General features: G+C 38.6%; 7 protein-coding genes and 1 non-coding gene across 8 annotated transcripts; 6 read left to right on the top strand and 2 right to left on the bottom strand.

Moving 5' to 3' along the window:
- Positions 1-11,591: 11,591 nt before the first annotated feature.
- On the top strand, positions 11,592-29,076 carry LOC145774187 (ubiquitin-conjugating enzyme E2 J2-like). The gene is made up of 2 exons (XM_082585358.1): positions 11,592-11,789; positions 24,846-29,076. Exons 1-2 carry the CDS (start codon positions 11,655-11,657, stop codon positions 25,425-25,427), a joined length of 717 nt encoding a protein of 238 aa, XP_082441484.1. The 5' UTR covers positions 11,592-11,654; the 3' UTR covers positions 25,428-29,076.
- An 8,055-nt stretch (positions 29,077-37,131) lies between these two features.
- Positions 37,132-39,446, top strand: LOC145774600 (uncharacterized). The gene has a single exon (XM_082585872.1). It carries the CDS (start codon positions 37,167-37,169, stop codon positions 37,896-37,898), a length of 732 nt encoding a protein of 243 aa, XP_082441998.1. The 5' UTR covers positions 37,132-37,166; the 3' UTR covers positions 37,899-39,446.
- A 19,098-nt stretch (positions 39,447-58,544) lies between these two features.
- Positions 58,545-84,055, top strand: LOC145774609 (uncharacterized). Its single transcript, XM_082585885.1, has 8 exons — positions 58,545-58,772; positions 60,700-60,840; positions 69,013-69,250; positions 69,768-69,918; positions 73,624-73,784; positions 76,092-76,677; positions 76,979-77,238; positions 80,549-84,055. Exons 1-8 carry the CDS (start codon positions 58,545-58,547, stop codon positions 81,817-81,819), a joined length of 3,036 nt encoding a protein of 1,011 aa, XP_082442011.1. The 3' UTR covers positions 81,820-84,055.
- Positions 84,056-92,024: 7,969 nt separating this feature from the next.
- LOC145774581 (uncharacterized) lies at positions 92,025-96,134 on the top strand. The gene is made up of 3 exons (XM_082585849.1): positions 92,025-92,202; positions 94,428-94,595; positions 94,940-96,134. Exons 1-3 carry the CDS (start codon positions 92,158-92,160, stop codon positions 95,534-95,536), a joined length of 810 nt encoding a protein of 269 aa, XP_082441975.1. The 5' UTR covers positions 92,025-92,157; the 3' UTR covers positions 95,537-96,134.
- A 1,110-nt stretch (positions 96,135-97,244) lies between these two features.
- On the bottom strand, positions 97,245-101,417 carry LOC145774774 (uronyl 2-sulfotransferase-like). Its single transcript, XM_082586084.1, has 6 exons — positions 101,123-101,417; positions 100,180-100,409; positions 99,527-99,668; positions 99,202-99,296; positions 98,311-98,467; positions 97,245-97,753 (listed from the first exon to the last, which is right to left on the bottom strand). Exons 1-6 carry the CDS (start codon positions 101,273-101,275, stop codon positions 97,592-97,594), a joined length of 939 nt encoding a protein of 312 aa, XP_082442210.1. The 5' UTR covers positions 101,276-101,417; the 3' UTR covers positions 97,245-97,591.
- Positions 101,418-103,088: 1,671 nt separating this feature from the next.
- LOC145774866 (glucoside xylosyltransferase 1-like) lies at positions 103,089-107,652 on the top strand. The gene is made up of 7 exons (XM_082586197.1): positions 103,089-103,200; positions 104,155-104,380; positions 104,713-104,850; positions 105,011-105,223; positions 105,797-105,965; positions 106,740-106,921; positions 107,364-107,652. The coding sequence occupies exons 1-7, from the start codon at positions 103,097-103,099 to the stop codon at positions 107,526-107,528; spliced, it is 1,197 nt and encodes a 398-aa protein (XP_082442323.1). The 5' UTR covers positions 103,089-103,096; the 3' UTR covers positions 107,529-107,652.
- Positions 107,653-115,726: 8,074 nt separating this feature from the next.
- On the top strand, positions 115,727-115,799 carry Trnam-cau (transfer RNA methionine (anticodon CAU)). The gene has a single exon. It is a non-coding gene; the product is annotated as a tRNA-Met (tRNA).
- A 2,011-nt stretch (positions 115,800-117,810) lies between these two features.
- LOC145774034 (uncharacterized) lies at positions 117,811-121,603 on the bottom strand. Its single transcript, XM_082585167.1, has 3 exons — positions 121,521-121,603; positions 118,918-119,031; positions 117,811-118,375 (listed from the first exon to the last, which is right to left on the bottom strand). Exons 1-3 carry the CDS (start codon positions 121,543-121,545, stop codon positions 118,023-118,025), a joined length of 492 nt encoding a protein of 163 aa, XP_082441293.1. The 5' UTR covers positions 121,546-121,603; the 3' UTR covers positions 117,811-118,022.
- Between the last annotated feature and the right edge of the window lie 3,856 nt (positions 121,604-125,459).

Below are 125,459 nucleotides of genomic sequence, written 5' to 3'. Positions count from 1 at the left end.
TATAAGCAATTTTTGTATCTGTTGGGGCTGCATGGAAACAGCTCCACCTAACCGAATCACTTTACAGATTTTTTAAAGTTAAATAAATTAAAGTAAACAATATCCCACCAAATCAGAAGAATCGGTTTATTTAAATACAAAGCTTTCGCCACACAAGTGTGGCTTCATCAGTATAAACTTATTCAAATAGAATCTTATATTTTTAAAATTACAATTTAAAAAAAAATAAAATTATTATTTTTTATTTTTAAAAAATTAAATATCTTTTAGAAAATATTATTTTTAAAGTTAGTCTTTCTTTCGCAGAGTAGCGATGAGCCATGAATGTAGAAGTGTTAGCTGTAGAGTTAGAGTATTCAACAGGTTATAGGAAGTGCTAAAAGGGCGTCTCAAAATCACTTGAACCTTGTATGCAACGACTAGGCTAGTCAAGACTAAGCACAATACTAGCAGGCTAAAGTTTGTCTCCAAAGCAATAGGCTACTGTTAGTTTTTTTAAATACAGCTTAGGAATACATCAACTTTTCAACAAAGTTTGAATGCATTTTTTTCAAAATTTGAAGTAAAAACATGCTCAGAACGCACCAAACTTAATGCGATTTTTCAATTTTTTATGGGGGCAGACACCCCCCCACGAAGTCATTTGGAGCCCCACCGCTCACAAACAGCACCAGCCGCCACTGGTGATTAGTCAGTGCAGAGTTTTGATTTTCACAGCAGTTGATAATGCACATTCTCTTTCAACTCCAAACAGTCAGCTACGATATCTCAGTTTGTTAGCGCGTGACTTCGTGAACGAAGAAACTTCAAGATCAAGCGGCGCTGCTTCGACTCTCGGGGTGTGCGCTTGAGCAACGCAATTCAGGACTGCTCTCCATTCAGCGGCACCTCGTAAATGGAATAATTCCCCGGCAACAACACTTCAACAATCGAAAAACTTCACTCTGCCAATCTCGGTAACCGGCCCTGCGTCAAGAGCCTCATAGTCTACAGGTAGGCTATGCGAAACGCTAGGCACTTTAACAAGCAGACTTCTAATAAACCAGGAATAACCTATCAAGGCTTTGTCAGTACGAGAATAAAGATTCAAAACCAAACTGAGCTGAATTGCCTGCTTTCACAACTTTGACATCCTCAGTAGGGTGGCTCGTTTTTATACTTTTTTTAAAATTCTCTCGGGGTAGTGGGGAAATGGTGCCAATGAGTGAGAAAACAATCATGACAAATTTGAGATTCGTAACAAATTGTCTTCAGCCTCCTCATGGGACCCAAAAATCGAAAAATGGGGTCAAAAACACAATTTGTTTCAAAAATATTTTTAGTTTGGGTAGATACAATATTGTTTAGATATATCTAAATAACCTAAAAAACAAATTGAAGTCATTTGAACTAACTTATTCCTTCAGCTTCCTCACAGCTTCTGAAAATTTTGCATTTTGCAGAAAATTGTTTTTGGTTTTTTTGTTTGCGGTTACGTAACTACAAACTTCGTCAGTGACGTAAATTCAAATAAAAGACGTCACTTTTTCCTACCAATTAACCCAATTTCATTAAAAAATGACGCACAGCTCAGGGCAGGTCTATAAAGAGAAATACAATGACATTTTATAGTTGGCAAAATGTCTAACGCAATTATGTAGGGTAGGTGCGGGACCCATGGGACAGGTTTTTTCATTTGTTAATAGCGACTCCAATATAAATGCTACGTCTTCCATTTTTTCATAGTTTGTAGATCCAGAGACTTACGAGGTATTATGCAAAAATTATTGAAATGTTATAATTAGTTATTCGAAATTTTATCAATGTTGTTGGTTGTCCCATGGGTCCCATACCTATGGGACCGATGGGACAGTGTTATGGGACCGATGGGACCGATGGGACACATCTATAATTGCACAAAAGAAGTACAAAAAAATGATTGTAAGAACTGAAATTGGTTTATTTACATTAAAAGTGAAAGATCAACATGAAAGGTCAAGTTCTTTCGTTATTGTTCTCAAGCAATTGCAATATCCATGTGTAGATTGTCTATACAGACGAAACATTCTCTGAGAAACGTAGAATGCCGCTTAGGCGTGTTGTTGTAGAAACTGGTTGTGGCAAGGATAATTTTTTTACTATATCTTTTTGAGAAATTGAAGCAACATCCTCATTGTTTGGAAAGACAAAACCGTTTTTGATCTTTCGCGACCTCTCCAAAAAACTTATTTCCCAGTCATTGTCATCGCCTGGACCATTACATATTTTTCCAATAGAATGTTTTGGCTTGCCATTTCGGCCTGTAGCATGAACTTTGGCAATCACAAAATCACCAACATGCACTTCTGAGACTGACTCTTCACAAACCGAATCTGACGAGTCAGTAAACATTTCACTGGAATCATCCTCAGAATCCATGAGCTTCACTTCCTCTTCTTCTGAGCTTGACGAAATATCACTAATAAGTCTTCGTCTAGGAAAAAGCCGTTGCTTTTGCGGTGTGTCTGTGATCACCGCCGAAATAACCTTTTTTCTATTAGATGGTTGTCTCGGCTTAGCTTTCGGCAAAGAGCGAACAGCTTCTAACAACATGGTATCAGATTGTGGTGTTGAAGAGCAAGGGTTGACGCTGGTGGGGCATTCACTTGGAACATCAAGTGGTTCAGTATCGGGAAATGCACTATGCGTGGAAGTGAGTGGCAAATCTTTTTGTGAAGAATTTTCTGCACTGATGCCGGTCGAAGGGCTACTGATTTGCTCAGTCACTGTGGATGGCAAAAAATCTTCTTCAGTGAAGACCTCACTGTTAAAAGGATAAATACCTGTGAGCCTGAAAGCAGATGTAACATTCTCAGGAGTGAATGATTTCATCATAGCTTTGGAAAACAATTCTGCCACGTAATATATAGTTAGCCATTGCCCTGGGTGTGCTGTGTGCCATTCATCGCACATTTTACTGTAAAATTTTTTAAATGGTCCAAAAACTCCAACGTCCAACGGTTGCAGCTTGTGGCTGCAATGCGGGGGTAATGTAAGTAATGACAGCCCATTTTCCCGAGCAAGATCTATCACTTCAAGTGATATATGACTTGAATGATTATCCATGCTGAGCACTCCTGGATTTTCTTTTGAAACACTCATGCACGAAATGAAGTGACGTAAGACAGTAGGAAAACAATCAGACTTCATCCAACCGCTACGATTGGCCAATCCCAGACTTCCCGGAGGTGCTCCACGTAGCATTTCATTTTTAAAATTGACCCTAGGAAAGAGGAAAGCCGGGGGAATATAAGCACCAGTGGCATTAATACAGCAACAAACGGTGACGTTCACACCCCGTTCAGCAGATCGAATTTGTCCAACTTGTCTCATACCAGTTTGGCACAAAACTTGTCTGGAGTTAGGTACAGTATTAACTCCAGTTTCATCCAAATTCCAAATATTAACAGCAGAATTTTTTTTTCGATCAAACAGGGTTTTCAGATTTTCAAAAAACAGTTTTACATTACATGGGTTAAAGGACATCGCTCTTGCTAAACTAGTTGACTCAGTTTTCCTTAAACTGATCCCACCAACTCGTTTACGGAAACCACGGAGCCAATCTTCGCCAGCCTTTTCATTATTTTTCCACGACTCTGGAATTTTTTTTTTCTTAGCAACTGCAAATTCGTAGGCCAAACGTTTTGCCTGCGATTTGTCAAGACCATAGAATGTCTTGGCCGAATCGATCAAGTACTTTTTCAAGGTTTTTTCTTCCTCTTTGGTGAAAATCTGTAAAACAAGCAATTGAATATTTAATAACAATAACCTGCGGTAATGAATGGTCACAGCATCAATCGTTAAATTGGTAAGCTACAGGCCTATTCTACACGAAAGTACAATTTGTGAAAAAAATTTGCAAAGAACAAGATTAGGCCATTAGTCAATTTATGATGCTCCAACTACCGTACAGCATAAACAAATCTAGAAAATGCAATCTGTATTGTAGTATACTATAGCCTAAAGCTTACTTGAGTTGTGACAACAGACAACTTGGAAACCCTTGCATCTTCTAATGAGGATTTGCAATAACGATGGAGAGTAGATTTGGGTATACCATACAAATTAGCAGCACTTCTTATGGTTAATTTCCCTTCTTTTATATCAGATAAAGCATCATTTAGTGTACTTTCAGAAAACAAACCTCTTTCAGACTTTCTTTTCTTAAATGTACGCATATTTCTAAAAAATACAAATGAAAAAGCCTATAAGGGACCGATGGGACAACTTGTCCCATCGGTCCCGCAATCAGCCATTTTGAGAAATATTCTTCTGCTGTCCATACTGTTGACATCTGAAACTCCTTAGTAACACAAACCTTGCTTCTTACATAACTGATTTAAAACAACTTTATTGTCAATCAATGTTATTTCTGATATTTTCTACAGATTTTTCTTAATCGTATAGCTAACATTTACTTTAGGGTCTTAAAATTAATATTTTGCCGCCATTGCTTACACAGTTGAGCAAGATCCTTTTCCTTTCACGTGCGCAACACGAGATACATATCTCGTGTCCAACATTAATATTGCCAAAAATTATTCACTAGGGGGCAAGATATCGCGCTGTCCCTTCGGTCCCCGTGTCCCATCGGTCCCGCACTTCCCCTATCATGTAACCACCCACAAAAATGCGAAATTTTCAACAGAATGGAAATCTTCAGAAGCTGTGAGGAAGATGAAGGAATAATTCAAATGACTCCAATTTTTTTTTCTTAGGTTAATTAGATATATCTAAACAATATTGTATCTACCCAAACTAAAAATATTTTTGAAAAAATTGCGCTTTTGACCCCATTTTTCGATTTTTGAGCTCCATGAGGAGGCTGAAGACAATTTTATACGAATCTCAAATTTTGTCATGAGCGTTTTCTCACTCATTGGCACCATTTCTCTACTACTCCGAGAGAATTTAAAAAAAAAGTTCAAAAACGAGCCACCCTCCAATCTTCAATTGGCCTCTCCGTAAGAAACTATCATTGAAGTCAGTTTTATGCGGCTCTTTTGCATAGCATCTTTTCACAAATTGGGACTAGGTGGGCAAATTTTCAAAAAAGGGCACTTTTAGCGCGAGAGTTATGTTAAAAAGGGCACTTTTCGCGCGTAAATGATGGGAAAAGGGCACTTTCCCGAGCGTAAAACATGTAAGCTTAAAAATGCAGATTTCTCAGGCAAATTGTGGGTAAAAAGGCATATTATACTTAAACTAAACTTTTGAGACCCATAATTGATTCCTATATTCATTCCCGCCTACAATATTTTATAAATAATAATGTAATAAAATTTAATCTAGCAACATTTTGTTGCAGAGGTCTCTTGACTAAAGTAAAAAGAAACAACTATGATATTTAGGAGTAATAATTAACGACTTTCTATCCGATGATGAAGACATGAAACGACAATTACGGTCGTTGTATTGTGCTGAAAACATGTTAAAAGCAAGGTTGTCCAAATGTTCGATTGCTGTTAAAAATGTGTTGTTTCGTTCCTATTGTATGCCTTTATATGCCTGTCAACTATGGTGCAACTATCTTTCATCCAGTAGTAATCGCTTACGTGTTGGACACAATAACTGTTACAGAATGTTGTTTAATCTGCAGAGACGATGCAGCATCACCCCTGCATTCGTTGATAACAATACCACAACTTTTGAAGCTCTCATTCGTAAAAAATTATACCAGTTTGTAACCCGATGTAACTTGTCTTCCAATCAATGGATTTATGAACTAACGCGAACAGACTGTTATTATCAATCTTTGTATTTAGTAGAGGAAGAGCGGGACCTGTGAACAGAGGTGACCTGCGAACCACCCCCGTAAAATTTTTTAAACAACTTTTTAGTGCCAAATGTGAATATTGTTGGCTTTGACACGCTTCGTTAGGTTTTCCTAGGAAGTAACGTCATTTTTTGTGCTGGGGTGTGGACAGGAGACGTCGTTGCTGATTTTGACATAATTTTGTAAATTTTTGAGGTCGTACAAAATTGTTTCTAGTTTTTTAACTTGAGTGATGTCTTTCAGTGACTTGAGTGATGGCTTTCAGTGATAAGTGATTAATGTGCGATAAATTAGCATTGTTTTTAGCTATGTTGAGTGAGACTAAAAGTTCAGATTTTGGGCTGCAAGCAAAAAAATTACCGGTCATGTGGTGCGTGACCTGTGAACCTCCCTGTTGGAGCGACCTGCAAACCATTTTGTTTTGGGTCAACGACACGATCCAAAGAAATTAATTGATACCTGTTGACTTCTCTGTGTACAATTTTTAATAAACAAGTTTGTGGTGATGAATGAAGTACAGTCATGTTTGTCCAATTTGCTGATTGCGAATTAAACTTTGTGCACGGACTATTTCGTGCTGATAGTAAAATCATCTGTGTTCTTAACAGAGAGATTTTCCGATGAGCGCATACATTTATTGTTTCTCATTTGACATTTCTTGCAGTAGCATGACAACAGCACAACATAAAACTGTTAAATAAATGGAAAATCGAAAAAACTGCATGTTTTTTTCAAGTGGCTTAGAGGACCCTCCACATGCGGGTCGTATGAACCACTTTGGAGGACGCTATATTTTTCGCTCTAGGGACTTCCGCTTCAACCGGAACATGCTTAAAGTCCATGAAAGTATAGAGACTGTAGGTAGGAAGATATACGTAAACTTTGAGACGAATCTTAGACACTAAACAAAAAATATATGAGATTTTGTAAAAATCGGTTCGTAGGTCCCGCTCTTCCCCTACATTACGACTCAGCACTTCGGAGTTGAGTATCTGGTTTGTTTCTACTTTTTATGTGTGATTGTGTAATATGGACCATCTTGAGTCTGATGCAAATAAATAAATAAAAAATAAAAGATAGGAGGCTATGCTATATTATGAAACACAACTGCCAAGATATGATAATGAGTTAAATCTTTGCAGAATTAGATGATTCTACAGAGCTGGTATTTTATTTTGATGAAAATCAGGAAACAAACTTCGGTAATTCAGACATTTAGAATCTCACACAAAATTTGAGGTACTCACAATACAAATTGGTAATTAATCTGCTTGAATGGAACATTGAAGATATTATAGGTAAGGTCAAAGGTAGGCTCATAAGTTCTAAATGTACGCTGAAGATTTCCATTTAGCTGTTCATTCTTTAACTTGGATAAAACTTGGATCTAACTTAAACAAAAATTAAGTATTAAAAATTGCCCACCTAGTTTCAAACTAGGGGGGCAAAGAAAGGGCTAGGGGGGCAAGCAAAGGGACTAGGTGGGCAATTGCCCACCTAGTTTATATGTGAAAAGATGCTATGCTCTTTTGTTTGGTTTGAGACTGCTGTTTGTTAAGTTTCTGTGTTATATTAGGCGTTATTGCTGTGAAATTTGTTGAATCAACAACATCAGCTAAGGTCAGTTTGTTTGTATTTCTGACCATCACAACGAACAAACAATATAGGCCTATGACAAACATAGAGGTCTAGAAAAAGGTAGAATCGACAAAACGCGGACGTTATAACGTGCATGATACTAAAGCAGGACAATCAGTTTAAAATATGGCACGGTCGCAACACCTCAATAATTTTTTTATAAATTTAGAAAAAAGAGGAAACAATAGGCTAGTGAATTTTTTTTTAACAAGTTATAGCCTCATCATCATCATCATCATCATCGGCCATGCCTGAATAAGGCGTCGGCTACCGTGAGTCTCCACAACGATCGATTGTCCATACTTCTAATTAGGTTTTCAAAATTTTGGTTTGTCCATGTTGAAAGATTTTTGAAGATTTCCAAACGTGGACGCCCCTGGTGTTTCTGACCAGGAAATCACCCCATCATTGCCGAGTGTTCAATTCCGCGTTTGCGGTAGACAACTAGACATGCCCGATAAATGTCATTTGCCCTTTTTTGATAGTTGTGATGAGGACGCCAGCATCGACCATTCGAAGTTTTTATTTACGTCGGTCCAGCATCGACCATTCGAAGTGACCATAGAACCCAGATAGTTGAAAGTATTTACTTGTGAGACTGTTGTATTTTGTATTTTGATAGTGCATACTGGAGTTATTTCTTTTGATGAGATGGTCATGCAGAAGGTTTTTGTTGCATTCAAATTAAGTCTATGTGCAATTTAAATTAAGTCTATTTGTGTGTATTTAGTCCAAGTGCTAAAGATACCCAATAACTCATAGATGTGTGTGAATCCTATGCTTCTAGACATGACATTATTTTCAACTGTAACAAAACTGTTGGATTGGTCCATCAATGTCGCAAATTTAAAGTTTTGACTTCTCCATGCATGCGACTGTACAATACACAAATTGAATTTGTTGGACAAGTGAAATATTTAGGTAGGCCTATACTGATTGATGATAGGCTACCATCAGTGATGACGCAGATATTAAAAGGCAAGTGCGATCTCTTTATGTCGCTGCCAATCAGCTTAGGTCCAAGTTTGGAAATTGCTCTACCGAAGTTAAAAATGTAATGTACCAATCATATTGTATGTCAATGTATGGTTCGCAACTATGGTGTAACTATAAAACTTCTACTTTAAATCGCATACGAGTTGCTTACAACGACTCGTACAGAATTATCCACAATTTGTCGAGATGCGACAGTGCTAGAGTGTATCAGGTACAAAACGACGTGTTAACATTTGATGCTCTATTAAGGTAAAATTGCTCAGGGATATCTAAAGTAGGGGATACGAAGGCTTTTATTACGTCTGACAATAGAAGGGCTTTTGTTTATCGTAAATAACCTGTGTTTATCGTAAAATGACAATTGGCACCGATAGTAGTTTAATAGATCTTGTTATGATAACTTGCATTGCGCTATTAGCATCAGGCCTGGATATTCACAGCATGCTCATGGTTACTTGTTAATTCAACTGCCAATATACTTGCTTTACATCTAGCCTACTGCAAAGGCTTTGTTAAAAAAAAACAGCTTACAAGCAACTTTTTAACTGTCTTTCCAAACAGGTATTCTTTAAATATGCTCTACGTAACATTTGCTAACTGTCTTCTGTAGCTTACTGTATCAGCTGCACTACAAAACTTTCTACGATTTTAAAAAGAACTACATGTTTAAAGCACTACAAACTACCGCCCTGGTAGTGTCATGAGAATAAGACAATCGCTGCGAGCCTTCATATCCCCTTCTCTAGATATCCCTGAAATTGCTATGCATTTGTAGAACGATGCAAAAGATCAATTAATCTACTTTTGCGCAATGTTATGTCTTCTGATTACTACATTAATTCTACATTTTATATTCACTACAACAGTATTTTGTACGTTGTTTGATGTAGCCTGCTTGATGTTGTGTTAGTCTGATATTTTGTGTGATGACTGTTAAAAATTTGAATTCTATGGACTTTGAGTCTGATTGCAAATAAATAATAATAATAATAGCCTATGAGTGAAAAAAAAACGAAAAAAAACATTCAACACCATTAGTCATAGCACATGACTATAAAACTGTGTTTCGAAACCTAGTGCAATTCGGTATTACCACAGCGAACTCGCATGATCTGGCTAAAACAGGTCGTTAATATCTACTTTGTAAAGTAAAGCTGATAAAGATATTTCGATTTCCAAATTCCCAATTACAGGTACCACTGAGAGTCACTCAGCCATTTCTTTTATGACAGAACAATAGGCCTAGGCTATACCTTTTTTTTAAATTGTGATTATTTTTGTATTGTAATACTGTTACTGAAAATGTTTTTACTCGTAGCCTTGAACTATTTATTGGCTTGAACTTTTCTTGGTTGCACTGAAGTTTAAACGCCCTTGCTACAAGAGTTTATTGATTTCAAAAGTTTTTCCTATTTTTAATCACCCGGAATAAAGTTTATATTTGAATAAAACCACAGGACTTCACTTAAGGATCGCAGCAGCACATGATTTTTTTTTCTTTCATTAATATTACTGAACATCAGCCTATCTTGTTTCAACGTAATTTGCCGATGCTTGACATTTGTCACATTAAGAACTGGGAAGCAGCTGACTCGATGACTGATATAGTCTTTCGCTGCTTCCTGTCTGTTGTGGTATTTAGATAGCTATGGTACTATTTTATTCGTATTGTTTATAATTGTACCGTACTATTGTCGCAACAGACGAAATAAAAGGTTTCTCTCTCTCTCTCTCAATGAAATGAAATTCCGATCGCTGGCTTTTCCGCTTTTTTAGATCTGGCAACACTGATTTGGACAAAAAAAAAAGTTGATGAAATTCTATTTCAATGAAAAACCAAAATCGCTTGTAATTTTCAGATTTTTTTATCAGTTAATTTTTTTTTCTGACCATCACAGCGAAAGCAATACATGCTGAACACAAAAGGGGTTGAGAAAATGTTGCTTTGTGTCGCAAACTCAACAAGATAGTAGGAACTGTACGTCTGCCTCAATACTCAATATTCTAGTTTAATTTAGTTAAGCACCACACTTTGTGCATGAAAAAACTAACAAGATGAAGCAGCACTAGTTTGAGCCTCAGGGTGTGTGCTTGAGTAACGTATTGAAGAACTGCTTTCCATTCTGTGACACCTAGTAGTGAAATAACTTACAAACAACAATTCAACAAACTGGTTCGACTCTCGGGGCGTGCGCTTGAGCAACGCATGGGGACTGCTTTCCATTGGGCAATACTAAAAGGCGGAAATGCGGAAGCGCGGAAATAAGTCGAAATAACTTTAGAATTAAAACAGTCATAGTATTTAATGATCTCACAATTGCTTCTAAATAATATCTTTCAATGATATTTCAACATAAGAAAATGTTCGGTATTGAGTTGTGGCTAAAAATCGCATTTCCGCCTTTTTCCTATTTCAATAAATTCCACTAAAATTTCGAAATTTACTCCAATAACCGTGGAATTAAAACAGTCAAAATATTTAATGACCTCACAATTGCTTTTAAACAATATCTTTCAATGATATTTCAACATAAAAGTAGGTTCGGTGGTGAGTTGTTGTTAAAAATCGCATTTCCGCCTTTTTCCTGTTTAAATAAATTCCACTAAAATTTCGAAATTTACTCCAATAACCGTGGAATAAAAACGGTCAAAGTATTTAATGACCCCACAATTGCTTCTAAACAATATCTTTCAATGATATTTCAACATAAAAGTAAGTTCGGCGGTGAGTTGTTGTTTAAAATCGCATTTCCGCCTTTTTCCATGTTGCAGCATTTCATTCTTTCATGATGAAGTTATCGCTATGTTAAACAATATGGACGCCAAGATCGTACTTCCGCGTTTTCTACATCGGCATTAAATCGCTACTTCTGCGGACAATACGCCATTTCACGCCGGGCTTATTTCCGCCTTTCGCATTTCCGCCTTTTAGTGTTGTCCCTTTCCATTCAGTGGCACCTAATGAATCGAATAATTCCCCAGCAACAAGACTTTAACAATCGGAAACTTCACTGCCAATCTCGGTGACCCAGCCTGCTTTAGTACCAAGTATGCGCAAGTGCCAAGATTAAACTTCTGAAAAAGCTTTCTCAGTTGACAATAAGTTATAATCGCTATCGTACTTAACTTTGTTTAATTTCATGTTTTAGGCTATCTTAGCATTTTTGCAAACTGTCTATGTATCATTGAAAACTTCTGGATTGAAAAGATACAAAAAGATTAGAAAATGCCAAAAAAGGCAAAAATTCCTATCACTGCAACACAACGTCTCAAACAAGATTATCTTCGCCTAAAAAGAGATCCAGTTCCATTTGTAACAGCTGAACCCCTACCATCCAACATACTTGAGTGGCATTATGTGGTAGGTTGTATGTAATATTCATATGTGTTCAAAGACAAAATAATTGATTCTTTAAATAAATTAGAAAACTCTCGATGTAAATACATAATTTGTGGCGATATAAATATTGACTTGTTAAAGGCTGCAAAGTCTCCTGCAGTATTAAATTATAAAGAAGCCCTAGAAGCTGCAGGCTACCAGTCATTGATAACAAGTGCAACTAGATTTTGTAGAGAATCTAATCCAAGCCTACTAGATCACATCTACACAAACATAACTTGTAACCAAAATGCCTATGGCATTTGCTTACATGACATCTCTGATCATTTACCTATTTTCTTATACATGTGTTAAAAATAAAAATGTATATAGTGTGTAATTCACCCACTAAAAAAATTCGAAGCTTAAAAAACTTTTGTCTTGACAGCTTCCTATGCGATTTAGAGTCTAATTTGAATGAAGTAAATACTGATTGTGATGATGCAGACAACTTGATGTACACTCTTTTATTATGCGATTTCAAGTAACACTAGATAAACATGCACCACTTAGAAACATGTCGAGAACTGAAATTAAGCTCTCTAACAAACCATGGATAACAAAAGGCATTCATAAATCTATTAAAACAAAAAACAGACTATTTAGATATTGGATAAAAAATAAAAATGAATCAGCAAAGAGGAAATATATACAAAGCATATTGCAATAAGCTGAATCATTTGAAACAATCACTGAAAAATCAACATTATAAAAAAAAGTTTGAAGAAACAAAAAGTGACTCCAAGAAAACATGGAAGATCATTCATGAGATGATAGAGGGGAAAAAAAATTCGAATAATAAAAAGCTTCCTTCAACTATGACTATAAATGATAAAACCTATAAAACAGATTCTATTGAATTCATTAATTTATTAAATAATTACTTCACAAATATTGGAACTTCAATGGCAGCTAAAATTCCAAATTCAAATGTAAATTTTGAATCATTCGTGTTAAACAGAAAATGTTCTTCTTTTGGCTTTCCTGATATAAATGAGATAGAAGTATCTGATGCTATAAGGAGCCTCAAAGCAAATAAAGCTTCAGGCATTTTTGAAATACCTTCTAAATTTATCAAAATGGCTAATGTAATTATATGCCCTTTTTTAACAAAAGTACTGAATAAATGTGTCTTGCAAGAAATCTTTCCTGATGTACTCAAAAAGAGTCTGATAATCAGGGTTGAGAAAAACCCGGGTTTTTTTAAAAAAGCCCAACCCGCCCGGGTTTTTTTAAAAAAACCCAGGTTTTTTTGGGTTTTATTGGGTTTTTTTAAAAAAGATGCAAAAAAAGGTAGATTCATGCTTATTTCACCTCAAAACTACTTTTTACGAATGAAGTGCCTTTCACTCACAGTACAATGCTTGCATAACTCAATAAAATAATGCACTAAGGCTGTTGTTGCTTGAATGTTGCATCATCCATTAATTTCAAGATCAAGTTGGATGTTGCATATCCACTGATTTCTATACCAAGTTGATGCTACCGTGGTAGAAATGACATTATTGCATCATTTGCTTTAGATTTGAAGGCAAGGAGCATTTATGCCATCATGTTTAAATATTTTTTATCATTTATAAATATATTATATATAGTAATGGATGAGCAATTGAGCGATTGCGTGGCCAATGGCCATTTAGGCAAATGCTCTGAAACAGCCAAGCGTTAGAATCCAGAATCTGCGGTCCACGACATTAAGGCGCGAACAAAACGGCGCAGACAAAACGGCGCCAAAGTCAACGTAACAAGCTTAGAACCTTTTCCTCATTTTGTTAACATGTTTTGGTCAATTCCTCTTTGTCATGAGTTGCCAAGGGTGGTGGGGGGGGACTTGTATACCAGCTCCAAAAATCCTTATTCACACATAAACTTTCGTTATGGTTGCAGAGTATTATCGTTCTATAAATTGAACTTGTTGTGTTGACTTTGGCGCCGTTATGTCTGCGCCGTTTTGCCTCTGCGCCATTTTGTCTCTGCGCCGTTTTGTTCGCACCTTAATGTCCTGCTTCGCAGAATCTGTAATTGGTAAATAGCCTCCTAAATTGCATTTCACATCATATATACAGACTACTGTAGAGTAGTACTTTCACCAGTTTAACTATAAGGCCTTCTTGCATGAGTTTTAGTGTAGTATACACAAAGGGGTATTACTTGATTTTTGTGTACTGTACAATATCCACTGCGTTTTCAGTTTATTCTTGGAAAGTTACTTCACAATCACATCCTTAAGTCCTAATTTAAAGTTTGTTTTAAGTGCCTTGTAGTGTTTTTGTTCATTTTTTCAATTTTCTAGTAAAAACTGGACAAATATGATGCTCTGGGTTTTTTTATGGGTTTTTTTTGGTTTTTTTAAGTGGGTTTTTTTTGAAAAAACCCACCCGGGTTTTTTTGGGTCGGGTAAAATACCGACAACCCTGCTGATAATACCTGTACCAAAAGTTAGTTCACCTTTACACTTTACAGATTTGCGACCAATTTCTTTATTGCCAACTTTTGCCAAAATTTTCGAAAAAATTCTATATAAACGGATGTTGAATTTTATTGACAAATATAATATTTTAACCCCAGCTCAACATGGTTTTCGTGAAAATGATTCAACAAGCTTAGCATTGACAAAAATTTATGATGATTTACTTTCTAACTTGAATGATCATAAATACACATGCTCGGTTTTTGTTGATTTAAGTAAAGCTTTCGATACAGTTGTTTATGGCATACTTTTAAAAAAACTTCACCATTATGGCTTTTGTGGCAAGTTTTTAAACGTTTTAACATCTTATCTAACAAATCGAATGCAAAGTACAAAAATTAATGGTAAGAATTCTAATTTCAATGTTGTTAAATGTGGTGTCCCACAGGGGTCAATCCTTGGTCCCTTGCTTTTTCTTCTTTATGTGAATGATCTTCCAAATGCATCTTCTTTTTCAACTATATATATACACTTTTTGCTGATGACTCAAACTTTCATATGTCAGATAAATGTCTGTCATCTCTACAAAAAATTGTCAATAGAGAAATAGAAAAAATTGATGTGTGGATGAAATCCAATAAACTTTCATTAAATTATAGTAAAACTACTTATATGATCCTCTGCAACAAAAAAAGTGCAGCAGAAAATTTTAGTCTGTCCATCAGTGGCCGATCCATCGAAAGGAAGAAATGTATAAACTATCTAGGCGTAACTTTGGATGAGCGATTGACATGGGATAGTCATTAGTCATATTATTAATCTTAGAAAGCAGCTTGCAAAGGTCTGCAGCATAGCATTTAAACTGAGATACATTGCCCCTTTAACAGTATTACGGGCTTTATATTATGCTTTGTTTCAATCCAAGATCCAATACTCGATTATAAATTGGGGAAGAGCAAACTCTACATTGCTTGCTCCACTACAAGTGTTACAAAACAAGTTCATTCGATCCTGCTTATTTTTGCCGAGGTCAACAAATACAACTGTTCTTTATCACCAATTTAATGTGCTCAGAATTGACGATATTATTAAATTAGAAACTGCAAAATTTATGTACAAATATGTGCACAAAATGCTGCCCCGGGCCTTTGCTGGCTGCTTTATTTTTGTAAATGAAATTCACCATCATAAAACCCGTCAGAACCAAAAAAATGATTTATATTTGCCTTCTACAACGTCAAACTCTGGTAAGAAGATGCTATGTTTTAATGGAGTGAAACTATGGAATCAAGTACCAAAAGAAATAAAAGAAAAGTCTTACAATGTTTTTAAATTTAAATATAAATGTTTATTAAAGAATTTGTACAATGATCACTCCTGAAACGTATCATCCGCTTATTTCTCTACACAATGTTTTTTTTATGTTGCCCTGTGTTATTCCATTGTTAATGTATTGTTAATTCCATTGTTAATTTTTACAAATTAAAGTGCTAGTATTGTGCTATATATTATATACCGTATGTGTTAATGTTCTTAATTTTGGGTCTTTTGTTTAAATGTTTGGGTGGCAGCTGACTTAGGTGACCTTTTGGTTTTTCGCTGCCATCCTTGTTGTGCGAATTATTTGTGTTTATTGTCTTTTTGCTTTTTGTGTCTTTCTTTTTCGCCAACAAAACAAAAAATAAACTGAACTGAACTGTAATAGTAACCCAATTATAGGATATATGTACGGTATTGAACAAACCAAATAGAAATTATTATGTGTGTTTTTTAATTCTAGTTGATAAGTTTTGTTTCCCGAAAGTGATAGATTGTTGTTTCATGTTGGCCGACTGTTTTTTTGCTGCCATTCTTGTGGGATATACACACTATGCAATCCACTATTACTTTAATTGCGTACACAAAAATTCCCGGAGCTGGTATATAATTCCCCCCCCCCCCCCCCTTGGTAAGTCATGACAAAGACAGGACTCGACCAAACATATAGGGTGAACCTACTTTACCTTTGCTTACTGTTCAACACTTCAATCCACATGTTTTGGTGCAATTGTCCATGCCTCATAGTGAATAGTGACTGCATCGGTCTTAGATTTCAAAGAATATCAGTTTGATATTGCTCATGAGCGTTTTTTTCTTGTTTGTGGCTATTTGACCGGCTCCGGTCTTTTAATCTAAAACACTATTTGACATGTCATGATGTATATATTTTTTCTTTCACCTCTTTCGAAGCAAAAAATGAGAAGAAAAAAAGAAAAAAAGTGATATAAATACTATATAAGTTCTCAATTGAACACTGAACAGTTTTATTCAACTGAATCAGTGGCGCGTACTATATTTCTCGACCTGGTGTTCCAGAGGGTATGAGTTCGATATCACCTGGAGGTGTTTTTTTTAACTATATTTTGACCCGAAGTCGCATTTTTGTGGTCAATTTTTAATTTACCGTACAACCCAATTTTTTATGTCTTTTCAAATATGAGTAATAAAGTTAAAGTTTTTTTAATTTGCTGAAATTTGTGAATTTCTCTGGGTAAGTTGCTGTTCAGTCATAAGAGGATGTGACCGCGTTTGCTGAACAACGCATTATATACATTTTTGCTCTCAACAAGTTAGTTAAAGTCATGACCGGTCAAATAGTGTTTTAGATTAAAAGACCGGAGCCAGTCAAATAGCTAGCTATTTTTCTTTTTTTAGAACTTTTTCGACAATATATATATAGTATAGCTTTGGTAGAGAGGTACTTTTTAAAAACCATAGACAGACAATCGATAACAACTTAATAACATTGAATTGCATAATTCAAAATTAATACAGAAATGAAATAGATACATAATTTCGAACGTTTTCGGCAAAACTTTCTGCCCTCTTCAGGAAAATATCTTAATTCATCTAAACAAAACAATTATTCGTGAAATGTTAATAATAAATGACTGAAATTCAATAAAACTGCACTGACCTGCGTACAAGCAACAATATATATATAGTTCTTGTTTGCTGCTTTCAGCTGTAACAGTATGAATAATCAAGTTTAGTTGTTGAAATTTTGTTAATTTTGCTGGAGTTGGAGATTGGAGAATTTATCTTGGCAAATTTTTGTTTGTCAAAAGGGGTTAACCATGTTTGCCGAATCAACTTGTACGTAATCTTTACAGCAAAACTGTTTGCTACTGGTCAGTGAGTCAAATTTTGCCATGTTATCGTATGTATTATTTAAGGGTTTTAGTTTTGCCATTTTCTTAATGCTGCCACCTTCATACATTCATTGAAGCATGCGCGAATTGTGCTTGGTATTATAGTTGCACAAAAAGATACGGAACCTATGTAGCAACACGTCTGAGCGCTTAATTGAGATCATCGTCTTGCTTGAGTAAACGGGAATATAGTCACAGAGGACAATATTGCTGTAAACCAACCAAACATGCAAAATGAAGTTCAACTTCTAAAAAAATTATCGCATGCAAATTTTGAAACCAGAAAAAAAGAGTTTAAAAGAAGAACTGGACTGCCGCCAGGAAGCGGAATGTTTTTGGAGTGGCGATGCACCTAAGGAAGAGGTCCACCAGCTTAGGCTGCAGGAGCCAGGTACCTGTGGTAGGAGAGTGTAGATGGAAAACTCTGTATGACCGTCCATAAAATTTAGAAAATCAAAATTGGCCAGGAAGACAGGTTTAACCGAATGCAAAAAAGTATTGCGGCCCTCAGGTTCATTTACAAGTATTCATTTGGCCCTCAGAGCACTTTGAGTTTGAGACCCTTGACCAAGAACATGTTTGCTGTAACGGCAGTTTTAAACCAATGATATCATCCGTTTTCAATGTCATTTTGACTTCACTGGGTAGGTAATTGAATAGGGCTTCCTGTGTCAGTTTAAGACAAAAATAGTGGTAGCATGCTGTAGTGTATGTCCACCTTTCTTTACCATGCACAATATCATGGCCTCTGACTTTGATGCTTTAGTTTCCTTACATGCTTTGAGCAATGGAGCATGATACCATTGTGCTTGCATGTATGATAAACATCATAGATGAACTTGGCACAAATATAAACAAAAATGGCAAAACATTTGAAATGATTTATTTTTATTATTTATTTGCATCAAATCAGTAGGTCCATATTTGCAATTGAACATGCAAAACAAAAACCAATAAATACATATAAAAAATGTAACAATCACAATAACACAGTTATTAGACAATATTGTTATGGAGAATTGTCAACGAGCTGCGAATTGAATTGAAATACGACGATTTGACAAGAGAATTGCAGGGAGGAGCATTCATGTAACTATTTTCTGAAGATTGGCATCTGCAGAAGCCTACATAAAAATTATAAAGAGATTTCTGAAGTACTGCATCAAAGATCAAAATATTTTGTTCATTTTAAATGTTGCGGCCTTTAGCACAATGAGGTAAGCCATGCAACATACAAAGGGCATTAATCTACGCGTAACTGGAGACAAGTAAATGATTAATGGAAGTAGGCTACGAGAGAAATTATACCAAAGTTGATAAGCATAAAAACAATGCGCCTGCATAAAAAAATAAGCATAAAAGCATAAAAACAATGTGTATTATTAGATTTTCGTTAAATTGCCAACTTAATGTTGGTGCCAAGTTTGTATGTTTCCTATCTCTGTAGGTATCATGGCTGATACAGCCCTCGATGTACAATGATGTTCCAGTTTGATCGATCTCGTGCGTCTTGCCAAATTTTAGTAGGGTTCTTGGTATGTGGTTGAAAATTGTGCAAAAATGTAAATCTTTGAGCTCCTCTTGACCGTTTTCCTAGTATTTTTCCACTTAAAGATAAATCTTCAAGTTTGCCTTTCCTTATGATGTGACCCAAGAACTTCAGTTGCCGCATTTCTATAGATCTCATTATCTGCTGCTCCTGGCCAATCTGTTGGAGAACTGCCCTGTTGGTTCGAAAAGCTGTCCATGGAAGTTTGAGAATTCTTCGGTAAAACCACATTTCTGCAGCTTCAAGCTTTTTTCGTGTTTTTGCCGTTACCGTCCAGGTTTCACATCCGTACATCAAAATTGACCAAAAAAAGCATTTTAACAAACGAATTTTTAAGGTTTTGGAGAGCTTTCGATCTTTAAAGATTTTTGCCATAGTGTTGAAACTTGATTTTGATAGTGCAATGCGTCGTCTAATTTCTTCTTCACATCGGGTGCTTGGATTCAGTATTGAGCCCAAATAATTGAATTTTTGAACCTGTTCAATTTTGTTATCATTGCAGTACACGCAAATTGTTGGTTCAGGAAGACGTTTCGAGACTGCCAGAGTTTTAGTTTTGTTAATGTTTATTTTTAGTCCATATTTTTCACTAGATGTTTGAACTGCATCTAGTAAAATTTGCAAACCACATTGTGACGTTACAAGCAAGACTGTGTCATCTGCATGTCGAATGTTATCTATAAGTTTTCCGTTTATATTATTTCCTTCATCAATATCTTTCCAGTTCTCTAAGGATGAGCTCACTGTACAAATTGAAGAGATCTGGGCTCATGACACAGCCCTGTCGAACACCTCTTGATATTTCCATTTATTCAGTGATTCCATTGGGAAGTATGACAGCGGCTTGTTGCTTGTAGTATAGATTGTGTATCATACGGAAATCTTTATCATCAATCCCAATTCGTTTTAGTGATGAAAGAAGCTGGAAATGGCGTACTTTATCAAAAGCTTTCTGATATTCTATGAAACACAGAAATACATCTTGTTGGTGTTGAATTGAACGTTCACACAGCATGCGAATTACAAAAATTGCATTTCTTGTTCCTCTGTCAGGCATGAATCCGTATTGGCAAGCAGATATTTCCGGTAAAATCTTTCTTATGTTTCCTATACATGGCCCAATTGACTGGACCACAGAGGTATTTCATACAAACATCACACTTGAGTAACTCGAGAACCATAGCCTACGCCCTAAAGAATTTGGTTACCAATAAATCTCTGATAATATTTTTTGTATTGTTAAGATATTCTTCTAACAGTGATGTAGTTATTAAAATTGATTTTTACAAGGTCGCCTGCCTCAGCATGAATAAAACGATTTTTATCAGAGATTTGAGAGAGGTGGTCAATATCATGATCAAGCTGCTGTGAAACATTTCATGTGCCGGGATTTTTATAAATTATATTGTTTTGTAAAGGGGGTTGACAACTTAGAACAGGTAATCCAAATAGATTCAAATTGTGCAAGTTACAGGGTGTGGTTTGTAACTTCCATGTAGACATTGCATTCACTCTTTGTTTTTGGTCGCTAACTAAGCTAACGTATTACTGTATTTAAGTTGAACAAATGTTCTTGGTACACACTGCATTACAGTCAGGATTGCAAGTTTCGGGTTAATTCGGTTGGATTCACTGTAATAAACAGCAATGGGTTCTGTTTTTGCAGGTTTCGCAAAAGTGTAAATTGTATTAATTATTGATTGTCATCAAAAGTAAGGGTCTGCTACTATTCGGCTGGTCCGATTGGGCTGATCCGATTCGGCTAGTCCGATTCGGCTATTACCCTTTTCGGCTACAGCCCGATTCGGCTAGTCCGATTTGGCTGATCCGATTCGGCTAGTTCCCTATTGGGCTACAGTCTTTAGCGGTTAGTTCCCTATTTGGCAATTTTTTTGAAAATCCAACGATAATCCTTCTGTAATCCAACATCGTTTCTTTTGCATTCCGACAAAGAAAAACAAATTGAAATGAAATCTAGCGAAAAATGTTTGAACTATTAAATTTAACTGTTTGCTCACATAAAATGGACAACGACGTCTTCTGTTTATTTAGAGAATGTTGTAATATCGCTTCTTTTATAGCCTAGTTGAAATCATCGAAGCTTTAGATGAGTGGGGTTTAGACCTAACCATTGAGATCTTAAAACTAAAAAACGAATTAAATTTATTTTTGAACTATCAATGTTTGCTCAGATAAAATTGACATGTATCATGCATCGCCGTCTGCATGCAAACTTAGAATATATTAGAATCCTCAACAATTACAAAATTCTAAATCCAACGACGCCTTCTGTTTATTTGCAGTAGAGAATTTTGTATTTTATTCCACAATAGTTGATCTCGAAGCTTTAGATGAGTGGAGTCAAGACCTAACCACTGAGATCATAAATCATATTTATGACACCGGTTACATCCCTAGTGATATGGTACGTTCCATATTCATAACTTTACCAAAAAAAAAACGGAGCAACAGAATGGTCACTCCACAGAACAATTAGCCTTGTGAATTACGTAACAAACAGCTTACTCCGAATCATGTTGATGAGATTGAGACCAAAACTACAATCGGAAATTTCAACAGCACAGTTTTTATTTTCAGACAAAGGGACCACAAAAGGAATTTTTACATTAAAAATGATAACAGAGAAATGTATGTCCGGTTCTTCTGTTTATTTAGAGGATTTTGTATTTTAATTCGACAATATGGTATCTTTTGCATTCTTGCATTTTATCCAGTGTTTACCTTTGAGTGCTTTCCCAGACGGCAAAATCCGTCATTTTTACATTCATTCAACGTCTGCAGACGTTGAATCAATGTAAAAATGACGAGTTTTGATGTCTGGGTTCGTTCAAAATATGTGTTTTACATGAAAATAACAGTTTTCATGATTACCAATAGGGGTTAATGAGATGAAGTCTCAGCCAAAACGTGTCAACGAAAAAAAGACAGTTGCCAAATAGCGTTTGCCATAAAAGATGAAGTTAAAACCTAAGTGGCAGTTTAGAGTAAACCTGGGTTTCGGCGTTACATCACCTGAAATTCCTTTGGTTAGTTCCTTCGTTAGACTCTCAGTTGATGTTACTTGATCATGGCAGAGGAATCGATTAGTACGCAGCGCAAAGGTGGGGTTTTTCTACATGATGGCTACATGTTTCAACTAGCTCAATATAGTCCAGACGGGCTTAAGAAATACTGGCGTTGTTCCCGACGTGATGACAAATGCAAGGCTCGCATCCACACTTGTGTGGCAACAAATCAGATAATAATGTGTGTTATGATGACTATATTTCGATCATTTGAGAAAATGTGCCAAGAAATGTCAAATACTTGAATTGTAATAATCGCAACCATTGTTCACCTGCATTGACGTTGGACCTGGGAATGCACCACGGACTGGCCTACCCTAATAATTACAACTGCTTTGATAGTGACGTTGTGCTATTACTTATTACTAGGGCCATTTTTTTTACATAAAAAATTGAAAAATATGACTTTATTTTTTGAAATATATGATAATATATGACTTTGTTTTATAGCATCAAATTTATGCTAATCTCTAATTAATAACTCGTATGTAAGTTTTTACATGTATTTTGAACAATAACACACTCGAACAACTAACAAAACACTTCTGTTTCGCTTGAAAATCATTACAAAAATGCAAATGTCTAATGCATCCACTGGCGCCGACTTCCGGGGTGGCCAGCCACGCCACCCCATAACCTCTATGGCATGATGGCAGCCACCCCGTTTAGGTTACATTACTTACTGCAAATAAATGTAATTTGAACGAACGTTTAAATCTTTTTTTGATCATTGGTTTTCGCTTCAAGTCAACGTAAAGCAAGAGGTGAACCAATACAGTATTGCGAAGAAAATGATTGTTTTTGTCACAAGCATGATACTCGCGTAACATCAAGCAAGCTACGTGAAGATTACGCAACACGTGGCAGCCGTGGCTACGAGTTTTTTCCTTGTTGCGATCGTATTATTTGTTACTTTTCATAAGTCATTGTTACAATTGTTAGGTTTACAATGGGATTTATTAATCAATAAAATACGATCTTTCCATTGCCTCCCTCAAAAATCTTTTTTGAAAAATTTTAAACTGCTCATAATATCGCTATAAATTATGCCAGCTATAAAATACTTGGAAATAAAATTATCTCGATGATTTATAGCTCCACCTCCTAAATGAATATCTATTTTCAAATTTTATTAAAAAAAATGCAATTTTTGAAACTTTTTGAGTTTTTATTTAAAAAGTGCACCTAGTAAAGTAGCAGTTTTAACGTTCTGCAAATTTACACGTTTACATGATTCTATTCGAGGAAAGCTACACCCCCTGCCAATTTCCAATAATAAAGCAGTCTTTTTCAATTACTCAAGATTTTGCATTTTGAATTGTTTTCCGATTTCAATTGGAGTGTACTGTCATCTCCGTCTTGCTTTAATTTCTACTTTGTTATCTACTTCATGCAGTAATAATGTAATATTGCGTGTCAATGCGTGACAAATTGTGAGGCGGGAATTTATTGGTCTTACATAGGAGTTGCTTGTTACATCATAGAAAAAATTACGAAAAGTTGTCCTGTAAAAGTTTGAGGAGGGAATTTATTGGTCTGACATAAGTTAGGAGTTGCTTGTTACATCATAGAAAAAATTACAAAAAGTCGTCCAATAAAAGTTTTCCCCGACATTCCAGTTTTATTCAGCTTAAAGATGCCACCGAAAAAGCGTTCAACTGTCGCAACTGTTTGATCTATTTGCAAGCAATGAAACAAGATCATTAATGCTTCCAAACGTGGTCTGCATTGTGAAAATATACTTATCGTTGCCTTCCACCACCTGCGAGGCGGAGCGATCGTTTAGTAGTGCACTCAGGCGCATAAAAACCTACTTGTGATCTACCATGACGCAACAGCGATAGAACCACATCCTAATTTTAAATGTTTATCAAGCTGAAGCTTAACGGTTACAACTTGACCAGTTGATTAACAGTTGGATTGACAGAGCTGCCGTTCGCAAAAATACTTTTGCCAAATGTTAAATGTCGGAGCGACAACGTAACAATAAAATTCACGACATACTTCCTGTGGTTTGTTGTAAAGTTGTTTTGTAAATAATCGAGCTACAAATCAGGTGTGAAAAGACAATTGCATCTAAGAAACACGCTTAGTAAAAAACAAAAACATGCAGTTTGAAAGTTTTTAGGTTGCCATATTGTGCTATCCGCCACCCCGTGCAAAATTAAAAGTCGGTGCCTATGCCGGTGTCATAAATATGATTTATGATCTCAGTGGTTAGGTCTAAACCCCACTCATCTAAAGCTTCGAGATCAAAATACAAAATTCTCTACTGTAAATAAACAGAAGGCGTCGTTGGATTTAGAATTTTGTAATAGTTGAGGATTCTAATATATTCTAAGTTTGCATGCAGACGGCGACGCATGATACATGTCAATTTCATCTGAGCAAACATTAATAGTTCAAAAATAAATTTAATTCGCTTTTTAGTTTTAAGATCTCAATGGTTAGGTCAAAACCCCACTCATCTAAAGCTTCGATAATTTCAACTATAAAAGAAATTTAATAATTCAAACATTTTTCGCTAAATTTGTCGGAATGCAAAAGAAACGATGTTGGATTTTGTTGGATTACAGAAGGATTATCGTTGGATTTTCAAAAAATTGCCGAATAGGGAACTAACCGCTAAAGACTGTAGCCCAATAGGGAACTAGCCGAATCGGATCAGCCAAATCGGACTAGCCGAATCGGGCTGTAGCCGAAAAGGGTAATAGCCGAATCGGACTAGCCGAATCGGATCAGCCCAATCGGACTAGCCGAAACGGGCCATTCCGAAAAGTAACGTACTGTACGTTGTTGCAGGTACGTGGACCAGATGACACGCCGTACAAGGGCGGCTACTACCACGGGAAACTTGTATTTCCTCGGGAGTTTCCCTTTAAGCCCCCTGCCATTTACATGATCACTCCTAGCGGCAGATTCAAGTGCAACCAGCGCCTGTGCTTGTCCATCAGTGACTACCACCCGGACACATGGAACCCAGCATGGTCGGTCACCACCATCTTGACAGGACTTCTCAGTTTCATGGTTGAGGATACTCCCACTCTAGGATCGGTCGACACTTCAGTTTATACGAAACAGAACTTGGCAATGTGCAGCCGTTTATTCAACTTGAAGAACACGGCATTTTGTGAACTTTTTCCCGAGTTTGTTGAAGAAATCAAAAAGAAGTTATCTGAAGCCAACTATGGACGATTGCCTGTTGAAGCATCGACCGGCCGCAGTGCAAGCACATTGACAGAGAATGGAGTCAAACCAACAGAGATCATTCATCGTAGGGAAGATGATGGAGGAAATAAAGGCTTTACCAACCTCATCATCATTCTCGGCGTCGCAGCATTTGGAATCATTGTGAACAGTATACTAAACAACTTATCAGATTAATAGACAATTTTAATAAATGTAAACTCAGTGGAAAGGCGATGCACTTAATTCTAGTAGAAGGTAAGAGCTACAAGCTGGTCGGTTGCTGTCAGTTTTCTTCATGAAATTTATTTATTCAAGAGTAATCGATTAAGTTGTTTACAACGATTTTCAATATCTCTTGCTAAAACTGAATGATGCAATGGAAGTTTTGCGTTTTTCAATATAGAAAAGAAGTCAATTTATTGGAACTAGAAAAGTAAACTGTGGGTCAGTTTGTACCGATTGTGACCAAAGCTATGGGAACAGTTTCGCTGCGAGCCACGAGCCCACAGAAGTTTCGAAGCGCTTGATGGGCCCACAAACGCGCCAACGACATCTGTAGGGCGTTTGTTTGTGGACCCGACCACAACAATCATGTCTGTGCTTTTTGTAAGATGTTGCGTCAAGTACTAATGTTGCAAATTCTTTAACCCAGCGGTTCCTTATTTTGTTGACGCCGCCCTGTGAAACTTTGTGAACACTCGCGGCGCCGTAATGGATTTATAATTTTGCAAATTTTTAACTTTTAGCTACACAAAAACCCGCGGAACACCATTTGCTTTGCACAATGAGCAAAAAAGCGCATCTAATTTTATCTGAGTAAACCTACCATTGTGACATTGATAACATTGTTTTGAGGTTCTATTACTCAATGAAAGAAAGGAAAAATATACATGTTTGTTGTTTCAAACACAAGAATCGTGCGTTGACGTACGAATACAGCAGTTGGCTCGGTGTGTGTGTGTTGTTCACGTGCTTTCACGGCGCCCAGTTTGGGAACCGATGCTTTAACGACTCCAACTGCCAGCGCCCTACCGTTATAACCCGACACGTTCCGCCACTGCTGCCCCTATCAAGGTTGCAGCCGCGTGCGCCGAAAGCAAAATTGTGTCGGGTACATAAATCAGCGATTTCACGAAAGTGTTTCGCATTCTCTTCTAAACAGCAAAATCCATCATTTTTACATTGATTCACGTTGAATCAATGCAAAAATAATGGATTTTGCTGTCTGCTGATTTAAAATTCGTAGGAATGATATTTGCTTGATTTCTTTTTATCGTTTTGGTTTAATTTCAGACGTAATGAAGAAAACGTATTTCACTCACTTCAACTTTGCTTTAAACGCTTTCAAAATGTCTCTTTTGTCATACGGGCTTAAGCCGGTGGTTCAAGGTTTATATGAAGTGAGCGCAAGCCATTTTAGTGTCAACCTCCAAACATGCCATTGAATGTCTCGTCAGAACACAGCGACGTGCTTTAGAGAGGTGTCGAACTGTATTTTGAACTTTTAATGATTTTGGAAATGCTTTCACACTCGGCTGAAACATCTTGTATTCGTGCCACAATAAAACACCAAAATGTTGTGTTTTATCTCCCCAACTGTATTGTGACTTGTTATTGTACTCTATGACTCTATGTGTTAATGGGATGTGGAAATATTTGATTTTTCTTTGTATTGCTTGATGTTGAAAACAGGTGTTTTGTCCGATGTTGTTTCATGTTTTGGATTTTTTGTGGGGCTTTTAACTCGGTCTGTGCTGCTGTGTGGGCGGGGTGTGTGGGTTATTTAGAAAACGTTTACCCAGTTAGCAAATAAAAATCCTTTGGTTTTTCCGCAATTAAAGTACTCCCAACAGCGGCGAGCATGATGATTGAGACTTGAATTGAAGACAAATCATGAACCGCGCGTGTAAAAAATTCCGGAAAACTCGAACAACCGAGTTCGTGGCCAGCTAGGATTCAGTTCTTTTCCCAAGACTTTGAATCAATGTGAATATGACGGGTTTTGTTGTCTGGGTGTGAGTAAAACTTACAATGTGATCACACTTTTTGTTAAATAAAACATATGAACCGGACGTGCTTGTGGTTGTTTCATTTGCTGGCTCCATGTCTTGGCAGTTTGTCTCCAGATTCTACGATCAGTTATTTACCGTGTCGATTGTCTTGTGCACTTTAGATGAATCGAAGCCTATGAAATTGGCACTGCGCACTTTGTAACTTTCTTTTATTTCTTCAAAGTTAGTTGACTGCGGAAATCTTTATTCTCGGACTGGGAAAGCTTCTTGAGAGCTTAATCCTGGCAGTTTCGCATTCTTGAAGAGGCTTTGAACCACTGACGCCGGCCCAGTCACCGAGATTGACAGAGTGAGGTTTCCTTCTTTCCTTTCATATTTTTTATTGCCTCCTGTCAAGGCAAAAAAATTATCACTTGCCATGAGGACAGTGCAATACCCGGGACGACACGCTTTTAAATACCGGTACTGGTTTTTCTTGCGATGTGGACAGCCAGTGGCTCCAAGAGGGGGGGGGGGAAGTCGGGCTACCTTCCCCCTAGCATAACATTGTAAAGGAAAAACGAGTAGTTTTTCGTTTTGTCACTTTTGGGGGGGGGTCATTTTTACTACTAAACACTAGTACTAAAATAAAAATTTAACAATTTTATACAATTTTACAATAATTTTAAAGGGTTGTTTCAAACTATCCCTGTTTCAAACACAAGAATCGTGCGTTGACGTACGAATACAGCAGTTGGCTCGGTGTGTGTGTGTGTTGTTCACGTGCTTTCACCACGCCCAGTTTGGGAACCGATGCTTTAACGACTCCAACTGCCAGCGCCCTACCGTTATAACCCGACACGTTCCGCCACTGCTGCCCCTACCAAGGTTGCAGCCGCGTGCGCCGAAAGCAAAATTGTGTCGGGTACATAAATCAGCGACTTCACGAAAGTAATTTCGCATTCTCTTCTAAACAGCAAAGTCCATCATTTTTACATTGATTCACGTTGAATCAATGCAAAAATGACGAATTTTGCTGTCTGCTGATGATATTTGCTTCATTTCTTTTTATCGTTTTGGTTTAATTGTAGACGTAATGAAGTGATATCTAAATTTCACTCACTTCAACTCAATTGATTTGAACGCTTTCAAAATGTCTCTTTTGTCATACGGGCTTAAGCCGGTGGTTCATAGGTTTATATGAAGTGAGCGCAAGCCGCGGAAGCCAATTTTAGTGTCAACCTTCAAGCATGCCATTGAATGTGTCGTCAGAACGGCGTGCTCTAAAGAGGTGTCGAACTGTGTTTTGAATTTTTATTTGGTTTTGGAAGCGTTTTCACACTCGGCTGAAACATCGTGTATTCGTGCCACAACAAAACACCAAAATGTTGTGTTTTATCTCCCCAATTGTATTGTGACTTGTTATTGTACTCTATGTGTTAATGGGAGGTGGAAATATTTGATTTTTCTTTGTATTGCTTGATGTTGAAAACAGGTGTTTTGTCCGATGTTGTTTCATGTTTTGGATTTTTTGTGGGGCTTTTAACTCGGTCCGTGCTGCTGTGTGGGTTATTTGGAAAACGTTCACCCAGTTAACAAATAAAAATCCTTTGGTTTTTCCGCAATTAAAATACTCTCAACAACGGTGAGCGTAACAATTGAGACTTGAATGGAAGATAAATCATGAACCGCGCTTAAAAAATTCCGGAAAACTCGAACAACCGAGTTCGTGGCCAGCTAGGATTCAGTTCTTTTCCCAAGACTTTGAATCAATGTGAATATGACGGGTTTTGTTGTCTGGGTGTGAGTAAAACTTACAATGTGATCACATTTTTTGTTAAATAAAACATATGAACCGGACGTGCTTGTGGTTGTTTCATTTGCTGGCTCCATGTCTTGGCAGTTTGTCTCCAGATTCTACAATCAGTTATTTCCCGTGTCGATTGTCTTTTGCACTTAAGATGAATCGAAGCCTATGAAATTGGCACTGCGTACTTTGTAACTTTCTTTTATTTCTTCAAAGTTAATTGACTGCGGAAATCTTTATTCTCGGACTGGGAAAGCTTCTTGAGAGCTTTATCTTTAGACTTTGAACTTGAGACTTTGAACCATTGACGCTGGCCCAGTCACCAAGATTGACAGAGTGAGGTTTCCTTCTTTCCTTTCATATATTTTTTTTTTATTGCCGCCTGTCAAAGCAAAAAGCAACATCACTTGCCATGAGGACAGTGCAATTTACCGGTACTGGTTTTTCTTGCGATGTGGACAACCAGAGGGTAAGAACTAACATAACGCAGAACTTCAAAAATTTCTTAGCTTTTACATAATCCATTCTCGTCAAATAAATTGCAACATTTAGCTTGAAGTTGAAAGTGCTGCTGGGACATCAGAAGAACCTCGGTGCTACGGTGTGAGCAAACCGTGAAGTAAACCGTTTCATTATCATAACTAAAATAAACCTGATAGTTTACCACATATTTCCATACATTTATTTTAGCGATAGCCTACATACGTGGACTGGTCTAGGGATGGTCTAAAACGTATTTTTACGTTTTGTTGAATGCAGTTTTGATTAGTCTACGTTCTTTAAGTCAGGAGTGTGGTAGCCTATCCTATCACAGTGCTTTTCAACCGGATTTAGCCTATTGTATTAGTTGGTTTTGAATCTTTATCTTAGGACTGACAAAGCCTTGATAGGGGATTGCTTTTCCCGCTAGTTTGCCATACTTGTAGAGGCTTTTGACGCAAGGTCGGTTATCGAGATAGACAGAGTGAAGTTTTCGATTGTTGAAGTCTTGCGGGAATTATTCCATTGACTAGTTGCCGTTGAATGGAGAGCAGCCTTACAATTCGTTGCTCAAGCGCACACCCCGAGAATCGAACTAGCGCCGCTTGATCATGACGCTTCTATATTTTTGGCTAATAAGGGGATGAAGTGTTTAATTCCAAAATAGTAACAATTAAACTTAAAATTGTTGTACAAAGTTATAGGATAAAAAATAATGGGATTGTACAACTAAAATCAGTTGACTGTATCACAATGCTTGTTTCCTTAACAAACGAAATTACTGCGGATTGAAATGATATAGCGTTTAGCTTTCTTATCAGTGTATCTGCATCACAACTAGTAGGCTAATTGTGTCCGTTTCGTGATGGACTACTGCTCTTCTTCATCAGCACCAAAACCCAAAGCTTCTTCGGTCTGAGTAGCTTAACTCTTTTTTACTAACATTATTAGGAACAAAACGTTTTGGAAAACTGATAGATGTGGTTAATTTACCGTAGTACCGTAGGTTACAAAACTTTTTTGCAATCTGCGGGCCAGTGCTTCATTCTCACACACCACAGTAAGCATATTTTTGCTTTCTGGTATGTTATGTCGTGGTATTGCCTTCAGCCAGTGCTTTCTCTGTTCATTATCCTTGGGTAAGAGATACACTGAAAATTGTTCCTTTCCATCGTAGCCAGATCTGCATCCTGTAACACAACACTTGCTGCCCATTATCACATTAGGGCTAGCTGTGCCTCTAAACTACAACTGCAGTGCCTAGTTTTTAATTCGTTGTTATTAAGCATATTTAGCTCCCTGAATAACAAAAGCACTTTGCGTGACAGCTAAACACCTCGCTTGAACCACCCGCCCTCCAGTTATCTACTGAAATCCCTATTCATAGTGAACCCCCATCCCTACTATGAATCCCTAACCAGAGCCAGTGGCCTTGATTACAAAAGTTTATGTAAATTTTAGATCCAAACCGAATCCGGTTTTTATCTAAAAACAAGATTCAGAGTTCCGATCCGAGTCCGGTAAAAAACAGTACTGTAAGTTCTGTATCCTATTCCTATCCGGCTGTTCCTAACTTCCTGTGCGGCTGTGCAGTGGGCTACCCGCTACACCTCTGCCGCAGGCTTGCCAGATTGGCCTTTTTACGGCCAACTTTGTCAAATTTGGCCTTTTTTGAAGTGGTTTGGCCGACAAATTTTTGTTTGGCTTTTTTTGGCCTTTTTTAAATTTCTTGATTGCCACAATCATTTTGTTTAGATTTTCTATGTAAACTGCAAGAAAAAATACTCAGGCAATAGGTGTGCTAGAGAGTAGAGAGAGGCACGTTGGCAGCCCACTGTGGTGCCATGACATAAAAAATGATAGCAAATAGGACCGTAACAGGTTCTATTTGATATAATAACAAAAAAAAAACTATATATATTGTTGCAGTTTAAAATATTAGCACTTTTGTCTTATACGGTACCGTACTGTACTTTGGTAGGTCTGTACTTCAGCTAAACTTTTATATGAGATGCCGCTTAAAAAGTGGAAGACCAGTTATGACAGTGGCCATAGCCAGTAGCCACGATTTTTGACTTGGAGGCCAGGATTATGAAAAAAGGGCACTTTTGTAGCCATGATTTTTGCCTGGGGGTCCCGGATTAGGAAAAAAGGGCACTTTTGTAGCTGAAAGGCCAATTTTTTTTTAAGTTTTAAAATAAAGCGATAATGTTCATCATCTATCATAGTGGTTCTTAAACTTTTTCAAAAAAATTTGCTGAACGGTCCCCTTGCGATTTTTTCAACGACTCACGGTCCATCAAAAACTTAGGAAGTGGCTATTTTTACACAATGAAGTGTTGCCAGAGTTAGGATTAAAGTCAAGAAGGGTTAAGGTAAGGGCTAGAGTTAGGAATAAGTTTATGGTTTTGATCTTTGCCCAGGACTAAAAAAAAATCCAAATACAAGTTTTTGTTTTCAACAACTTTAAACTTTGCTCAAATTAGGGCAGAATTCCTTATCTGGCAACACTATTGAGGCTATTCTTACACTATATAGTGTAAATATAGCCACAGCCAAAAACTTAAGGCAAATTAGCGCAAAAGCGGTAAATAATAATTTACCGGTATTTGTTACATGCACTTAAAAATGCACACGTCAATAAAATGAGTGCACCTGCTTGGGTGTTATCAGTTCTATGTTAGGTTCCGTTTGATTCAATATGATCTTGATATTATGCATTACATCCAACATATTTGAGCTACTATGTAGCCTATCAATGGGACATTGACTTCTGTATCTTTAACACCACCTGCGATAAAATGTTTTCCAATAGCTCAGATATTCTCCTACTCACAGTGTCGTTTGACAGAACACTTGCTTCAGCTTTTGAGCTTCAGATTCCCCCAAAACGTTTGATACAATAATTTGGCAACAAGGCAAGATCAGTTGTTCTCCGATGGTGTGAGGCTTTTGAGCGATAGCTATTTTTCTTGCAACTTTGTAGGATGCCCTTAACCCTGCAGTATTTTTCTTCTATCGATGACTAGTGCTATTAAATCTTGACCTATATAACTAAACTATTAGCTTGCCGTTTAAAAAAAACTTCATCTTTGTTTTGATAATCTGGATGATGTGTTGCCAAATGTCTTTTCAGCTTGCTAGGATTTAGAGCAGAACTTGCTAAAACTTTACAGCATAGCACGCACTGCGGCTTTTCTTCTCCTTCAGAATGTATCATGTGCAGCGAAACTAAATTGAACATAGGAATGATTGAATCTTAATTTTTTTCGAAGCTGAGCCATTTTTACTTTTTGTACTCAATTTTAAGTTAAAAATTCAATTAGTAAAGTTAAAAAGTTATTAATTTTTTGGCTAATTTGACTAAGGCTAATAAAGCTAAAAGTTCGGAAAGGCATTCAATTCAAAACTTATTAATAATAATAATGGTGTTGCAAGCACAGCAGTGCTTTTTCACCTTCATAACTTACATAGCAATATTAAATAAATAAAAAAACGAAATAGAATACCAACAAGGAAGTCATAAACAAGAGACAAAATACCAAGAAAAACGAGTCAATACTAACTAGAGCATACACATCTTATAAAGGCACAGCATAACACTAAAAATCAAAGAAAAAACACCTTAAATCAGTAAAAGTACCATAACCACTAACCACTAACCAGCCTTAATCAACTTTGCCTAACTCCTTTTTAGTCAAGTATATATATTTCATAATTCTGTTCTTGATCTGGTAAACACGAGTGTTGTTGGAGTATGTCACCACTATGCACTCCTTGATGTCACAAAGCCGATAGAAACGAAACAAAGGCTATCACAATGAAACAAAAGGCCAGGCTTAAAAAACTGTGTGCAGGGATGCCAAGCCAGCTTATTGAAATATATATATCTTTTAACTTTAGTTTGGAAAATAAGTTGCCTGAAAATTTTTACTTTCCACAAATTTTGTTTTTCTTCGGGATTGTGTTAATGTTTTTGGAAGGTGCTTTGCGGTCCCATAAAATTATCTCGCGGACCCCAAAAGGACCGCGGACCCCAGTTTGAGAACCACTGATCTATCAGCTCATTATCGAGTAATGTTACAAGTGTCAGTATATAAATAACAATTGCACGGAAGGGCATCATGCTATGTTATAATGATGTCACCGACTGTGATACAGAATTTTGTGTCGTGAATATTATTTTGAGGCAAAAATGAAAAATTATAATTAGGCTAAAAGTGAATAGCAGAAATTGTTACCGTATATTGCAAAATGTGCAGTAGTTTACATGACCTCAAAAGGGCGCCATTGCTCCCCTGCCCTCCATTCTCAAACTCCCGGTTTCAGCACCCCTGGCCATAGGTATAATTCCAATTGAAAGCTGCAGGTAGACCGGAAAATGCTTATTGCAGGCTTTGTCACATTACTATAGCATCAAAAGGGAGTAATCTTTTGAGTCATAAAAAATCCGAGAAGCACAAAAAAAAAAACCAAGATGTTTTGCAGATGCTGGGTGTGAGTGGCTTATAATGTAGGTTTGTTCGTTCTGCAAGTGATCTAATAACTTTTGTACATATAATTTTACCAAAAAATCTTTGCTGATGATGTTACTGAATCTTTTCTTGTGCATGTTTGCAAATCTTTGATGATATATATGTGATAATTACTGTCTTCAAACTGGGTTATTTGCCTGACAAATACTGTTACAATGCTTATTTTATCTTGTTTGAGTTTGTCTTTTTTTTAACTATGTGGCCTGAAGTTGGCCGTTTTAGCAAACTTCAATCTGGCAATCCTGCTCTGCCGTCGGCCACTCGGCCTGCATCAGTGGTCCAAAACCTCTGCAACATAGCCTTAGGGAAGGGAGGGAGGCGGTCGCTCCCCCACTGAAAAAATGTTTTGACATCTCACCAGTTTGGAAACGTTCAAATATTACATAACGCCTTCGAAGAGGAGGGGAGTTTATGCAAAACGTTACGTTAGCGTCACATCGGGGGGGAGGGAGTTCAAGCAAAACGTTACGTAATATTTGAACGTTCCCTTTACAAATTTTTTATAATGTATGACTATGAGATACATTGGTATTTTCCAATGAATGTAAAATGAAATGCATTATCATTCATTTCGGAAACTATTGTGTGTGCCCATGTGGTATTGCAATTTGGGCAGAATGGTAAGTTTTGAATTAACATTTGCAAAAAGTAAATGTAAAAGAGCACGATTGGTGAGCAGTGGTAAGCTTATTTACTGGCATGTAAGCTATACGCAGAGGTGGGCAGTAGCGCGCTACTTTTGTAGCGGCGCTACTTTTTTGGTAAAAGTAGCGGTAGCGGCGCTACTTTTTAGTTGGAATAGCGGCTGCAGTAGCAGCGCTATTTTTTTTCCAAAGTAGCGGTAGCGGGAGAGGCACTACTTTTGTTCAGTCGCACTCCCGCTACCCGCTACTTTTTAAATTAAATTGAAAAAATGCTTGTTTTTTTTGCAATACTGGCGTGGTCAAGCAGCTATATAATCGGCTTGGTTGCAAAGTTTCGGTCTTTTCTAGCTGACGTCAACTTCTTCGGCGAATATCTCCGTGTGATGAAGCCTATCTGCCAGGCTTTAGACATTCTCCAGGGCGAGTCCAAGGCATATTACGGAGTCTTGCTTCCAACTATCACAATTTGCGGGAAGAAGTTGACCGAGATCAGTGATCTTGTGACCTGTGAGGAGTTGAAAGTGAAAGTCCTTGAAGGGGTGAAGAAACGATTCAACCAGTGCTTCAACAACATGAAATGCGTTATGACATCATGTCTTCATCCCTCCTTCAAGACGTCGTGGCTACAATTTTTGCACTACGTTTCCATGGACGATGCTGACGCACTGCGAGAAAAAGTTAAGACAGGTGTAATTCGACTGTTGCGGGAGACATCAAGCCAGGTTGATACCGAGAAGAGTGACACCAACATCAGTCAAGACTCCAAGGATGTATTTTTTGGAGTGTTTGCGCCATCCCGTGAAACGTCGGTGCAGAAGGAAGCAGCAATTGTGGACGCCTTTTTTCGGACATGAGCAAGTCCTTGAGCTTTTCGAATACCGAGTTAAAACATCTGTTCATTAAATACAACACCCCCATTCCTTCCAGTGCTGCGGTGGAGAGACTTTTCTCTGTTGGAAAAGATGTGCTGGACTTAGGGTCCAAAAAAGCGGGTAGGACTTGGTGACTCTCATTTTGAAATGCTCGTGTTTTTGAAAGATGCGTAACAATAAATTTCCCTTAGAATGTGTTTTCTATAACAAGGTTAAAATGACAGCGTAAACGAATGATGACATTTGTTTTCAAGGTCATTTTTGTGTCACTAGGGACTTGAGTGTTTCCTAGTGTCATTTTAGACAAAAGTAGCGGAAGAAGTAGCGGTAGCGCGCGCTACTTTGGCCCGAGTATCGGTAGCGGGTAGCGCGCTACTTTTGTAAATTGGTAGCGGTAGCGCGCGCTACTTTGGCCCAAGTAGCGGTAGCGGGTAGCGCGCTACTTTAAAAGTAGCGGGTGCCCACCTCTGGCTATACGGTATGATACATTTTTTCAGGGGTAGCCTAGGATTCAAAAGCCTGCTGGGTAAGGCACTGGTAACCGGATGCAACCTATTTCGTTCCTGAACAGTTTTTAACCCTATTTTTCCCTCTGAAATCGGGGGTAAAGGGTTCTGATGATGAAATAAGTTGAATCCTTGGCTTAAACGGTCAACCTAGTTCGTACCCTGAAAAGATCCAGAGAAAAAAATAGAAAAAGCCGAAGTCGCTGATCGCAGTTTCCACAAACATTTTAAAATTTTCCCTCTGAAAAGATCGGAACATTTTTCTGCAGTTTTGCAGTTTTCGCTAACCCTAACCTTAACCCTTTTAAAATGTTTGCGGAAACTGCAATCAGCAACTTTGGCAAACTTTTAGGATCATTACCAGAAATTTTAAAATGTTTGCGGAAAAACGGAAACTGCAATCAGCGACTTCAGGTTTGTTCTATTTTTGTCTTTCGATCTTATCAGTTTGTTTGTTTGAGGAAACAGTATAGGGATCGCCAACTCGGCTAGATATCTGACAAGTGGAGTGTAAATATGTTGCCAGATATATATTTTTTAAATTTTTTAAAAAATATCTCATTTTGACATTTTTAAAATAGCAGTTGCCCAAAACTTACCTGTAAATAAACGGACAAGCTTTGGGTGAGCATTACTCATTAAAAATACCAAAATTAGTTTTTCTAAAAATTTAAAAAATATTTGGCAACACGTTTACACTCCGCTTGTCAGATATCGAGCCGAGTTAGTCATCCCTATACTATGGGATACTATACGGAAACTTCGATCAGCGACTTCGGCCCTTTTTTTTAATTTTTTCTCTCGATCTTTTCCTAACCCTAACCCTTTTAAAATGTTTGCAGAAACTGCAATCAGCGACTTCTGCTTTGTTCTATTTTTTTCTATCGATCTTTTCAGTTTGTTTGTTTGCGGAAACTCCAAACAGCGCCTTCGCTTTTTTGAATTTTTTTAACAAAGCGGAACGATTACAACAAAAAGCATCCAAATTCAATAGCAAATAATTTTTAATATATATGTATATGTTGATTGTTGAAATGTTGTTTTTAGCACAGCAGTACATTTAGGTTTAAATCATTTTTTTGTGAAATATTTAACAAATATGGACAAAATCAAAGGAAGAATAACTAAACTTCGTGACGATCTTGCTCAGAAGGAAGATGAAGTTGATGAGTTGAATCAGAAACTAAAACGTGAAGAAGAAATACGGCAAAGCTTGGAAGCTGACAACCGAAGTTTACAGAATCGACTACGTTCAGTAGAAGAGGACTTAGACAAAGTGGAGGAAAACTTAAAGCAGGCGACATACTCACTTGAGAGTGCCCAAGAGGAATGTGAGGAAAAAGAAAGAGAGTTAAAGAAATTAGGAAACTCGGAACAAATGACAACAGACAAACTTGATAGTCAAGTCGAAGAGCTGAAAATAGCAAAAGACATTGCAGAAGAAGCTGATCGAAAATATGATGAGATTTCACGTCGTTTGGTAATGATGGATGCCGAGCTTGAGAAGGCTGAAGAACGTGCAGAGTTGTCTGAAAGAGAAAACAAGAAATTGAATACCGAAATTAATGAATTGAGCAGTGCAGTTAAATCATATCAAGCGAAGGAATCTGAGTATTCTTTAAAAGAAGATTATGATCATGATCAGATACGACAACTAACGCAACGCTTCACTGAAAGTGAAACTGCAAGAGAAGCAGCAGAGAAAGAAGTTCAGAAGTTAATGAAAACCTGCGATCATTTGGATGACGAAATTGACATTCTTAAAGAAGAACGCAACAAGTTGAAAATGGAATTGCAGGATACATTGGCTGAAATGGAACAATTAATTTAATACTTAAGTAATTGTTGGTTTAGATTTTCTAAAAAGGAATTGCCTGACTAAATTGACAAATTTAACTCCATTGTTGAAATGTTCTTTGACCAAGTGACCAACATTTTTGATAAATCTTCATCAGGTCAATCGACATGTTGCGTATTTTTGTAACTTCACACCATATGTCGATACTCAGCACCTTAGGGGTTTCTTATCTGTGACTTTTATTGTGCACTAACACTCACAAGCTTTTTTTTAATCAATTCAGTCACGTTGTCGGTTTTGTACCTTAATTTATTTGATTGCAATGTTTGAAAAGTGCATTGGTCAGCTAAGAGGTACGAATATCAGCAAACGACTTTTAACAGTGGGTCTGAATTAGAGTAAAGTCCTTGCTAAAAATGTTTTCATTAGAAGAAATTTGTTAATGACAAAGTTTCTCATTAAACTTAATTCAGTTTGTTCTGCAACATTATAATTTGTACAATGACATTGTTTCTTGTTAATTGCCTGAAACGTAATATCAAAGTTTTATTAATTAAATCATAATTTCATATTATCATTGTTATCCAGTGTTGTTAAATCTATTACCCATTTTCCTTGCCAGTCTTTTTGATTCAATGTGATTTCCCCTTTTGTGTGAAATGGCCTGGTATAGTGGTATACTCACAATCACATTCCTCCATTGTTCACCGTCTTCTGCATCTCCAACCCTGCACATGTCTCCTACCACTTCATTTCTTTCTCAAGGTCTGTTATCATCCACTTCAAAAACTACCACCCCCGCTGTGTTCTTGTAGTATTAATCGAAGATGACTGTGCTTTTTTTTGTTATTTTTTAATCTGTGCAAATATTCTTCAACACGTACATTCCAAGAGTGACGTCATTGATTCAAACTTTCTGTTGTCAATAACTTGAGTTTGATTTCCAAAATTAACTTATGTTTCTGTAATCTGTATGTCTGTGTGTCAAATCACTACAGACATACTGTATATATATCAAATGCGGATGTACTATTAATGTTAAATTCATTTCAACTTACGTTCTTCTACGAACATAGTCTATCAGAGTGGTAGTACAGTAGTTCCTGCTTATTAAGCCCAATTTGGCCCGGTCAGAAAATGTTTCCCATTCATTCCTTAGAAAATGTCCCCGCTTGTTAAGCCCAAAATTACCCGGTCCCGAAGTGGGTTTAATAAGCGGGAACTACGGTACTGTATTTGTCGCTACTTCGGTTTCTAATTTGCTATCATAAACCATTCTAAAACAATCTTGTCATTTAAAGTCCCAGCTTATAAAATATCATCTTTTGCTTTTCTTATGTGCCTTTTTTGTGAATTACTAAACTGGGTGCTGTTTTGTAACCAATCGTTCATATATACTGTAAACCATTAATCGAATTTCATAATTGTTTGTAAATGTTGCTACTATGTAAGTAAAGTCTACTAATTTTGTGTTGTTAACTCTGTTGGTGTGTTTACCAACGTTTCGAAGCGCAATGTTTCAGGCATCATGATAATGAAATTGGCTATTCCTTCAAATCAACACCACTGTTTCGGTTTTAGGTGCTGTGATGTATAGTTGGCTTGGTAATTTGATGAGACGTGGCTTACTTCTGTAATTTCCATACTTTTCACACATGCAAGATTGGTAGAGATGTGTTAGCGTATGTGCTGAGTTAACAAGTGAGTTGAAAGTTCATTCCTTCTTGTGATTTACTGCATTTCTCGTTCAATCCGTATGTGTTCTATACGACTGCGCTGACACGTCTTTCTAAAGCGTTGAGATCTTCATATATCTGCGGTGGGTACAACGCTATGTAAGCAACCGCGTTATTATTATTTCCATTTCGGTGTACCGACTTAACGTCTCCTGTTCCTATTGCCAGGGCCAACAAATGTGTACTTTGTCTGATGTCATTTTCCCATGCCACCCGGTCCAGAGACTCGACCGAAACCAAATCTTCCAACAGCAAATTTTCTGTCTAGCCAAGAGGTTCCCAAATTATGGGTCGTGACCCCGAACCGGAAAACAAATCGTAATTTCAGGGTCGACAAATAAATTTAAAGTGGGAATACAGGAGTTAGTTTCCACTGAAAACTGCCCACCGAGGAGTCGCATGTGAATTTGTGACTATAAATGGGATTTAACTTTAAAGGCATAAACTAAAGGAAAATTTCAAACCGGAATTAAGCATTAAAATGAGTAAACTGAACATTCAAGAATACATTTCAAAAACAATTACCCAAAAAAATTTGTTTTCAATGGCGCTGGCAAGGCCCAAAGTCCAGTGTTTCATTTATTTTCATTTTTTTCAAAATGACCAAAACGTGCAAACAAACACAGCTCGAGAATACGTCATAAAGTCCAGCAATAACAAAAGCCACGTTACCACATCTGATGTTTTGAGCAAAATGTCTGCTGTTTTGATGTTGAAATGTGCTGTTTTGATGTACATACATACATAGCCTACAGTCAAATCGCCTGCAGTAACAATTATTGCGAGATCGGTTGATTGCTAGACTTTATGACGTAGACTTTATGACGTTCTTTACAGTCGCACGCTTCGTTGCTCAGGCCAATCTCGTTTTGAAAGCTCTGACAAAAGCATGCGCACAATGGTGGTCAGACCGCAATGGGGCAAAATTTTATTGAAAATCGTTTTATGGTAGCATGTTAAACACAAAGAACGTGGAAAATCGCCAAGTCAGGTTTTTCCTTTAGTACCCCTTTAAAAAATGCGACTAAGATGTTCCAGATTTAAAAATAATTTCATTTGCAGTAATTCTTCACCGAAAAATTTTCTTGACGTGATGCTGATAACTCTGACGATTGACTTCCACTCCACGATACTTGCGCTGGAAATGTTGGAGATTTTACACGACCATCTTGAGGTAATGTTTGATTATTAGTTTGTTTTTGAAATCAAGGAATGTCTGCGATACTTGTCACTCGCGCGCCGAACACGTTTTTTATCAAAATGTTGTTAACGATCGCGTTCTTGAGCTGTCAGGCCGGACGAGCGCCTTCCTACCACGCTCTATTCACGATATATTAATGTTAATTAACGCTCTATTAATGTTACAACAATCACAACTGAACTTTTGCAGGGCCCTCGACTATATTGACGACAAAGGATCAAAATTGCTGAAGCTGATAGATGACGTAGTTGCATTTTTTGAAATGAAGAAAAGTGAACGCAATCGCTGCATGGAACATCAGTCATTGTTGATGCAACGTGGCAAAACGCTTCTATGCCAGTTACTAAGAGTTGCTCGACAATGCTGGATAGAAGAACACCTTCTTTCTCAAATCTTCGTTCATATTAGTTTTCTTTCAAACTTTGTGATCAACATCTTTTTGCTTTATCTTTAGTCTAAATCAGGGGTCACCAAACTTTTTTTTCTGAGGGCCGGGCCCGGATTGCTGCGAGATTAACAGCTGCGGGCCGGATGCAAATTGCGAAAAGATATACAATTATTTAGAATCTCCATTGACTTGAATTGAGCACCATAAATAACAAAGTCTAGATTATTACAACGAAGATATTACTCTTTCAGAACAGCAACACTTTCGTTACATATCAGGCAACTAGCTGTACCATTATTGGCTTCCACAAAAAATACTGTTCTTCCTATTTTTCTTTAAACACCCGACACTTAGAATCTACTTTTCTTTTTTTTAGTACTCATTTTAAAGAGTAAAGTATGCAACACAACCTAAAAGTTACTTATTTAGCACTGGTACTGTCCAAATCTTTCTGCTTATGATGTCTAGTCTGGCTGGTATGATTTGCCTAAACAGAGATATCGCACTGATGAAACATTGGTGTTTTGAACAACAAAGTTTGTGATATCATAAGAAGAAACAATATGGAAAAATCATTAGCAGGTTACGTGTAGCTCAACAGCAACGTCAGTCCTTTACAAAAAGTTTGGTAACTTTTTTCCTTAACAGTTGTAGTGCAGCTGTTATTTCCGCAGCACGTAGCGGGCCGGATGAAATCAGCCCGCGGGCCGTAGTTTGGTGACCCCTAGAAATCTAAAATATCCAGTTGTCGTCGTATCCAGGCTTACACCTGGTGGTTGAAGATTTAGATTAAGTGGACGGGAAGGCAAGGAAGCCAATCATTGCGTCCACCTTCAGGCATGCCTTTAAGTGTCTTTTCAAAGACACAGCTGCATGCTCATGAGCGGTGTCGAACCGGCGCCCTTTCGATTGCCGTTCCGGCGGCGCTCTCACCACTCGGCTATGCAGCCGACTACAATCCAGTGTGACTCATGGAAGGAACTTATGAGCTGTGAACACACCTCTGCTGCTGCGGTTTCTATTCACGAGTTGTGAAGAAAGGAGGTAACTCGATTATGAAAAAAATGTGATTGTAAACTGGTTTTCGAAGTGAGACAAAAATATACGACTACGACTCCGACTCTACTGCCTTAATTATGACATACAATCATGATGATGGTTTGTATTTGTTAGTCTGGTGGATGTTAATAAAACAACAAAGGAAATAGCATCTGAGGTCGTTTGAAATAATTCTTCGTGCACCGACTGCGAAGGTTACAAAGCTCTGAACTAGATATTTGTTGCTGTCCTGTGGATTTGTTACAAACTATTCTGAGACAAAAAGGTTCCCCCCAGACAGCAAAATTAGTCATTTTCACATTGATTCAACGTCTGCAGACGCTGACTCATGTAAAAATGACGGATTTTGCTGGCTAGGTTGTTCTGTTTTGCCAAGTTACTTGTTAATGGGCTCTTGCAAGCTACCGGATTTAAACCACCGAGACTGGGTGATTGGTGCTCGGAATTGTTTCACTCACTATAAAAACCAGGGTCGCTTTTGTAATGCCTTGGTCAAGTGCACACCCCGAGAGTCGAACCAGCTCCGCGTGATCTTGAGTCGAGCTCTTAATCTCGGATCCAACGGGGCGGACGTTGCGTTTGTCAAGCGTACACCGAGAGCTGCATAAACGTTGCTGGACGCCTGGACTTATTATTTTTTTGATACGTTTGGTGCTTTTGTAAATTTCCATTTTTAAAACCGTATTTGTCCTATTGTTTATGACTACAATTTTGTAAGCAACATATTTAAGACCAGAGCTTTCCAAAGTGTGTGCGGCGAGTATGCAACTAATGTGAGTGTTGTAGCTGCGGAATGTCAAGAAAGTTAAGAGGAATGATTTGCTTTTGTGTTACAATAAATAAATAAATCCCTTGATCATCAGACCGCTCGTAATTCATGCCAAGACCATCTCTGCCACTCTTTCCATTGCAAGAAAGCAAATAATTTTACTGTTACAATCCATGCATTATTTAAAATGAAATTTTATTATTTTAAATCCATATAATTAAAATGAAATTACCTTCAGGAAACTTTTTATCATGTATCCTTTTTTCAACGTGACAGCTTCGATCAAAAAATGAATGAAAAGCAATCTTTTGAAATAACGTTTTCGTGTAAGTTAATGTGCCGCAGTTTCTTCGGTGTGCAGTAGTCCAAAACAGTTTATTATGACAGTAGCCGGGCTGCGTTATCCAGACTTTCCAGGCAAACTCTGGGTAACGTTCAACCAGCTTAGATGCTTTGCTGGTCGATTTAGCGCTGACATCTACCGATAGAGCTACAAACCTTACGGTACTACACTGTAGCCTTTGTGATGCTGTTATTGCAAAATTCAGATTAAAACTACAAAAAGAAAAGGAACTATTCACTTCAACTGAAACTCGTGCAGAGAAGACAAAAACCATTAGAGAAATTCCAACAAGCTTTCACTATGCAAATAACAAGCAGTAGGCCTAATACCGAAAACTGAAATGACGACCACGGAAGAACACTTTAGCATTATTAAAGATTCAATTAATAAAGCCAATGAAATAATTTCTAAAATGAAGTATTTTTTATTTATTTATTTGCAATCAGACTCAAAGTGTCTTAGGGTATTTCGGGCCCTGTGCCGAATATGCTTTGCGGGCCCCAATGACAATGATCCAATTCAGTAGCGTAGCTAGGTATTTTGAAAGAGGAGGTGGGTGGTTTGACGGTCGGTGGGCGAACACCCAGCGGCGGGGGGTCTGAGGACCTCCTCTAAAAATTTAAAAAAATTACTTTGAATTGGGGGCATTCTGAGATCATGTTCAACAAAAATTTGGGTATGAATATTATTGTAAAATGGTGCTATTAGGGACAGTGGAATAACGGGACGACTCGCTTTATTGATTTTTCTTGCGACATGGACAGCTGGAGGGTTACTGCAAGATTCAAAAATTGACAGAACTGCAAAAAGTCTTGTTTGCTTTTACGTAAATTCATTTTTAATAAATGGAATGCTACATTTTGTGCGAGGTTTAGGATGCTAGAACATCGACAGAACCTTGCTACAGCAGTGTGAGGTTAACTACTGTTACCACTGTAGCGTGAAATCTATTGCTGCATTTTTATGACTAGTAGCCTATAGCATTACACAAGCATGATATCACATATTTTCATACATTTATTTTGGCAATACACATTTTATGCACACGCAGCCAGATCACATACGCTGCACCTTGGTATGCAACGTGTGGCGGTAAACGTCAAGCTGTCTTGGTACCAAATTTTGTCATAACACTTTGACCCTCCAGTTGTCCACATTCTTTTTGAGTGAGCAATCCCCTACTTCTACCATCCCTAGGTGCTATCCGGTGGCATAGCAAAAGGACAGAGGTGGGCAGTAGCGCACTACTTTTTAGTTGGAGTAGCGGCTGCAGTAGCGGCGCTATTTTTTTTCCAAAGTAGCGGGAGAGGCGCTACTTTTTTTTCCCTCGCACTCCCGCTACCCGCTACTTTTTAATTTCAAGTGAAAAAATACTCGTTTTTTTTCGCAACGCTGGCGTGGTCAAGTAGTTATATTATATAGCCTATATAATCGGTTTAGTTGCAAAGTTTCGGTCTTTTGGGAATCTCGTTTTCTGGTGTGGAGCTGCAATCCTGCGATCAAGGTATGAAATCGATAATGTTCGTTTTAATTTTAATAATAGCCGAAGTAAAGTTGTATATTATGGTTTATAGAATATAGACTACATGCAGTGAGCATTGCCTCATCAGTCATCACCTATGTTAAGATGTCCAAAAATAAGGTTTTATCGTATTGGTTAAAGTAAAAATGTTGACAAATGGTTAGCTAAGGTATTTGTTGCTGAGAAAATTTTCTTACACGATGGTTTTTGTTAAAAGAAATCATTACAGGGCAATTTTGTTTTCCTTAAAACTTAGAAGTTACAACATAGTTTATCTTACTTCTAAACAGCTCATTTATTTCTAGCTGACGTCAACTTCTTCGGCGAATATCTCCGTGTGATCTGCTAGGCTTTAGACCACTGGTTCCCAACCTTTTTGTTGTCACGGACCCCTTTAGACAAATTATTAATTCTGCGGACCCCTACCTAAATTTTGCCTGAAACTCAATTAACATACTATTGACTATTGCAAAGAAATTTATTTCCACACGAGTCAGCTCAATCACTTTACTATTAACTATTGTAATAATTATGCTACTCAACTACTGTAGGCTACGGTGTCATATTGCATTGCCGCTGTGATTCCTGCGGCGATTGCGCCAGTTTTTCTGATTATGTTAGTTCTCTCACAAATGTGTTCTGTTTAATTCGCTCAAAGTGCGTCTGGCAACGCGTTATCTTGATGTGTGTTGTATTCAAATAAATAATTGAGACAAACATGTTGTAGCTAATCTATACTTTTATGCAACACATGTACCAGTAGCCTACTATAGCCTATATAAAATTTCCATTTTTTTGGTCATTATAAAACTAAATAAAAGTTTGTGTTTTGACTATGTTAGATTTTATGTTTTGGCTTGTAATCCTAATTATTCTATAGTGCGACCTTCGAACAAATGCACATTATGAATACGGCCCTCGAGATAAAAAGTTTGCCAACCCCTGATACAGCCTACTATTTTTTGCAACAGACAAAATAAAAGGTTTCCCACTCTCTCACTCTATTCAATTCTACAGCTAATGTCCGTCATAGTGTTGCTAATCTCATACAGGCAATAAGAAGATTCCAAAAAATGATAATACATTACAAGTTGCACTTAGAGATTTACTTGATGTATGTGCCCCCGGTTGCATTTCTTAACTTTGCCGAAAAATAATTGTGAAGAAAAGATCATTGTTTTATTTTTAGCATGCAACAGGTGCTTACAACTAATTTTTGTGAAGGGCTTTACTGCCATGTTGATGTAAAACTAAAAAAGAATAATTCTAAGCTTGATTTTGATTTTTAAATGCAGGAAAGATGCAAAGAAAGCGTTTACAGTGAAAATTGCTATGCCCATAAAACACTAACACGACCTATATCTCTGACACGACCATCCAAAAATTTGACCGACCATTTTGTCCTAGTTTTATTTGGTTATTCTTTGCTAAAACCCTAAACCATTATGTCTTAAGCCATTAATCCTAATCCTAAACCATTATGAAAAATGCATCACAAAAACCAGCACTGAAGGCACCTCTCTAAAACAGCCATAAATGCTTAAATTTAATTTTTCCTGTTTGGCAACAGTGAATTAAAATCTAATTTAGTTCTGGGTTTGGTCGATTTTAAGTTTTAGCAAAACGACTGAGAAATCAATTGAATGCAAATTTGAAGTGATAAAATTAAAATTTTTCGTGATATTTTACAATAGAAAACACAAGCAAGATTGAGATCTTGATTGTTTTACACTTTATTCTAACACAGATAGCTTATTTTGTAGGAAGGTATGTGTTCCCGACAATTTTCACCAAATCAAACGTCATATAAAAACCGTTCAAGTCTACTGAATATTACGTCATGGAAATTCCTAAAACATGAGCCAAAATTGCACCAGCGTTAATAAGACTTGTGTCAGACCTGTTTAAATCTGTTTGGACCTGTTTGGGCCTGTTTAAACATGAATGCATTGGTTCACTAGCTCGAACACCTGTTGAATGACTTCATAATTGTTTTTCATTATTGCGTCACAGTACTGCATACGTGAATTTGAGATATTGATATCTATTCTGGTCATTCGTAAAATGATTGCTTGAAAGTTGGCCGCTCATTTAACTGTTGGCTTAGTGCTTGCTAGCTGGACAAAAGTTCCGTCTTTTATCCAAGTAATTTGTATTGTAGTGACAGTTTTTTGGTGTACGGCGTTGCACCAGTCATTTCGATAGCCTCGGGCTAATTTTACTGGAATACACTTTTGAATAGACGTTTCGAAAGTGTGTTTATTTTTGGGTCATTGCATGCAGACGAACGGATTTGGGAATCTTACGTTACAATTTTCCCACGAAGAGATTATGGTTTACCGCTGTGACCAGTATGGTGACTGTTTTAAATGCTTAGTATGGTAACATTTTCAATTCATTTTTTCTTTGTTGGAGAACATCAGCAATGATTAAGTTACTAATAATAAACTGGAACAATATCACCAAAAGGAAAAGGTGGAAAAACCACAGAAGCTTAAAACGTAAATGCAATGCAAATTTGAAGGTTAGCCTATACGTAGATAAAAGTGAATTCAATCAATCAATGGTTTATTTGGGCCGTCTTTAAATGTAGCAAACCTAGCAAACCTCGCAAACCTAGCAAACCTCGCAAACCACAATATTGCCAGATGGTATTTTTTATTGTATTCTTTTAAATTTTAGTGTTGATGTTGCATGTTTAGTGTTGATGTTGCAGATGTTCTATTCTCATCTATAAAAAGATATCATAATCTCTGCTTTGTTGGTTATGGTTAGTTTTGATATAAATACATTTAAAGCAATGCCTTTGCGATCAACGTTTGTGAGATAGCCTATTGCAAGTTAATATTAACGCAATATTTGGTAGTCAGACATTCGGGAATCAGTACTCCATCCCTTAGTTAGACCATGGTTGGATGAGTTCACTAATCACTGGTTTTCTAAAAACCGAGCTGCAGACGATAAATAAAACTTAACTTTTGCAGACGACCGTAGTTCCAGCCCTGAACTACGCCGTGTGACACAAAATGAAGAAGTTCCTAATGACAAGTTTTTGTGTATATTTAGAAAGTAAGGGATATTTTGTAAACGAAACCGGTTTTTCCAAGGTTTGGTCATTTGAAGTGTGTTTAAAATACCTACCGCTTTGGCTCTTTTTTGGGCTACTTGCAAAAAAATGGTTTGTTTTTGGGATTGGTTTGAAACATGTTTTTGGCTGGGTAATTTTGTGGAATCTGGCAACTCTGCAAGGTTTGCTTCTTTAAATGTAGCAAACCTAGCAAACCGCACAAGGTTTGTACATTTGTACAATTACCTAGTGATGGTAGCTAGTCACTAGCTACTGTCTAGGCTATGACTTTTAATAAGGTCTGTGCATTTGTCAATTGATAGTTATGAGGTTTTCTCAGCGGGCGTCTTTAAATGTCGCGAACTCCAAATTCCTCGCAAAGTTTGAGAAGGTTTCTGCATTTGAAAGCCTACCGCAATAGGTTTTCATAGTCTCCCTAAAGAAGATAGATTTAGACTAGCAGCAAGTAATGATAAGGTTGTCTGTAGTCTAGGCCTATCTATTTGATGCAAACTATGAACAGTTGAAAACCTGTAGAAACCTTTCTCAAGATTTGCTAGGTTTGCTACATTTAAAGAAGCAAACCTTGTAAAGTTGCCACATTCCACAAAATTACCCAGCTAAAAACACGTTTCAAACCAATTTTTTTTGCAAGTAGCCCAAAAAAGAGCCAAAGCATATAGGCATTTTAAACACACTTCAAATGACCAAAGCTTTTGGAAAAACCGGTTTTGTTTACAAAATATTCCTTGCATTCTAAACACACACAAAAACTTGTCATTAGCAACTTCTTCCTTTTGTGTTACACGGCGTAGCCCAGGAACTACGGTCACCTGCAAAACTTAAGTTTTATTTATCGTCTGCAGCCCGGTTTTTAGAAAACCAGTGATTAGTAAACTCACCCAGCCATGGTCTAAGGGATTAAGTACTGATTCTCGAATGTCTGACTACCAAATATTGCGTTAATATTACCTTTCAAGTTTCAACATCTCACAAATGTTGATCGCAAAGGCATTGCTTTAAATGTAATTATATCAAAACTAACCATAACCAACAAAGCAGAGATTTTGATATCTTTTCATTGATAGAAATAAGACATCAACACTAAACAAATAACATATTCAAAAGGGTTTTAAAAAACATGCACTTGATAAATAAAACGCCAAGAAAAAAAACACAATTAAAAAAAAATACCATCTGGCAATATTGTGGTTTGCGAGGTTTGCTACAATTCAAGACAGCCGTTTTTGTCAGGAACATAGGTACATTAGGGTGGATCAAAAAAAACGAATTTTTGAGTTCAGCTTAGTGCATCTGCCAAAAGATGCAGTTTGGGCTATCTTTTACATTGGTACTTGAAAAAACATTTTTTGACCCCGTTTGACCCCTATCCAAGAGCTCTCTAGTGACCGCCGAGGCAAAATTCCTTAAATTGACTATAATTTTTTTCTAGTGGGTGCAGGCTAGTGGTTTTGGTGTCTATCCCCACTAAATCAAGTCTTGGGAAGTCATTTCTGCAGTCTAAAATCATCTATGGGCTAGCAAAATGACATCAGAGCCTTTATTCAGCAAAAATGCTTGAAAAAGTTGGAAATTTATTGTTTTTTTTAAAAAAGGGCAAAGAAAAACAAATTCATAATGCTTCTAAAGGTATTGCTGTTAATACACTGAAGCAAACATATAAAAGCAAACAATTACCATATGAAGTTAATTGCAAAAATGTTGCCTTTAATTTGTGCATCCAATTATCCATAGCATTACAGTAATGGACACAAAATGCATGACAACGGGTTCAGGCGAAATCAGTATGTTAGTGTTTTGTTGAGGAGCTTATATCAAATCCTGCAGACATATCATTCTTAAAAGGAATGATGACAGACAGGACAGCCACAATAGCCGGATTTGACTCTATTTTATTCGCACGAGTCAGAAGGAAAGAAAGTAGGATTCTTAGTGCAGAAAAACGACAAAAACACTCTAAAAAAAGAAACGCAAAAACTGCTTCTACTGTAGCTCTTAAGATAAGGAACTTCTCTGGTCAGGTTGTTTACATCACTTTGGTGAAATCGTTGTGTCATGTATCTTTGAAGATTTGAAGCTAGAGGTTTTAAAATAACCAGAAATGAGCATCTTTATAAGACTCCGCAATAACTAGGGTTCTATTCCACAGTGGCTAACTGCTATATACAGTATACACTGGATATCAACAGCTTTCCAGTAACAACACACGATCTCATTCAGAACCTCAAAGATGACGTTGTTCAACTTGCACAAAGCAAATACAGCACAAACAGTTTGCTCAACTGAACTGCCGTAAATTTTCCTTTGCCAATAGAGTAGTCGATACTTGGAATAATTTACCATATGCTGTAGTCAATAGTATGTCTATTGCGACATTTAAGCGACGTGTCGAAAACTATTTATGATTGTGTCTTATCTTTTTTGTTCCTTGTGATTTTTGTTTTCTCTTCAAAATTTTCTTATTTTTATTTATTTATGTTTTCTTATCAATTGTTATCTGCGAGTATGTTAATGTTTTCTCTGTAGTACCATGTGTACTGGACCAGAATACATTATTATTATTATTATTATTATTTGAGGCGACTATAAATAACTTATGAACTTGTGCAATGTGCATTGCTTATATCAGTCTTGGTCTACAAAATGTGAAATTCTACCGTTCTGGGGCCACACACAAGGCCAGATGGATGGCCAAATTGATTCATTCCTATTAATTGGTGCTACTGGAAAATCAAATAGCTACGTTACCTAAGGGAACTATCACATCAGGTTCACAAGTGGCTAAACTGAAAGATCTCATGAATTTTATTTCCCTCGTCTACTGTATATATTGGTTTCGGTGTAGTGTTGCTGTAGATGCTCCTTGGAACCGTTGGGTCTGCTACTATTCGGCTAGTCCGATTCGGCTATTACCCTTTTCGGCTACAGCCCGATTCGGCTAGTCCGATTTGGCTGATCCGATTCGGCTAGTTCCCTATTTGGCAATTTTTTTGAAAATCCAACGATATACATAATCCTTCTGTAATCCAACATCGTTTCTTTTGCATTCCGACAAAGAAAAACAAATTGAAATGAAATTTAGCAAAAAATGTTTGAACTATTAAATTTAACTGTTTGCTCACATAAAATGGACAACGACGTCTTCTGTTTATTTAGAGAATGTTGTAATATCGCTTCTTTTATAGTTGAAATCATCGAAGCTTTAGATGAGTGGGGTTTAGACCTAACCATTGAGATCTTAAAACTAAAAAACGAATTAAATTTATTTTTGAACTATCAATGTTTGCTCAGATAAAATTGACGTGTATCATGCATCGCCGTCTGCATGCAAACTTAGAATATATTAGAATCCTCAACTATTACAAAATTCTAAATCCAACGACGCCTTCTGTTTATTTGCAGTAGAGAATTTTGTATTTTATTCCACAATAGTTGATCTCGAAGCTTTAGATGAGTGGAGTATCATAAATCATATTTATGACACCGGTTACATCCCTAGTGATATGGTACGTTCTATATTCATAACTTTACCAAAAAAAACCGGAGCAACAGAATGGTCACTCCACAGAACAATTAGCCTTGTGAATTACGTAACAAACAGCTTACTCCGAATCATGTTGATGAGATTGAGACCAAAACTACAATCGGAAATTTCAACAGCACAGTTTTTATTTGTTCCAGACAAAGGGACCACAAAAGGAATTTTTACATTAAAAATGATAACAGAGAAATGTATGTCCGGTTCTTCTGTTTATTTAGAGGATTTTGTATTTTAATTCGACAATATGGTATCTTTTGCATTCTTGCATTTTATCCAGTGTTTACCTTTGAGTGCGTTCCCAGACGACAAAATCCGTCATTTTTACATTCATTCAACGTCTGCAGACGTTGAATCAATGTAAAAATGACGAGTTTTGATGTCTGGGTTCGTTCAAAATATGTGTTTTACATAAAAATAACAGTTTTCATGATTACCAATAGGGGTTAATGAGATGAAGTCTCAGCCAAAACGTGTCAACGAAAAAAAGACAGTTGCCAAATAGCGTAAAATTGCCATAAAAGATGAAGTTAAAACCTAAGTGGCAGTTTAGAGTAAACCTGTGTTTCGGCGTTACATCACCTGAAATTCCTTTGGTTAGTTCCTTCGTTAGACTCTCAGTTGATGTTACTTGATCATGGCAGAGGAATCGATTAGTACGCAGCGCAAAGGTGAGGTTTTTCTACATGATGGCTACATGTTTCAACTAGCTCAATATAGTCCAGACGGGCTTAAGAAATACTGGCGATGAGAAATGCAAGGCTCGCATCCACACTTGTGTGGCAACAAATCAGGTAATAATGTGTGTTATGATGACTATATTTTGATCATTTGAGAAAATGTGCCAAGAAATGTCAAGTACTTGAATTGTAATAATCGCAACCATTGTTCACCTGCATTGACGTTGGACCTGGGAATGCACCACGGACTGGCCTACCCTAATAATTACAACTGCTTTGATAGTGACGTTGTGCTATTACTTATTACTAGGGCCATTTTTTTTACCTAAAAAATTGAACAATATGACTTTATTTTTTGAAATATATGATAATATATGACTTTGTTTTAAAGCATCAAATTTATGCTAATCTCTAATTAATAACTCGTATGTAAGTTTTTACATGTATTTTGAACAATAACACACTCGAACAACTAACAAAACACTTCTGTTTCGCATGAAAATCATTACAAAAATGCAAATATCTAATGCATCCACTGGCGCCGACTTACGGGGTGGCCAGCCACGCCACCCCATAACCTCTATGGCATGATGGCAGCCACCCCGTTTAGGTTACATTACTTACTGCAAATAAATGTAATTTAAACGGACGTTTAAATCTTTTTTTGATCATTGGTTTTCGCTTCAAGTCAACGTAAAGCAAGAGGTGAACCAATACAGTATTGCGAAGAAAATGATTGCTTTTGTCACAAGCATGATACTCGCGTAACATCAAGCAAGCTACGTGAAGATTACGCAACACGTGGCTACGAGTTTTTTCCTTGTTGTTGTTGCGATCGTTTTATTTGTTACTTTTCATAAGTCATTGTTACAATTGTTAGGTTTACAATGGGATTTATTAATCAATAAAATACGATCTTTCCATTGCCTCCCTCAAAAATCTTTTTTGAAAAATTTTAAACTGCTCATAATATCGCTATAAATTATGCCAGCTATAAAATACTTGGAAATAAAATTACCTCGATGATTTATAGCTCCACCTCCTAAATGAATATCTATTTTCAAATTTTATTAAAAAAAATGCAATTTTCAAAACTTTTTGAGTTTTATTTAAAAAGTGCACCTAGTAAAGTAGCAGTTTTAACGTTCTGCAAATTTACACGTTTACATGATTCTATTCGAGGAAAGCTACACCCCCTGCCAATTCCCAATAATGAAAGCAACCTTTTTCAATTAGTCAAGATTTTGCATTTTGAATTGTTTTCCGATTTCAATTGGAGTGTACTGTCATCTACTTCTTGCTTTAATTTCTACTTTGTTATCTACTTCATGCAGTAATAATGTAATATTGCGTGTCAATGCGTGACAAATTGTGAGGCGGGAATTTATTGGTTTTACATAGGAGTTGCTTGTTACATCATAGAAAAAATTACGAAAAGTTGTCCTGTAAAAGTTTGAGGAGGGAATTATTGTTCTGACATAAGTTAGGAGTTGCTTGTTACATCATAGAAAAAATTACAAAAAGTCGTCCAGTAAAAGTTTTCCCCGACATTCCAGTTTTATTCAGCTTAAAGATGCCACCGAAAAAGCGTTCAACTGTCGCAACTGTTTGATCTATTTGCAAGCAATGAAACAAGATCATTAATGCTTCCAAACGTGGTCTGCATTGTGAAAATATACTTATCGTTGCCTTCCACCACCTGCGAGGCGGAGCGATCGTTTAGTGCACTCAGGCGCATAAAAACCTACTTGTGATCTACCATGACGCAACAGCGATAGAACCACATCCTAATTTTAAATGTTTATCAAGCTGAAGCTTAACGGTTACAACTTGACCAGTTGATTAACAGTTGGATTGACAGAGCTGCCGTTCGCAAAAATACTTTTGCCAAATGTTAAATGTCGGAGCGACAACGTAACAATAAAATTCACGACATACTTCCTGTGATTTGTTGTAAAGTTGTTTTGTAAATAATCGAGCTACAAATCAGGTGTGAAAAGACAATTGCATCTACGAAACACGCTTAGTAAAAAAACAAAAACATGCAGTTTGAAAGTTTTTAGGTTGCCATATTGTGCTATCCGCCACCCCGTGCAAAATTAAAAGTCGGCGCCTATGCCGGTGTCATAAATATGATTTATGATCTCAGTGGTTAGGTCTAAACCCCACTCATCTAAAGCTTCGAGATCAAAATACAAAATTCTCTACTGTAAATAAACAGAAGGCGTCGTTGGATTTAGAATTTTGTAATAGTTGAGGATTCTAATATATTCTAAGTTTGCATGCAGACGGCGATGCATGATACATGTCAATTTCATCTGAGCAAACAGTAATAGTTCAAAAATAAATTTAATTCGCTTTTTAGTTTTAAGATCTCAATGGTTAGGTCAAAACCCCACTCATCTAAAGCTTCGATAATTTCAACTATAAAAGAAATTTAATAATTCAAACATTTTTCGCTAAATTTGTCGGAATGCAAAAGAAACGATGTTGGATTTTGTTGGATTACAGAAGGATTATCGTTGGATTTTCAAAAAAATGCCGAATAGGGAACTAACCGCTAAAGACTGTAGCCCAATAGGGAACTAGCCGAATCGGATCAGCCAAATCGGACTAGCCGAATCGGGCTGTAGCCGAAAAGGGTAATAGCCGAATCGGACTAGCCGAATCGGATCAGCCCAATCGGACTAGCCGAAACGGGCCATTCCGGGAACCGTTTGACTATGTACAAGAACATTCTCAGATATGGAGCAGTGCATAAGTTGATATCAGATGCTGCTGAACGTAGCTTCAAACGTCAATTTTGGTATGTCTCTGCTGAGATGGTACCACTGGACTGGCACTGTTCAGCTCTGAAGTTCAGGAAGAGGTAAACATCAGATGGCTAATGAACTTATACATGTAAAACCTACAGATCCTGTTTTTACACCAGCAGATCGGTTTGGCACCGGCCAGCTACGGACCACGTTTTCCATCAGAAATCAATCTGGAATCAAAACTGACAGATTTTATCACAAAGGACTCTCGGTTCTTTTTCTCTGTTTTAGAGATAAATGATGATTTTCTTCCTTTATCAGTAGAGAAATGGTCTAAATCAGAGTCGTACCAGAAAGCTGTTTACAATGTGGCTGCACATGGAGTTAAACTGAGCACCGATTACCTACATTGTGCCAGAAACGAGGAACACTATCAAAACACTTTACAAATAGTGGAAGCTAACAGAAAAGACACACCTAATTTGAGAAAGGAAAAAAACTAATATCCCCTTGCACAGATTAGACTAGACGATCACATTGCCTTCTGTGACAAAATGTGTTAGTAAAAGTTTACAGTTACTGTATACATACAGATTCAATACCAGGCTTTCATGTAGCAAACTTACTAGCCTATGAAAATTGAATGAGGCTGTTCACCAGGCATTAAATTAAATGATATAAGATGTTCTACTGGTGCAAATTAAGCTAAACTATCACAAGATGTATACAGTGACAATCTGCTTTTATTCCGACGTTTCGTCAATCAGACACGACTGACTTCTTCAATGGGCTAGACCAGGTAGTGACTACCTGTCTAGCATGGCAAAACACAGGACATATTGCTGAAAACAACTAAACATGCAAAATGAAAATTCAACTTCTGGACAAAAACTTATTACATGAGGCTTTTGATTGATGAACCAACTTTCAGAAAACATTTGCTTTTTATAATCACTTTCAACTTTTAGAATTGCTCCAAGTTATTTTATGATCTGAAGTTATGGCATGCATGCAAGGAGCAGAATGTTCAGGGCGTTGATATTTGAAAGCTCTTTTGTGTTCATTAATGCGAGATTTGAGATCTCGTTTTGTTTGGCCAACATAAATTAAATTGCAATCATCACAAGAAACTTGGTACACTAAACCTGAGATTTCGCTTTGATTCAATGGGTCTTTTAAGGACGGCAAAAATTTACTTATTGTCAAGAAAGGTTTCAAAGCGACTTTTACACCAATTTCATTTAAGATACGCCGAATTTTTTCAGAAACTCTCTTAACATAAGGTAAAGAAACAAAAGACTTATACTGGGTAGATGGGGGTACTAAACTTTTAGGTTGTCGTTGGCAAGCATGCTTTCTTGGAAATCCATTGAGGCGTAAAGTATTGTTTAATGCTTTGTTCTGTCATGAACGTTCATGCGGATCTGCGACATGTGTGTCAATGCGGTCATACAAAGTTTTAGCTACTTCAGGGGGCTAGACGTAAGTGTAGGGCTAGACGGGGGCTAGACGTAAGTGTAGGGCTAGACGGGGGCTAGACGTAAGTTCAGGGGGCGATTGTAAGTGTAGCTAAAACTTTGTACAGTATTATTATTTTATGTACAGTATTATTATTTTATGTCACTCTTGTGTTTTGTTTTTTGATAAATAAATTATTGATTGATTTTTGTTGTTTTTCACTTTTATGTTTCATTGCTGGTGCAAATGTACAAAACGACAAAGTAAACACTTGAATTTGGCACAAAGAAAAGGATAAAATGGAAAACCAAAAGGTTTGAAATATGTACAGGACAGGTATTGATAAAACAATCATAAATTTGCACGGCCTCCAAACCTAGAAAAGAGAGAGAAAATATATATACAACTTTTATTTTGTCGGTTGTACAAAGTAAATATATAGCCTAGGCATACAATTAACACTTGCAAATGTAACAAACGTGATTTAAACTTTACAACACCCAAAATAAAGTTCAAAAAGGAACCAGTTTCCCAAATTCCCAAACACCATGCTGTCATTATGGTAGAATAATTCTGTGCAATCTGCCTAGCAGCACTATTCTTATAAAATAAAACGTGTGGTAAATAAATAATGTTGGGTCTAAAAAATATGGTTTGTTTGATGTCTGATATGATGATGCTGAAGTTTGTTGGTTTGTTTCTTTTCAATGAACTTTCTGCTATTGTTGACAGGCAGATGCTGGCTTGTATCATAGTGACGGTGGCTATTTTGCCGAAATTATCTGGCCCAAAAGTTGATTGTTTGAGAAAAAGCGTTATTCAATTATTTAAACAGCAAGGCTTAAGTGTTACAGTGGAAACTGGCCTCATTGGAACTGGTTCTATTGATGTGACTTTGAATCTGCTATCTGGGTAGTTCTGGCCTTACTGAAAATCCAACAATTTATATCCATGCCTAGTTGCCCATTGCGTAGTCCAATCACTCACCTTACATTCAGAAACAAATCTCGACCAGGATTGTAAAACAATTGTCCTCCACATCCTTAGGCCGGGATGAAGTTTATAAGACCCCATTTGTCTATGATGATGCCCTTTTGAAAAGTGGTTTTGCAGAGAAAGTTTGCTACAATATTGCTAACACCTCACTGTCATCTAGAAAAAGGAGTCGGAAAGTTTTATGGTTTACATCCAATCCAAATTCAATAATCCAAAGGTTCTAAATTACAAAGCCACCATCGATAATGACCCAAAGGTACTAAACTGGGTATATCATATTGGTTGTTGTGAAACAACTTTCAAAATCTATTTCTACAAACAAATGTTCCTTAAGAGATAGGTATAAAAGAAGTTGTATTGAACTAAGGTGGTTTGGCACCTCACGGACAAGGTTGTTGATCCTAATATATCATGGTCCATACACAGTTTTGCTTACCCTTATAGTGGAGGTAGTCGCAAAAATTGCAGTTTTTGTCTTGCTGAAACTAAATTGATACGTCATATGTTGCGTCTTTGCCTGGTGTAATTTAAACGCCACGTGATGTGCCTTTCTTCTATGTTCTGCCGTTTCATTTTGCATTTCGTTTTTCAATTCAGTGTTTAGATCAGTTATTCATTTTCATTGTAGATATGATAAGCAGTTATTTTTTGTTACTTGATAAGGGCTAACGTGTGTATGGCCGAAAACGTTTGTAGCTTATAGTTTATGTTCAATTTTAATCTATTATGTTAAATGCCGTGTGGTTGCTTGGTTGTAAATGTCATCATTGCAACAAGTTTTAGCTCAAATCATTTAAACAACAATTAATTTGTTTTTCAACGGGTTCATCAGTGGTTTAGTTTAGTTCTCTATGACATCATAAATGTTGTTATTTTTATGTTTGAATGTTTTTCTGTACTTTTTTATGATCCTAATAAATTGAAACAGGCTGTTCAGGTTTTTAGTGAGTATTAACTGAATTTGGTAGCCTAGTATACAGTAAATATTATTGTTGTCAGAGGCATAGCTAGTGATCAAATTAATTATAAAAAAAAACAATAGATAGAAACACTAATTTATCATGCTATTGCTCTTCACATATTTATTTCGTGACAATGTGAAGAATTAACAAGTTGTTATGTTCAGATGGGATTTAATGGTTAAAATGGCTAAAATGTGGAAATCCTCTGAACACAGTAAGATAGCTGAATTGTATGATTTGAAAAATACGCTAGGCCGAGGTCACTTTGCTGTAGTAAAACTAGCTGAACATGTTTTTTCTGGTGAAAAAGTTGCAGTAAAAGTGATCGATAAAACAAAAATGGATCAGATATCTGCTGACCATCTCTACCATGAGGTCACATGTATGAAGCTGGTCCAACACCCAAATGTGGTAGGTTTTTATCATGCTTTTTTCCTGTTTTACATAATTGTTTATAAATTATATTTGCTCTTATATATATAGCCTATACACAATAAATTGTTAAAATTTAAACTTATTACCTTGTGATATGTGCTTAATGCTTCTACTTGCATTCTAATTTTGATGTTCAAAATTGTCCATTTACCCCAACTTTGTCAAACTTCTGTGTGAATAGGTTTGTTGTCAGTTAAGTTATTGTTATTTCTAATTTTGATTATATACTTAATTGAATGATGCACTAAACTATTGCATTGAACCTCTGGTATCATGCAGCTTATGGGCCACCCCACATGCCAGTCTGTCATCAGCAGCTGCTCCCTAGTGGAGTGACCTATTCTGAACAGGGTTGATCGGTTTAAACAGGTTAAAACCTGGTTTAAACCTGGCAGTTGTGAGCACCTAAAACTGGTCAAAACCCCTTTTATAGTGTATGAATCAAGTTGCTTTTCAATTAAATTAAAAATATTACCCTTTATGTTTAGTAATGATGTTCAAGTATATATTTTTTTTTGATCAACAATAACGTATATGCTGGATTTGGAACAAAAAATATTCAATTTCTCTGTTTATTTTTGATATTTTAATCAGTTGGTTACGGTATTTTAATTATTGAGAAAATTCAAATTCTAAAAATAAGTTTCTGATGAACCAAAAAATGCTTGGTAGGACGATGAACAGTTTGCACAGCCAACTGAAGTACAAGAATTTATTCCAACAAATTTTTTTTTATGAAAACATTTGCCATCAAATTTTGCCTGACAGGTCGGTATTGGCGGCCATTAATGAAAGTTCAGGCGGCCATGGCCGCCAGCTATTTCGAGGCCTGCATATCAAAATGGTCACAACTCACAACTGCTTTTATATTTCCTAAATAGCCCAGGTAGCCGACCATTCACTACATAAAAATATTTTTCTAGGTTTTGACCAGTTTTGACCGGTTTAAACCAGGTTATAGTTTAGTGTTAGAGTTAGGTTAAACCAGGTTAGAGATCAACCCTGATTCTGAATGTTAATATATTTTTGACAAAATAACACTGTTTGCTTTCAAAACTGCTAATTACCCATACCCATTGTTGGCTATGTACAAAACGAGATTAACTGTGCAAGTGGCCTTGGCCCTTGAGTGACCCAAAAATATTTTTTGGTGTTAAACAGAGTTTTATGAATCCTTCGGACCTGTAGCTACTGGCAAGTCTATGACAATTGGCAAGCATTTATGTTTTGACAATTGACATGACCAAGCATAGGCTAGCCTATTTTGTTTTTAGATTTCCAGAAGCAACCAATAGAGCTGAAAATGCTTTAATACTGGAGAAAATATGTTTTAATTGAGCATGAGGGGCTAAGGCTAGAAATCTTTTTAAAAAAATAATTATGTTCTCATTTTTTGTTGTTTGGTAATTTGCGATCATTTCATATATTTGTAAGCAAAAATAATTTTTAGTATTATTGCATATTATATACCAGTACAACTGTAAAACTGAAAGCACTGCTGCTGATTAGCTTGTTGGGAATTATCCTTCAATAGCTTGAACCTAGTTTACAAATGATAAAATGCACGTAATACTAGTTAATGAATGGTATTTTAACTAGAGTAGCCTTCCAATAATTGGAAAGTATGTAGTAATGTAGTTGTATCACTCATTATATTGACGTTCGTTTGTATGCCTTATTATTTCACGACTGCAACAGTTTTAAATTCTGTTTCAGCAGTTAATTCATAAATTTGTTAGCAAACAATTGTTCGTTTTCTTTTTTTGTTGTTTTATAAAAAATATCTATTTAAATTGCTCATATTTACAGTATGATATATATAAAAAAGCAGCCTGCTTTTACAACAAAATAAGGTGCTCACATCTCCAGCTGAGTTTATTATGCAAATATCGTTTATTTTTAGGTTCGCCTGTACCAGGTGATTGAGACACAGAGCAAGTTGTATCTTATTCTTGAGCTCGGTGATGGTGGCGATATGTTTGATTATATAATGAAGCATGACAGAGGACTGCACGAAGACATAGCAAAGGAGTATTTCGCACAGGTAGGTACAATTTATATTTAAAGATGGTTGCAATGCTGGTGGGAAGAAAAAAGTTTTAAGAGTTCTAAAAACTAACACTATCGGTACTTTAAAAGTTACTGACCACTGACAGGACAATAAAATCGGATTACCAATACCAGATGTTTTCAACTGTTTCAATGTCTGTTGTGTTTTACGTCTGTATAACTCATAATTCTTCATAACATTCTTCTTCGTCGTATGAGCTGTTCTTCGGGACTATATGTTTGGGCATGATGTCATCAGCCACTCGACAGTCTCGTCATCCAGGGTCTTCAGTCCAAGCGTTCCATGTGGTGGTCAGGGTTGGTTGATTTAAATCATTGATTTAAATCATGATTTAAATCAAACAATAAAAATCAAAAAAATCAATTAAAAAAATCAAATGATTTTTTATTTGCTAAAATAAAAATAAATACATCAACAAACGTTTCACTGCTTCTCTGTAATACAAAAGTTATATTTAAATACTTAAGGCTATAGGCTATGCATGTTTTGAAAGGCAACTTAGTTTACTTTTCAGTTCACAAACAGTGTTGTTCACTAAACATAGTTTTTGAGCGAGTTTTTTCCACTTTTGGTCTGGTTCAATCAGAAGTTCGAAATCGATTGGGCACTGCAAAAGCTGGCGAGCTTGTATTTATGTACAAACTTCTCAATGCAAAATAAACTGCAATTTTGTGTCATATGAACTTTTATAATTTTGGTATGGTACGTCGGTAACATAATTATATTACACAGTTAAACTTTCTTTGCAAAAAGTCTGGTTGTAGGCCATGCGTCAGTTGAGCAAAAAAGCAAAGTAATGTGTGCTCAAACGTAAGGAAAGATCTTAGTGTAGTGAGATGACAGTCTGAGACGTACCTCAATCTCGATATGCACATTATGATTTAGTATAAAACAACATATCACACCTACTTAAAAATATGTGCAATAGACAGTAGTCAGGCTAGCCTACAATATGATAATAAAAATGATTAAACACTTGCAAAGCAAAGCCTTTCAATCAATCAAGGAGTTAAAAATAATTCTGCTATCTTACTAGAATAATCTCTTCCCCCAAGTAGACTCGACGCTTTTTTATATAAAAAAAATCAAAAAAATCTGATTTAAATCAAAAAAATCCGATTTAAATCAAAAAAATCGGATTTTTTTAAAAAAATCATGATTTTTTCCAACCCTGGTGGTGGTTGATGGATGGATTCATAACATTGAGAAACCCGAACAGAGGTCAATGTGCACCAGCGCCTACTTTATTACTCGATTGGTATATTTGTTGTCTCATTTAACAAACTCAACCTCAAGTCACAACATATTGTATGAAATAATTAATTAAACTACCATTCAACGTTTTATAGGCAGAGAAAACTTTTTCTCGAACCGTAGAAAATTTCATTATCAGATCACCGCTTCAATGCGTGATGGAAATCTACAGATAAATCTGCATCAGGCATTGCAGAGTGCAAAAAACAGTGTTGCAGAACGCGTTTTCGAATATTAAATTCTCATCAGTGCAACTAATTATCTGAATATTGTATGAAACTTTGTACCCCTTTCAATGATGGTTGGTGTGGACTGTGGACCCATTGTCTATGTAGGTTCACACTGGTTGACCTAATACTAATAGCTTGGAGTTCACTGTTTAGCATTTGAACAAATATGTCGTTCCTTGTAGTTGAACGTTCAGTCAAAGTCGAATCAAACCAATGAGCTCAGTCAGCAGTCAGCACATTGATCTTGTATGACTAAGTATTTCCCCAATATACTCTAATGCACAACACACCACCAGACTCCATTCATTCATCCCCGACGCCGACACACGCCCCATCGGCCTGACACTACAGAGACAGGCATGGGTGCGCCTCAACCGTCTCCGTACGGGCGTCGGGCTCTTCCGCTCAACCATGCACCAATGGGGAATGGCTTCTTCCTCCTCCTGTGAATGTGGTGCCGAGGAACAGACCGCAGACCACATCATCAATGACTGTACCATCTTCAAACCACCTAACGGAGTGGAAGGTCTGCGCGTCATGGATGATGAAACTAAAGACTGGCTGCTCTCTAGCAGCCTTCCAGTGTAGTCCGGGAACATCGTGAATCTGGGGTGGTAAAAGGATAGACCCTCGGCCCCAGAAGCTCAGACGACGACGACGACGATTCATCAGTGACGTAAGCTGTTCTAGAATACCGGTAGTTAGAGTTTCAGAATATTATATACACAAAAATCATTTTGCTCCGTTCAATAATAATACTTTGAAAACACACTTAGGTTTAGTTAGGGAATCCAAGAAATTGTATTTCTTCGTGCGTTCAAAGTGCAGCACCTGAGCGTCCCAATGTCGAAAGTGCAGTAAAAAATTGAAGTGCAATAGCCCGTGTGTTCTTTTAAGATTAACTAGCTCATTATTACCCAAGCTTTGCCAAAGTTCAAAACAAAAATAATTCAATTATCTTAAAGGCCGGTTGTGAAGAATTTATTTTGTGCTCGCGTAATCAAATTGTTTGTCGTCCAAGTCGAGCCCTTATTCGGTTCATAGTTCCTGCAACGTTGAGTTGCCACAAGATGTGCAAGCTGCCTCTAAGCCTTGTGGAGACTGGAGCAGATGCTTCCACATCCACCATTTAGTGCTTTGTTGCATCTACCGAATGTTGTTTTTCATCTTGATAGAGAATACCGGTACCTCAAAAATTGATTTCAAGACAGTTCCATTGCTTTTTCAAACATTATGATGCATTGTAATGCAATAATTTGTTTTCATTAGTGATAGTGACTTCACAAGATAATTCAGTTTATAGTCAAATGTACATTCTTCAACCACGCCCATTCACACTTTATTCTTTTTGACGTTATATCAGCGTAAACTTATGGCAAAGGATTGTAAACTAAATTGCGTTTTTCTTTGTATTCGTCTTGTTGAACTGTTGTAATTTACTTAATGGATGATATGTTCATGTATTTCTTGAATTTTGTACCAGTATAATATATATATTGTTGAAAATCGGAGCAAAACACCAGTTTAAGATTTAGGCTTGCAGCTTTTGATTTTAATATTGTGTATAATATATAACCATTCATTTAAAGTACAATTTTTATGTGTGTTGATGATATCGGAGTTCGCTTTATTTGTTCTTTTTACGTATTTTCAAATTTTCTTTTGTACATGTGTTAGCTGAAGATGCTATTACTATAACGAAATTGATTCTTAGTAAATTACACTAAGAGGTTAAATTGTTGTACAAATTCCAACATTTGATGAATTATATATGTAAAAAGCAGTGCCATGAGTTTAATCAATTCTTGATTGTTGGATATTTTACTAATATCATACCATGTAATAGCAATAACATTTAATACGGTAAAGTAAGAGAATAATCTAGGCCGCCCGCTTGGTTTGGGTATGATTCTTTTAATTCAATGCATGGAAGCTACGTGTTGAACGATTCGCGCTGTGTTGTGTCTGTCTTGGAGTATTTCCAACTCAGAAGACGTCTGCAAACGCTGAGTCGATGTAAAAAAGAACCGATTTTATAATTGAGTTGCCTGCATTTAGTGTACTGGGTTTTGACTGCCAAGTTGGCTGGTCAGTCATGCGGAAACAGCAGTTAATTCTTGTAAAGGTCATCTCTGACTCCGGGCACCATGAGTTCGTTCTTGCCAGGGTAAACCATGCATGATATTACTTCTTTTCAAGAAACAAGTTCTGCGCTCATATCATTCTTCGTTCCATTCATTGTCTCCTCTAAAGATGTGCCACACTGAAGCAAGTTAGGATTAATTTAGCTATTCCACCAACTCTTTTGCAGTCTTAATGACGTCGTTTGTTATTGTTGGTTAATCGCCATGTGCTTCATGTTTCATTCAATGCTTTGAAACTTCAAGTAACGTTTTCTATTTTTTACTGAAACCGAGCAGTTGTTGTACCTTGTTCTGGTTTTGAACCCGTTTCCAGTGGCCATTGATCGCCGCAGTTCCGTGATGATTCCCTGTGTCCTCTCCTACTTTGATCAAACCTTTTGCAGGTTCCACGAAACTCGTTTAGTGCTTGTCGTACTTTGTATTGTTGCTTGTTGGTGACATTCTCAAATAAACACAAAGTGGTTATGAAGGGAAGATAATAGCCCAACCTTGTGTTGGGTGATGTGTGAAGGTGATATGTTGCTTCTGTTTAGTTTTGTTACTTTTGTAACTTGATACCTGCTTGTAGGACGACCGGCCAGTATATCAATACAACATTGTAACGACGTCTATTAAGTGGATAGCTGTATCTGGAATGTATGAGGGTGATAACCTTTCTCCACAATCAAGTTATTTAATACTTCATAATTCATAATGAATGAATGTCCTACCCGTTAATTCATCGTCTCATCGAACGCATCAGTACCGTGTTGAATTGGTTTTATTGTTTTGTGTAATGTAGAGAGGTAGAATATGGCGAGAAAGGTTTTTGTTGCTCGAAGCTGCAGTACGTGCATGCCATGAAAAACCACCTTGCCATATTCAAGTTCTAAATATTTAAGTTAAACTAGACAATTGGCAGCTGCTTTGCAATGAAGAACTTTGTCACTGCTGGAAGGTGGTAGCTCCGGAAACTGCTTGGCCAAACATAGAAAACAAGAAATGATTCTTGCAAAGGCTTTGATGAAGGCCAATGACTGGCCAATTGTTGAACTTTCCTGAAAAAGGTTCATTATCTTCATCACCAAGCCACCTTCACCCTGCAGTGCTTAGCCAACATGCATCAGAAGCACGACTTTTCAGTTTGCCTGTCTTCTGCCAGGTTGTTTAATATTTCGTTCATTTATTAGAAGCAAACAGATTGTCATTACAACACAGCTTGCGGAGTTTTAACGCTTTAGTAGAAATGGGAGGTTCCCCACGCACATGGCTATGGAATATGCATCTTCAAAATTATTACTATTTTTATTCACAAACGATTATTGTTAATTATTATTATATATAAATTATTAATTACCAGGCAATCTCGCAGCAACGGGGTACACGTACTGCACTTGGGATTTGGCGATAAACTTGGATATTCACTGGGATTAATTGCTTTAATTGGGGTGCCGACCTGGCGTGTGTTTATAACACACGCGCCTTGATGCCACGTCACTCAATTTCATCCATTACAATTACCAGATTGCTACTATGAGCTTGCTTTTCTATTTTCTGTTATGCTTCAAGTCGGTAATCTTCGCTCTGTAATGATTGCCTTGGTTGGCTTGGCGGTTGTTATTCCTGTAATCAAACTTTTATCTCTACCACGCATCTGGGTATCTAATCATTTAAACATTACCTTACGTTGGTTTAACGCTTTGAAATGAAGTAGGAGTTAACGCTAAATTGTTATTTTTTTGAAATTGTGCTGGTTATCTCGAAACCATGGAGAAGCAGTTTCATGGATCATAACCAAAGTTAGAAGTGAACTTTTTTTATGGTGTTCACACTTCCCCCTGTGGTTAAGATTTGTAGTTGGATGGACGGGAAAGCAATGAAGTCAATCTTCGTGGCCACCTTCAGCCACATGCTGATGGGCGGTATCGAACCAACGCCCTTTTGAATGCTGTACTAGGGGTCTCACCATTTGGCCATTAAACTGAACAATTTATCTGTCCGTCATACGTCACAACAACCTGGTGCTATGTCTGTGGTTTGGAGAAAAAATAAAAGTTCAAAATATCCACCAAACCCCAAATTTGAAAAGGTATCTTTTGATGACAAGCTAATAATATCAAGTTCAGCAACTTGTATTTTCATGCTTTCGCCATCGTAAATGCGGCTTCCTCAGTACACACTTTGACAGTGAAACCATAAAAAGTAATTAAGCGGGAAATCAACCGAGACCACTGTGAAAAGCATTCAAAATAAAAACAGTGGCAAAAAATACGTTAACAGACTTAAGATTCATTGCAAAAGACAAGATAGAACTGCTCAGAAATGAGGCCTTTTAAATACTGTGGAAAAATATACTTCTTGAAAATAAAAAAGACTTAATAAATTTAACTAAAGTGTTTTAGTGTGTATTCATATTTCTCTTGTTTTTAGTGTGTGTTTATATTTCTTTTGTTTTTAGTGTGTGTTCATATTTCTCTTGTTTTTACTGTGTATTCATATTTCTCTTGTTTTTACTGTGTATTTATATTTCTCTTGTTTTTACTGTGTATTCATATTTCTCTTGTTTTTACTGTGTATTCATATTTCTCTTGTTTTTACTGTGTATTCATATTTCTCTTGTTTTTAGTGTGTATTCATATTTCTCTTGTTTTTAGTGTGAATTCATATTTCTCTTGTTTTTACTGTGTATTCATATTTCTCTTGTTTTTACTGTGTGTTCATATTTCTCTTGTTTTTACTGTGTATTCATATTTCTCTTGTTTTTACTGTGTATTCATATTTCTCTTGTTTTTAGTGTGTATTCATATTTCTCTTGGATGATATTTACCACAAAGAATCAAAACTCGGGTTTGGAGACGTCTGCTTCAGATGCCCATCTCTCTTTGTCACAGGGAATCACCATTTGAGGGACATAGATAGCTTTCAAGTTTTTGTATTTAAATCAAAATTAGCAATGCTTGAATGGGATTAAATGAGATCATGTTATCCTTCAAGTGGCGATTCCGTTAACCCTTTGCAGGAGACTAATCTATCTCAATACTACACTCCAGAGTCTAGACATTGCTAGAGAGAGCACAAAGAAAGTGAAAACAAATTTTAGCAAGATTCAATGGGACGTTTTCTTGAGTTTTGAAGTTTTTTGTTAAAAGTTCCAATGCCTCATCAACCATTGAACGGGAATCCAATGCGTCAGATATTTTCACGGTTTGACGTTTTACAATGGAAGTTGCTGCCTTATTTGGAATCATCTTGTGAATAATAAGGAATCCTGTGCGCACACATGCGCCATTCGTAGGGAGCTGGATAACGCGATGGATAGTGAAAATAATATCGATCGGCAAAAGCAGTGGTGAAGAAATCTGTGGCATGAGTTGGTGATGCGATACTGATGAGCCCAGCCTTTTAGTCGAAACTTGTGTCTATCGCTGTTCGCTGTCAGTTCTTGCTACACTCAACTGCCGAGAAACATAATAGATATAGCTGAATGGTATTTGATTGCTTGCTTGTGTTTCACACCGTATTGCAACCAGTGACACGCGTAAGTGAACGTATAATAATCACGTCTGTTCTATTGCCGTGTTGCTAATATGCGCTGCAGTTTCTTCGAAGATCTATTTTTAGAAAACGAAAATATTGCAAGCCTTTTCGCGGTAGCAGAGAGGCTGTGTGGAGAACTGTCTGCAATGGCTAACGAAACATAGCAAGAAGTATGAGAGATTTTTCATCGACTCTGAAAGAGACCAACTTAACGTTGGAAACGTTTTCTGAAGTTCAGCTACTTGTTTACTATAACTCGCACTCTGGTTATTCATGTTGCTTCTGTTTTCGATTTGAATATTTTCCAGATATATGATCGGGTGTCACCATTTGGCATTCCTAGTTGTTATCGATATATGTGCAATTGTGCATTGGTCAATGTGGAAAGACTTTGGTAGTTACGTTTCACTAATCTCCGTTCTCGTGAATTTCTTTAACTGCATCGTAGTTGAGGTGGTATCAGAAAGAGTGGTGTCATAACTACCAATCTTTCTGCACTTTATTTATCAAAAATGTCGAAAGGGCTGTGAGTACATTCCACCAGGTGTGGAATCCGCTTTTTTATAAAGTTTCTTATCGTTTGCATTTTTGCTTCATGATATTACTTTGTTTCAGTTGCTTATGGTTTAGCAACATCTTGACCAAAATCACGGTGTCGTGAAATGTTAACCGTCAATAGTGCACAAGTTGTTGCTGTTTGAGGCAAATCAGGTTTTCATTGTTTGTAATCATTATCATGTCGCAACAGCACACACACAACTGAGTATAGGGGACCCACATGAGGTCGAGTATCGAAAGTTGTTCATGATTAAAAGTCAGTGTAGTTTTAGTTCGATATCCAGCTTACGATCAAGTAGGTTCGGTTATGGCAGGTGGATTGTGGAGTGCCGGGTTTTTATGGAACATTGTTGCGCTTCTGTGCGGAGATAAGCTCCTATTGTTACATATGTTGTGTTGATAATCCTGCGGCTAACCTTTCCAATCTATGCATTTGTGTGCAGATTGTCAGCGCTATCGCCTACTGCCACAAACTGCACGTGGTTCATCGCGATCTGAAGCCCGAGAATGTGGTCTTTTTCGAGAGCCAGGGTCTCGTTAAGCTAACCGACTTCGGCTTCAGCAACCGATATCAACCTGGAGAGAAGTTATCGACGTCCTGTGGTTCACTTGCTTATTCAGCCCCAGAGATTTTACTTGGCGAGGAATACGATGCACCTGCCGTCGATGTCTGGAGCTTGGGTGAGCACCCGACTAGCAAAACCAACGTTTGTAGACATTGAATCAATGCAAAAACCCGGGTTTTGCTAGCCGGCAGTTACTTTATCATTCTTATAAATTTAATAATATTACCTTTTTACTGCAAATGTGTTGCCTTGTTATAAGAACAATTTGTAACATGATATAAAAAAGGACCTAATGAACGGACGTAACCAGGTAAAGGCTAGTGGTCTTACCTTGGTAGACCACATAGTTTCTGAATCTGCAAACCTTTTCAACCATTCCTGGCTAACTATTAGAATTCCGGTTGCAATCTGATAATGCGGTCGTTGCCCTTTGACATTCACTATTGTATAGACCACTAAGACCAGTAACAAATTTCGATTGAAAGTGGTTTAATAATTCTTAGGCCTGTTCGGTTTTAGGCTTTGACAGGCTTTTCTAAAGCAAAACCAACTTGAAATGCCATTGACTATTGGTGTATGTAATTGTTACGCTGGGTGGAAATGTGAAAAGAAAATTATGAGTTTCTTTCCAGGAGTCATCTTGTACATGTTGGTTTGTGGTATCGCTCCATTCAATGAAGCAAATGATTCCGAGACGTTGATCAACATCATGGATTGTCGCTACCAAGTCCATGACCATGTCAGCTCCAAATGTCAGGATCTCATTGAGCGGATGCTGATTCGGTTGGTCACATTTCTTTGCTAGTTGCTTCATGCTTAATGCTTACCTCTCATCAAGAAGTCAGTTCTGCCACACGAATAATCGTTGAACAAGATATAATTATATTTTATGGTTTGCAAATTTACTAGATTCAAAAAGGGCTTCTGTTTGGAACATAATTTTATTTAGTTACTGCGCATGCGCGAGTTGCAGTATTTCGACCCTAGCAAGTAATACAAATTATTCTGTTTGAATAAATAACTCACTGCTCGAAATAAAACTGTCTAAGGTTTTACATTAATCATTAATCGGTATTCCACTGATATTTTTCGCACAATTTGTTGTTCCCACCTGATACCAATATCAGATTGGTTGTTCGGTGGCACTACAGTACTTCATATTTAATATCCTTCTCCAATTACGTGCATTGGATCATCATAATCCATCGTCGGTTTGTTCCCCACTAGTGGGGGTGGCCGATTGTTTCCGCGCAGCAATTGTTTTTATCCCTTTTCTCCATTTCACCCTGTCCCTTGCATCTTCCTCCTTCAGTCCGATTTTTTTAAATTCATCCTTCACTTGTTGTTTCCACGTTCTTCTTGGACGACCGCGTTTCCTCTTCCCATCCACCTTCAGATCTAGTGCCTTTCTAAGAAAACTTCCTTTCTCCCTCCTTATCACATGTCCATACCATCTTACTCCATTTGCCCTTGCCATTTGGTCTATGGTCTCTCTCATCTCTAGCATATCCAACAATTCTTCAGTCCTTTTTTCCCTTCTCATTTTCACCCCACACATTGCTCTCACCATTGACCTTTCCGTTCTTCTCAGGATTGCCAGTTCACTCTCTCTCAATATCCATGTCTCGCTACCATATAGCATTGCAGGCCGTACACAGCTCCGATATACTTTTCCTTTCATCCTTAGTGAAAATTTTCTGCCATACAACATTTCCCCACATTCCCTGAACTTTGCCCAGCCCAATCTTGAGATATCGCAATGAGGTTTGTTTTATGTTAATCAGTATTTCATAAAGTTTTTATTGACACATTAAATACACTTCTAAACATTCTAAACCTTACTTTATTTAATACACTTCTATATGGCCCAATTATTGGCCCAAAAATGGCCCAATTATTCGATTGCACATGGTTTCACACCAAACATTCACTTTTGGACTATCTCGCTGAAGTTCTCTAGTCGCATCGGGGTTTTCTGATTCCCAAATTCTCACATTGTGTTTGTTTAACTTTCCTGAGACATGAAAAGTTGCCTCATCACTGAAACAAACTCGCTTGGGGAATGCTTCATCCTCAGAAATTCGTTGGAGCATGTTCACTGCAAATTCTTTTCGTCTTGGCATGTCGTTTGGCTGAAGTGCCTGCAACATTTGCACTTTGTGCACTGTTGCACGTGGTACATCCAATTGCCTGGCAGCAGTACGGATGGACTTGATAGGAGAACGTTGAAAGGCTTGCCTTACACCCTCGATGTTTTCTTCAGATGTTCTTAGTCGCCCACTCCTCCTTGTATCGAACACTGTCCCTGTCTTCATAAATTTCTTGTGCCATAAACGAATTGAATGACGTGATGACGTGTCTCTTCCATACTTACTTCTGTAGTTTCGCTGGGTCTGAACATCTGATTTTGTCTCAATGAACCAGGATACACATTGCGCTTTTTCTTGAGCAGTAGTCATTTTATGGGGGTTTGATTCATATAACTCAATCATTAGGCTAAACATAAGAAATTTTAATTAAGAAATTTTGTCTGAAACAATAAATTTTAGTGTCAATAAAAACTTTATGAAATACTGATTAACATAAAACAAACCTCATTGCGATATCTCATCACTTCATTTTTTAATATTTTTTTTAAATTGTAAAGAGACTTTATGAACACCCTGTATTACGAAGTGTCAGCTTTACGATGCATGTTGACGCGTTATTGTTTTCTTTTGTGAGACCACATGGTATGACTTTGTGCCGCATCTGGCCGGGCCGATGTATGGTTTGATATGTCGCAACAACCCTAATCTGAAGGGGCTTGTCATAGGCGGTAACTTTATGGCGATATTGAAGTTTGTGATCACCTCTTGCGAGCAGTGGTTGGTTGTGCGGTGGCCCACCAGACTGTGCGATTCTTGGCGGCAAACTTGTATGTTTGTTGACGTCATCAATGATGGATGGTCGTGTCGCGAAATGTTTCCATACCCGAGTGGCACTTCTGGCCACTCAAGGAGTTCTTTGAAACAAACTTTGTGCTGTGATATCTTTTTCTTCTATTGTCATTTTTACTTGAAAGTTACAACTTCAGCCCTCAAATTTATTTGCGTTTTCACATGTTGAAGTGACGGATACCAGCAGTATGCTCTCTCTCTGGGTTCATAGAGCAAATCCAGTTTATTTCGAGTAGCCTCCTGTTTCGTTATTTTCATGGCTTAATGTTTGGGCGAGAATTGCTCACTCATGAATCTTATGGTAACAGAAGAAATGTTAACCCATCCCCTGAACATGCGGATTTGAACGACTCAAAATAATGTTTCCAAAAGCCAAATGTCTATTTGTCTCAAACAATGCTATGTCGTTAACAGTTTGTTTGTTACGTCATAAGCTGGCAATGACAACTAAACTTAACAAAAGTTAAAGCTTGAAAAGTTTCTTCCTTGCGCCATGTTCTTGCAATCTTATTCGAACTCACTGGTGTTTCAAACAAACATGAACAAGTTCCTTGGTGAAGAATTTCGTTTTGTTTTGAATCGCTTTTTATAGAATACAACTTAATTTTGAACGTCATAACGCAAATCACGCTTACAAAGCATGAGGTGCTCCCCAGAGACTTAATCTTTCATTTGGTTTAACCATGGTTCCAGAAAATCATTTCTTTACCAAAATTGTATTAATCAAATTTCTCCCCTCTCTTGCTCTGTATGAGCATGGCTTGCAATAGACGATTCGCAGGGAATTGAAAGAACTTTCAACGTCGTAATCGATATCTGTGTATCGTTGGCATGCTGCTTGCTTTTGAAACATCAGCTTAACTGGAAACGCAATTATCATTCATTATTGATGTTGCGGGTAGTATAAGACAACCTCTAACTGACGAGGTATTTCTCGGTTTTATCAATTGCCCTGGTAATTTACACTTTTATCTCAATCACTCTCTCTCTTTCTCTCACTCTCACTCTTCTGTCTATAAAGAAAGTTATATACTGATTAAATCGTTTGATTAACTTGCAATGGATTACGCAGCCCGCACAGTTTTCAAGTTAAATTACACCACAGCTTTTCAACTGCCTTGAAAGCAATTTTAATCATGAAGGTTCTTGGGCTGTTGCTTCACGTCATACTGTGATGACATCATCGCTTCATGTATCATTTGCTTGTTGCTGCTGGACCACAAGACCTAATCATAGTTAGACGTAATGTTCAACTTAGATTCCTTTTAGTTTGCGACTTGGAGTATACCAGGTTGTTATGTTGTTTCACTGCTTATGAAGGTTCGGCGAAATGTTACACATTTCATTGCTATGTTTTACCAAAACCCGTTTTTCAACAATTTAATCGGATGATTTTGTGGGAGCGCCATGAGTAACTTTGCACCTCCGTAGGCCGAAGCTGTCCTTGTGACGTGATTGCACAGGGGCATTATATCATGAGTGAAAGCTCTGTTTGAGTTTGCAATGCTTCATGTAAACTCGAAGTGACATTTCTACCTTTTCTATAAAGCGAACCCTCTGACCGCATTGGGCTCAGTGAGCTTGTGGACCATCCCTGGCTTATCGGGGCCAAGTCACTAGGACGCGCGAGAAGGAATTCGACCCCTATACTGGTGCGCAACAGCATCTCCACTGAACTTCATCAAAGCATCGTCGATATGATGATGAAAGGTGAGTGACGTTGTGACGTGAGTGACGTTGTTACGTGAGTGACGTTGTTACGTGAGTGACGTTGTGACGTGAGCTTCGTTTTTACGTGATGCACTTCATGCTCACTTTCTTCTTCGTCGTATCCAGGGTAGTTAAAGAATTTAATTTAAAAGTGGACAGGAAAGCAAGGTAGCCAGTTTTCATGTCTACCTTCAGCCATGTCATTAAGTGTTTTGCGAATAACACAGCCACGTATTCTTGATGGTTATCGAACCAACGCCCTCTCGAGTGCCATACCAGGGCTTTCACCCATACGCGCCGATTTTCCGGGGGGGCCTGGGGGCAGCGCCCCCCGTAAAATTATGGTTGAGGGGCAACAAAAATTGCTATTACAAATGGTGTTTCAAAGATAAAATACTTCGTTAGAGATTTAGATTATTTAAACGGACTTAAAGAATGCCGAAAGCGAAAAATAGCAGCTGATCGCATGGCTTTTTCTGGAACGTGAGTCCGCCCCGATAGCTCAATTGGTTAGCGCGTCACTTCTGGAACGAAGAAGCTTCAAGATCAAGCAGCGCTGGTTCGACTCTCGGGGTGTGCGCTTGAGCAACGCACGTTAAGGACTGCTCTCCATTCAGCGGCACCTAGTGGATGGAATAGCTCCCCGGCAACAAGACTTCAACAATCGGAAACTTCACTCTGTCAATCTCGGTGACCGGGCCTGCGTCAGTGATTCAAAGCCTCTACAAGTATGCGAAACTGCCAGGATTAAGCTCTGCAAGAAGCTTTCCCAGTCCGAGGATAAAAATTCAATCAATCATACTACAGTACTGAGATCCGCAGGCACGCACTGCTTATCTTCCCGCGCGTGAGGAGGAACTTCAAAGTCAAAACGCGTGGAAGCGAAAAAGCGAATGCGAGGTTGAATGTTTATTCTCATTTCACGAGTTATCCAAACGTCCGTTAGATTTTTTTGTGACTTCAAACATGAAATCGATTTTAGCAAACTTTATCGAGTTGAAACTACGACACAAAGACAACGAACAATTACGTGAATACAGCTTGGAAATCACACGGTATAGACATTTCAAAGTAGATGGTAGAGTAACTTACGCTGCTGGAATAGTCACGTAACTATTCACTGCAATATTAAGTAAACCAACTAAATTAAACGCTATTTTCAACGAGGTCTTCCCGCTGTGAGATCAATTATGATTCAACAGAACGCATTGTTTTGTTCCCAATGCGTGAGAATTAAATCGAAAACCGATAAACGAAATGGTGTTTAATGGTCTTGGTTGCAGGTATTGTCTGCATTAACGACGTCTCTTACCGCTATTATCACCTAGCCAACCTGACATCATTGTTTTATGGGGCCGCTAAGGTTTGACATCGACTTCAACGATCATGAAATGTTACGTAATATAAATGATTATATCCTACACGCAAAAATATAAAATTGATCTCTTAAATTTAAAACATCTCTTTTTGCTGTTTTGTCTCGTGAGCTTTGCATATTGCTCAACAAGTGCATAAAGCTTAGAATTGACAAGAAATCATTAAGTTTGAATCTTTGCAAATAAACGTATTCAAACCTTCTACTTCGGCCGACGCCATTTCACACTCTGTAATCTACGTCGGCAATGATTTTGACGCAGCACAAATGCGTTCATTTTGAAAACTGCCGAGCTGGAGACAACAGCTTGTCACGAATGTCCCGTGTATAAAGTTGAACCTGACTTATTGAAGTGAAAACCAATTGCGAACATCTCGACCTTTACTCGAGTATCTACGGTATTCGATAAAAGACTATAAAGACTTTCGATAAAAACAGCAGAGAAAACACTTCGCCGTTGTTAATGCTTTGAAAGTAAGTAATTAGCAAAACGAGCGAAACGAAGCTAATAAAACTGATAGCGAGTGTCCACTCTGCTTGAGATCATGATTTTTTGCGTTTTATTTCGATAACTTCACTGTTTTGATCGTTGTTATTCACTCGCACGAAAAGAAAATTAATCGGCTTGAATTATGAGCTAATAATATCAAAATTTTTACTAGGCGTACTGCATGGATAAAACTAATCGTTTCAAGCAGCGGTTCTAATAAATTCAGTTTGCGGCCTAGATGTCAATATAAACAAGACATTAAGCTTAATCAAAGACTATTTTAATTGAGTAAAATAGCGTTATGGTTATGACGTCATCACCTTTCTCGCCCCCCAAGGTTTTTTGAAAAGTCGGCGCCTATGCTTTCACTACTTGGCTATGCACTTATGTGAGTTTTGTGCAGCTTGCATGAAGCACAAAACTCATGATGTTGATCTTGCAGCTAACCTTGCAAACGCTGAAGAGATCCAACTTGCCCTTGATGAAGATCGTTATGATCACATTACTTCCACCTACTTCCTCCTTGCTGAACGATCCTTAATGCAAGAAGAAAACACGTGTTCTACGCAAGACTCCGTATCGGATGTAGATGGAACAGAGATGTCCACCTCTTCATCATTTGCTTCGTCATCTTCCGGGAAGACTATACCTAATAAGTTACGACCCATGCATCCGGATGACAACCCATCCTCATCTCCGATGCTTTTCTCTGTGTCTCCTCCATGTAAGCAAGCAACTCTTCTTCCTCCTTCGCACGTTCCTACGTTTTCTTCTGACACCGCTAGAAGGCGCACTACAAGCTCCAGTTCAGAAGAATCAAATCCATCTTTGTTTTCTCATCCGAAAAATCCTTCCTTTATCCGGGAGCATCTCACGATCACTCCTCGCCATGGGTTCAGTGTTGCTCATGGAGGGATTGATGCTTTGATCGAAGAAGAAGAAAGGAGCAAATCCCAAACCACAACTGATGATGAAGACGGAGGAGACGACATCACCAACATCCTCAATCCCAATGTCCTTGCATCTCAGTGAGTTGATTTCTGATGATCTTCCACAATTGAAAATTACTTGCAGATTGTCAAGGCTGGTGATGTGTAGCTAACAGGGATCACGAGCGGAACTGCTCTTCATTGTTGGAATAAGGAGCTTTCAATCACCATTAAACAGTATTTTTAAAATACGTAGTTGGTTTATGAATACCTACGAGAACTCCACTTATAACGGCTCTAAAGTATTTCTTTCTTAACATTATTCAAGAAATTTGATATCTAAAAATGTAGTCGCCGGCATGTTTTGGTTGTCTAAATTTTTACTTTCTGATCTTTTCAGTTTACAACGCGCTTCTTTGCAAATGAAACGAATCAAGAAGAGAAAAAGTGCTCCGGTGCTGAATGAGATATGTGAGGAGAGTGAGTTGGAAGGAGAACTCCAAGATCATTCACTTTTCCGCCATCGGAATAATCATTCCGGCAGGCATTCCATTTCAACATCCTCTCCATCTACTCTCCGTCGCCCTCCAGGAGGAGCTTCCTCAGATAATTCTCTCCTGGAGAGTCGCAAGTCTCCGAACTTGTTTGGTTCGCGTACAGGTGAGATGATTGTTACTGTGGAAATCTTTATGCTCGGACTGGGAAAGCTTCCTTGAGAGTTTAATCCTGGTAGTTTTGCATACTAGTGCATACATAGTAGGGTGTACCATTTTTGCAAAAAGTTTTTAGAAATTAGTGCGGCTATGTATCACGGGTTTCCACTTTTGTTAAAAAGTATTTTGGTGGAGGTTCAGAATTTTCCCGCCAAAACTGTGGTTTTGCCGCCATTTTGAAAAAATGGTGGCCATATAAGATATCATGAAAATCCACAGCTTTAAACTGGCGTAACGTGATCATATAATATGTCGATTACGGGGTTTTTGGGGTCACAGAACACGAATTTGGAGTCAAAAGTACTCTACGACAACAATTTTGGAAAATGAAATTTTACCACTTGAAATTTATGGTGAAATTCTACAGACATGGACACAACCTGACCAAGAATACCTCACCCCAAAATGAATAATCTTTAAATATTATCAAACTTTTGAAATAACAACACGATTCATTTACAAACAAATTGAGTTAATCACTCTCAAATATGATCCATCCCTGTTTCTTCAGTCCTGATTGATTTCACTTTCCAGTAAATTTCATCAACACTATAGCCTACCACAGTTATGCGAACACTCAATTCACTGAATTTTTTATGCATTTCTTTAACAATTGAGTTTGGCTAAGGTAGCTTTATTGTAATCTGTGAACTGTTCTCTGTGCCTTTGCACGACAAGCAAGATAGCTTGCCGGCGGCTCTTGTCAGAACAATTGTCTATAAAATCAGAGATTAGCATAATCTCGCGTTCCGCAATAGCCTACCGTTGACCACCCTTACGTTCAAAACAAATTTGTTTAGTTTCTTATAGCCTAATCACTGATTTTTTCCATTTTGATACTGGTATTTGTTGCCACTCTTGATCAGTAAGTTCCGAATTGCTTTCCCAATTGCTGCCTCCAGCAATGTAGGCTACAAGCACCTTGCCACTTCCCTGAATTGGTGGCAGTCGTATCAAACACCTACCACCAATGGCACCTTTCACTCTCCAGTCTTTCACCAACTTTATTACGGCCTGTTCCTGAGATGATCCGGAGCCGTCTATGGTAGCTCAGGCACCCCCAGCAGCTGCTTTATTTCTGCATTACCTTTATCATCAAAACTAACGCCAGACACATATACACAGCACTGTTTTGATGAAACATTTCTTCTCATTTTCAGAATGTTACAGTTTCAGTGAATTATTGCGAAATCAGGGGCCTGGAACTCATCTCTGACATTTTGGGAATGAGAGGACCTAGTCTTATTAGCCAGTCTATGAGCTGTTGTGACTGAGATATTAGTATCTTCGACTTGTACGCCGGACGCTTGAACTACAGCAGCCACGAACATTGTTCTTTGCAGGTAGCTCAATCCAAGTCGACCAGATGTTAAAGTTGTAGGCGACATAATATCCATTTTCTTTCTCTTCTTTTCAGGAGTTTTCCAGTTGTCACTGTCACTTTCTGTTTCTTCATCTGTACTTAAGTCCAACTTTACTGTTTTCAGATTGTCAGCAACATCCTCTTTCTGTTACCTTTCGCAAGCTGCGCTGTGTTATTTTTCTCTAGCTGTCCCGTCTTTTCTACAGAGCATCTCTTCCCAATGCGCAACCTACTTGATCTCGCTGGAGCTGATTTTTCAAATGTTCCAGATCTGTCTCCCAGTCAATGATACCAGAATGCATGAGAATTGACCAAGTAGTCTTACAATTATCCAGAGGATCCTTGAGATTTTCTTCCATATCATGCAAACGTTTTTTAAATGAATCACTATTATTCCTCTCACGCCTGGAATCAAGTTCTAGTTGATACCAAGTTTCATACAAATTCTTCAGATGCCGGTCTTTCTCCGCATTTTTAACAATAACCTTACACGATTCCTTCTCTGTTCAGATTGTTTCTCGTTTTGCTTAATGCTTACCAAATCCACGCTAAAATGATGTTTCCATGCCTGGCGAATTTCCTCCCTTGCTATCACGATGGATTGGTTGGTCGTTCTGTGACTTTCGTCTCTGAGGAACAACAGCCTAGCAAGAACGTCAGAGCTTTTAGAAAGCTTAGAAACACCTAGTCTTTTGCTAGTGTTCCCAATGAGGAAGTACTTTCTTTTTGGTCTTTGTGCCAATGATCGGTGTGCTTCACCGGCCGTCTCATTCAGTGGCATAACGGATCTGAATCTTGTAACTTGCGTAGGCTACGATCACTAGCTATACTCTTCGAGTCAATGTAGCTAATAATGATCTTCGTCGTGTAAAAGTACAGCATTTACCCAGTTGGGAGAGTTCACTTCGGTTTTTCGAACCTTTTGGTCTGCCGTGGGGTACTCTTCTGCTGTCCATTAGTTAGTAAGTAGGTAGGTTAGTAACTAAGTAGGCTAGGCTACAGGCTACTGTGGACTAGTTAGTAGGTTTTCATCGGATGTGAAGTACATGCTAATTTTCCCCTCATGCTGATTGATATAACTACACCGACAAGAAAAGTTTATGCATACATGCATTTCAAGGTTAAAATGACAATAAGATGTTCTTTTTATGCAAATCTGCAATCCAGAACAGTGTGGTCACATCTATATGTCAAAATTTACTTTACAAAATTGTTGTCGTAGAGCATTTTTGACTCCAAATTCGTGTTCTGCGACCCCAAAAAACCCATAATCAACAATTCAACATACTATATGATCACATTACGCTAGTTTAAGGCGGTAGACTTTCATAATATCTTATCTGGCCGCCATTTTGAAAAAATGGCGGCAGAACCACAGTTTTGGCGGGAAAATTCTGATACTCTACCAAAGTACTTTTTAACAGAAGTCATCATCATCATAATCCATCGTCGGTTTGTTCCCCACTAGTGGGGGTGGCCGATTGTTTCCGCGCAGCAATTGTCTTAATCCCTTTTCTCCATTTCACCCTATCCCTTGCATCTTCCTCCTTCAGTCCGACTTTTTTAAACTCATCCTTCACTTGTTTCCACGTTCTTCTTGGACGACCGCGTTTCCTCTTCCCATCCACCTTTAGATCTAGTGCCTTTCTAAGAAAACTTCCTTCCTCCTTATCACATGTCCATACCATCTTACTCCATTTGCCCGTAATACATACAAGTGGAAACCCGTAATACATAGCCGCACAAATTTCTAAAAACTTTTTGCAAAATGGTACACCCTAATACATAGTTACATACACATGTTCTCTAGGCGAGCGTCGAACCGGCGTCCTTGGAAGGTTGCACAGTTGCTCTCATCATTCAACAATTCTGCAGCTAGTTGTTTTTTTTGCAGGTCGTCCACTTCGCAGGCGGAAGTCTCATCGTTCCAGCAGCTCCGAAAACAGTGATGAGGAGGAGAGCACCAGCAGAAGAGAGAGCAGCTCCAACCTCTCCAGCGTAACCGCAGCTATCTTCCGACGTCGCGACTCCGCCAGCGACGACGACGACAGAGGCGGAAACTCCGGCTTCGATCGAACGGCTGGCTTCCGCTATGACAATACTGTTAGTGACGTCATAGTGGAGCAAGAGAACGAGGCGACGTGCGGTGGGGACGCGTCGCACAATGACGCGGGGAAGGCCCCCGAGGATGCAGCTGAGCAGTGCTTGCTCAACAACGCCACTTACCTGCAAACCTATAAAAAGCAAATTAACCTCGACGGCAGCGATCAGAAGATCATGAATGTCCTCGGCTTCCGGAGTCGCAGCGCCGAATCGCGATCTTCATCCTCCTACTCCGCTGTGACGTCAAGCAGGAGCTGCAGTAGCGCGCGAAGTAGCTGCAGCAATCTGAGCGGGCATCGGCTTCGTCCGGGTGGAAATCGGGCGGGGAAGTGGCTCAAGAACAGCAGCTCAACGCGGTCCGATACCGGTCTGGTGCTGCGTTGTCATGCCAACAACATGAAGTGTAGATGTCTCCACCCCACCAAGATCTCCAGAAGATCTTCCTCATCTTCGTCGTTCGCATCGCTGATGCATGGCAACCTGCGCGTTTGCACAAGCCTGGATTGCGTGGGGACCTATGGCCTTAACGACGATGAGCCACGTCATCATCGGTCGTGCTCATTGCCTCGACGTCACAGAAAGGCAAAAAAGTCAAAACATTTGTTGGGGACGCACAACCAAGTAGGAGGCCCAGTACCCCTCTCCAGCCAATTTGAAGGGTCGGGGGTTCAGAATATTTGTTCCGGGTCTCGCGAATCGGTCGCTGTCGTGAAGAGGAGCAACCTCAGTATTGCGTCATCAACGTGCAGTGGGAGCAAGTTTGTGGTGGATCCCCTTAATGAACTTCCCCCACCCCCTTGTCTCACCCCTCTTCCCGAATCAAGCACGAAGGAAGCCTTCCCGGGCCAGTATATCTTGATACCCTCAAGTAAGTCCTTTCCTCCCGGCCACACTGAGCCTGTTACCCTGAAGCCGAAACATGCCTCAAAAAACTCTGGAATTTTGACGAAACTGAACAACCTCAAGAGCGTTTCCCAGAGCAATAGAAATGCGCTCCCTAGTGGCTATAGAACCACGATCATCCGAAAAGTGAAGGCGCGCAGCTGTTGCGCCGTGATGTAGGTCGCGCGTGGTCGATTGTAGCCTTGACAATCGGCTGAGAACCTTCTCGAATCTCCGAACATTCTGTCGCTGAACGTTCGGACAATCGGCAAGTGTGACGAAACAAGTTCAATTATTGTGATGAATGGATGGGCTATGTTGTCGGGTACGCTTCCCTATGACGAGATGATCTCCCTCCACAAACTTACATCTGCTTGGCGGGGGGTAATGGAATTTGTGACAACGTGATGGGGTAAACGGGGGCAGCTCCTGTTGCACCACGGTCCTTGTTGCCGCCTCATCATAGGAACCATCCACGGTTTCAAATGTAACTCATTGTTTCAAATCAGTTTCAACAATGACCTTTAACGTTATCAGGCTATATAAGCTTGCTCTGTGCTCCAATCTCGAGCGGTGAAGTGAACTTTTAGTATGGAATTTCTGTGTAAATATTATTCCTCTAAGAACGTGCGATGTTCCCAGTGTTTCCCTATGTTTGTAAATAATTAGATGATATTTATAATAATGTTGCGTGTAGCCAATAACTTGTCTTTCCATAAACTTCATCTATGAGGATTGTTTGCATCACAACTGACTAACCGATGATTCACACGACGCATGCGATGATGGCAAACGTCCGTAACTTGGCCGTTGTCTCAGAACTGATTTCTCCCGCTGCCGACGCGACTGGCGATCATCGTCGGTTGAGAGGACGTTATTGAGCGGACTATGACGTACATACCTAATGGTTTATTGGGTATGTACGTCATAAAGTCGACTTCTCTTTTGTGACATGTCTCTTATGCCAACCCAGTGACAAATTAAATTACACACCAAAGTTTTCCTACTACTTCCCCTACCAGATGAATAAGTGGGGTCTTCGTCCCTTCCACGATAAAGATGGTTCTCTCAGTTGGGGTCCATGCAGTTCTGTGGATCAATACAAACATCCATGGTTTAATTTTTGGCCTGTGCAATTCAGTTCTCCATTAACTGACATCTATTGGCTGGAACAACCAGCAGATATCGTGCCCAGACCGCAAAGCAACCGTTTTTTACATTGAATCAACGTCTGCAGACGTTGAATCAATGTAAAAAATGATTGATTTGCTGTCTGTGGTAGTAACTCCACATTAACGGCCTTGAGGCTTTATAAGCCCGAGTATGCTTCGATCAGTTTCTCTCAATACTGAAATGACATCATTGTTCGATATTGTTGAAGTGCCGCACAAAGTTTTGCAACTGATTTTATTTGTTTTGACTCGTTGCGGTTTTGTGTTTAGAAAACCTTGTCCCCGTCTCTATTGCCGCCTTAGGGGGCCACTGTATTAAGAATTATGTCCGTAAAGTGGCGCTGTTTGACCGACAACAGCCCAACGTTTCATGTGCGAGTTACATGTTCTGTCGTAGTATAAATGTAAAATTAACGTTGAAAGGTGTAACTTTAACTTGTGAGGTGTTCGTCTTGTTGACTCTCCTGTGACGTAATGATGACGCACAACGATTGTTTGTTCCTCCTTGTGTGACACAATAATTTGTTGCGGTTGTAGGCTACATCCCCAAGAGGGTTAGAACTGACATTTTCATGCACCAGATGCATCGGTTCGCTTCGTTTCGCATGCATGTGGTTCTTCAAGGTTCAACAGATCCCCTGCCATGAGCACCGCCCGCTGGCAGAATGAGGTCTATCCCAATCGTCATTCTGCTGGTCGGTTGGTGCACCCCCACCCTTTAGCGCCACAGTGTGTGCATGTTGCTATGTTTCGGCGGACTAACCGGGCTACAATGCCATAACCCCCCTGACCCTGTTCTGTTGGGCTGATTCACTTCCTCACCAGTTGCACCAACCACCCATGTGCTGTCGATGGATCACATATACACAACGCCTCATCTTTCCTCAAGCGGCTCTTCATTACGATGCGGTTCGGTTTCGATATTTCCTAGCTTATCCAGACAGCAAAACCGTCATTTTACGTTGATTCAACGTCTGCTGATGGATTTTTCTATCTGGGTACGAACAGCTGTGACTTGAAGCATCGGAGAGACTTGGTACTTTGTCTCTACGACAATGCAGCTTGGGTCATAAATTTGCTGTGGTGGCCCAACGGAAAAACTCTCTTACAAACAATTAGTTTTTAAGTAATTAGAGAAAGATCGTTTTTCCACCATCCACAAGCAAACTACGTTGCTTAGTATTTGCTTGTAATCTGTTTCCATAAAACCAGTTCTTGCAAGACAGAAATCTTGAATAAAAATTTCCCACTCAATGTGATATGTGAATTATTTTTCAACTTGAAGATAAACCATTAGTGGTGTTATTAATGATTTGAGTCAATGCAGCATAGTGGAAATGCAAGATAGGGTGTAGGCTATTGTTGGCGATGTTGCAGAAAATTGAAAAAGTGAATTGGCACACGGGAGTAGCAAATCTTAGGTGATAGCCTAGTGTAGTGTAGTAACCTAGCCTGCCTGTTAAAATACGCAACGTAGCTTTTTCAACAACTGTCACTTGGTGTGTTCGCTGCACGCGCCGAGAGGAACCTAGGTAGTGGGAACGCCGAGAGGAACCTAGGTAGTGGGAACGCCGAGAGGAACCTATAGGTAGTGGGAACGCCGAGAGGAACCTAGGTAGTGGGAACGCCGAGAGGAACCTAGGTAGTGGGAACCCCGAGAGGAACCTAGGTAGTGGGAACGCCGAGAGGAACCTAGGTAGTGGGAACGCCTGCATGGAAGGTGAAAGGACGTCGGTTGGACACCGTTTATAGCATCCAGCTGTGTCTGAAAGGTCGCAATCGTGCCAAAGGTTTCAGTTTCAAGCCCGGTGTAACTTTCGCGTTTTGTCGCTTCTACCGCTTTTGAGAACTTTGCTTTTTTGACATATGATCAGATAAAAAAAACTACACTGAAAAGATAGGCTTCTCTTTCCGTTCATTTGAGCCAAAACTTTGCGGCCTGGATACAGAAAACAATCAATTCCATTGAATTTTCTTCATTCAGAGGTTTCGTCATTGTGGCTTCTCCGGTAAATGTTTATTGAACCAGAAACGCGTCTTACGAGTTGAAAATTACTTTCAGACATCGCTGTCGGTCCACGCCATTGTTTGAGCCCCATGTTGACAAATAGCGTCATCGATCCACTGATCTCTAATGAAGCGTGTCATCAATAAGGTTAGTGACATAATAAGAGCCTCGTTTAATCGTGTTTCGAATAATGCCTGGTTACATGGTGACGTCACAGAGAACGCGAGAGTGCCTACTTGAAACGATGCTTCTTTGGAACGAGACTTGTTAGCCAACGTTGTTGTGAAAGGCGTGCTAGTAGCCTAGTTTGAGTGGACGGCAGGTTTGGTAGCTTTGCTGCTTGCAACAAGTTGTCACCTTGGAAGTGGTTGAGTGTTGACTGAAGGAAGGTTGTCATATTTCATACAGCGAGGACTAGAGATGGTTATGTCAGCAATAACCACAGAGCTTCTTCACTATACTTTTGCACCATTTCCTGTGTTAATTGTACCAGCCCTGTTCAAACAGCGAAGAGCAGATGAGGTAAGGATATAAAGTGAGTATAAGTGCAGAAATGCAGAACAATTATTCGAACTGAGAAGGGAAGCATTGAACGTGACGCCATTTGACGTCACGACTTATGATAAACGCAACTTTTGTCTTGTTCTAGTTCTTGCTCGTAGTTGTTGAAGCGTTTGCAATAGATTGAGTTTTGCTTTTAGCAGCATGATCGTTGCTTACTTCACAGTGTAGATACCAACGACCTGTTTTAGCCTGATGCTGAGGGTTCGCTGTGGTAGTAGTAGTAGCGGATTGCACTAGCTTTCGGAACACAGTTCCCTAGTCATGTGCTGTGACGAGAGAATTGTGTTCTGAAGCTAGTGCAATCCGCTACTACCACAACAACGAGCCCGCATCATCACTCATCAGACCACAACAGGTCGTTTGTAATTTGTATCAACATGTTTTGTTAAACTTTGGTAGATATCCGGCGAGTGGATTTCGATAATTGGCCGAACCGTTAGCGGAAGACCCTGAAGAATATCAATACCATCAACCCCTAGTAGAGTTTGTAGGCTACTTCGTCTCCAGAGTTGAATACTTGAATTAATTTTAAAACTTGTCCTCCTCAGCATTGTCAAATCGCGTGTTGGTATAGCAACTCATTCTAACCTGATATGAGCGTGGACTTTGAAATCTGTTATATGACGTCACAATGTTCGCTAATGCTGATTGACAGCTGGCCGTTGAAGCGTCGATACAAAAGTCTACTGTCCTCTGGCGGTAGATAATCCCCTCTGATTGGCATATAGATAAAAAGATAGCGGCACCATCTCGCTACGGCAAAAACTCAGATTCTTAGAATACAACACAATGCACAGCAGATGGCAGAATATCAGTCTTTTATTTACATTTACTCAGCGCATGTAGGCCTATTAGTTGAATCAATGTGAAAGGACTTTGCTTACCATCATCGCAATCCACAGTTGCGATGACAACTTTGCATTCAAAAATGTCAAATCGAAAATGAATCCCCCACCCCGTTTTTGTAGAACCCCCTTTTGCCTAGTGACTTGACATTGCATTTCTTGGTGTTTCTTCAAAGTGGCAGCTAGCAGGGCGTCGCTAAGCAAAGCGCTGCTAATGATAGCCAGGTTTAAAGCTACGTGAACACATGTAGCTACTTAATGAATTAAAAATTGAATGAGGCTGTCCACCTGCACCATGTATTTAGTAAGATGACATCAAATATAGAATAGAAAATATATTCTATTTGAATAAGGACCTTCTGATGAACCCCCTTTTAGGGTGAAACGGGCTGTAAATGTTTAACAGGCTGTTTAGTGTACCAAGTATCTTGTGATGCTTGCAATTTAATTTATGTTGGCCAAACAAAACGAGATCTTAAATCTCGCATTATTCAACACAAAAGGGCTTTCAAATATCAACGCCCGGAACAATCTGCTCCTTGCATGCCATAACTATAACTTCAGATCATAAAATAACATGAGCAATTCTAAAAGTTGAAAGTGAATATTCAAAACGAATGTTATTTGAAATTTAGTTTATCAACCAAAAGCCCCCTGCAAAAGCCCCATGTAATGAATCGTAATAATGGCATTTTTTCCTACAATTTATAAAAAAAAAACTTTTGTAAGTGCTTGTTTTGTTGATAAACGACGTTTAAACAATTTTTTCTAATTTCAAAGCATATGGTTCTGTGTTTTGCGATGCTAGACAGTTAGTCAGCAGTCATTATCTGACCTCGCCCCCTGTAGAAGTCAATCGTGTCTGATTGACAAAAAGTCGAAGTAAAAGCAGATGGTCACTGTTGCTGACAACATAACAAAGCCTTAATACAAGGTTTATCACACTAAGAACTTGAACAAAACTATATATAACAAACAAATCAATAATTAAAACAATTGTACGTGTAATTTTCTATACACAAAAGCCACTAACTCAAACATCAACTACCTTTCACTAACTATGCATTGTGAAGCAGACAATTCAAAGAACACGAATTTAGCGTTTGCAGTGAGTCGCTGCTTGAGGTAGATGCGGGCACCAAATTAAGAGGTCTTGCATAATAACAAATGAGCGCCAAACTCAAACGTCAATAACAAAAGAGAATTCACTACAATCACCTCTTACATCTTGTGATAGTTCAGCTTAGTTTGCACCAGAAGAACGTATATTTTGTTATTCAGTGAACTAAAGTTACAATGGTTCGTGGAGTGGTTTTGGAAATAATCGTCATGAGCAAATGAAAGGAGTTTTGGGTTGATTTAAGCCTTTTTTATGTGAAATACTTGATCGGAGAGGTGGCTTGGTTAGATATCGAAGCGCGAAAAAGGATTGTGACGAATGTGACGTAATCATTAGTGGAACGTATGTTTGGGCTTTGGTGCGTATTCTCAGCTTATGTAAATTATAAGTTTTGCCGAACGTTTACAAAAACGACACAGTCCTGTTTGTAGCGCTTTGTGACGTCTCCTAACGTCACAGTGTTGTCGCTGATTTGAAGCATTGAGTGCCAAACACGTCATCATTCTATGTCATGACAAACAATGACAATGAGTTAATTATTAGCAAGCCGCTTAGATGGCGTGCGGGTAGTTGGTTGTCCAATGGAGATGATCCTTGGACTGAGAAAGTCTCCTTGAAAGCGAAATCTTGGCAGTTTGGCATACTTGCAGAGGCTTTGAACCAGTGACGCATGTCCGTTTACCGAAATTGACAGAGTGATGTTTTTACTTGTTGAAATGTTGTAGGGAATTACTCGATCCACTATCAAACGATGCTGTTTTTTATTGAGATGGTATTTTGTTTGTATTACTTTCAAATTATGAGGCTTATTGAAGCAGCCCAGTCAAGTTTTTTATCACAAACTGCCAGAAGTAGCCTAGGAAGGTTCTGACTCCTGTTCAAGCGGAATAAACTTTTTATTGAATAAAGAAACACGCGCTGTCAGTTATACCCAGTTTGTAAAACTCTTGACAGCCTGTCATGCACGATGATCATACTTTTTGTTCCAAGAAGCGAATAGACAAAATTATTTCCAAAGAACTTCTCAAGTTAATCACTTGATGGATTGTATTCAAATCTTTTGCAAGTTTGGACAAAACGTGCCGGTGGTTGTTGCTAGAAAACTTCTCGTATTGAAATGTTTGCGGTTTGGTTCCCTGCTGCGTGGCTGGAGACATTTATTACGCAACAATTATATCGGTCTTGTTTGTAACCTCACAGTCACAATGCCGTGTTACGTCACCAATAAGCCTGAACTACTTCTGATGCTGGGGTTGAGTGGAAGCGACATCATTGTTACAGTGAGTGAACAAATGAAACTTCTTTCTCCTTCACTGATCGTAAGGAGGTGAAGAAACGTTGCTGGTGGCTTAGATTTGTTCAATTTCCAACTAAAGTAGAAGCGACAAAACTCAAATGTGATTTCCTTGAAACTCAACCCCTTTGAACGCTTGTTTGAAAATAAATCCACCAATGAAATCTACTACAGCTTAGCACAGTAATTCTTTGAAGGAGATCTCTATGCAGTCTTGGCAAAACAAACATAACATGCAACGATCTACATGCTCGCAGATGATGTTATTATGACGTATGTTTCTTTGTGGATGATCGTGTTTGCAAAGTTGGCCTGATTGCGCAGCACTCCGCTTTATTCATTGGATTAGACGTCATTTTGTTCCTGATTTGGTTCAAATTTTGCGATGTGGTTACTCACAATTGCATAATTGCACATCTTACTTGTGGTTACTCACATGCATAATTGCACATCTTACTTTTAGAGACATTTAGGAAAACTTTGAACGGAAATAAAATTGAAATTTTATTTTGTTTCTTCCGCTTGAGTTTAGTTTCAAATTGAGTTTTTCAGTCAAGAATTTTAATTCGTTTGGCCATCCCATGTCAAATCAGCAATCTTGTCGAAACCCTTCAATGTATAGTTTGACAACTTATCCCAAGGTTTGAACAGTAAACGGATTGAACGTTTAAATTAACGTTGTGATATGAAAACGACAAGTGGGAAAAATTTCTTCAATTTTATAAGTAGAAAATTCCATAGCACAACCAAACCTGCCCACAGAGAGTATAGCTGAAGAGCCTGCCTAAGTGGCATTCCAAAGGACAAGAACAACTTTGGCCAATATCATGTACCATGTCATGTACGAACAAGCATAGCGAACTATAATATTATGATGTCACAATTGTATTGTTACTGGCTTTGTGAAGGGAGCGTTCATCCCGGCTATCAGCACAAGGCTGAGCAGCGAGCAGTTGCGATTCGTTAACCATAACGGTCTTCATGGGCGAAACACGGTGTCTATCGCTGTCAATTCTTGCTACAATCGGCTTCCGAGAAACGTATTGTCACTGGCTTATTGTATGTGTAGAAGAATTTCTATGGTCAGACATCCTGTATAGAACCATTCACAACATCAAATCCATTCATTGCCAAATTCATTCCAAACTGACAAGCGCTTACAAATCATGCCTGCGATTGTGAGAAGGTTTCTGGTGGACAACCTCTTCCAGGCAGATATTGCCATAATGGTGACAGAACAATTTGATATAGCGATAACATTTCATATATACCTGGCAGTGTTCCAGTGCCTGCGTTAGATTGGAATGGTTCACCTACATTTTATCGACATCTTTGACGTCACCACAAATATCATAAACTCAGCAGGAGGTAGAAGCGACAAAGCGCAAGCATCATGACGTAATCGAAAGCCTCTCCCATCGTGGCTTCTTTAGAAGTTGCATTTGAAAGATTTGTTGAATATTTTCTGCTGCACATCAAGTTTATATGGAAGTGAACGATGAAAAACGATCATGAAAAACTCAGTCCGCAAATCAGTACTTTTTATAGTGATGCAACGTCTGGCGACATTGAATCTATGTAAAGAAGCACTGTTTGTTGACTGAAAACCAATTGAAGGATGAGTTGAGTTTGAAATGTTGTCAGTTGTGAAATCAGAAACGGATTCTATTATTTGTTAATCAGTAACGTGGTCAATGGGAGGTTTGCAATCGTTGTTGTAACGATGTTGCTAAACGTTATGTTTATGATAACATATTGCATCCGGATGCAATGACACCTCAGCCGATCGTAAAGATTGAATTCAAAGCTTTTGCGCTGGGAGGAGTTGCCGCCAGTGAAACGTTTGTGACGTACTTGTCGTGTTTGTGACGTGCTTGTCAATGAATAATCGACGCTTTGTATTCTTAAATTTAATTTGCTGATAAAGTTCAGTTCATGGAAGCAGCAACAGAATGGAAGAGAAATCGGATTCAGTGTACGCGATAGTGCAAAACAGATTCTTTCGAAAGGCTGGTTCGTCGTGAGAGCATTCGTTGTCAGATTGAGTTAAATCAGAGGCTTGGTTGTGGAATATATAAATAAAGCTAAGTTTAGAAACTTGTACAATTTACCAGTGAAGCTTTTGTTACCGTAATTACGGCCACTTCTTCTTTTTTCCAAAACGTGAAGGTATTTACGAGGGATCGATCATAGCAACCAACAAACTGAAGGCATAGCGCTGTGTAGCTTACGGTTACTTGGACCTTCGTTGCACTTTGTAGTTCGATGTTTCATAATCTCAAGTGGTTATCAGCAATTTGTAAAGTGTCACGTGACCACAAAGTGGATGTGAGCGAGTAATGAAATACGTTTGAACATTGTGAAGAAAGGGGCGTTCTTCCCGGCTATCAGCACAAGGCTGAGCACTCACTAGTACAGCGAGTAGCTGCGATTCGCCAACCATAACGGTGTAGCTTCCACGCTAGCCATTCAGACCATCCAATCAACAATATGTTTCTCGGCAGCCGATTTGTAGCAAGAATTGACAGCGACAGACACGTGTTTCGCCCATGAGGCTGGGCTCATCAGTATCGCACCGTATTCTGCCACAAATTTATTCGACCACCGCTTTACCAGTCAGTTTAACTCTTATCTTTGTGGAAACAAAGAAAGAGCCAACAAAACCAGCAGGCGCCAGGGCAGAGGACATTGTGAAGAAAGGGGCGTTCTTCCCGGCTATCAGCACAAGGCTGAGCACTCACTAGTACAGCGAGTAGCTGCGATTCGCCAACCATAACGGTGTAGCTTCCACGCTAGCCATTCAGACCATCCAATCAACAATATGTTTCTCGGCAGCCGATTTGTAGCAAGAATTGACAGCAACAGACACGTGTTTCGCCCATGAGGCTGGGCTCATCAGTATCGCACCGTATTCTGCCACAAATTTATTCGACCACCGCTTTACCAGTCAGTTTAACTCTTATCTTTGTGGAAACAAAGAAAGAGCCAACAAAACCAGCAGGCGCCAGGGCAGAGGACATTGTGAAGAAAGGGGCGTTCTTCCCGGCTATCAGCACAAGGCTGAGCACTCACTAGTACAGCGAGTAGCTGCGATTCGCCAACCATAACGGTGTAGCTTCCACGCTAGCCATTCAGACCATCCAATCAACAATATGTTTCTCGGCAGCAGATTTGTAGCAAGAATTGACAGCGACAGACACGTGTTTCGCCCATGAGGCTGGGCTCATCAGTATCGCACCGTAATCGGCTGCCGAGAAACACGTTTGAACATCTTAAATTATTCATATCTTGTTTCTAAAGTCTAAACAACTATTTCGTGCGAAACGAACTACTTTATTCGGTGTTCATGGATTCAAGGTTTTCTTTTACGTTCCAGATGGTTTCATTGTCTTATTAACTTTAGAAAGTTTGAGTTAAAATTGCTTGGAAGCACCAAGACATTTTGAACCCACATTACCTTTGACCTGCCTGGGATAACTTGCCAAATAATCTGTAGCAACCCATACTCGGTAACCATGGTGATTCGGATTTACTGGGCGAGCGTGACCGGAAACAGAAAGGTTAGTGAATGGTTTAGGTTTGTATCGCAATTTGTTCATTTTAACTTATCGTATGTCATGTGCAGTTGTACACACCTTTCCATCAAAGTCACAACCGATGCGGTAACCTCCCTGTATCTTCTGTGTCCTCTTCTCTTTGTGTCCTCTTCTTCCTGTATCCTCTTCTCCTTGTATTTTCTGTTTTTTCCATCTTTGTATCTTCTGTGTCATCATCTTGTGTCTTCCTCTGACTGTGTCTTCTGCGTTCACTTCCTGTATCCGTGTTTTCCGTGTCATTATTTTATGTCCTCCTATTCTTCCGTACTTTCTTGTGTCCTCCTCTCCCTGTGTCCTGCTTTTCTTTCGTCCTCTGCGGTTGTTAAATTGCTCTCCAGTAGCAAGGTTTTGTGCCTGGACAACGGTCGACATGTCACATGTATAAGTAGAGGGCCTTTTTATTTAGCTCGGAGGGAGTTAATCTTGTTACTCTTTTGTCGTCGTTCTTGTTTCCCTTAATCAATAATTGTGATTAATCAGATTATACGTACTGTACTATATGCTATAGATAAAATAACGCTACAAAAAGAGCGCTCAATGTCAAGCAGAGCGAATTGAAGCGAATATAGTTGCGACACCTGAACAGTATGTTCCACACATAGTGGGATCCTCAGAAAGCTCATATTCAAATAGAATCTTAAATAAATTAACAGATTTCTATTTGAATGAGGATCTTTTGAGAATCCCATGAAAAATGAAATGGGTTGTTAAGGATTTATTGTAGCACAGTAGCTGCTACGTTTGCTTTGGTATATAATTAAATAGATATTCTAAACTTGGATGTGGGCATGGGGACGAATTGACTTTTTAACGTGTTATTAACGATTTGAAGTCTGTGAACAAAAACAAACCAGAACAAGTTTAAATAATGAATGAAATGTCGTCCAAAAGTGTGCACCACGAAGATTGGCTATTCTTAGCGCAGTAGATTACATATGTACAGTACGTAATAAAGTGCTGTTTGTTCAAACAAAGCTTAAAAGCTAAAAGTTATTATTTGGTCGCAAAGTAATTGACGCAGTTGATGTCTGAACATAAATGACGTCATAAGTTCCTTTCCTGAGTGCTTTCGATCGCAATGATGAGCAGCGTCGTTAGCCAGACCAAACATCATCTTTCAAGTTCAACGTTTAATTCCCAACTAATTTCCCCTTGTTACGCGAAAGCAAATGTCATTCGTGTGCTTGTGGCTCCCCGTATCACGTGATCAGAGGGGTGACACTTGACAGGGCTGGCTCTAGCTGGACTGGGGCATCTTAGGCCGCCATCGGGGGTAATATGCTTTTCTAAGAAGCAGCATGTAGAAACCAGGATCCTTATTGATAATGTGTTCAAAACACCGCCTTTGGATCAATGGTGAGAATAGAATATCTTTCAACTACGTTTGCTTCTCTTTAGACGCAAAACTAACATTTCTCCACTGGCAAATTAGATCATCGTTATAAAGTTTTGGCAGAGAGCTTACTTTGTAATGTTGAATCCTACTGTTCGGCCAGTTAAAGACCTCAGTTGTAGATCATTGTACCTTGCAAAAGTCAAAACAATTTTGTGAGGGACAGAACTGGTGCGAAATGTTGCACAATTAAGCAAAAAGATTGTACTCATAACACCGCGCGCTTAATAATAGCTTTACTATAATGTCACTGTGGGAAAAAGGGTTGGTAACCCGAGCCACGCCTATACCTCGTCATTGTTTACCAGTCCAACTCATTATCGTCGGAACACAAAGATTTATTATAGATTTCAGATCTATTTGTTAACATTATGCTTGGTGAGCACAAATGAGCAACAATTGTGAACTTTCAATAGAGCGACGGCTGTTTGGCAAGCAAACAGAGTAGATGTACCTAGATTGTACCTCAGTTAACAAAATTATTTTTTTGCATTGATTCAACGTCTGCCAACACTTAACTTTTCTTTGTTGGGACGCGACGTTTAACTCAGCAGAGAAATCATGAATTTCATGAAAAAAATTCCATCATCAATTCAAACATGACCTTGATTATCCAATGAGGTCAATGCGAGGAATGTCAAGGTAACTCATCCCCAAGATACCCAGGGCTCAAACCAGCATTTTTTAAATTGGTTCAGTATCTACTGTATAATTCACAGACTTTGAATCAATGCACGAATGCACTTATCCAGTATGTACATCGGCAAATTACCAAGGTTTTACTTTTTTTCTCCAGATTGAAGGGGGTCAGACAAGAGTCAGGAATATAATTGAGAGCTTGAAGATATCTTCCGAATGGATCGACATAACCACAGACGCATCAGTGAAGCAGAAGATGAGGAAGGAATGTGGCGACCCCACAGCAATGCCCCCTCAAATATTCAACGACGACCGGTACCTCGGGGTGGGTGAAATAAATTAACTTGTTTTATGTTATCTTATTTCGAGACATTGTGGTCCACGACATCTTTCAGTGGTCTTCATAAGAGTCTTACTGGTTCTTAACGCACTTTAAAAAAAAATTGAAATAGAGTTGTTGAAAAGTGACTAGTTCTTGGTTCAATGAGGTCCACCTTAGATTAGAATTTTCTCTAGAAGATTGTTATAGCAGACGCTTATGACGTGGACCTGATATTCTTCATTGTCCTTAAAACTTCAAAAGTATGACAGGGGCATGTGTGTGACATATACCTGTCACACTCTGCCACACCTGCTACGACCTGTAAATTTAATTTGTTTGCATTCCAGAACGTATCCGACATGGAGGAATACGTGGAGCAGAAACGCACTCTGGAATGGTTCGGACTTAGTGATGTGTCTGACAATAACGTCATGAATGACCAGAACACTTCCAGCATCATCCAATCTCGTGATGACGTCATTAAAAGTGACGTAACATCGATCGACGGTAGATTGCAAAGCTCACCGACATCTAGTGTTGAGAATGAACCTCCAGTTGTTGCTTTCATCGCGCCATCTAGCGAAAGCAAAATAAATGGAATTGACAAGAGAAACGGGGAAGACCCACCGAGTAGAAACGGGGAGGATCCGCCGAGTAGAAAAGTCGTTTTGGCCGCGGCTGGGGCCTTTGAATCCATTTCCAAGCAGCCCACAACTTTCAAAGCCAAACCGAGGGTTGTCTTCTCGCAATCTAAATCTCTCAACACGAGTAGCACTGAAAATACGAAACCTATCGACGATGAGCGTCGGCGCCGCATTCTCGGCCTATCGGTCGCAGAGAACACGCAGACCAGCGCTGCAGGTGTGACGTTACAATCGAACACTGATGACGCAACAAAGACACAGCCGAGTGCAAACAAAATGACAATCGTCGCCGACCGATGAGGCGTTGATGTCGTCAGAGCCGGATAAATTTTCCATTCTTGCTGTCAAACCACTTTATGTTCCAACGCCATTCACTGTAACAACCAGATTTAAGAAGATCGCAAACTTTTGAAACGTCTACATTCTATCTTACAAAAACTTCAATGTGTTCATTATAGTTACTTGAAACCACAAATTAGCAATACCTAGCCATTCCTGTGCCAGCAAAACAAAAGCATTCCTTTCACTCCTATTTACGATTTTGTATTCAAGAGTTTGTTGTAGATTGTTGCTAGAAGTAATTTGCTGAAAATTATTTTCCCATATCAAGTGATAAATTTTCAAAGGGGTCTTGACCTGGCATCTTGTGACAACATTAACTTGAAACAAGTTGTTGGATGTATACTTACCGTTGTTACCAAACAATCTACGCTCTTGATCCATTCAGTTCGTTTGTAATTGCGCAAAACTTTAAATTTCTTTGTTTCTACGACCACATTCCTTGAGCAGTTTCAAGATTGAACACAAGAAAACACTGTTTTGCTTTTAATATATTTTTCTCCAACTAGGAGTGTAGCGTATATTTCCAACTTTGTTCAATATCATTGTTTCATTTGTGAAAACGTTAGTTGAGTTTCTTAATGGTCTGCGAGTCAATGGAGCTTTATGTAGGTTAGGGACAGGAGGGGGGAAGCATGACCCAGTGGAGCTCACTAACAACATGTTTGGTACAAATTCTACTTTTAAGGTAAAATATAACGAGCCTCGTCGGCCAAGATGCCAGAGACCGGCTTCCCAACTTCCTCAGGATAGGAGCGCACACAAAATTGCCAGGTTGTTTGTAAGTTAGTTGAATCATGTGCACAAAGCAGTGCTGATCTGTATCCTGACCCAAAGGTCTTCTGTTCGATACCCTGAAAGACTTGCCAAACATTGCATCGTCTCACGTTTACCTACCAAACTGGATTGCTCAGTTGGTTAAGCGCCGTAGTGCACGAAAAAATAGCAAAATCAAGCAACGTTGGTTCGACTCTCGGGGTGTGCGCTTGAGCAACTCAGTTATGGACTGCTCTCCATTCAGCGACACTCGGTAGATGGAATATTTCCCAGATGACAAAATGTATGCGAAACTGCCAGGAATTACTGTTCAGAAACTCTGTCAGTCCGAGGAAAAAATTTAAAACCAACCAACCAAAAGTTTCGCGTGGTTTGGAGAGACCCACAAAAACCTTTCCGCCGCTTGTGTCAGATTCTTGCTTCATAATTAAATTGCTTTGGACATGTCGACTATGGCGTTGTGTGTACAATGCATTCATGCATAGCGAATATTATTGATTGGACAGGTAAACAATACAACAATGGCAGTTCAAAGTGGTACAGTAGACAAACCTATTCAATGAATCGTTCATATGAGCCATGTTGTCAGGGATATTATTCAACGTTAATGAGACAAGTTACGATCTGAACTGCTTTAGCTTTCAAATTTTTTATATGAGGAAATACTGATTTGGTCTTATACTTCTTCTTGCGTATGAGGTGGTAGCGGTTACGTTATTTTATACTTTATTGTTCTGGGGTGGAAAAGTTTAGAGAAACTGAACGATTATTATCAAACATCATCATCAATCAATCATTTTATTTTTCGTCATTAACGCGTCCTGGGACCAAAAAGATACTAACTACAAAAATCGATATACACCTACCACTACCAGCACGTTACTGAACGGAAAAAGGTGGTAACTTAAAGGGAAGACTTAAAAACACAACTTAAAGAAGATGGATGAAAACCTCGCTTGTTTTGGGGCATGGAATAAAAGGTTTTTCATTATGTCCAGAACAGAAGCTGCCAGCTGCATAGCCGAGTGGTAAGAGCCCTGGAACGGCAATTGAAAGTGTGCCGGTTCGACACTGCTCATGAGCATGCGGTTATGTCTTTGGCAGGACACTTAAATGCATGCCTGAAGGTGGTTACGAAGATTGGCTTCCTTGCCTTCCCGTCCACTTGATCTAAATCTTCAACCACCAGGTGTAAGCCTGGATACGACAAACAAGAAGCTGGAAAGCTTGTGGCTAAATTTAATTGAGAGAATCTTTTATTTCTTTCAGTCGTCGTTGAACAAAGTGATACAAATCGTATTCTAGTTTGAGGCAAGTTTCAGTTCTTAGAAACTCTTTAGCGGCATCTGACGGTTCTTTCTTTTGCCTCGTACTCGTTTCTTGCTTCATTTTTTCGTTTTCCTGCAATCAAATAATTTCATCACGGTTTGTTAGAGACGTGCGGTTGCACATCAAGGTACAATACATTGAAGTTTGCTTGCTCTGTCAAACATGGCGGAGTAAGTGCGTGTTTACTTTTATATTCTACTACTTTATTCTATAACAGTCTCCACGTAAACTCTACTACTACTACTACGACATAATAGATCAGGGGTTCTTAACCGGGGGTAAATTTACCCCCTGGGGGTAAATTTCAGGTGTAGTTTTTATTTTACCAATGTTGTGTAGATGCCAATAATTGGGTCGTTCAGGTGTTGATGGCCACTGCGTCGTAAAGTTCTGTTTCGTTGATGCAGAACTTACCGCCTTTGTCCCTGGGAAGATAGGACATGTCCTGATTGTCCTGTTACTACTCCATAAAATGGCTGTTCCACCTATATTGTGAACTTGGGTAATGGTGTTTAATAATTATTACGTGCATCTCTCCAACTGGACTTGGGATACTAAGGATTTGGACTTTTAATTTGCCACCAATATGGAGAAGTTACGACATTATTAGACCTATATGACCTACTTACTGGGTTACGATAAACTTTTCTCGCATCTTTGAAGTATCTTGGAAGAAGTGTCTCCAGTATCTCCAACGATCCGTCGAGATCTTCAAGAGTTCCCACGAACGCGTAGTGATCTTTAATGTTCTGCTTTGCTTTGTCTACCGCCCACTGCGAGCGACTCCTGTAACAATCGAGTTGGCGAAAAGAAACAAACAAAAAGAATAATGTCTCGGTTCTAATAAACAAAGACATTCCTACCTGATCTAAAAGTGACAATCGCCGCTTGTGGTTAAAGTTGTTTAAAAAACAAAGCAGACACAAAAACTGGTTTGTCCGAAGCGTCAAAAATAATTAGAATCATAATAATCCTTTTTTTTAATTTTGCTTTTATTGCGACAGCTTACATCAGGGCCAGGCTACATAGCACATCATAGATGCAACACAGCAGATAACAGGAAGCAGCAAAGACACGAAGTCATGAAGTCATAGAGCCAGAGTCATTGTTTATCACATGCCATTAAATGTCATGCTGAGACATAACCGCGCGTTCTCTAGAGCGGTGTCGAACCGACGCCCTTTCGAGTGCCGCGCAGGTACTCTCACCCCTCCGCCACGCAGTTGAAAAAACAATTGCACGATTGAAGAGCGGAATGAAATACCGCTAAAAAAACACAGGCTTTTGACTGAATATTGATGAATTAGTTTTAACAGGGCACCTAGTGCATGGAATAATATTATTTACAAACAATAACACTTTAACAAGCAGAGGTTTACTCAGTTAATCTTGGTGACTGACCTGCGTCAGTTATTCAAGCTCAATGCAAGTATGCAAAACTGCCAAGATTCAGCTTTTAATAGTCACTTTCTAGAATACTCCAAAACACTTCTTTGCGTCAACTGCTGCCATCCACTCACATACAGCCATGATCCTGGCCACAGAAGTATGGCACCACTTGCCAGTACGGCTTGATACATTCCTGGCGTCTCTTCTGTATGCATTCGTCAACATTCTGAAAATAAACAAGTCTCTGTTTGGAGTTCAGTAGATAAAATTAATTTCCATAGCGAAGTTAACTGCTTGCAAAGTCTTGGATAAGCAACGAGTTTAATTGCAAAACGTGTTCGATCTCCAAAACTTTATAATTTAGCCACAGCGGCAGAACTGCCATCCAAATATTTCAAGCGACCTTTCAAATAAATTAAAGTCAGTCATCCGAGCAGGAGTGTGACGTCACAATACCTCAAAGCGTCTTTCGTCACTCATTCGTGCACTGGCTCCTCCTCCTCTGTTGTTGCCGAATCTCGAGAAGTAGTAGAACGATTGGAACCTGGCAATGGGGTCGCGGATCATGTTGATGTAGAGGGGTTGCTTGTGACCCAACCTGGAAGGGGACGCAAGTTAAGGATTATAATTTTAGTTGTTGCTTAGCTGAGATAAAAAATTCCGTTGATCACAATGTAAGCATTGTTAGTTCCCATCTGTGCTGGTAAAACAAAACCACAATCACAATGAATCATTCCCACACAAATGAAATATTGCGTCATAGTTATAGTGCTCTGGGAATACGTGGACCGTATAAGACAACAAACCACAATCAGTAGAAAGTGGTGAAATTTAACTTTAATTCAATGACTGAACTTTTTTGCTTGGCCCAATGACGCAAACAATGACCCGTCCATAATATTACTCGAGCTCTAAATGCCTGCGAAGGTGACCAGCAGTCGCTATGCATCTACCATACGCCATCAATAGGTTTAGTAAATCGGTGGTTGTTTCGTCATTATTGCCTCGAACTTTGTCACAATACTTTGTAAGGCGAACATAAGGAAGTGTTGTTGTCTACATAAAGTAAAATTTGTTTATTCGAATTTATTTGAAATATTTGATCTCACCCAGTAAAGTCAATAAAGTATTGATGTCTGATGTACATGAATCCAGGAGGCTGCTTCTGGAGGTGAGTGATGAATTGTGTCTCTTCTTCTTTAGATTTTCCCGGTTTTTCCCCATCTTCGTACGGACTGGCCACCTTGAACCCGTTAGCGCCACCTAGCCGATACCCCAGGGTGGTCATTGACATGCTTCCACACTTGGGCACACGATTGTAGATAATGTACCGCTCATCCTGGGAAACATATCAAACTTCAACTCTCTGCCTTGATCTTGCAATTCAAGTTGGAATAGATTAAAGCTTCCACATGCTCAGTATGGAGACTCAATACGCGTAAAGTCAATTTTATTCATTTTTTGATTTTGTAATCAATCAAGCGATCATTTTACTATTATGTTTTATTCTGACTACGTACTATACTGTAGGCTACAATGTAGTTGTAGATGCATCACCACAGAAAGCAGTGAATACCCACTCATAAAGCCATCAGCCCTCATTTGAACCTGCCATTACGTGTCTTGCAATAGCTGAAGGCGACTACTTTTTTGGGTGTACATTTTCTTGAGCAGGTTTTTAAAAACACACACCAGGCTTGCAGTTTATTCAATGGCTGTTCAGATCATATCAAAATAAACTGATGTGATATGATATAAATAGTCACTGTGCAAAATCAAACATTTGTCTGAGACTTTCTAAGAATGTGAACACCCAAAAAATGGTCACTGTACGCCGCTGGTGTCTTTCACTTGAACCTTATTCGTTTCAAGCGCCTTGCAAACGCTCTCACCGCTTGATCACGCAGTCGACAACCAAGCAATCCTATTGTGTTTTTGAAACACAAAAACAACTTAGGTTCGAAGGAGAATGAAAGGACAAAAGTCATGAAAACTTTTGAATCAATCTCCTCCAGTCCCTTTCAGGAGCACAAACCGACTAAATTTCCTTACCTTTGCTTTGATAGCTTTCAGTGCATCTCTCAAATCATGTTCTCTCTTCTTTTTTTTTCCTCCTCCCAAAGGAACAATGCTGATGAATGTAACCACCAGAAGAGCAAAGATAGTTACCGTGGCAACAAACTTCTTTCTTATCCAACGAGGCATCTTTGGCACTTTGAAGATTCTGGGTGATTGGGTGAATTAACGGTTACGTCACTTTGCAGCTAATGTAAACACTTTTGACGTCATCAGTTTTACTTTGGGACAAATTGGATTAACTAAAACTAAACGTCATTTAAAAAGTATTCTAAGTCTGGAGAACAACAAAAAATATCATAATTAAAGATTCGCGTGTAAGTTCGTGAGATATCGGTGAATCTATGGATGGTTTTTCTACAGAAGAAGCATCTTAGAACAATTAATTCTGGCAGTTTCAAATTGTTACAGGTTTTCACTGTTGATGCAGTCACAGTCACCAAGGTTGACAGGACTCACTCGTAGCTTTGGTAAAGTAATGTTGTCTGCTCTACACACTGTCCCAGGTTGGACGTTAAGCTGAACGAAATGTCTCAAGCACCCAAACATAAAGCGTTGTTGCTTGAGCTTACAGAATAGGCGTGCATGGATCGTATTGTCGAAACGGAAAAACTTGAATCAATCTTTTTTGACAGATTCTGATTTAACAATTATTCTATGACGACATACTTCTTGGACTGTCTTACATCAAAATGTTAAAAAAATTATGAAAATTCGTTTTACTTCATCTCTACGCTTGAGGTGATGATCGGTAAGTTCAAACGACGACTGTTCAAACCTTGCCCTGGGCGAGCTATTCTCGTTTGTGAATACTTTGCCTAATGAAGATGATTGCAACAAGCTCACAAAACACTTAAAAAATGTTGAAATGTTGTAAATTTGAGAAGGAGGCTGAATTAATATCATCATTATTATTTTCAGCCTGTGGCAGCCCGTCCAATCGATCGAGTCAAGAACAGGAATGGATTTGTTTGTTGTTGCTCTTACAATTTATCACTTCTCTGCATCACCAACAAAATACATTTGATGGTGGGCTGACTGTGGGAATATGCAAGCGATCAATCTCTGACGAAACAACACAACGCGTCACTTTACAAAACGTAATTCGCAAAGAAAGAAAAGATTTCACTCCGAAATCCAATTCGAAACACGAAATGAAACTAGTGCAAGGGATTTTGCGCCAACACAAAACGAAATATACGAAACAGATAAAATTTTGAGTTTGAAATTTCTTTGTTTTGTGCTGTATCATGTCTGTGCGTGGTACAACAAAGCGAACTCTCTACCAAAGTTTTATGATATCATATAATTTTGAACAAACTAAGTATCATCCTCAAACTAATATTGCACCTTGTACAAGTTACCCAATCATTGTGAACACAACCAACAAATAATCTAAAGAGACGAAGTTGTCAATCAAGTCACCATATGACTGAATATATAGCCTACCAAGCTGCAACAAAATGTTCTTTCTTTTCCTTCTTAGCTCTCAAATGACCTAAGTTGGTTCTCGTAAGGCTGACCAAGTCGCAAGTGCTAAAAAAAACTTTTGGGAATCTTTCAACTGATTCCTATCTCAGAGATACTACCAAGATTCAATTAAGGGATTTATGAACAAAAGCTCTCGTCGAGCTTTCACCTGCGGAGCGCTTATTTTGCCGCGGTGTGGCAATTATGACGTAATAGAGCGTTGTTGGAAACCGTGGACTGCTGTTGCTGGAGGCGATTGTTGTCAGTGCAGATGAGCGGCGTCATCTTGATTCAAGTCACTCAGCCTTGCTGCTTGGCAGGTGTTCATTGAAGCATTGCCGGTCTGAGCACGAAGAAAGTCAACGCACAATAGATGGTGCTGCAATCTCCGCAACATTGTTGATAGAACTATTTTCTGAGGAGAGCGGACAGTTGTAATGACATTGCAGTGAAGCAGATAAAAATGAAAATATTAACATCATGAAAAAAAGATGGCGGGCAGCTTATACCAGAGGAATGTATTTCTGTTTGTTGTTTATTGTCATGTATCTATACAAGGAATTCTTACGCGATAATACTGCAAGGTAAAATAACGAAGCTTCACGCACCGATGTATTTACTGTGCGGTTGCCAGGTGGTTTCAAATTCAGACAGAAAACGACAACATAGCCTAACCGTATAGCCTAGACCAGTGGTTCTCAATCTGTGGTACGCGTACCACTAGTGGTACGCGGGAGCTTTCTAAGTAGTACTTTGCTATGCTACATTTTTGTTGAAAATGCTCTCAGAAGGCACCAAATTCAAAGTAACTTTTCAAATTTTTCTGGGGGAGGTCCCCCAGACCCCCCGCCGTTGTGTGTTGCCTTCGGCAAAGACGCCGTCGGGCTTCGCCCGACGGCCGTCAATCCCCCCCCCTCTTTCAAAATTACTGGCTACGCTACTAGGTGGTACGCAGCGCTAGTAAAAGTTACCAAGTGGTACGCAATCACTAAAAGATTGAGAACCACTGGCCTAGACAGAGACTATACTTACCACATACAGTAAAAATAGCCTTGGATAAAATTACATTTGCAATCTCAACTGCAGCGGGAAGCTGCGGAGTGATTTATAGGTTTTTAAGTCGAGTTGCTATCATCAGACATATGAAGTAATTGCTGCAATCAATAGACAGTGTGGAAACAGCTATAGCATAAAGTTGTAAAGTAGGCTATTTTGGGGTAGATTAAATGTTTATTTATTTATTTTGTGCTATCTATCGAAGGTAGCGGCTGACTTGATAACTCCTTGTGGTTTTTTGGCTGTCTCTTTTTCATTCAGCAAAATTATTTGTCATTAATTCTTTCATGGCTAGTTTCGCTATATTTTACTTAGTGGATGGAAAAAACAAACTTAATTGACTGATTAATTTTCAAATTGTTTGTTAAAATGGAAATGATGGAATTTATTTCTTTTAATTCTACATTAAATTTTAACAAGCAACTGAATGTTTGTTGCATTGAAGAGTTCATTGACCTTTTGCTCTTTACTTTGATCGCCAGCAAACTAAGGAAAGAAGCTGAAGAACCAAGTCACCGATGTGACGTCACCGGCTGCGCGTCATCGCGCCATGACGTCATGCACCTTGTCGTAGTGACGTGCAAAGGAAAATCGGACACGATCGTCACAGAAACGCTGAACATGATCAAGAGCGCCACCTTGTTTACAGTGGGACGACTTCATGTGCACATCTTCACCATCACTTTGAAGAAGCGCTTACAAGATGAGGTGAGCATGGAGTGTAATAGAAGAGCTGTGAGACGTGACAGGAAGTTGAGTGTAAACTAGCTCTTCTAGAAAGCGACAGACAATTGCATGGTCTTGATGTTGCTGTTCTTGTGTCAAAAATGCAGAGTGGTGAATTACCCTGACGAGTCTATCACAGACTCCTGGTTGCCCCGCTCGGTGGCAGATATGGTGACTCATGTTTTGGAAACGGTGAAATTATACAAGGAACCTACAAACTGCCATTAACCTTTTAGGCTTGTAATACATCTTAATGGCTTAGTTTGAAACTGTTGCATGAAAATTTATCTTTGACTAAAAGTCATGTTGTTTAGATTGCTTCTTGGCCGCAAAAAGTGAGATCGAAATTTGACGTCACAATTCATCAGCTGCGATACCCACTGCCCCCTAGTGACATAAAGATGATGATGGACTGGTGGGGGCCATGTGCTTCATTCCGTCTCTTCCTCCCCGTGAGTTCCTCAATATCTTGTAGCTACTGGTTGATGTTTGAAATGAATTTTAAAGATGCTTTGAATTTACTTTGCAAACAAGATAAAGTCACGTTGTTTTTGGCTCCTCCTCATATCGTGGCAAACAACGACATGAGTTTATGCATTTGTGGTTGCGCAGGCAGTGATGAGTGACGTAGACGCTGTTCTCTACGTAGACACCGACGTCATATTCATGGGGTCTGTTAATGAACTTTGGAATCATTTTCACGACTTTGATCCTTATCACGTTGGAGGGCTAGCTCCAAGAGTGGGATGGGAGTTCCATGTCCCCAGGAACAGCCCCAACTTCATTTCTAAACCCGATGGCAAAATGACGCAAGTAAACTCTGGGGTATGTTGAAACAAAATTTATAAGCCTCAATCAGTAAACACTTTTCCCAATCACAGTAAACTGCTCTAGTTAATTAAATAATACACGGATGTATGTGCGCTGCTGCTTTCTTTTTGAATAAAAACTTAAAGATCACATTAAGATAAAAAAAAGGTGTAGAGTAGAAGTTACTAGAACGAATTATATGCCTACCTCTGCTTTGTGTGTATAGTTCTGGTGCTAAGACGATCTAGGGAAGAATTTTTAGGCAACACCTTTTAGATCTATTTCAACATATATTTTAACCCCATTCTCACAAAGTTGTTGTAAATATTCGAGGCCTTTCCTTCTGGCTCTTTGTGTTCTTTTCGATCACATCGCAAAGGCCTCATTTTGTAACATCTATCTTTCCTTAAGCAGAGACTTTGCGAAGATACAGCACTTATTATTTTTATTTTTGGGATGAAAAACCAAAACAAACCGGACAAAATCTTAATTTGAGAGCTTGGTTTGCACCAGAAGAAAGTATATCATGTTATTTAATTAAATGCCTGGTAAACAGCCTCATTCAATTTTCAAATCTTGACTCTTTAGGTTTTCCTCATGAATCTAACCAGAATGAGGATGCCTGTCTTCAAAAATCATCTTCCTGGAGATGCGTTACCATGGCAATGGGATCTCCTTCTCCCAATATACCGTGACAGGATCAAGGACATGGTTGGGGATCAGAATCTTATCAACACAGTCTTCCATCACAACCCAGGTACTCCGAAAGAGTTCATTGTTGATCCAATGCTTTGTCGCTTTAATTGATTGTTATGTCGGTGTCGTCTAGAAAGTTAAATGAGATGGAAATTTTTTTAAATTGGTAATAATAATAATATATTTTTAATTCGCTCTGCTTGGCTTTTAGCTTGGCATTTAGCACTTTTTGTAGTATTAATAGTATTTATTGTTTATTTAATAATACAATAATAATATTTTTTTTTCTTCAAATTTTCAAGTTCAAATCTGACCAGGACCGTAATAAGTCTTACTTTTCTATTACATTGATTTGGCATGGGATCGGTTTTGTTTGTATTGGGGAAAAATAACAATAAAACTGTTTTACATCGTTCATTGAGTGAATGATAAAATACCAATAAATCAAAATCAAACTTACATGAAAACTATAATTGCACAACAGCCAACTACTTCTTGTCTCCGTGATGTAATAAATATATGAAGCAAAGAGTTGGATTTACGCCAGTTATTGCGGTTGCGTTAGATAGAAACAAGTTGCGTTTAAAGCGGAGTGACTGAGGACTATAATGAAAAATGAAATTATAAAAAGGACACAAGTCAAGTTGTATTTGTTCAAAACAAAACTGTTTCGTAACTGTGTTTTTTTCACATGAATTTTTCTTTACCAATTTCAAACCGCTTTTTATGGATTGATACTATTTCCTCCAAACCCACTTCGCTCCTAACATAGCTAACTTCTAATCGCGATTGTCATTCACCAACATTTATCAACACGTCATCGTTTCTCCACCAGATCTTCTTTATCTTCTTCCGTGTCGCTACAATTACCACCACAAGTTCTGCTTCGACAGCTACAAAGAGAGGCTCTGTGATTCCGCCGAGATGCACGGAGCCTACGTCATCCACGGAAATGCTAACACTTATTACAACAACTACGCGCCTGCTTTTCGCGTCATCTATGACGTCATATCGCAAGTAAGCACCAGTGATAGGTGTATTTTATCTTATTGAATTTAGCATTGAAATTTACTCACTTCTGATGGCTTGAAATTATTTTACATTTATAATAAAGATGTAAGCAAAACCCCGTGAGCTCAATGCTTCCGACACAAAATCAAGCGGCGCTGGTTCGGTTCTCAGGCTGTGCGCTTGACTAAGTCCCTATTAATAATTCTCCAACAACACTTAAACAACCGGCTTTGCGTTAAAACCTCTACAAGCATGCGAAACTACCAGGAATAACCAATCAAGGCTTTGTCAGTCCGAGGATAAACAATCAAAACCAACCAAACCAAACCGTACGCATGCAGGGATGGAAATGTAGGCTACCTAGATTCACTTCACTCATTCCAAGAGTTGCCATGACGTTCAGTTAACGTCACAATGGATACTTTATAATTTTATGTTCAATCTGCAGTATAATTTCGAGGAAGACTTGGACAAGTTTTTATTGGAACCAATGACAATGAAACTGGAAGAACCGTCAATCAAAAGCCACGCCCACTGTGGAAATAAAACTAATGTTTTTATGAAAACTTTAAATCATTCGGTTAAACGGAAGAAGACTCATCAAATTGTCTGACCCTAACGAATCACGCTGAAGCATCTCAACGTACGGAAGCTTTAAGGCAACTATAATTGCACATCGCTTACAAAATAGTGTAAGCTAATTGTAAATTATAAAGCTTTGGTAGAGAGTTTGCTTTGTTGAACCATAGAGAAATAAAACATAGTAATTTTAGCGGGTTTAGCATACTTTATTTCACACAAAATATAACATAATTCAATAAAATAAACTCAATCGTTTTCGACACGTACGTGTGTCCTCATCAGGAATTAAATCTGCGATACATAAAATGAAAAATCGTAAGATAAATTTGACTATGCACTGTAACTGTAACGACACTCTGGACTGAAAGCACAAACTGAACAAATGATACGAGAATGATTGCGAGTAAATTATGCGGTGGGAAACAGATCACGTGAGGTGTAGACTACAGGCATTGGACAAAACAATTAGAACACACACAAAAGGAACGATGAGCCACAGGCGAATAACTGCCGGTTGAGAGATGGATTGTTACGTTTGATTCTTAAGGCTTCCATGATCTTAGTCTGAAAATCAGATCTGCCTCGAGAGATGATTTTAAATTGGTCGATCGAGACATTGTCAGTGCACGTTTCACAAGAGGCGATGTGCTCTTTAATTGCACTTTTAGTTGTTAGGTTTGGGTTTAAGTGCTCCCCGGCCCTTGTCAACAAATGTCTAGTTGACAGACCAATGTATGTCTGGTTTGCGTCACGTCACGTATGTCAACCAGATATTTGTTGACAAGGGCCGGGGAGCACTTAAACCCAAACCTAACAACTAAAAGTGCAATTAAAGGAGAACTGAGAGTTTTAATTTGTTTTTATTTCTGACCATCACCGTTATAATTGGGGTTGAAGTTACGATTATGACTTACTAACCCTTGAAAATGTTTGTCGGTTACTGAAAATGCCGACAATTCCTGACCATTTTTAAAGATTGCTAGACCCCCGAAGTTGAACTTGATTAGTTTTGCTTCCCAGTTACGAGAAATTTTTGCAGTGGTGAATCGTCCTATAGGTGGTTTCTTTAATTTCCTATTATTTCAGATTTCAAATAGACTTCAACCAGGCGCGGATCTAGAAGTTTTTTTTTGGGGGGGGGCCAGAAAATTTGAAAATGAATTAAAAAGTAAGAAAAAGATAAAACAGATATGAACAATCAGTGGCGTAGCCAGGAATTTTGGGCGGTTTTGACGGCGTTTTCTCCAAAGGCGACACCCAGTGGCGAGGGTTCTGGGGGGCCTCCTCCAGAAAATTTTGACAAATTACTTTGAATTTGGTGCATTCTGAGAGCATTTTCAACAAAAATATGGGTATAAATATTCCTGTAAAATGGTGCTGTCCGGTGGCATAGCAAAAGGATAAGATCTTGTTTTCTTCGGCATTTTTTCGGTAATAAAGCTAAGTCTCTATGTTTTCTTGTTGCTAATTCCTGGCTGAGATGTTTGAATGTTTGGTATTGGCAAAACTCGCTCTTTTAATGCAGTTTTGCTTAAAATTAGGCAAACTTTGTTTTAGAGACATGGAGACTGAAAGCATCATTCTCAATAGTGTTACGTCACACGCGTGCCAAAGGGGGGGTTGTAAGTCCGCTGTGGGACTAATATCAGCTGTTTAGAAGCATATCAAACCATTCAACAATTTTTCACAAAATTATGGGGGGGGCGGCCGGGCCCCTTGGGCCCCCCATAGACCCGCGCCTGACTTCAACAGAATAATTTCTATTTTGCATTCAAAACATCCGGTAACACTGACAATGGGTATTTTTGTAGTTTATTCGATGTACCCATAGGAGATGTACAGATTTTAAAATTTGAAATCCAAATCCACTTCCAGATGTCAAGGTACAACCCAGATGTATGTCCAAATCTAAATTACAAGCATTGTGAAATACTCTTCAAGTTCAATAATAATAATTTACCCTCATATTTCAGGATTATTTTGTTGAGCTAGAAAATATTCACCCACAAGATGGTCGGCAAGTAAATAAAATGGTTTATTTTTTTCTTCAAGTCAGTTAATTTATAGCAAGCAATCAATTAACACATAGAGGAACTAAGCTGTAGAATGAAATAGAACAATCAATAAAAAACAAGCCATTTGAATTATTCAAAAAGCTTTTCAAAAATATTCTAATATATTCTGAATCTAGATAAAAGTAATTTACCTGTTTAATTAACGTCCAGATGTTTAATTTGTTTTATATCATATTTAACTGTTTGTATTTGCGGTTTTAGTGTCTATCTGTACATATTTATTTTTTCACTGTTTATTTAAAGTTTAACAATTTGTGTTTTTTTGTATACAAGAAAAAATTTGACTGGAAAACCGCAAGGTTCATTGGTAGGCTATTTCTTGCCTCTATATTTTTTCCTCGCTTATGCATTTGTTGATGTTGATGTTGAAAGGCGAATAAATCTCTCTCGCTCTCTCTTATAAATCTGAGTTCCGACAATGAACTAATATTAGGCAACAATATAACTCTAAAAGTAAAAATCTGCTTGCTAGTCTCAAATTCTGCCAGATTTATATCCAAGTGGGTTTGTCTTCACACCACACAGCAAAGATGAACAAGTAGTTTAGCTGGCTTAGTGGTAAGTGGTAATTTAAGGATTAAGAAGAAATAACTTGTACTGTAACTTATCCCGGGACTTGTATCATGCCAGTGGCGTAGCTAAGGGGGGGGGGGCGGACCGCCCCGGGCGGCACGTCTGTGGGCGGCACTTTCAGACTACGATTTTTGATTTTGATTATAAGCTGATAAAAAAACGCATTTTATTTTCACATGCTTTTTCTTGAAGGGGCGGCAAAATCTGAATCCACCCCGGGCGGCACATTCTCTAGCTACGCCACTGTATCATGGAGACAAGCTTCAACTGATTTAGCGAGGGTGCCTGCTCTTCCACAAAAAAAACTTGCTGAGCAAGATTTTGCTGCCAAACCCAAGCTGGCTGTGTCACTGCAGTAGGCAATTCTTTAAAATAGCCAAATCACCAAGCCACAAATAGGCTATGCAGCCAAACGCTTTGAAAATTGCCAAATTTCTTGAAATTGGCGATGAAATTGCCAATACGGGTCCCTTGCATCCATTTTCATTGCTGAATGGCAGAGTGGCATGCTCCGCTCCACCCCAGCAGGAGTAGGTTTAGTGTGATAGCCTAACACTGGTCAACACAACTTTTCTTGCATAAAGTTTTTCAATGGATTTAGGGTAATTTTGGGGTGCTGAATCCGAATCTGACCTCAGATTTATCCTCTCACGTCAGGTTTGTGAGATATGATAACAGCAAATTGTTACTTTTGTCAAAAGTGGAAGATTTGACGTTGCGTTTATTGCACATACACAGTGGCTCCGAGAGGGGAGGGAAGTCGGGATACTTTTCCCCCTAGCAAAACATTGTAAAGGAAAAACGTGTAGTTTTTAGTTTTGTCACTTTTGAGGGGGCCCATTTTTACTACTAAAATAAAAGTTTTCAACTTAAAAATATTTGAATGAAATGCGTGGTTACAAGTATTTTTCGATCATTGTAGATGCTACTTTAGATGTTTCTTATCAAGAACAAACCATTCTCGTATTGAGTCCGGCTATGTTAAACTGCTTCAACGCGTGAAATCTGTTGCTGTTAAGCCTGCTTCTTCTTCTCTCGTGTTGTCGCTATATGTCAGGGCATCCGTTGGTTAGCCACTGCCTGGTGTCGTCATCGATGGAAACTAGGCCTTCCATACCATGAGGTGGTCTGTATAGCCGGAAATCCTTGATAATGTGGGCTGCCGTCTGCATTTCACCACACTCACAAGCACCACTCTCTGCCAAGCCCCAGCGCAACATGTCTGCACCATAACGTCCAACACCAGTGAGCAAACGGTTACGCCTTGATGAGACAACTCTAGAGAGGTCATGGCCCAGCTGGTTCTCGGGCGGAGATCTGAATACTTGGCGAAGTGGGGATGTGCTGCTTGACCATTGTTCACACCACGCCGCGTGGCACCACTGTTTGCTAGGGCTTCCACCAGAGGCTGCCAGAAGGTCTTGTGCAGCGAGTACAAATGGCTTTCTTGATTTTAACCGCTGCTTTGGTGGATATCTCAGCGTGGTTGCGTGTAGCAGATGGCCAGGGTTTAGGGCTTTACGGCTCAGGGAAAGAACAGCACGTTGGCGCCGTAGTGCAGCTGGCTCAATGTTTGCGAGGACAGGCAAGCAGTCAGTTGAAGTTGCAAGTACCTCCACGTTGGGGACGAAAGCAAGTACCTCCACGTGGTCGTCCCCGCAAGTACCGACTCTGGGAAACTAAACTTGCTACAACTGTCGCTATAAAGTAAGTTAAGCCTGCTGATCTCTGTATCACTGAACGTTTTATCTTGTTCTAACTTGAAAACTAGTGCTGCTTTGGCTAAGTGTGTATTATGTTTGCTTGACCAACTGTACCTTGACATGAAACACTGCGTTGGCCAATGGCCAGGCATATAAAAATGGATCCAACATATCTGGAAAAGTGTCCAAGCAAGATTGAAGGAAGTAAACCCTTCTTGCCTTTTTTCTGCTTAAGGATGTCATTGCTTAAATGCACTAGAGTTGTAGTTCATGGTGTGCAGTGTTGTCCAAATATTATATCAGTTTTGAGTAGTCTAATTGATCGACTATAAGCTTATGTCATTTTAAATTGCAGCCAAGCCAGATAGGAATTTCTAAAGAAAGTTATCCCATTTCCAAGCAGCCTACCTGAGCAGTTTCAAACCTGTGCTTCTCTGCATTATGTAGATTAAAGTCCTAAGCGAGATTCACTCTACTAACCTATTTATGCAGAGATAAAGAGCTGTGCAATATTTTTCGGCCCCAGAGGAGGCCCACACGACGACGACGAATGGACAATAAGCTGATGGATTTAATGAAGTTAAAGGAAAATGTAATCGAAGTTACAGAAAGCTGGAAAGAGTTGACTACTCGCAGCTTAAGTTGTTATGGGAACTATAAATTAAAAAAAAGATTTTATTTGCTAGGGACGGAACGCTCCAACAACTCCGTTTCACCAGCTCAATCTTACAAACGAAATTTATTCTACTGTACGCTATGTTGCAAAGGATTCGCTAGCTGTTGGTAGTTTATTCACAAATGTATCAACAAACTCAAAGATATCGATTAGTTTGAAGTCCTATGGAAATATCATTGTATGTCTGATGTGTAGTTGCGGGCATGTGGAACAAATTTAAACAAGTTGTACAACAATGACATTTTGGATGAGTTTGTAGGCTACTTTTAAAAAAAAGCTACCTAGCAAACTTGAGCTGCAAACCGGAACGTATCCCCTCAGGCTCATGATATCTGCTCAAGGAAATAATTGATGGTAACTTTCGAAACACTTTTCCAAATATTTTTGTTGCTCTGAAAATTTGTTACGTAAACCAGTACCTCCAACGGTTGCGAGTTGAAAAAGTGGTTTTAGCACACAGAAATTTGTAAGAATTGTTTACGCTCCACCACGACTCAAAACCGAGTGAACAGTTTATGCATGTTGTGCATTAAATTAGATCTTTCAAAATCTTTATTATTTGATGCTGTGGTCCGTAACTTTGCGTTGCAAAAGGTTCGAAATGGATTGAATGCTTTTTGAGCTATTTTCATTGCCGCACTGTGTCTGTGTGTTTACAACTCTTCCTCTATCTAGCCTACTGTAGGCTAGATAGAGGAATATACTAAAATTACCACCTATAACAATTTCGATTCACAACATGACTGGAGCCAACGCAGATGCAGTGACGCAGACTTGTCAAAGGAGGAGACGTTATCACCGACCCAAAAGCGATTCTTCCAGGATTCCACACAACCAACAGACAAGAATTCATCAGCAAATACGCCCACACTGCCCAAGCACCAGAGAGTTTGCACAAACTATTGCATTCTTTGGATATGGTGCATTTTGCTTAGAAGTGTCTTTATTTAGGGATAGAGAATCGTTTTGGTACGGGACCTAAATTATCCCCTTAACGGCCATGGTCAAAGGCACCATGTATGAGATGTGCATGTGAACATCATATAACTTCCCTGCAATTCTTTCACGAGCAAATATTGAGCAACAATGGCAATTTTGCTGCAAGTGTAGTCGAGTGATTTTTGTTGATTTTCATATTGAAAGAAGTTTTTTCGTATAAGCTTAGATATAAACGCTGTTTAAAATTGAAACTTTAAAGGAATTCAATTTCACGATGAGGAAAGTAGCCAAGTTCGGCTTAAGAGACATGATGCAAGGCATGATACAAATTTGTTACTTGTATTTTTGTTAAAACGTGTTTTTTTAGGGCCCACTTTTAGTATTTTTTCCCGACCAGTCATGATTTTTCTCGGAGGCCCTGCACATATACATTGTGCTATAGGGCTAGGCTATATCCAGAAATCCAGGCCATGTAGTAGCCTACATAAGTAGCTGAAATACACCCACCAACTATAATTTTGATACCAATTTGTTTTCTAAGCAATATTATTAGCCTAACCATGCAGTAGTAACAATTAAGCTAAAAGGGAGGCTAAAAGTATAGGCTAACTGACACCCACCCCCGTCAATGTTTGCATGAAACCACAAAGATATTTAAACAGGCCTATATGGCAATGCTTGTTCAGTAACCTTATTTAAGCTGTTTTGGCCTGTCTAACACTAACCTTTCGTTATAGCACTGCATATGTTGGTGGTAAACGCAACGCCAAATCTTCCACTTTTGACAAAAATAGCAATTTGCTGTTATCATATCTCACAAACCTGACGTGATAGGATAAATCTGAGGTCAGATTCGGATTCAGCACCCCAAAGTTACCCTAAACCAGTTCTCAAAGCTCATGCAAGAAAAAAAAAATTTTTTTGTTCACCAGTGTAATTAGGCTATTACACGCAATAACTATCTTGAAAATTTATTATAAAAGGAATGAGCTTGAAGTTGATCATAGTAAAACACTTTGCTATCTTTAATTTTTCTAAAGGTGTTGCGACCGTGCCAAATTTCTTTCAACTTGGTGACTTATTTCGGTCACAACTCACAAGCACATATTAATGTTCGTGTTCTTCTGTCGTTTCTACCAGGGCCGTTGACAAGATTTCTCGGGCCCGGTACCAATTTATTTTCGGGCCCCCTTCATCGACAATGTTATGAATATAAAGGTTGTGTACAAACCTCTATTGATGTCGCTTAAGCATGGTCATATAACAAATCTTGCGCAATCTTAAAATTTCTTGAACCGCAAAACTTATTATCTTTTTCTAGCGGTTGCTTTTTTGAACTTTTACTTGTCACATGGCGCGAGAGTAGTAGGCTACTTCCCGATTCCATTGATGTTTCACTGGTCATTCTAGGCTCACCAGAAGAGAATTTACAGCAAAGTTAGTGCAGACAGTCAGAAAGTTTTCAATTTGATTTGGGAAAACTGTTTGGGCCTAGGTCAAACATGTGCTGATTACTGCAATCTGAAAAGCCGTTTTGGTCTAATTTGTAGTGCAGAAATAGGGATAGTAATCTTCTTACCGGTGCCATTTCAGTTTTTGAGTTTGAACAAATATTAGCCTGTTTATTTTGAAATTCAAGTTTCGGATAATATTTGCGGTTAGGAAAATCGCTATACTAGACTAAATTCTTATTGTAGGCCTACTGTTTGGTGGCTGAAGTGACTATTTTACCACTAGAAAGCTGAAGTGGGCCCGGTACCCAGAAGGGGGCCCAGTAGTTTACCATCTGATGACTGAAATGGCTGTTTTAACCTCTGATGGAAATTCTGATTGGCAATTCTGATTGGTTGGAAAATCTCCTATACAATTCTATGAAGCTGACAATTAATTGTAAGGTACTAATCGAAGTAGGCTATTAGTCTTGTTTGTGTTTTCTTTGTTGATTGTAGCCTAACCTATTTGGTTAAATTGTTGATTAGTTTCGTAACTAAAATTATTCTTTCCAGGGTGGCAACTGACTAGTAGACCATATGGTCGTTTCGTTGTCCTCCAATCAATAACAAAACCTAAACTATGTATTATTTCACTGTTGCGTTTTGTTTTTTCATTACCTAATAAACAATTGGTTGATTCAACACCACATCGTAGCCTACAGCGGCCGATGTTGAAATGTGAAAACAAGCTGAACTGCATGACGTCATCAATAACGAGAGTCAACAATCGTGCCAGCAATAAATACAAATTGTACGATGAATTCATCGTCGCCTCGATGGCGCAGTAGGTAGCGCGTGAGTCTCATAATCTCAAGGTCGTGAGTTCGATCCTCACTCGGGGCACACTTTTTTTCAAAAAATTATGATTACTGAGTAGGTCTATATTGATTTTTGTAGTTAGTATCTTTTTCGTCCCGGACGCGTTAATGACGAAAAATAAAATGATTGATTGATTGATTGAATTGACAGACCAAAATTATACATAAAAAACAAATGGCATAGCCTACAGTTGTATACAATGTTTCAAAGCAGCGTCGCAAAAGTAGCCAAAGACAATTGCGTGATCAAAAATTGTATTGGGTAGTCTATGCTCACAATTTTACACCCTATCCATCAAGGATTAGGAAAAGATAAGAGTTAAAAAAATTGAATTGAAGACAACGGGTCAAGGATTTCTTATGCACTCAACCAACAGCATTCCACCCACTCTGCTAAATTTCTTCCTGAAATGAACCCTTATCATTTCCTAATCCTTGACGAACAGGAAATGCTCGTAATTTTCATGAATTTGTTGAGTAGCCTACACTCCATTTCATTGAATGAACACAATTCAGTGACCTAGTTAGAAAGAAATTTGGAGGAGATTAAAAGCAATGATAGCTCAATTGGTTAGCGCGTCACTTCTGGAACGAAGAAGCTTCAAGATCAAGCGGCGCTGGTTCGACTCTCGGGGTGTGCGCTTGAGCAACGCACGTTAGGCTAAGGACTGCTCTCCATTCAGCGGCATCTAATGGATGGAATAGTTCCCCGGCAACAAGACTTCAACAATCGGAAACTTTACTCTGTCAAGAAGCTTTCTCACTCAAGAAGCTTTCCCAGTCCGAGGATAAGATTCAATCAATCGATCAATCAAACTGTTGGAGAGGTAAAAAATGGAATAAAGAGTTTGTTTAAAAATATAGCACTGAGTGCAGTCAGACTTTTAGCACGTAATAAATTGGGTGGGCGTAATTGCTGAAGTAAAGGCGGCCGAGAGAAAGGAACTGGCCAGTGGCTACCCTACTCTCGTTAGTGCCGATGGCTTGGAAAACTTAATCTTCTCATCCCCCGATCCTTGGATCAAGTATGGGACTCACCTTTTTTTTACAATGTCATTAAAATGTTGCAATAGCATTAAAACCCATTCTGGGTGCAAGGTAAAGTTAGAGACGATTATTCTACTAAAATTTAAGGAAATTGCCTGTTAATCGAACTATTACAGTTTTTACTTATCTGTTTTGGCCTAATATCATGCTTTTCATATTCAAATATCTATAATAGGCGAATGCAACCCAAAAGTAGCCTACAGTGACATACGCAAAGACCGTGAGAGTTTATATTTCATCAACAGATAGCCTCGGCTACCTTAAACCTTGGTCAGACTATCACTATACTGTAAAGGAGCATTAGGCTACTCTTGATAAAAAAAATGTCAAATTATATCGAATGCCTCCTCCCCCGGTAACAAAATCCCGCCTACGCCACTGAACGTAGGCCCATGGCTGTATTTAGATGATGGGGGCCGGGGCACTTTTAGATTGGGGGGTTCCCGTGCAAAAAGTTTTTCGGGCCTACGGCGCGAAAAACTACCTCTACGCCTGCAGTAGCATTAATCCAGCACTGCACAGCATTTTGCAGAAACTTTAAAGGCTGAAAGAAAAAAAAACAACGCAAAATCACTTTTTTTCACGTAGGAGTGCCCTTTAAAAGTCGGGGACCCGGGGCACCTGCACCCTCTGCCCCCCTAAATCCGGGCCTGCGTAGGCCTACCCTTAATACGCGTGGTTCACTGTGGTGAGTTAGCTAACTACGTCGTCTACATAAAACATTACATGGGATTTCAAGTCAAGAGTGTTACATCACATATTTAAGTATGGTAGGCTAATCTTACACATAGTATGACTTACTGGATGTTTTTTTTTTTTAATTCGAAAAATATTTCGAATGCCCCCCTCTCTTGAGAAAATCTTGCGTACGCCACTGATTGTACACAAGCGCAAGTCACTGGTGGCGCGCAGTATTGGGGTTATGTATCTGCATGAATATCCATTCCGAATTTATACAGTAATGAATAAATGATGATAGTAGCCTACTCGTTATCGTTATAATAATTAATATTATATCTATAACTTTATGATATAATATTAATATGGCCTGAACATTTTAAATGATTATAATGGTAATCGGGATAGCAGAAAAAGCAAATGATCGTAATATTTACATTGCCATTAAAATTTCTACATGACTTGCCATGAACCGAGTTTACAAACTGCTGCAGATGAACCGTGCAGGGCCTGAACTCGATAGTCAAGGGAATGGTAAGCTCTTTTGATCGTGGATCTTCCGTTTCTCTTTCTTTTTTTTCTTGGGTTGGAATCGCACTGACGGTGATTTGGGAACATTACGGGGAGGCAGTTTAGGTTCTTCAATTGTGACGTCATAAGCGCATGAGCTGTCTAAAGAAAGTTGTTGAGAATGAAGTTGTATGGTTCGCTTTTGCAGCTCAAGATAGTTCGGTTTGCTGCCACTCCGCCACGCTTCACCAGCATCTTCTTGCTGCGGCATCTGATGTGAGATATTCAACTGGCCCAGAGTAGGGCTGCCCAACCTACCCGCCTCCTCATCGTTTATTTCTTCGTATTCCTCATCATCCGACAAGCCTGAGTAGAATTAAATTCAGTTAGCGCAAGAAAGATCAAGAAAGATCAACAATCAGCAGCAGTGGCCGAGTGGTTAGCGCGTTAGGCTCGCAGTCGAGAGCCTGCATGTTAGACTCCAGCCACCCGCACTTGCTGTTGTTTCTCTGGGCAAGAAACTTTACGATAATTGCCTCTACCTAGTGATCGATTTCGAGTAATAGGTAGTACCAAATTTAAGTCATAATTAGAGTAGACAACCGGAAACAGACATTGCCGTCGGCTGCAGCGTGGGTCAGGTGTACGTCGGAAGGCGTACACCGATGCATAGCGCTCTAGTCCGCTTTCCCGCAATGCAGGATAAAGATAAACTAACAAAACCAAACAATTAAAACTGAGACTGTTTGAATAACAGCTTATGACGATCTATCCATGAACAAGATAAAAAATGTTGTTGTGCATTGTTAGATATTATTGTTCAAATGAAAAAAAATGTTAAAAATATTATTTTTGTAACAAAGCATTGTTGTTACACAATAGTAAGATAACACGCTAACACGTACGACCTAATTCCGGCTGGTCTCTGACGTCACTGTGATCATCACTGGGCATGCGCAGCGATGACGTTGATCGGCCGATTGTCACAGGACCAATTTCAACGTCTCTTTTTCTTTCTTGACCTAAACAAGTTCATAGTAAAAACCTTCTCCTCCGAAGAGTCGGCGGCATAGCCGAGTGGTGTCCTGGTTTTAGACTTAAAAGAGCGGCAGTTCGACACCCCTCATGAGCATATAGCTGTGTAACCATCAGGCGTAAGCATGGCTACGACAAAACCTGTGCAAGAGGGCTGACAAGGTGTGCCAAGCCTGTCTGCGCTCATATCAGAGTTTTATTGTATTCATATATTTATGTGCATTGCATTATTGACTTTAGCCATGTTGCTAAGATAAGACTTGTACAATACGATGATTGGTGCTATGTAGGCTACATTGCTATATGCAGTCAGACCCCGGAAAACTGAAGGAGTCAACAATTACTTGAACAAAACGAATGAGTTATGTTGGCAACACAGCAGGTTGTGAAGTAAGCCAACATGACCGGACCGAAACCTAAACAGTTCAAATTCTTTTTATAGTTTTGTAGTAAATCACAATAGACCAGGGTGGTCCAAACCCTAGCACGTGGGCAGCATACGGCTCACGAAAAAAGCTTTTGTTCGGCCTGCGAATATTTCCGGCATGGCGGATTTTGCGATACAAAGTTCACAGGTGTTAATACACCTATAGCCTACCTGCATTTTACATAAATGTATTGCATTTGCCGTCAAAGGAAAACAATGAGGTCAATTCTATTTGGGGAAAAGATATTTGTTGCCAATAGCAATAATAAACTACAAAGTTTGGTGTGCTTGCAAGTAGGCTAATATTCGTTCCGAAAAAGTTTATTTTAAAACACTTTGCACTGAAGATGTGCTTTATGTTCGGTAGCACACATTTGGGAAAGCACTTTCTCGATTATAAAGCGATTGAAAAGCGACACATGTTAAACACGCTGGTGGCTGATGAAACCCTGGATGCCTGCTTAGCCTACTTTAGTTGACCAACGAATTTATACAATAGCAATTGATACAATAACCAAAAGCAAGTGAGTGAGAGAGAGAAATAACTTTATTTGCCAATCAGATTCTATGATAGTACGATTCACAGTAAGCTTACATCACAATAACAAACAGTTCATGAACATAGAGGAACGCATTAGTACACTCAATGTTAACAAATTCAATCTGATTAACCAGGAGCAGCGAAAGCCCATTTGGTCGTCTAGTCAGCTGCTCCCAACTGGTCATTAATGAAGACCCTATCTTGATACGAGCTGTTTTCGTACGCGGAAAGCACGTCACGGGCTTTCTTAGCCCCGTGCTAATTAATCGCTAATAACGGGAGCTATGAAAATCACAGAACCAAAATATTTTACAAGGGAATAGCCATGTGTATTGTGCGTATAGAAATTAAATTTTTACTCAACAAATTTATTGAAATAAACTGTTTGAGATGAAAAAACGTCAGAAAGTCGGTTTTTATTCCAATTTCCCGAAAATAGCTTCAAAATTGAAATTTTGGAATTATAACATAAATTAATGATAAACTAAACAAAACATTACTTTTCTCATAAATATACGGCATTTTTAAACGTTTCTACACTTCAAAGTAATTGCACTATCATTTATATTGCACTAACATTAACATATATATAACTAGTATTGCACGAAAATGTCTAGTCATCTGAGACGAAATGCTTTTTGTGAAGGGCGGGAAGGTAAAAAAATGACCAGTTTAGGTGTAGAAAATTCGAAAATAATAAAAACTAAAAGTCAAGAAATTTCAAATTTCTAGCATATTTCCTTCTGTGAAATATTTCACTAATAGAGTGGGGCGTCCTCATAAAACCCCGTGTCGTATCAAGATAGGGTTAAACAATAAACGGCAATAAGTCAGTGTTTGATATAATAAACTTAAACAGCGTAATTGTTTGTAGAGGTAGGTTAAGTTGCTTTTCATGTAGGGAACTGGTTTGTCGTCGTTTTTAAATAATGTAATTTTAGTTTATCACTGAAACAAAAAAATGTTTTGGTTTGCTATTTGTTGATGTGTTATGTATCGTATCTTTTTTACTAGCTGAAAATCACTCTTTTGAGTCGCAAACAAGCTGATGATTACTTTTACGCGGCAACCTTCTGTACCGTCAAGCTTATGTCTAATTTATCAAACCTTACCTAGAATACTGAAAAGTTTGGGTGATCATCAGGACAATTATCGTTCCTAGCATTAGTTGCAACGTTTATGTGATGAAATTGAAAGTAAAAGTAACAACAAACAAGATGGTTTATTGCTTCACTGACGTTTCGCGCACCATGACAATGCGCATCCTCAGAGCGAATAACATACAAAATAAAATTTCACAAGGTTATATTATATTTTTTCTTGCCTTCAATCGCACTGCAGTATATAACCTTGTGAAATTTTATTTTGTATGTTATTTGCTCTGAGGATGCGCATTGTCATGGTGCGCGAAACGTCAGTGAAGCAATAAACCATCTTGTTTGTTGTTACTTTTACTTTCAATTTCATCAGATAAACGTTGCAACTTGTGTTAGAAACGAAAACCTTACCTAGTCTGGCGAGCTGCGTAGACATCCTTCTGTACTGGCACGAAATAATCGTCAAAGCAACCACTGCTATGGCAACCAGAAGTGCAAACAGACAAATTAGAAACACAGACTGATTGAAATTAAGAAAGCCAGGTTCGGAGCTTGGATCCACTGGGTGGGTCTACAATATACAATAACAATTGAACTTTTACTAATTTACGTGTATGACGTCACAACGGGATTATTCCTGAACATTTTGTCATAAAATTGTTCGCTTGTCAATGGACAGCTGACAAAATTCTTAAAATGTTTAAAGTAAATCCTGAATTGATTAACATCCTCACCCCTTCATTCAATCATCCGCCAACAAACAGTTGGTTGAACTTGCACAAATGTTCGTTGTTTATCTAATGAAGTAACCTAGTTTGACAAAATGGCAAGGTCTGTGTCATCTTCAGAGATGTCCATACATTAACACGATTTCAAAACGTTGGTCTGAAAATTAGTGTCGGCTGCATGGCCGAGTGGTTAGAGCCAGGTCCGACTCGAAAATGCGTCGGTTCGACGAGAACATGCTCAAAAACTTGCGACTGTGTCTTTGGGGGATGACTTAATGTTAAGACATGCCTGAAGGTGGTCACGAAGATTGACTTCCTTGCCTTCCAGTCCACTTAATCTAAATCTTCAACTACAGGGCTTAAGCCTGGCTTCGTCAAAAAAAAAAACTTTAGTCTTCTAACAACAGCGCAAGGTTTAGCCTACATTTAGTTTAGCCTACACGGCTTAGCCACATTTGTCCACGAGAAGCTGAACTGGAGACTGGTTGAACAATCCCCTTCAGACGCAGAGATTGAATGGCTAAGTGTGGACGTCAACGGCTACAAAATCGTAAACATCTACAAGCCACCTCCCTCGCCATTCACTCCGACGGCCATCCCAGTGTACCCCCACCCCTGCCTCTATGCTGGCGATTTTAATTGCCAGCACGTCGACTGGGGATACCGCATCACCAGCCCTTCTGGTGCATGTCTGGCTAACTGGGCATCAAATAACAACTATGCCCCACTGTACAACCCCAAAGACGAAGCCAGCTTTACATCCGGGCGATGGGGCACTGGAACAAACCCAGACATGGCCTTTGCTAGCACTGGCAACGACAATCAGCTTCCGGACAGACGTGTGCTACTGAAGTACCCTCGGTCCCAACACCGACCTTCTCTCATTACCGCAATACCGCTCAAGACACCAATTCCGAGTGAACCAGTCAAGCGGTGGAACTTCCGTAAAGCCGACTATAATCGCTTTTGCCTCCTTACCAACAAGTTCACCAATGAGTTACCTCCACCTAACTGTCACAATGTGGACGAGGCCTACCAGGACTTTTGCAACACCATCTTAACATGTGCCAAACAAGCCATCCCTCGAGGTCGTAGAAGTAACTACACTCCGTGCTGGGATGCAGAGTGCGAGCGCCTCTACCAATCTTTTGTTAGCTCTTCAGATGGTCAAACAACACCCTCAGCCGCCAAGGCTCTTCTGGAAAGACTTGATGCAAAAAGAAAAGAACGCTGGACAGAGACTATCCAATGTATCGATCTCTCGCACTCAAGCCATAGCATCTTTTCACATATAAACTAGGTGGGCAATTGCCCACCTAGTCCCTTTGCTTGCCCCCCTAGCCCTTTCTTTGCCCACCTAGTTTGAAACTAGGTGGGCAATTTTTAAGACTTAATTTTTGTTTAAGTTAGATCCAAGTTAAAGAATGAACAGCTAAATGGAAAGCTTCAGCATACATTTAGAACTTATCAACCTACCTTTGACTTTGCTTATAATGTTCCATTCAAGCAGATTAATTTTATCAATTTGTGTTGTGAGTAGCCTAACTCAAATTTTGTGTGAGATTCTAAATGTCTGAATTACCGAAGTTTGTTTCCTGATTTTCATTAAAATAAAATACCAGCTCTTTAGAATCATCTAATTCTGCAAAGATTCGACTCATTGTAATATCTTAGCAGTTGTGTTTCATACCCTATCTAACGCTCTCTAAGTCCCCGGTTTCATATACTGTATTATCATCGTTGTTTCTTTTATGGCTATTATCATAGTTGTTCAAGTATATCAACTAAATGTCGCTAGATTAAATTTTATTAGATTATTATTTATAAAATATTGTGGGCAGGGATGAATATAGGAATCAATTATGGGTCTCAAATGTTTAGTCTAGGTCAGAGTGGTCCAAGACTGCGAACATGAAGGGCCACATTAGGGTCTGAGGAAAACTTCACGGGCCGCATAGTGAGAAATGATAACGCGTTGATGAAAGTAGAAACGTTGTTAAATAAAAACTTAACTAGGTTGCGATTTTGAACTTCTTTTCTATAGATTTCGATCTGTTTTAGCTATATTTTTACTCTTCGTAGGCTATGAACAATGAACATTAACAAATCTTGTCGCTGACAAAATACAGTTGCAATGAAAGGACTGAGTTTTCTGTTCTGATCGACCTAATGTTTTGGTGCACGCATGACTCACTTTTTAATCTCTGCTTGCGACTCAAAAAGTGATTTTCAGCTAGTAAAAAAGATACGATACATAACACGTCAACAAATTAGCAAACCAAAACAATTTATTGTTTTTTGCGTTTGCATAGTGTCGATCTCTGGTTTAAATTCAGTGGTCGACAGACGTAAGCAGGCATCCACGGTTTCATCAGCCATTCTGTTCCGTGTGTCGCTTTTTAATCGCTTCATAACGGAGAAAGTGCTAGCAACAAAAGCAAAATATCAACGCACGTTTGTGTCGTCACAAACCGACATTGTTCCCTCATAGTTACCTATTGACCAGATTATGCGCGACTTATTTAGGGTTGTGGCGAATGTAATGTATTTATAAAACGTAGATGTATTTTTATACCTTGGATTTAGCACTGCTAATTCCGGCATGCACAAAGTGTTCGCGGGCCGCAGCGTGCCAGGGTTTAGACCACCCTGGTCTAGGTATAATATGCCTTTTTACCCACAATTTGCCTGAGAAATCTACATTTTTAAGCTTACATAGTTTACGCTCGGGAAAAAATGCCCTTTTTCCCATCATTTACGCGCAAAAAGTGCCCTTTTTAACATAACTCTCGCCCTAAAAGTGCCCTTTTTCTAAAATTTGCCCACCTAGTCCCAATTTGTGAAAAGATGCTATGACTCAAGCCGTACAGCGTGGAGCACACTCAATAACCTTACGGGACGATCAAGACAATCACCCTGACATTGTCCCATTCCTGCTAATATCATCGCATCGCAGGTAATAAAAAATGGGATATATAAGCCGTGTGATCGTGCCTCCGATCGGTTTGTTACCAAAGAAGTGAAAAAGCTTTGGAAGATCAACACACCCAACCAGGAGAGTATTTCTAGCTCCTTCTCACGGAGCGAATTTAATGCTGCCCTCAAGCACCTAAAACCTGGTAAGGCCCCTGGTCCAGATAGGATATGTCCAGAGCTTATCATGCACGCTGGTTATGTTCTAAAGTCCTGGTTATGCGATTTCCTGTCGTCCTGCCTGCAACGCCTCAAGATTCCTAAAGTATGGAGAAGATCTCTGGTCGTCGCGATCCCTAAGCCAAACAAACCACTAGACGATGCAAAGAGGTATCGCCCCATCTCCTTGCTCTGCATCCCTTTCAAGATCCTTGAGAGACTGATCTACGCTCGTGTCGAACCAATAATTGACCCACTGCTTCCCAAAGAACAAGCTGGATTCCCACACGGGAAGTCAACTGTAGACCAAGTCACACTACTAACTCAGGATATTGAGGAGAGTTTCTCGGCAAAAAAGAAAGCGGGGGCTGTCTTCATCGACCTAACAGCAGCCTTTGACACTGTTTGGCACCGTGGCCTAGTCTACAAACTACTCCGCCTACTCCCTGACAAGCACATGGTCAAAATGATCATGGAGCTCATCCACAAC

This window comes from Aplidium turbinatum, chromosome 7 (assembly GCF_918807975.1).
Source record: "Aplidium turbinatum chromosome 7, kaAplTurb1.1, whole genome shotgun sequence".
NCBI classification, from domain to species: Eukaryota; Metazoa; Chordata; class Ascidiacea; order Aplousobranchia; family Polyclinidae; genus Aplidium; species Aplidium turbinatum.
The sequence above is the reverse complement of the archived record's forward strand: the minus strand, read 5'-3'. Positions and strand labels throughout refer to the sequence as shown.

Coding starts and splice junctions, on each gene's coding strand:
- LOC145774187 (XM_082585358.1), top strand. CDS start 11,655: ATGCCAAAAAAGGCAAAAATTCCTATCACTGCAACACAACGTCTCAAA. Junction 11,790..24,845: donor TACTTGAGTGGCATTATGTG/GTAGGTTGTATG, acceptor ACGTTGTTGCAG/GTACGTGGACCAGATGACAC.
- LOC145774600 (XM_082585872.1), top strand. CDS start 37,167: ATGGACAAAATCAAAGGAAGAATAACTAAACTTCGTGACGATCTTGCT.
- LOC145774609 (XM_082585885.1), top strand. CDS start 58,545: ATGGCTAAAATGTGGAAATCCTCTGAACACAGTAAGATAGCTGAATTG. Junction 58,773..60,699: donor TGGTCCAACACCCAAATGTG/GTAGGTTTTTAT, acceptor GTTTATTTTTAG/GTTCGCCTGTACCAGGTGAT. Junction 69,919..73,623: donor ATTGAGCGGATGCTGATTCG/GTTGGTCACATT, acceptor TTTTCTATAAAG/CGAACCCTCTGACCGCATTG.
- LOC145774581 (XM_082585849.1), top strand. CDS start 92,158: ATGGTGATTCGGATTTACTGGGCGAGCGTGACCGGAAACAGAAAG. Junction 92,203..94,427: donor GCGTGACCGGAAACAGAAAG/GTTAGTGAATGG, acceptor TTTTTTCTCCAG/ATTGAAGGGGGTCAGACAAG. Junction 94,596..94,939: donor ACGACGACCGGTACCTCGGG/GTGGGTGAAATA, acceptor TTTGCATTCCAG/AACGTATCCGACATGGAGGA.
- LOC145774774 (XM_082586084.1), bottom strand. CDS start 101,275: ATGCCTCGTTGGATAAGAAAGAAGTTTGTTGCCACGGTAACTATCTTT. Junction 100,410..101,122: donor TGAAAGCTATCAAAGCAAAG/GTAAGGAAATTT, acceptor TATGTTTCCCAG/GATGAGCGGTACATTATCTA. Junction 99,669..100,179: donor TACTTTATTGACTTTACTGG/GTGAGATCAAAT, acceptor GTCCCCTTCCAG/GTTGGGTCACAAGCAACCCC.
- LOC145774866 (XM_082586197.1), top strand. CDS start 103,097: ATGAAAAAAAGATGGCGGGCAGCTTATACCAGAGGAATGTATTTCTGT. Junction 103,201..104,154: donor TTACGCGATAATACTGCAAG/GTAAAATAACGA, acceptor TTTGATCGCCAG/CAAACTAAGGAAAGAAGCTG. Junction 104,381..104,712: donor AGAAGCGCTTACAAGATGAG/GTGAGCATGGAG, acceptor CATGTTGTTTAG/ATTGCTTCTTGGCCGCAAAA.
- LOC145774034 (XM_082585167.1), bottom strand. CDS start 121,545: ATGTCTACGCAGCTCGCCAGACTAG. Junction 119,032..121,520: donor TACGCAGCTCGCCAGACTAG/GTAAGGTTTTCG, acceptor GAACTTGTTTAG/GTCAAGAAAGAAAAAGAGAC. Junction 118,376..118,917: donor CAGAGACCAGCCGGAATTAG/GTCGTACGTGTT, acceptor AATTCTACTCAG/GCTTGTCGGATGATGAGGAA.